The sequence below is a fragment of the Schistocerca americana genome, chromosome X, assembly GCF_021461395.2.
Source record: "Schistocerca americana isolate TAMUIC-IGC-003095 chromosome X, iqSchAmer2.1, whole genome shotgun sequence".
In the NCBI taxonomy this organism is placed as follows: domain Eukaryota; kingdom Metazoa; phylum Arthropoda; class Insecta; order Orthoptera; family Acrididae; genus Schistocerca; species Schistocerca americana.
Window position 1 is genome coordinate 631,646,936 of NC_060130.1, and position 144,179 is coordinate 631,791,114.

General features: G+C 43.3%; 1 protein-coding gene across 1 annotated transcript; it reads right to left on the reverse strand.

The window, feature by feature from the left end:
* Nucleotides 1-46,574: 46,574 nt before the first annotated feature.
* Nucleotides 46,575-101,505, reverse strand: LOC124556214 (sine oculis-binding protein homolog). Its single transcript, XM_047130202.1, has 3 exons — nt 101,502-101,505; nt 63,958-64,192; nt 46,575-46,953 (listed from the first exon to the last, which is right to left on the reverse strand). The coding sequence occupies exons 1-3, from the start codon at nt 101,503-101,505 to the stop codon at nt 46,575-46,577; spliced, it is 618 nt and encodes a 205-aa protein (XP_046986158.1).
* Nucleotides 101,506-144,179: the final 42,674 nt, after the last annotated feature.

Genomic DNA, 144,179 nt, shown 5'->3' on the forward strand with positions numbered 1-144,179 from the left:
GCCGTTCCCATTTCGGTATGCTGCGGTTCTGGCTGTTCCCTCTGCGGTCCTCGCCTGTCGGACCCGCAGGCGGACGTTCCATCTTCGGTCTGGAGAGCCTGGCACTCTGTCTGGGGATCGGTTTCTATTTCCACGCATTTAGTTCTTCTATTCATGGAGTGCTGCAGCTGTCCCAGTTTCTCCTTTAAAAATTCCCCAGACGGAGCGCCAGGCTCTCTGGACCGAAGATGGAACGTCCAGGGGCGGGGCCGACGGGCGCGCACCGCAGAACAGCAGCGGACCGAAAACGGAACGGCGACGCTCCAGAAGTTCGCAGTGAGCGGGAGAGGACCGCAGGGAGAACGCCTGGCAACCCAGACAGAACTCCAAACGCACCAGGCCGAAAATGGAACACCCAGGAGCGGGTCTGGTGGGCACAGACCGCAGAGGAAACGTCCAGAACGGCAGCGGACGGAAAACGGAACGGCAGCGCTCCAGCAGGTCACAGTGAGCGGGCGCGGACTGCAGAGGGAATGCCTGCAACCACTGGTAGAGGGGGAAGGCCACAGACACAAATTTTGGACCAGGTGCACTCGAGGAGCAGTCTCAGGTCGCACTTGATGAAGGTTACGAGCTACATTACCGAAACATCGTGGAAGAACGACGCTGATATCCGGCAGTGCACCTGACAGCCCATGATGTCATTAGATCGCCAGGAAAGCCTGAAGAGTTAGGCGCACATTGTTTTCCAACCTCTGAAAGTTTTTCAAGGTTAGATTCAAATAGTTTTTCTGTACCTTTATTTACAAGTTAGCACACTGTTTCTACTTTACGAAGTAGTAATTGAATTAAACCTACAAATGATAATTTCAGCTTTTTGAAATCGTTTATGGAAAGTCTAGTTTCATTGGTTAGCTCTGAAAATGGCGTTGGGTGCAAATATGAAACATGTTGTTCCATATTACAACCCCACTTTCGTTTTGTAGGTGTCGCCATGCCAAGAAGCAGGTTATTACCTGGAAAAAGGGGAATACGACAGAAATGGCGCCCTGAATATATGTTTCAAGCAATAATGGCTGTCAGGGATAAAACTAAAACTCTAAATGAAGCAGCAAGATGTTTCAATACACTAAAAGCTACACTCCTTAGAAAGGTGGCTAGAAAGGATATAGACTTAAATACTTTAACACATCAAGAATTAGGTAGAAAACCTATACTTCCCGAAAGGATTGAGAAAGACGTTGTTGAGTGTTGCCTATTCATGGAAAAGAAGTTTTATGGACGCAGTCGTAATGAAGTGAGGAGAATGGTTTATCAGCTGGCAGTAAGAAATGAAATCAGCAATCCGTTCAATGACGACATGGCTGGAAGGGCATGGTTCAATCATTTCATGAACAGACACAAGATTCAGATTTCAGTACAAAAGCCTGAAGGAACATCATTTGCTCGAGCCACCGTCTTCAACATGCAGAGTGTCATAAATTTTTTTGAACTTCTGGAAGCCGAATACACTAAACATCCTCATCGTCCTTGTCGGACCTTCAATTTTGACGAGTTGGTCTTAGGCCGGTTTACACTATCATATTTCTTTGTCAAAGTTGACATGTCAAATATTTATGTCAAAGAAATTTGATGGTGTAATAGGGAACTTCGTTGTCAAATAAATAATATCAAATCTTGTGCCTCGCCGTAGATTTGATCATAAAGAGTTCAAATGGCTCTGAGCAGTATGGGACTTAATTTCTGAGGTCATCAGTCCCATAGAACTTAGAACTACTTAAACCTAACGAACCTAAGGACATCACACACAGCCATGCCCGAGGCAGAATTCGAACCTGCGACCGTAGCGGTCGCGCGGGTCCAGACTGTAGCGCCTAGAACCGCTCGGCCACTTCGTCCGGCTTTGATCATAAAGGTCGTTCGTCTTATGTTCACTGCAGTGTTAAATGTAGCTGCTTGGAGCGCTGATGTCGCTACAGCTATTTTATGTCTCTGTAGTGTGTTTGCATACATGGCTTCAAAGATGGTGTGTTTCTTCGACTCTTTTTTTTTTTAATAAACTTGCTTCAGCTAGGGTGGGGGGGTGTGGGGGGGGGGGGGGATGGGAGCAAAGGGCGCAGTGCATGCTATTAATTGTTGTTGATGGGCAGGGGGAAAATGCTGCAAACTACTTCATATTCACAATCACAGCTAAAGCCATCCACTTCTACATCTGGAAACATCCAGGCAGCTTTTCAGCAAGCCGAGTTAGAGGATTTGGTCACACTCTAATATAAAAAATTCTTTCTTAGCTTTTCATTCTACTTTGTTTAGTTTTAAACCCTGGATGCCAGAAGCTACAAAGCGCTACATCTGTTTCGTACTTTTTATTAATTTTGTAGGTTTAGGAAAACTTAATTCCATTAATTAAATTATTCAAAAATAAAAATAGTTATTATTGCCCATATAGTGTACTAAACACTTATTTATCTTCACATATTCCTCTCCAGTGCTCTATAAATCGCTTCACACTTTTCTGTTATTGTTTTGGTTAATGTGCAATGTGATATTCGAGTCTGTACTGCAAACCAGAGTAGCTCTTGCCTGTATTGAGAAAGCGCAGTGTCACAGTTTGCCTGTCTTCTGCACATAGAGCATTTTTCAAAAGAGTATTCTGTTTTGTAATGTGAGAAGCCACTTCACAGAACAAATACTGAAATACACTCTCATCGATTCGTAAATAAGTTATATGTAAGACTTGACGCCCTCCACTTGCATCTCTCGTAAAAAATTTTGCTGAATGTTTTTAGTATCTCCACGTAATACCTATGGCTTCATCCAAGCACGTTTCCTTCTTTTTAGTCACTATTGTTCCAAATACGCATACAATGCAACTGCATCGCATAATGACAAGTTGTTGTCCACCATCTTGAAATTTGACGAAACCTGAGACGACAGTGTAATATCCCTTTTTAGCACCACGTCAAAGAACTTTGTCAAGGAAATTTCCTTAATATTTCATCATATTTCTTTGTCAAAGAAATATGATAGTGTAATACAGGCCTTAGAGAAATACATACAAAAATTCCACAGTTAATTGGCATGAAGGGAAGGAAACAGATAGGAACCCTCACTATTGCAGAGGAGGGAAGTCTAGTAACGATCATCACTTGCATGAGTGTAGGTGGCAACTTCGTGCCTCCAATGACGATTTTTCCATACATCAATTGGACAGACAGATTGATGAAAGGTGCACCTCCTGAAGCTATTAGGAAATGTCATCCTTCAGGCTGGGTACATTTCTGTCTATTCGCTGAATGGTTTACCCACTTCATTAAACATACAAAATCACAGCTGAATCCCAAGTCTTGTTCACACTAGGAATACAGATGTCATAATAAAAGCAAAAGATAATCTTGTGACCATTCTCTGCTTTCCACCTCATACTACACAGACTACAGCCCCTCGATAGGACTTTTATGGGCCCACTAAAGACACACTACAGTGAAGAGATTAGGCAGGCACTAAAAACAGGCGGAATGGACACCTATGATATTAAGGTGAAGTTCGAAAAGACATACCTCAGAGTCCAAAACGGTGCAGTAGCAGTCAGTGGATTCAAATGCACCGGCATTTGTCCACTAAACAGAGATGCTTTCACAGAAGCTGATTTTATTGCAGCTGAACTTGAGGCAGAACAGGTTGCTAATAGCGGCGAAGCAATTTGTGATGATGAAGATGATGACCTAAAAACTTCTGGGACTGACACCGGAGATGATTCGAAGGAGTAGGGGGCGAACGGAAGAGCATACAGTAGTTCCATCAACATCTGTAGGTTATATCAAGCCACAACACATCTCTCCTGTCTCAAGTTCAGAAAAAAAGACATCAGGCCGATGTCGGAAAGCACTTTCGGCTACTGTACTGACCAGTTCGCACTGTAAAAACTCACTGAAGTGTTCCATAGACAAGAAACAAAAAAATGTTGACACTGGGAAACTAAGACTGTTCTCCACAACAAAAAGAAATGAGGACGAAAGTTCTAGCAAGGAAGAGGAAATAGAACTATCTTCTCATAGTTCAAATCTGATGGAATCTGTTAGGAAAGAAGTTCCTGAAAACGATGGTCCAGACTGTCTGTTTTGTGGTGAAGCATTTAAAAAGTGAAAAATCTGGAGAACTTTGGGTTCAGTGTGCCATGTGTCAGGAATGGGCTCATATGCCGTGCAGTGGGTGTGAGACTGACCCCATTTCAAAATTCTCATAATTTACAGTAATCTATAAATTAATTATTTAATATGTTCATTTTTCATCAAAATCATTACTGTTTCTTTATAATAAATATATAAACCAACACAGGTCACATTTTTGACAGAAAAGTCACATTTTAAATTCAGTATTTTGCTTTAAACAAAAAACTGTTCCATATTACCACCATGTCTTACTGTTTCATTTTAGATGTGTAATAGAGCCAAATGTTTAGATGTTTATAGGTTATACTTGGTGCATCCGGTGGGACAGGACCGTGGCATGAAGTTACAGGTGGGCAGTTTGTATGCTGCACGGCGCACGTTCGGAATGTATGATACTTCTCCCCATCATTATAAGCAGCAGCAGCAGTAATCTGACATCAGTTACTGGCTAAAGGCCTCCTCTAGACTTTTGTACTTATTAGTCTTCAGCTGTACATATCCATGTGACTCATGCATATTATCTAATGCCATCTAAACATCTATCATTAATTTTCATCCGTAGTCATGTCGGCTTAAGAAGACCCTTGTCAATTGCAGTGGGCTGGAGTCGGCTGCTTCGTGCGCCTACCTCAGTCAGTCACGTAATGCGATTTTCTAAACGTCTCTATAGCAACACCTTAGTGATGACAGATCCTTACAGACGGCTACTGTTTTCGCCTGCAGCCGTTTGTGCATCGCAATCGAAACCTGCCAACAGCGCTGTCAGCTATCAGGGATCTGCTTAGCCCGACTCGACTAGAGGTCTTTTCTTATCTCTTGGAGTCCAGCAAAGAATTCCCTTGGTGCACCTACTAGCCATTCACAGGCTACTTGTTCTGTCCGCCTCTGTTTCATTTACATTATGGTCGTAACTACGTCTACAGCTCCAGTCAGCTCTTTGATCGATTTCCTGTTTTTCTTGTCCACGCTCAAAATCCATGTCTGATTGTCACAAGCGAAACCTTGCGGTACAGACGCATTGTATTCTTTACGTTTCAGGACATCAGAAAAATAATTTTGGACATTATTTCACCAAAAGAAGTGCAGGCCATTTTTATTCTTCATTTCATTTCCTTTTCTCTCCATTCAGTGCTTGTCTTCAACTGTCCTAAACATAAAAATTCGTCCACTATTTCTATGACTTATTTAATAATTTGCAATATTTTCTTTTTAATGTGTTGACTATACATTAGTTTAATCTAATTACAACTGATTTACCACCCTATTTTCCAAAGTTTTCTACTTTGTTCTTAAGTTCGTTGTTGAAGTTTATGTACACTAGAGGCAAATAGAAAAGTGTCATCAGCAAAAAGAAGGTGATTCAGGCGTTTTTCGTTAACACGCATTCCTTCTTCGTTTTCACAGTTTCAAGACGTGGACAGTTCCTCTAGAAGTACTGAAATTATTAATGATGTTATGGAATCTGTTTACCTGGGTCCCCTCTTTACCTGAATTCGCCATATTAAGTCTAATTGAAGCTGTATCACTGACAGATGTACGCGTCAGTATACTCACATTCGTTGAGTCAATGCTTTGTGACTCAAGGGCTGAAAATATTAACATCCAAACTATAGTCTGTAGGAATTTCCTCATGAAATTGCGATTGGAAGACGCATAATCAAATACTGAATTGAATGATGTGGTTGAAACTCATATTAGTAATAGAAAGAATGCAAATTATGCAAGGGTGGCCAAAGTTACGCGATTTATTTTGAAGCTGCGTAATCTGTGTGATAGAAGTGAATGGTCGTCATTACTTCAGGCTATTTGAGAACGTTATATTCTAATATCTAGCATGGGTAATGTTGCAAATGTTAAGTGGCTACTCGGGCTATGAATAGTCTGAAATATTTAATACAGTTTATCTTTCAAGCTGTACCGCTAGTCCGAACCTCGAGTCTGTTAGAAATAGCGACCGGAGGCGATAATTCTTGACTGCTTGAGGATAGCTAACACCCGAGACTGCTAAAGCTGATTACAACTTAAACTGCGGTGGTCGCTCAAGGATACCAGTAGACACTGTTGCTTCTGGGACGACCCAAAACAGATAAAAGCAGCGTTAATTGCTCATAATGGCAATAATACTAAAAACCACATGGGATGAATGTAACACATCTTCCCTTTTTCTGTCCTAGGTAATCAGTACACACTTAATTTCGGTATGGAGCTGTTTCAACGTCATTGAGCATACTATATGTTGGAAATCTGTTCTTGGATAGCCATGCACTGTTACTCTTGATGCTCAATGCTCAATGCTCAATCACATTGACCTTAGCAATAGCAAAACACATTTTAGTGCTTCTTCTGCAAATCTTTATCGGGTATGTTTAACATTCCATTGTTTAACTAATGCACTGCTACACTTTGTTATAGACAAAGTCCCTACAGTAATACTGCTGTATTACAATTCGTGTCTAAAAGAAGACTAAAGTATATGTGATGCTCAAATTCGGTTGCATTGTTGGACAAGAGTGGCTCAGGGTTGCAGCAGCGTTCCGATTTCCTATCTAAGTATTTTTATTTCGTACCCTTACGGGATGCCTGCTGAAATTTTGCAGCATGAAAATACAGTTGCATTTTGGTATGCAAATTTGCCAACTCGTGTAGAGATTCATAGTAAGGTCTGATCAATATGCTAGCAGTTCTTCAGTGCGAGTATAGACTCTCTGTACAGTGTTTCCGCATTTACTCCTCCATCCTCATATCCGCAACACTGACAGTTCCCTGGTTTGAAAATCTAAGAAGGCGGAAAAACTCCGTTGTCTTTAGTTAGATGTATTCGAGAATTTAAAATACGCCAATGGTACTGGGATAAAATAGCGCTGTACGCACACAAGTCGAGGTGTACTCCCTCCGCCCGTCGTATCCTGTCTTTGCGCACACCTTCACAAATGACTTTCATCGTGAAAGTTGCCTGGTTCGAATCTCTGCGATAGTGCTTCTTATAACTTCCAGCACTGCTTCCGGCATTCTCATATATTTTCACGATTTTTACACTTTCCAGGCATTGCACACGTGTACCACGTCACACCTGCACATTATATTGCCTTACTGCAGGGTTTGAGACCCCTAGATGATAAATTTTTACAGTTCTCACTACTTTAACAGTTTCTGTCTTTTCCCGACTTTGTAACCATTATATAACTGTTTCATTCAAATTATATTGGTTGAGCGAACCAAGTTCGCTAATTAGGTACTTTTCCTGGACTATTTCGCTAATTCCGACTGATTCGCTAAGGATGTCACATGTACATCTCCGAACAAACCCGTCAATTTCAAATGCTCAAATGATAGTTTCCTGTGGTTCAGTTATGTTGTTGGTAATTTCGGCGTACAATTAGTTGATAAAATGATATCCACATGTTGATGCGAGAGATTCCACCAGCCTTGCCCAGAGCTGGATGACCCAAAACACCACGACTCACGAACAGATCATCATCAACAGTGTTACATGCTCTTACCCTTACCCCATGAGTCTCAGCAGGGCAGGGAGGGGAGGGGGGGGGGAGGATGTTGTTTCATCTTAGACATCCAGGTTATGTATGCTGATAATGAGGAACTATACTCTACCACCACTTTTCCTCTGACTGGCAGAAAGTTGGCAATGAATTTTTTTTTCCACCTCCAGGTTTCGAACCGATGGCACCGAACGAGATGGTTCAGTGGTTATGCTCCGATTAAAATTACTTTTTGACTGACATTTCAGCGATCCGAGTGGCGGGGGCCAGCCGCCAAGCAATTGTAACTCTTTCTCTAACGCCACATGCTCGCGGTGTTGTCTATTTTGTAGGTATGTGCAGAGCCTTGTGAATTGCCTCTGGCTGCACGCAGGCAACACTGCCTCCCACCACTGTAATCTGTCAATCACAAACTAATTTCAAATGCGGTATAGCACATTGGGCTCACATTCAGGAGGACGACTGTTCAAAACCTCGTCTGGCCATCCAGACCTAGGATTTCCATTATTTTGCTAAATCGCTTAAAGTGAATCTTGGGAAAAGGGCACGGCCGATTTCCTTCCCAATTCTTCCCAAGTGATGTTACATGAAATGCAGCTGATGTGTCTGGACAGCGCTGCATTTATATGCATGTATTAACTAACTGATTATACAGAGTTGCCCGTCTTATGCTAAAATAAAATTACCACATGATTCGCGGAACATTTTTTCCAATATTTATTCCAAATTTGTGTGAGATTCCTAAAAGGTGTAAAAAAAATTTCAAATGTGTGTGAAATCTTATGGGACTTAACTGCTAAGGTCATCAGTCCCTAAGCTTACACACTACATAATCTAAATTATCCTAAGGACAAACACACACACCCATGCCCGAGGGAGGACTCGAACCTTCGCCGGGACCAGCCGCACAGTCCATGACTGCAGCGCCTAAGACGCTCGGCTAATCCCGCGCGGCTAAAAGGTTTTAAAGATTTATACTTTGTCGGCAACCAAGCTCCTTGTTATCATGAATGTCAACAGTCCCACCAGCGCCCCCGAAATCTATGGATTCAACGCTAATATCGTTCGTTTTCTATTATTTTTACATGTCACGCACTTCAAAGTTGCACTTCACTCCTGGGGGTGCTGGCGCGTTCTTAGCACAGCTTTTTATTTCAGATAATTAGTCATATACTTACCAAGTTTCGCTAAAATTGCCCCAGGGTTTCCAGAGCTATGTTGGAGCGCGCACACATACAATACGAGGGAGACTCGTTTAACCAACCCTCATTATTTCGGAGCTCTGGTTCATACGGATCGACTTTATTTTTTCCATGTATCACCTGTACAGTATCTGATATTCTGGAGATAAGGTCAGCAATAATCGCGGACTGCAATCATTAAATTTAAATTGAGTGAGTTGTAAGGCGCTGGTTAAGAAGTTACCATTTAAGTGTGCAGTAAGGGAGAGAGTTCTACCTAGGACTATTACACCGAATAATACATGACATTTCCTGGTCGGTGTTTCAATCTAGTAACGGATTTCAGAATCACATGAAGGAATTCGCACCAGAGACTGCAATAAACAGTTTCTGGCATTTTCTGTTGATTTGGTTGTTGTTAGACTTGGGGTTGTGTTTTGTGTGACATTTGTGAATATTTTGAGTTCTACACATGTAAGTGCTGTATAATACGATAAAGTTCTTTGGAAGATATTCTTAATTCTTCGGTTACAGAATTTTACATCTTTTTAAAATTAGTGAAATAATTTGTGGACAGTTAGGCCATACTTCGCCGGTCGTGCACCATCTTGCACCTTGAAACGCAAGGTATTTTACCATGCAACATGTGATATCTGGAAATGAACTCAGTTTCTTTAATTTCTCAACAATGTTATCTGTCTTGGAAATGAAAATTTGTTTTGGTTTTCCAATAGCTTCTATTTCAAAATGTGTTTAACTTGTAACCGGTTTTTGATAATATTTCTACTTAATTTGATGTCACTTACTGATTGTTGTTAAGCAGTAGAGTAATTACGTAGCATATATGCTATTAAAGCTATTAAATACAGTGCAGACAAGATTTTCACGACTGAAACTCACTTAAATTTGATCCTAGGTACATGGCCATATCGTACCTTGAAAAACATCTTCACATTTGGAAAAAAACTTACTATTCTGGAATAATTTTTACAACTGCAGAAGAATCCTACAGTACTAAAAAAGTGAATGCCATAATTTAAAAATTGAATCAGAAAATATTTTAAACTTCTATTAGAGGGCTGGGTAGAGGCGAAAATCTGAAATGTGTTCCAAGGTACAAGACCTCCACCTACCGTATTGTCCCCGCTGGTTTTGCGAGTATAAAATGCTATCGCAGAGCAAGGAGGTGGTTGTATCCTCGAAAAAAAGTTGCACCTACTGCAACGATATTGAAGGAAAACGATATCGCTGAAGTATTTGCAAACTTTCCCGACTGCTCAGACATGGGTGTTAATCACGAAAATGACTGACTGCGAAATGACGACGATAAGATTTCTGATTACGAAATTATCGTCATTTGTTCCTCTGCACACTTTGGCGATAGTGATGAGTGATTAAGTTTACTAAGTTGGTGCCTAGTGTAAAGACATTATGACACATACTGAGGCCACAACGCAGCTGGACAAAATAGTGGCTTATTTGGGACGCTAGGCGGAAAGGACTTCGATCGAAAAATTGCTGGCGAAACACCTTCATGACCTTGCTGCCCCTGAACGACGTTGGATCTGGCTTAAGGGAAGCAAACTGATTATTTTCGGATATAAAAAACTATATTTTTTCAATATTTGGACAGAACTTTCGTGTAAATGGCGTTTAATTTGAGTGTTTGTACGAAAATAATTATAACGCGTGGTTTGTGGCATCTAACCCATGCCATTCTAACTTTCTGAATTTCCAATTTATCCAGATTTTTATAGTCCGTATGACTCAAGATTCCTCCTACTCCGGATAAATGAGGTTCCACTGTACATCCATTTATATATAGAGATTTATATTGTTAGCAGTCCTCATCTACAAAATGGTATCGACTTTATTTACAGAGTTTATAAAAACTACAATGATGGAGTACACTTTTGTCTTATTTTAACAGTACAGGGACAGCTACATGAATATGAGATACGACAGACAGGACTAGACAACAAAATGTAAAATGAGAAATTCATAAATTAGTAATTATTAACACTTATTTTCACATATATCTGTTACTGTCAAAACAGTGATAACTAATGTTTTATCTGCAGTATACTCGTACCAAAATTCATTTGTCTTTTGAATCAACTGGACGCTAGAAAATTACAATATAATACTTAAATATTATTTTATTCTCGTAAACATATGGCAGTACTCAACGCGAACTAGAAGTAATATCTGTTTTAAAGGCAGTGTCAAGCAGCCTGAAGCTGAAGAGCGGATTACATTGTTTTATGAGATTGCTGACGCTGGAAACGACTGACACTCCTGCTTTATCACAGATCTTATCTCAGGGTTTCTGCCTTACAACAGTATTAATTACATTTTGAAGTTCTAAATAAAATATGTAACGTCTCTACATATGCCTTTTTATTGTGTACAGGTATAAGATCACTATTGAAAAATATTCATGAACGGAAAACGATGCAGAATAATTCGAAAAAAATGACATGTCGATGATACGACAGCTTGAGTGATTAATTGCGATGCAGAAGTTAGCGGAATTACAGCATTCGTAAGAACGTTCGTGATTTATTTGTTAAGTCGACTTCATCAGCAAACTAAATCTTTCCTGGCTGTAAACACAGAAAAAAGCTGCTACTCGCAAGTGAAACTATCACTTTTGTCTCAGTGAATGCTTCTATTAGCTGATCTGTTCCGCATAAAAGTGAAACTATTTGGCATAGCTGTTAATTTCACTCCAATTACGAACACACAGTAAAATCCTTAAACAGCTTCTGCACCGCCTTCTACATGTCTGCGGAGATGACAGGACAGATCAATGAGTACCAACTGAACTGAATTCAATGTGGTGAAATGTGCGGAAACAGTGTTGATGATTTGAATGACATGCAGTTACATGAGACTGTATCTGTGAAGTACACTCGGAAAATACTGGACTCCGCTGCGATGAATAAATTGTGACTAATGGAAAATTATGTGAACATGTGAATGGAACCTGAATTTTCTGCTTTTTTTTTAGTCAATCAACCCAACCATTACGCTACCTGAACGCGCCTTCAGGCGTGACCAAAATTTTCGTTGTTACTGATGTTTCCACCTATTACTGTAGAAACTACTACCTATGGATTCAGTATTTCTGGCCACATCTGGCCCTTGCCATTACATCTTCACTGATATCATATCCACTGCTTCTATCACTTTCGTCTCAGTGAATTCATTTCCGCTGGTATAAGAGTAAGTCGCGACCCTCCGACACATTAGTCCCCTGATGGCCATATTCCGGTGTAGAGACCCATCTACGTTTTTCCGGAAGTAATAAGAGGAAACATCAGTGCCAATTAAAGTTTCAGTCAAGAGTGGAGGCTCGCTCAGATGATGCAATGGTTAGAGAACCTGCTCACAAAAAGGAGGAAATATGGGTTGCAGTACCGGTCTACCACAAACTGTCAGTAGTCACTATATATTCAGATCACTGAGTCGCAGGTCGAAACTTATGCCTAACAAGAAACGATAACGCTTCATACTACTTTTGGCGTTTAGCTATTTGAGATACTTGAAAGACAGAGATCGGTGTATACTGTCACACAACTGGTGACACAACAGTCGTAAACAAACGAATTCAAAGCTGTATTAACTGTGAAACATTCTACCCATATAATTCGACTGATTCGTTAACAAACATCGGATGTGGTCATGAGTGATGCTAGCAGGAACTAGAATGCAGTGGGCTGCATACTATCTAGCAGATTGCTTCCTAAGGCGTGGAAGTCGCTCTTTGTCAACAGCGACGTTTGTAGCTCGTATTTGTGACAACACAGCAAAAATGAGACATTTTACTCGTTATCCGCGCGGCTAGGGGGTCGCCTCCATGGATTTCCGTCATGATTGCTTTTGTCTCTCTCCATATCTGTTCGTGGCAGATATCCAACGACGCTACAGATCTTCATAGCTGAAAGCGCCGGCGCCTGCCACTAGCCCACCCCTTCGGCAACAGACGTGACTTTGTACGCTGTCGGACCGTAGGCGCAACGTCTCGCAATGTTGTTTGTTATTCAGTGATCGCTACTGATTATCACGATCGCCAGTGGAGAAGATGTAGCTAGCTGCTGCATAGACAGGCCTTGTCTCCTATGAATGCGATGCTCTGTTCGCTTTGTGGATGGCTGTTTCGGACACGTGTTTCCATCTGCAGTTTATTTTTCTCCAGTATAAAAAAAAAAAACCTCGGAGATTTCAGAGGGTTAAAGGGGAAACATCAACTGCAGGTGAAAACCTGTGTTCAAACCCGTCATCCAGCAAGGCAACAGAGCATCACATTCATAGGAGACAAGGCCTTTCTGTGCAGCAGCTATCTCCATCTTCTCCCCTGGCGATCGTTGCCAGTCGCTATCAATGAATAACAAACAACATTGCGAGACTTCCCACCCACGGTACGTTAGTACACAAAGTCACGTTGTCTGTTGAAGGGGTGTCCTAATGGCAGGCGTCAGCACCTATAACTTCGAAACTCCATAGAGCCGTTGGGTGACGTTCCTGGACACGGATTCCTATACTCCGTTTGTTGCTCAAAGCAGCCTCTACAAACCCTCGAAGTTTGTTGCAACATTTCTTGGACACCCTTTATGTTGAGGAAAGAGACAAATAAGTGAACGAAGCACAGCACATTAAACTCTATGGTCTCGGATTTAGATTCCAACAGCACATAATTTCTTAACTTGAAGCATGTGAGGAGAAAGAAGTTTTCCTTTGCTGCTTTTTAGCATAATTATTTTCTTTAAAGAAATGCCCTATCTGAATTTCATTGATAGGTTGAATTAAGCTCCAAATACTCCATTTAATATTTCAGTACAGTTTTTTACGATGAACTGTCGTCTGTTCAGCTTAGAGATACTTCTAGCTTCGGGGAAACCGAACTATTTCTGGAGCTTGTGAGCGCTGTAACTGGCATTGTGTGCGGGTAGATTTTATTATAAGGAAACCGTTTGCTGCCGAATCACTTTAAAGGAAAACGTAGCTGGTTGCCTGCTATGTGCTCGGCAGTGTCAGTCTTCTGCTAGGATGTGATAAGCTGTGTCGTGTGGTGCTCTATGGTTATTACAGGTTTACCTCAGGTCTAATCGTAGTTAATGCAGTACCTGAGTGTGGAAGTGGAAACTTTGCAGGAGGCGCCTCGAACACTGCACTTGCCGGCACTATGCAGGGACTTGGGCGTGATGGTAGCAGAAACTGGGGAGTGTGTTTCATCAGCGCAAGCACTTCCTATAATGTGTGAAATTTAAAGTGTCTGTGTCGAATTAAGTTTTACGACGAAGGATAATCGGAAATCTCAGGTCATACACGAACGGATTTTCTCTCTGCCAAGGGATCGTCTTCGGGAATTGTTTCCGTGAGTCTCTTCCTCTTGCGTAGCGGCCTGTCGGAACCGTGCCGTGGTGGCTGTGGCGGTGCTGGAGGTGGCGGAGGCGAAGTCGACGGCGGCGCGGGTGGTGGAGGCGGCGGTGGGGGCGGCGGCGGCGGAGGAGGGGGCGGCGGAGGCGGTGGCGACGTACGGGGCGGAGAGCAGAGGCCGCTGCGTCGGGGGGCAGATTTACGGTCCGGCGCAAACAGCGGCAACGGGATGGGGATGGGGACCGGGATGGGCAGAGGGATGAGCACGGGGTAGGGCACCATGACGGTCACCGGCGGCAGCAGCGGCGGCGGCGGGGGTCCGGGTCGCGGCAGCCCGAAGGCGCGCGTGGGGGGCGGCGGTGGCGGGGGCGGAGGGTCGCCGAACAGCAGCGACTTCGGCGGCGGCGGTGGCTGCGGCTGAGGGAAGGCAGGCCCCAGCAGAGGAGGCGGGGGCGGCGGCGGCCGCGGCGGCAGCACCAGCGGCGGGGGTGGCGACGAGCTCCGCGGCGGCGCGCCGCAGCCAGCCGTCCTCGCGCCGCGGCGAGACCGCCACTGGCGCCGCGGCGTCTTGACCTCCATCTGAGCAGACGGACACACACAAGTGTCACTCGGCGTCTCTCCGTGCAGTCAAACGACATTGCCGTACCGTGTGCGAGAAGTTTAAACAGAAAGCACAGATTAAGACCTGGACAGATACGTAGCTTTCTGCCCTCGCAGCTCTGGCAGCCACGGCCATCCGAGGAAGGCCACACTGAGATCAGCCGGCCACAGCGACTGCCGCTGGTGCCTCAGCTGATACATTGTGAAAGGGGGCAAAAACCACAACAGTATTCAGTTTGTTGGCGTCGTGCAGACTATTTCAAAACGCCACGTAAGATACGTACTTAGCATAATAACAAGTAATTCTGAAGAAGAATGACTAATCTCCATTCTGAAACTGCCAAACACTCCAGAGAAAACACGATGTTGGGTGTATGATATTAATCTGATGAGACATTCTGCATTGGACTGGTATCTCATGGAGATTTAACATGGATCCACCCCTCCTCTCACTAACAGCCTTTTTCTATTAAGTACACGTTCAGGCCAGCCATCTGTTGACTATAACATATAGTTAATATTCACAGTAAATCACATATGTCGTTAGAACGTCTTATATCTGATGGGTACGCCAGATAGCTACTGAGAACAGTCAGTAATTCTAAGAAGTCTCCTGTATTACAGGTAAGGGGAAAACCGCTGCATGAACTCTGAACTGCAAACGAACCATGAGATGTCTAAAAGCATGTTGATCAGAGTTCTTAAATTCGCACCCACTATGTTCGGAAACAAAACATTGCAAAACACTCAACAAATGTAACGAACTGGGAACAATGTAGCCACAGTGGCAGCGTCTAAATATATCTTGACAGGCAGGAAATTATACTTGTATTTTATGGCTTACAGCCGTTGAGTAGTTATGTTATGCAGGTTATTGGACAAAATCGATTATAACCGGTTTCTTATTTCCAGATAAGGTAAGGACAGTAGTAGCGCAGGGTTCCTACGAGCGTAGATAACGATCTTATCTCAAGGTCACAGATAAGATACGGTGGTATCACAATACTCTTCCAGTGCTAGGCTACATACTAGGGATCCTTATATTGAAGGTCAACCCCCCCCCCCTCCCCACCTCTCCTCCCTGGGGAATCACTGGCAATTGCTCTCGGTCACTCAGGGGAACCCCTGCCCTACGCATGTACCTTAGGCAATTGGACTAGTTGTATTCAAGGTCATGCCGTAAGTCGGTATGGGTCAAGTGCTCTTGTTTAATTTCAGTTGGTGGGAAATGCCTTCTATCTCTCAGTCATTGGAAGTACATTAAAATCATGAGAAAACCCTCTGTTTCCCTCCCCCCTCCACTGTACCAGTAAGATTCACCTTCCCATTCCCCTCCAAATCCTTTGGAGCTATTTCAGTTGTGTAGGCCTCTTCATTCGAGGCCTGTAAATCATGCGAAGTTCGGGTTTCTTATAAAGGAATTATTATTAACAGTAATCTATAGTAAAGGGTTTGTAAATAATAACAATGATATAACAAATTAACTAGTGGCGCGCTACTAAGAATTTTTTGCAATACAGTTAGTTAACACTATTGTCTGATTTTTTATTAACAGTTTTTTCTTTTGTTTTTGGGGGCATGTATACAGCAGCTGGTTTACAATTTTTTGGTGGTTCATTTACAAAGCTCTTTGTTTCGCATATAAAATAATTTGCAGAGCTAATGTGTATGACGTACATACACTGGTTTATTCAGAGAGATAATAATTTCTTCTGATATACATTACTACTACTATCAGGTAACTAAAAGCTGAAATATTGTGTTTACCATAGATGTTTTTTGTTTGTTCATTCTGTATACGATATTTACATTTTAATCATTTTCTTTCTATACACGCCAACGGCCTTGCCGCAGTGGTAACAACGGTACGCATCAGATCACCAAAGTTAAGCGCTGTCAGGCTTGGCTAGCACTTGACTGGGGAACCAACTGGTCTGCTGAGTGCTGTTGGCAAGTGAGGTGTACTCAGCCCTTGTGAGGCAAATTGAGGAGCTACTTGACTGGGAGATAGTGACTCTGGTCTCGTAAACTGACAACGGCCAGGACAGCTATGTGCTGACTACGTGCCCCTCCATATTTGCATTCCGTGACGTCTATGGGCTGAGGATGATACGACGGTCGGCCAGTAGCGTTGGTTCTTCCGAGGCCTATTTCGACGTTTTTCACAGCACTTAAATTTTCGTTCTGATCATTCTATATACAATATTTACATTTTAATCAGTGATCAGTCTCTATACATTTTTCTAAGTGAGGACTAGCAGCATCAATTTAAAAAATACCACCTTCCCCCTCCACACACACACAAACACACGCATGCACACATTTGTATTCAGTATTTACAGCCACATAGCGTGGACATGATTTGCAAGCACACATGGCGTGACGGCACACACATTCACACACACAAATAGTTATGACAAGTGGTTGATTCAACTGTTTAGCACACTCCCACACACACACACAACCACCATTTACAAATAAATGAAAACACAGCCACACTCTCAAGCACTGAATGAAGAGTTTGCATACGGGAGGCCCCCAATCCTCTCCTCATAAAAGACTCATTTGTCGTAATGTCGAGACAGTTCCACTTTCAGCTGCAGTGCAGTGTGTACCTCCTGGCGCACCACAGGTGTTGTGGCGCCAACATCCTCGAACAGGCACCTCGATAATCTTTGAGGTCACATGATGCACATCCTTAGTCCGCCTCTGGGTGGCAGCTGCATCTATGCGGTATGCGTACATTTTCGACCTGAGCCCCATAAACTCGACAATCTGCAAATGATTCTCCTCGCCTATCGTCAGGCCGATAATTTTTTTGTGGTGTTATTCGATACGGATTATCGGCTGCGTATCCAGACGTGTCGAATTTTTCGGAATTGTACCTAATTACTTCATATGAATCGCAGCCGTCCACACAGTAGATGAAATTGTCTGTATCCGTATAAAGTTCAGCTTTGAAAACTGATAGTGGAGTTGGTACATGTCGAGTTTGGAGAGATGCAGAAGACACCTAGCGATATAGACAAGCTTCGTGAACTGCACTGAAACCGAGGCCAATTCCACAGCTAATTGTCCTCTACTGAAGGTGGTGGCCCACTTGAAATTTGGTCAAGTTCTGTAATCTCGTCCACCAAAACAACTCCCTCCTCTACGCCACCGGTAAACTAAATGAATTTCGCTGTGTTCCCTAACATTTTCCATTGTTTTCCCAAAAAATGAGTTGTTGATTAATTTGTAAAAATCTTTTTCAAAGTCACAAATCCCATGAGGTGTTTAAATCTTTGTACTCCATCAACCTGTGACATTGCTTGAAGGATATGCCACAGGTGATGCTAACAAGTTCCAGCCTTAATCTGAGACGTTGCTGGTGTCTTCAACCAGCACATTTGTGTTTATGTGTGTCATGCAAATGGGTGGGATATGTCAGTTCTGCCCCCAGAACATATTCCTCACGAGAATCATCGGCGAAATCATGCATCTTCCCCTTCAATCTGGCTGTTTCCTCTTTGGACATCCATCATAACCCTCCAAATGGCAGCCTTCGTTGCATGGAATAACCAAGAGGTTGTTCAGATCTAAGTAAAGGATATAACTTAAATCGTCAGGTGGCCCGTACTCCTCCATGCTCATTTGCAGGTTATTCTCTTTGGCAACCGGTGCAGGCACTGTCAAACTCCTCCATCAAGCTCGCGTTCGAAGAAGAGCAGCATGTCAACATCAATCAACAGTTCGATACCGACACATGTTCTTCTTAGCATAGCATGTGATGAAGGCTCTGGCGCGGTGTAATAGAAGGCAGGATCCAGAATGAATCTGCCTAGACATCGACTCAGGAATGTCTCAAAAATATCTATGACCAGGTGCACATTTGTGTTTATGTGAAACTTATCATATTCCCCTAAATCAGAAATGCCGAACTACTGCCAAACATTCACCTCATGTTCATACTCCACATCCGTTATGGTAGTGCCAGATAGTTTACTGGAGAATGTGGTTATGTTAGGCAACGTGATTTGGTGGAGTCTTTCCATCAAATCCAAGTACTCATATGGAAAGACCCCCTTATTCATCACAAGCTGAAAATTTGCATCATCAGGATATGACGCTGTGGTGTTGCCTATATCTTCCTGTCCCAAGTTTATGAAGAAACGCTTACTCGAAATGTAGCTTATCCAGGAAGTGGAGAATTAATTTTGGGTGGTTCGCTTGGAAAATGAAATGCACTCTTCACTGGTGTCAGGTATGACACAGACCCTATCATCTTTCAAGCCAAAATCACCCAAATGCTGAACAAGGAATTGAGCATCACACCCACTCATATTATGATAGAAGACGGTGTGTGTTGTGTCAGTTGATATTTCAAGTTGCATGTTTTGTGAGCTGCGAGGTGGAACTTCCCCATCTGATGACAGTGGACTCTACTTGCAGTTTGCTCTTTTCTAACCAACGGTAACCCAAAAATATGACAGTCAATTGCCTTCTTGTATAATGCGTCGTTCTCCTGCGAGCAGATCATGTGAATGTTGTTGCGAAGAATCCCATCAACTTCCCACGCAAGATTTTCGAAAAAAATGGCTCAAATGGCTCTGAGCACTATTGGACTTAACATCTGAGGTCATCAGTCCCCTAGAACTTAGAACTACTTAAACCTAACTAACCTAAGGACATCACACACATCCAAACCCGAGGCAGGATTCGAACCTGCGACCGTAGTGGTCGCGCGGTTCTAGACTGAAGCACCTAGAACCGCTCGGCCACAACGGCCGGCAAGTTTTTCGAGTTTAAAAAACAGCAATCTAGCAGGATTATCACTAACGTATGATTCGATTTTGTTGAAGTTAGAGTCATATGAGCATACATCTTGATATGATGCCACATATTTGCTGTTCCGTAAGGTTGTAAGAGATACATTGGCTTCGGCTTCACAGCGCATTCCAGGGGCTAGGAGGCACTCGAAGTCAGCGTATATGATGAAGGGACATGGATGCTGGTGGTGGATGTTCTTAAATTTTAGAAACTTTTTAACCTCGGTGAGCATTTCCACACATACCATTTCTTTCGTAAAGCAGTCAATAAGATGACTTTCTAGATACTCACTCTAGGTAAAATAATTGAGCCATCTATGTCTAAAATCATTTGCACCTTTATCTTTGGACGGTCCGCAGCTCGTGGTCGTGCGGTAGCGTTCTCGCTTCCCGCGCCCGGGTTCCCGGGTTTGATTTCCGGCGGGGTCAGGGATTTTCTCTGCCTCGTGATGACTGGGTGTTGTGTGCTGTCCTTAGGTTAGTTAGGTTTAAGTAGTTCTAAGTTCTAGGGGACTGATGACCATAGATGTTAAGTCCCATAGTGCTCAGAGCCATTTTTATCTTTGGACAGTTGTGTGGACACGTATTTGATCCACATCTAGTGTTGCTTCTTGCCCTCTGGGTATAGCAGCAAATCTACATGTTTGGGACGCTGACCGGCAAATTTTTAAAAGTAGAGGGGTCCAACTATTATATGCACTAATTCTTTCTGCACAGTGTTCTCCTCATCATCTTTTTCCGTCTTCCTATCATCAACATCCTGGCCATAAACGTGAATTGAATAATCAGCAAACCAGAAGTGACCATGTAAAGCAAAATTTATCCCCCTCATCCGAATTCTGGACATTAATGCATCCTTTTTAAGCAGTAATATCTTTAGGATCGGAGATGAAACTGGAAAATTAATGCGTACTATTTTAGCAGCAATATCTTCGGATGAGAGATCAAACTGGGCGGCCCATTAAGTGGATCAAAGACATGCAAGTATGCATTAAGGTGAAGTACTCGGCTGGGCTCCTTAACAATCCATCTTTCCCGAATTTCAGAAAAATGGCGTAGTATGAAGCTGTTGGTAAAAATTCTGAACCATTCAGCAGTTTACTCACCCCACTATATCATACCAGTAGCTCCCAAAATTTAGACGATGTTCTTTTCCCCAACAGCATCACTGCACTCTTTCGTGAGAGGGGGCGACGGGCATAAGTATACCGTACAAAACTGCCTTACACTTAATAGCGCGATACTATATCGATGAATCTGGGGAGCTCATTTTCCAAAATGGCTTCGCAAGCATTAAAGAGAGTCTCAAGGTGTCGATACCCAGCATTAGTTGTTATCAGTGTGAGCTTCTCAGCTCCTGTCCCCAAAAGCGCCAGCAGTCACGGAGTAATAAAATTCTGCCATGTGATTTACTGAAGATATGTAACAGAGCAGGCTGTAGGGGTGCTGCTGCTAGATCCATGGCGATGCCATAATGATGTCCGATGCCGACGATTGCGAGACGATCTAGGGTTCAAAGGAAGTGGCTGCATTGACAAAAGAGCTTATGTCCGATGGTTACGACTGCGAGGTGATCCAGGGTGCAAAGAAAGTGGCTGCATTGGCAAACGTGCTTGTGACATCATTAACGTGGTATGGGCTGATGACCGCAGCTCATTTGCCAGTGCAGCCATGCTGTCCGCGTCGTGCACAATCTCACAGTTGTCATGAACCTTTGTTTCCGGTGGGAGGAAGAGGGGCACTCGATGATAATATTGAAATGGATGTTGATATGCAGGATAAGATATTGCGAGGCATTATGGCAAACAACTTGAGACGAGAGGCTCGTGGACCTACTCAGACGCTGCTAATTTTGAATGTAAGTAAAAAAAAAAAAAAAAAAAAAAAAAAAAAAAAACTAAAAATTATTGCTATAGATTTTTGCATACATCTTTTTTATACATGATTATTAATTATATTTTTTTGGTTCTTTGCAGATGTGAAGGACGTGTACAGACCCGAGCTTGCATCTACCACAACAACTCGATGGCCGGCCACAATGATGATGTGTTTGTCACCCCAACTCGGTTCGTCAACGATGTACTCACCATGCACGCAAACACCACCACAGCCCGATACATCAGCAACATGGTAAGGGAGCTGACACCATCAATTCTTGTACTAAGAGATAGTATCTGGAAAGACACTTTATTGACTGCTCTACGCAAGAAACGGTTTTTGTGGAAATGCCTATTGAGGATAAGTTTGAGAACACCCAGCGTTGGAATCGATGTACCTTCACATCATATATGCTGACTCTGAGTGCCTCCTAGCTCCTGTAGTGTGTGGTGAAGGTGGTTCCAGTGCCTCCCACGCAACCTTCACAGAACTGCACGTGCTGAACACGGCTTCGTACCAAGTTGTATGCTCATAAGTCTCTAACCTCAACAAAGTCGAATGATACGTCCAAGGGTAGTTCTGTGAGATGGCTGCTCTCTGAGCTCAATAAACGTGGGTGGGAAGTTGATGAGACAGATAGCAAAAACAGTCAGATGAGTGACTCTCAGGAGAATGTTGCATTATACAGGTAGGCATATTTGTAAGTTGCCGTCGGATAGAAAAGCAGGAACTCTACGTAAGGACTGCTGTCATCTAACAGGGAAGTTCCACAGTAGAATTCAAAACGGAAACAACTTGGAATATCAACTGCCATAACATACATCCATATTCTTTGATAATTTGAGCGGATGTGATGCTCGCTTCTTTGCTGAGCACTTGGATGATATCAGCTTGAAAGCTGATAAGATCAGTGTCATACCAGAGAGCGTTGCTGAAAGGAACTCCTCCGAATTTTGTATTCTGTTCTCAGAATCGGTTGAAGTTTTACATATCAAGCATACTATTCAGTCGACTTTCCCAATTCGCTGATACAAGTTGCAGCCCTCTGCTACTAGACAGTTCCGAATTGTAGGGTGTAACATGGTGACGTATAATGTTACTATGTCGATGCATGAGAGACAGCGTGCGGTGATCGAGATTCTAACTGCAGAAAACGTGCCTCCAACTGAAATCCTTAAAAGAATGAAATCTGTCTACGGCGATCATTGTATCCACATCAGTAATGTGCGACGTTGAGTTATTAGTAATCGTAATGAAAGAAACCGTGATGTTAACCTCATTTGTGTGTTACAGAGCTTAGAGTGGACAACCATGTACGGCAACTGCCGAGACACTTTCGAATCGGGTTGATGAAGTCATCTGAGAAAATTGTCAGACAACACAGGAACAGCTCTCAGGTTAGTGTGTTGCATCACAAGAGCGTGGACAGGACACCACTGCAGAACTGCAACACAGAAAACAGTGTGCATCGTAGGTACCTCTAGATCATTACTGACGGGAAAGAGGGGAGACTGGACATCCCTCAACAACTTCTTTTGCGTTTTGTGCATGAAGGTGATGGGTTACTTAACAATATAGTGATAGGTGATGAAAGCTGGGTTCACCATTTTGACCCTGAAAATACGAGAGTATCGGTGGAGTTCCACCACAAAAGATCGCCGAAGCCAAAAAAAGTTCTCGACTGTGCCATTAGCAGGCAATGTTAATCTCACAGCATTCAAGGTGTGGTGCATTTGGAATTATTGACTGAAACTATCATCATAAACTCTACAATGTATTGCGAGACATTATGGAAACTAAAAGCGCAAATTCGAAGAGTTCGTCCACACAAGGCGCATCCTCTCCTTCAGTATAACAATACGAGACAACACACAAGCGCTGCGACATCTGCAACAATCCGACGCCTTTGGATGACTGTCATTGATGATTCTCCACACAGTCCCAATTCGGCCCCATACAATTTTCATCTGTTTACAAAACCTGAAAGAACACCCTCGAGGGCTTCGCTTTGATAGGGACGATACAGTGCAAGTAGAGGTGGGGTTGCGGCTCTATCAACAAAGTCAAACATTCTACAGTGACGTTATCAATAAACTGGTCACTCACTGGGAGAAATATGTTCCTTACTGGGGTGACTATATTGAGAAATAAATATATAGACAAGAAGAATAAAGATGTAGAAAGTTGATAAAGATTATTTTATTTAAAAAGCGTTAAGAGTTTTGACACAAAAAATTTCTTTCCAGTACACCCTCGTACATTTCACTTTCCACAAGAATCAAGCCATAAATAAATCTCCACTTCCGGTAAACTATAAGTCACAGCTGTAACAGATGTGGAGTATGAGCAAACGATAAATGTTTGGCAGGAGTTCAGCATCTGTTATTTAGGGGATATGCTAAATTATATAGTCCGCAGCTTGTGGTCGTGCGGTAGCGTTCTCGCTTCCCATGCCCGGGTTCGATTCCCGGCGGGGTCAGGGATTTTCTCTGCCTCGTGATGACTGGGTGTTGTGTGATGTCTTTAGGTTAGTTAGGTTTAAGTAGTTCTAAGTTCTAGGGGACTGATGACCATAGATGTTAAGTCCCATAGTGCTCAGAGCCATTTGAACCATTTTTTTGCTAAATTATATGTGAACACCTCCTTGCAGAAAATTTTGCGAAATTCTGGAGTGTATGCGTGGGCACATTCTCTTTGGATCCTACCTTCCATGACACCGTGACGGGTTTAATGGGAAGCAATGTTAAGGAGAACACGTGTCAGCATCAAAATGTTGACCAATGTTGACGTGCTGCTTTTCTTCGAACGCGGGATTCGTGGGGACTTTTCCAGTGCATGCACAGGTATGCAAACGCTAATGACCCGCGAATGAGTGAACAAGACAATTTAAGTTACCTCCTCTACTTGGATGTAAACAACTTCTACTGGCGCGCCATGCAACAGTCTGCCGTTTGGGTGGTGTCGATGGACGTCTGAAGAGGAAAGCGCCAGATTTAAAGAGAGGATCCATGATGTAGCTGCTGATTCTGATGAGGGATTGGTTCTGGAGGCAGAACTGATACATCCTGCAGACGTGAATGCTGCGCCCAGCTCCTTGGTTCAAATGGCTCTGAGCACTATGGGACTTAACTTTTGAGGTCATCAGTCCCCTAGAACTTAGAACTACTTAAACCAAACTAACCTAAGGACATCACACACATCCATGCCCGAGGCAGGATTCGAACCTGCGACCGTAGCGGTCACGCGGTTCCAGACTGTAGCGCCTAGAACCGCTCGGCCACTCAACCCGCCAGCCGGTCACCGTGTCCAGACCGCCTAGTTCCGTGATGTAACTTGTTAGAATCACCAGCGTTGCTGGTTGAAAGATTTCGTTGACGTAAACACCAAACAGAGGACTCCCGTGCTATGTGATTTTGAAAGAGATTTTTACAAATTAATGAACAATTAATTCAGATTTCGGAAAAACCATGGAAAATGTTAGAGAATAACGCGAAATTCATTTAGTTTACGGTGGATGGGGGTGGAGGGAGGGGGGTTCGGCACAAGAGATTACATCGCCAAACCAAATTTCAAGCAGGTCACCATCTTAAATATACAACTAGTCGCTATGGAGATGGCCAAAGTTTTAGTGCAGTTCACGAAGCCTGTCCATATCGGTATGTGTGTTCTGGGCCTCTCCAAACTCTACATGTACGGGTTACACTATCAGTTTGCGAAGCCAGACTTCACCGTTCCCAAGTTACTTTATATGGGTACAGATAGTTTCAATCTACTGGGTGAATGGCTACGATCCTTGTAAAGTAATTAAGTGCTGTCCTGAAGAATTCGACACGTCTGGGTATGTGGCCGATAATCCTTATGGAATAAAGCCACAAAACAAGAAAGTCATCGGCTTGATGAAAGATGAGGCGAGTCGTTTGCAGATTGCGGGATTTGTGAGGCTCAGGTCGAAAATTTACGCATACAACACAGATACAGGTGCCACCCTGAGGTAGCTAGGGATGTGCGCCATGCATGGCCATCATGATCAAGGATTACAAGTAATGCCTCCTCGAGGGTGCTGGCGCTGGTACATGAATGGTGAGCCAGGAAGTTATTCAGTTATGATGCCATGAGGTAAATGCTGCACTGCAGTTGAAAGTCGGTCTGACACATCATGACGACAAACAATTCATCTGTGCGAACAGAATTTGGCCCTTGCCATACTCACACTACACACTGAGTGATGCAATGTGTTGCTGTTTATTAACTTGTGAATAGTGGTTGTTTATGTGCATTTCGTATATGGTTGAAAAATATACAGAGATTGATCAGTGATTAAAATATTAATTATGTATATAGCATGATTAGAAAGAAAATGATGTACACGTAAAATTGTATACAGAACGTAAAAAATCTCTAATTACTATGGGAAACGTAGTGTTTAAGTTTTTAGTATATCAGATAGTATCAGAAAAAATATAGCTTTGTAAAGAAAGCAATGTGTGTATGCTATATAAATAGCTTTGCAAATTACTGTACATATGGAACAAACAGCTTCATAAATAACCAACAAAAAAATCGTTAATTGAAAAATCAAACAATTAATTTAACTCATTGTGTTGCAAAAAAGTTTATTAATTCATTGTTAATTAATTTGTTATACATTTGTTATTATTTCTAAAGTCTTTCACTATAGAATTACTGTTTCTAGTAATTTGTTTATACCAAACTTGTATGTCTCCCTATGATGTATAAATCTCGAATGAAGAAGACTATACCACTGAAGTAGTTATAAAGGTTGAGGAAGGGAAGGTGGAGCTTGAATCTAACTGGTTCATGTGACAGAGGGGATGGAGACGTTTCGTGCAGTTTCAATGTGCTCCCGTTGGCTGGAAGATGAGAGTGGTTTCCTGCCAATTTTATACCATACAATACCACGTGACCGGTATTAAGTTACATCATGAGTTTGAATATAAGTAATTGAATTGTCTAAGGTGTGTGGGTAGCACAGGCGTTCCATTGGGTTACGTTGAAAAATTACTGGTGATCCCCTGGGGAAAGGGCAGTGTGGGGTGACCTTGAATATGGCTAACCCAAGTGTGTAACCTGACACTGGGAGTGTAACCTGATGCCCCCTTATTGCATATGTGATCTTGAGATAAGATCATTATGTGGGCTCGTGAGAACCTTGCACTCCTACTGCCCATATCTTGTCTAGAAGTAAGAAACCAGTTATAACCAGTATACGTCCAAGAGCCTGCACTAAACAACAACTATGCTGCACAATGAATGTTGGCACGTGCTGTGTTACCATGCTATAGTGATGAGAAATGGGACAGCATTAAAAAAAGTACATCCATCTGTTGAAAAACCCTATAGCAGCCTGTATATCTCGATAAATGGAAAACGTCCCGTTTATTTATCATTGTAACAAAATATTTGCCTCTTCGCATAATATCGTTTGCCAAAAACCTTGATTCGATATTTAAAACTGTACATGAAATAAGCTCTCCAGACAAAATATTTGTTATCTCCTTAAAAGAACACAGTGGTCGCTATGGACGGCTATAGATGGCGCCAAGGTGGCATCTGACAGTCAGAGAATTCTCCACCACTCACGGCAGTGAAGTAGAGTGAAGGTGCAAGTCAGCACCATTAGATGTCGGCTTCACCAAACTAGAGAAGAGTGCTATCGAGTTGAATGTGCTCCATTTGTTGGTGCATTAAAACCATATGTCCAACACGCCTGTAATGAATATTGCATGACTTGCAGCCAAGTAACATGGTGTAAAAACAGTGGCCGTTAAATTAAAGTGGACAGGGACCCGAGGCGAGGGTTACACCTTATCACTGAGAGTCGGTTTCAAACCCGACAGCAACTGCTACCGTCAGCGAAGGGAGGCCCATTTGAATCAGCTTCCGAGCGAACATTGCGAAGGGAACTGTATGCAAGGGATCTTTGTAGTCAACAGCTCAGTGATAGGTTTAAACTGCGGTGTGTGAAGGATGTAGTTCAGGCCGGAGGTGGTTCTGTGATGTTTTGAGGGGTCTCTTACATCTGTCAAACAGAATTATACTATTGAACAGTCGAGCCACAAAGCAACCGAAAATAAAGAAATTTAAAATTAACACCCTATCACTAACCTCTTTTGATATATCTTACTGTAATGCGGACAATTACAACCACATGCCAAAATTCCTCAAATTTAGCTTGCGCTGGAATGCCTCTTAAAAACAATTTATTGTGGTAATTAGCATGCAGTCTTCATGAGTGAAGTAATTCATTGGACAACATAATAACCACTAAAAGGCATTAATTAATATATTACCACGAGCAAACAGCATCATTCCAACATGTAGTAATGACTTTGAACATGAAAAAGAAATAAACCCAAATGTATATTTATGTTAAAAATTAAACTGTACTAGTTAAATGTTACAGAAAAATGTGACCTACACCCGAACCATAAGATAAAAATGGGCAGCGATACAGACTGAAGCTCAAATACTCACCTGCGGACGCGGAGAATGCTCACAAACCGACAGCGCACAATGCGTCTTTTATCCAAAAGCTTTGTCCAACCATAAAGAAGGCAAATGTTTGACAAACCTAACAAATTAAACTTGGATGCGGATACGAATAGTATATGTTTCAAGCTCTATTTCTTTCTCAAAGTGTGCGTTTATCTATGAGGAAATATTGCCCAACAAAAATTATGAAAGGTTCCGGGCAGATCTAATGAAAATACCATATTTGTGTAAAGACTGGCTACTAGCAGCAGATGTAGAGATTATTAGTTTGTGCGCATCTACGACTGAATAGTGGAATTATCGCTGTCGTACAAATACTCACGACAAACAATACGTGGGTTAAGGAATTGCAACTGCAACATACTCTGTGTTGTAGGAAAGGTTGGCAGCTAGCTTCAGTTAATTGGTAGATTACTGAAAAACTAAATTTTTTTAGGAAAGAGGTTACTGTCAAAGCACTTGCAGTGCGTGAAATCTGTATTATGTCGATATAAAAAGAGACAGTCAACATTCAAAAGACGGGCAAGCCCATGCCCACTTGATAAAGATTACAAACGCTGAAGAATTGGCCCAACTAGCGTCTTCTGTATGATTTCTTTTACAGATGCACTCCACTTTCCCTGATCCCTTGCAATAAACCGGTCTTCCACTCTACTTTCCGTACCATTGTTTTAACACATCCATTCTTCTTCACGTAGCTTCTTAGTATTATCCACTCTGTAAACGATGTCACAGGTTCAAGACGTCCACCACTATTCGACTGATCGGATACTCTATTCCAGGCATTAACCTGCATTTATCAGGAGCTTTCATTTACGCTGAGGTGATAGCAGCCATGAGGTAGCGATATGCACACATGCAGATGGTGGTAATATAACAATAAAAGGGCAGTTCATTGGAAGAGCTGTCATTTGTACTCAGGTGATTCATGTGAAAACGTGATTATGGCCGCACGACAAAAATTAACAAACTTTGAACGCAGAACTGTGGTTGACCCTAGACGCATGGGACATTCCATTTTGGAAATCGTTAGGTAATTCAATATTCAGAGATCCACAGCGTCAAAAGTGCATTACCTCTCACCACGGACAACGTAGTGCCCAACTGCCTTCACTTAAGGACAGAGAGTAGTGGCGTTTTTGTAGAGTTATCAGTACTAATAGACAAGCAACATTACGTGAAATAACCGCAGAAATCAACGTGGGACGCACGATGAACGTATCAGTTAGGACAGTGCGGCGAAACTTTGCATTAATGGACTACGTCAGCAGACGACCGATTCGAGTGCCTTTGCTAACAGCACGACATCGTCTGCAGCACCTATCCTGGACTTTTGACTATATCGGTTGGACCCTAGGCGGCTGGGAAACTGTGGCCTGGTCAGATGAGTCACGATTTCAGTTGGTAACAGCCGACGGTAAGGTTCGAGTGTGGCGCAGAACCCACGAAGTCATGGACCCAAGTTGTCAACAAGGCACTGTGCAAGCTGGTATTGGCTCCATAATAGTGTGGGCTGTGTTTACATGGAATGGACTTGTTGCTCTGGTCCAGTTGAACCGATCATTAACCATATGCAGTCGCCCATGGACTTCATGTTTCTAAACAACAATGGAATTTTTATGGGTGACAGTGCGCCATGTCACAAGATAATAACTGTTTGCTATTTGTTTGAAGATCATTGTGGACATTTAGAGTGGCCACCCAGACTGCCCGACATAAATCTCATCGAACAATTATGGGATTTAATTGAGAGGTCAGTTCGTACACAAAATACTGCACCGGCAACACTTTCGCAATTATGGACGACTATAGAGGTAGCATGGCTCAATATTTCGGCAGGAGATATCCAACGACCTGTTGAGTCCATGTCATGTCGAGTTGCTGCACTACACCGGACAAAAGGAGGTCCGACACGATATTAAGAGGTATCCCATGACTTTTCTCAACTCAATGTACTTCACGAAGTGTAAATTACGTCAAAGTCTTTCTGCGTTTCTTTCCGATCGTCCAAGGACGTTACTTTCCTGCAGATAAGAGCGTAATTAGTTAGCCGTCTGATGACCCTATACATAGTTGATCTATATGCTTATTCTTTGTCTCTAGAAAGCAGGAAGATGCATTGTAAGCGTCCGAAGTTGGCATAAAAACGGTGCAAGGTTGCAGCACTACAACTGAATTAATTATTGCATATTCTTTGACATAAATGCAGTTAAAGTCAGATATGAGAATTATTAATTAGTCTTAGGAGATAAAGCAATTGAATTCCGAGTGGTGTGGCGATGATGATTAAAGCTACCCAGATCTGGCTGAGCGTAGTAGTGTTTTGTAGTCATCGCTCTTGTAAATTTATCCGTCTTACACCACCACAGCCGGCCGGGGTGGCCAGTCGGTTCTAGGCGCTACAGTCTGGAACCGCGCGACCGCTACGGTCACAGTTTCGAATCCTGCCTCAGGCATGGGTGTGTGTGATGTCCTTAGGTTAGTTAGGTTTAAGTAGTTCTAAGTTCTAGGGGACTGATGACCTCAGAAGTTAAGTCCCATAGTGCTCAGAGCCATTTGAAGCATTTGAACACCACCACAACTTCCATTCGTCTTAAGAAAGTTATAATTATTGGAAAACTGGGAGTGTGTTTCTCTTATGCACAATCTAGTAAAAATAGACAGGCCGTTTCAGACATTAATGTACTGTACTAAGAAATGAACAGTCGAGAAGCATAGTACATGATTAGGCTCCGCGAGAGCTTACGTATGTTTACCCCATTGTCACACTGTGTGTGTGTGTGTGTGTGTGTGACGGAATTCCTAAGGGACCAAACTGCTGAGGTCATCGGTACCTAGACTTTCAAACTACTTAAACTAGCTTATGCTAAGAACAACACACACACGCATGCCCGAGGGAGGACTCGAACCTCCGGCGGGAGAGGCCACGCAATCGTGACATGGCGCCTCTAACCGCACGGCCATTCCACGTGGTTCAGGAGACTGTCCTAACGTGGTGCACGTTCTTTCATACCTACAGTTAAGATGGGTAAAGGCTGGTCATGAAGCCACGCTTCCATATCCTCGTACGCCGCTTGTTCAAAGTTGAAGTGCTGACCTTTGCCAGCCGTCTATACGGGGCGAAAGACATGTTAGTCGTAAGGCGATAGGTTACTTCTGCAAGGCTATGATCTATCCACATGTCCCGTCAGAAAGAAGGCAGTGTGTCCTGTGCTGCATTGTCAGTGCGCGGACTTGCTTTATAGTGAAGGAAAATCACACTGCCTTTAATGGTTCTGTATAGTGTCGCATTAGTGTTGAGCGGTGTTTGTTGTCCCGCCGGGCATCCACTACAACATCACAAATTCCTGAATATCGAAGAAGAGGCTCCTCGTGACCGTTGGTCAAAGCAGGGCTTTTTCACTTGGGTGAATGGGGTTATCTACGTTTCCGACGTATTCCTTTCTTTGCCGGTTTGGAATAGTAACATTGTTTCACCCATAGCCACAATGTGCTCTAAGATTTCCCTCCTCTCCTCTCCTTCTGGTACCGGAGTAGATATTGCAGGAGCATACCCACGCGCAAGTCTCTCTGCTCGTTACGAATGTATCGGGGTATTCCTGCAACACGAATTTTCCAATATCCCAGTTATTTGCACTGCAACTTATGTATGGATCCCGTGTGTGAGGAAGTTAAGTGCGGCCTTCCGCATCTTACCTTGCAACATTTAAACGGCATTCTGTCGTCGGTCTGCACCGCCAAATGGTTAATTACTTCCTAATGCCGTCCGCAAACATCGTAACCTCGTGACGTCACGATCATTGTGATGTCATTGTAAACTAATAATAATAGTTTTTATTGTATTTTTTTATTATTAAGTTATAGTAGATGGAAAGAAATAACCCTTGGCAAAACTTCAAGAAGATGAAGTAAGGATTTTCGAAGTTATTGTGTGATGAGTGGAAATGTCAAACGTTGTAAGTGCATTCTTTTTACAAAACGAGTTTGTAGTGCTGTTGTTTTCTCGTTACTCCGCTGAATGATCCTAGACTTGTTTATACTTATTGCAAGTGCCAAATCACGGAGATAATGTTTCAAATATTAATTTCTAGAAGGCGCATGATATGTATCAAACAGTGCTTCCTTCTGAAATTTCAAGTGCCATGCGTGAGGGTCTCCTCCATTTCGTTCATGCAGAGTTCATGTTGCAAGTTGGGTGCATGTAAGCTATTGTTTGTACCAGTAAAACATCTTTTTAATGGAAGGAGATAATATGGGTTCCAAAAACAGTACACGGGTTGGAGAAGTTAACAAGCAAAACAATGTGTGCCTGGAAAATATTATGAAAAGAGAAAGAGTTAATGAAAAGAGAAAGAGTTAACTAAAGGTATGAACTCATTCCTTGTAATTACAATGCGTAGAGCTGACTTCCTTGATTTTAGAACTGCTGCTGAGACACTGCTGTCAATGCAGACGTGTAAGATACCTAAATGCAGTATGAACAAAGTGTCTCATAGTCATCCACAGCTATTAAAAATTCTTACTCTGTAAACGGAAGAAAGGAAATCAGACACTGTTCGGTATTCAAAAAAAGGAAGATGGTACTTCATCTGAAAGACCGGCCATGTCGTTCAGTTTCAAAACAGAAACATTTGTTGGCTATGCTGCCATTTCTTCCTCAACACAACAATAAACGTCACAACATCTGATTGCTAGAATGGAGTTCTGTGACAAACAGAAATCAGTAATGAAAATTTTTAAATTTAATATTATTATGCTCTTTTAAGAAATGTAGAAGATATGAGAAATGGTTTTTGTTGATTACAGTTCTGCTAGCTAAAAAATTACTGCTGTCTTTTGTACTTGTACTATCACAAACGAAACTTAGTGCCTCAGTATTGATGGCAGCTGAAACCAAATCTTTCTTATTGCCACTGGACATCAGTAAGTTCCTGGGATGGCACCTAGAACTTTCTTAATAAATTATTAATTTTCTAATTTGTCTTATTACTTTTTGCGATGATGAGATGAGCAGCATGATTCTGTGGTATCAGAGTACCATCTCAATTTCTGGATAAAAATAAGTGATGCACAAAAAATAACTATATTGGTTTTTTGACTCTCCTGGCAAATGTGACAACTTAGAACTTTTGACATTTCCACTCTTCATAAGTTTCCTGGTGTTTCTATGACCAATGTGCACCTACGTTAGAAAGTTGAAATTTGGTAAAAACATGTAATCTGACATATTAAACACTTTCACTAGGTTTATTGTCCTCATTTTACCATCTTAAATGGGTGAATTAAGGAAAATCTAGTTATTCACAAAGTTTAATGGAATCAGTGTAGATCAAATACCTTTCTGATTTGGACCTACGATTTAGAAATTCTAATTTATTATAGAGTAAATGAATTTACAATGTTGTGTGGCTTTCGAATATTGTAACTTCAACTGACTTCTCAGAGTATTCAGAATTTGCACAATATGTTTAAAAAGTTCTATTCAATTTATCTCGCTAGATAGCGTGATACTTTTTATTGTGCTTCTCTGAATAAAAGATCCCTTTTCCATAAAATCTTATCTGATTTCTGCAAAGTGCCAGATGGGAACGCAGTGATGAAATGTAGTGGTCAAATGGGGAAAGATTACTAGAAGCTGTTGCGGACAAGAGCTGTTCAGAGCAAGGTGTTCTCAACGTGGTCCCCGCCCACGAACGTGATTGTCCCAGTGGACCTCCTTGTGGCAGAGACCCAGTAGGGAAGTCTCTCAGAGAATAGTGGCATTATATCCCCTAATTACCGAAAAATCAAAATTATCGCTCATCTGTGGTCGGGAGATCATCAGAATGGTTCAAATGGCTCTAAGCACTATGGGACTTAACATCTGAGGTCATCAGTCCCCTAGACTTAGAACTACTTAAACCTATCTAACCTAAAGACATCACACACATCAATACCAGAGGCAGGATTCGAACCTGCGACCATAGCAGCAGCACGGTTTCGGACTTAAGCACCTAGAACCGTTCGGCCACAGCGGCCGGCGATCTTCAGAATGTTCATACTCACAGTAATAGTTTATGCAAGCGTTATCTTGGGTAATACCATAAGAAACGTCTCCAAATGCTGCAAATCCTCGAAAATACGGCGTTTAGAAGGTTTAGAAGTACTCGAAAGATTTAAGAAGCTCACACAATTCAACACGCAGATAGGAGGGTCTGGCAACTCATTATTTCGCCAACTAGGCAGACTCTGTGATACCCGAGACCACCACAAGCGCTCAATGGCTTCACTTAACATAATACTCGTATAAGACCCCAAAGACGAAGAGAGAAAGTCAACAGATAAATCGTACTCATGATGACACACCAGCACCGAGAAGGTATAAAGAAAATTTTAAATTTTGCAAGACCGATATCAATAAACGCCAAAAGTGAAAATTGCACACCAACCCAAACCCAAAATAAGAATGCTACGGGTCAGTGGAGGATTCGTGTATTTACAGACACAATGTCAACATCTCTCCGCGTTCTGTCTCGGATAAGTTACAACTTTTCTGAAGTTTGGATGTGACTTGTACGGAATTTAGAGTCTCGGAACTATGTTGTAATAACCAAGCTAGTCATTGCGAGCCTTTTATTTGGTTGTCTTTCGTAATGACGTCTGCGTTAAATAACGCATGGCAAGTGGAGTGATTACTGATTGATGTACTCCAATTGGGGCATGAAACTTAAATGCTGGAACTTTACCGTCAGTGGCTCACTAGGTAACTTTTCTGAGGTACATAAAAAGTAACGTCTGTGTTCACTGAAAGACTACTGTTAGGAACGATCATAAGTGTTATTAAAACTTTAAAACAATCAGAAATTTGGTCGTAGTAAATATGAAACAATCGACTGAATTCTATAATCGCTCTTTATCACAGAAATGTAGCAAAAACCATTTAGTAGACTGTAGTGCTTCCTTTCCTAGTGTGAACTTATATTGCAGAGTTGCTGCGACAAAGAAGTTACAGTTTTCAGACGTGACACTTAAAAGGACCTTACAGTAGGAAGCCAAGCGCGGAAACTGTTCTTTCCGGTATTTTGAGGTGTCACTGACGGCCGTATGTGCTGCCACTGCAAACTGGAAAGCAAGAGTAAATGCCGTAAGAGGACAACCAGACAACTATGAACAACAATAAGCAGAACTGGACAAAGACACATTCAGTCAACTTTCAGTATCATAAAAGACAGTTATATGCCGTCAAGATCGTATCCCCGCGCGGAGCTATGTCGGCCACTCCGAACGAGGACACACCAATTGAACACACTTGAAACATAAAAACAGTGAGGTGGTCATAGGAAATTTATCACACACGGCTTGCATTTAAGTTCTGGTCGTACGCAGCGCAATAGTTCCTGGAAATTCACACAATCTGTGCAGTTCCGTCACATCGCCAGCTCGGATACGCTGCCATTTCGCGGACGAATGAAAAATATTTTTGGCGTTACCGGCTTTGCCTACGTTTCACTTGAGTGATCCTTATAATCACGTGCAATGTATATCTGTCTTCGTTATCGTTTATGAACGTCAATATCGCGATTCCATGCCTTGTTAGACGATCGCAGTAGATATTCCGTCAAGGGCCTCTGCTGGAAGACTTATAAGACTGTTAGTTTATTGTGAGTGTAGTGGAAATTTTGGTTCTTCAACCAGTGGCGGTCGAGAGTGAATGAACTATAATGCTAAGAGGACCCCGACGGATCATTTCCATGGACTTCAACGGCAGACTCTGGTAGCGTTTATCACCTACACAAGGGTTGTTCGACGTAACTTCCACTTAATACTGTGCAATCGTACTCTGATCGAAACGCGAATTGCCTCATTCGATAGAAAACAGCGTTCTGTCCTTCAGTTATGTCATTGGGTGCCATGGACATATTGCTCAAGCGTATTCAGTTCACGAAGTTTCCCTGACGCTTCTCAGGTGGATTCACAAGTAATTGTCAGAGAGAGCTAAGTCCATTGTCCAGATAAGCTTGGTGATTGGGGCCCCATCTTCTGGAACAGACGTTGTCGAGATTTTGCAGTCAACTATACAGGCATATGGCGACGTTCCACTACACATCAGCCACGTCATTTTTCGCAAATACTCCGGAAGAAGAGGTAGATAATTCTGCAGGAATACGGGATACGTACCTCCGTCTAGCCAAGCAATGTACAATGATTTAACGTGCGTTAGCACACCGCGCAAAGAAATTATAACAAAGAAAAGAAGAACGTAGTAGAGCAAATTAGAAAGTGGGCCTCAGAATCAGTTACATTAAGAGAAAATTAATGTATATCTAACAAAATGGTTCAAATGGCTCTGAGCACTATGGGACTTAACATCTATGGTCATCAGTCCCCTAGAACTTAGAACTACTTAAACCTAACTAACCTAAGGACATCACACAACACCCAGTCATCACGAGGCAGAGAATGTATATCCAACAAATAAAAAAAAAGAAAAAGGTAAAAACCGAGAACAAACCACAGAACCAGTTAATGAATTTTGGACAGGTTGGTTCAAATGGCTCTAAGCACTATGGGACTTAGCATCTGAGGTCAACAGTCCCCTAGACTTAGAACTACTTAAACCTAACTAACCTAAGGACATCACACACATCCATGCCCGAGGCAGGATTCGAACCTGCGACCGTAGCAACAGCGCGGTTCCGGACTGAAGCACCTAGAACAGCTCGGCCACAGGGGCCGGCAATTTTGGACAGGATATAAGTGCCTCCAGGGCTTAAAATGCGGCTATGCAAAAACTACAAGACATACAGAAAACAGACACTTATATGTGGGTAGAGCAGCTCTCCAACTTTTTCATTCGAGTTACAAGGGCTCAATATGGCCACCACCTGTGACACGGCAAACATGAGTATGTCAGTTAGATCCATGCTGTACATGTTCCAGCACTGCGTAGTTGATACCAGCCACCGTATTAGTTATCTTTCTTTGCAACTCTTCCAAATTAAATGGCAGCGGAGAAAGGAACGCACAGCCTTAGACATAGTACCATACGAAGAAAGCACGTGGAGTTTGGTGACCGTGGGGGCCACTGAAGGAGAGGAGTGTCGTGATGGGAAACACGTGTAATCCAACGCTGAGGCATGAATGTCTGAAAGAAAGTCTGGTGAAGCACAGTGTTGTCTCCACTAATTTGCTGCACTTATTGCCTAAGCCACAGCTGCTGTGTCTCCAGGTAAATGGAACCAGTCAGAGTTTTCTCCACAAAGCAAAATCGTCCACAAATCTTGAAGAGGAAATGACGTGAAAGACATTAACTTAATTTAAACCACGAATAAACTGCTATGTAAAATCGTCTTGCTTCTGCAGCCACTGCCAGTCCTAAGTAGTCAGCGCACGTAACGACCGGTGTTGTTTTACATGAAGACGATTGCGTAGAATACGACAAACAGTTGACTGCGGTGCCTGCATTTTTCTGCTAACATGTGTCGTCGATTTCATCGGGTTCCTGACGAGTGATTCCCGCACACGCTTTACCTTTTGTACCGACGGTCTCGGCCGGCCTGTCTTCTTCGCACCACATAACAGCCAGTCTCACAGAATGTGCCGTACCACTCTTCCATTGCTTTGTATGTCGGAACTTTTGCCTAACATATGGTATGAAATCGCCACTGCACCGTCACAACTGACTTACTTTCAGCGGATTCAAAGAAAAAAAAAACCACAGATATTGCACTGTTACACGCCATGTTCTGACACACCTGTCCCATAGTGGTGCGCTCTGAAAACTACGCCAATGAGCGATTACGAATCGAAACTTGGATAGATGTTCTATCTACTGATATACACTCCTGGAAATGGAAAAAAGAACACATTGACACCGGTGTGTCAGACCCACCATACTTGCTCCGGACACTGCGAGAGGGCTGTACAAGCAATGATCACACGCACGGCACAGCGGACACACCAGGAACCGCGGTGTTGGCCGTCGAATGGCGCTAGCTGCGCAGCATTTGTGCACCGCCGCCGTCAGTGTCAGCCAGTTTGCCGTGGCATACGGAGCTCCATCGCAGTCTTTAACACTGGTAGCATGCCGCGACAGCTTGGACGTGAACCGTATGTGCAGTTGACGGACTTTGAGCGAGGGCGTATAGTGGGCATGCGGGAGGCCGGGTGGACGTACCGCCGAATTGCTCAACACGTGGGGCGTGAGGTCTCCACAGTACATCGATGTTGTCGGCAGTGGTCGGCGGAAGGTGCACGTGTCCGTCGACCTTGGACCGGACCGCAGCGACGCACGGATGCACGCCAAGACCGTAGGATCCTACGCAGTGCCGTAGGGGACCGCACCGCCACTTCCTAGCAAATTAGGGACACTGTTGCTCCTGGGGTATCGGCGAGGACCATTCGCAACCGTCTCCATGAAGCTGGGCTACGGTCCCGCACACCGTTAGGCCGTCTTCCGCTCACGCCCCAACATCGTGCAGCCCGCCTCCAGTGGTGTCGCGACAGGCGTGAATGGAGGGACTAATGGAGACGTGTCGTCTTCAGCGATGAGAGTCGCTTCTGCCTTGGTGCCAATGATGGTCGTATGCGTGTTTGGCGCCGTGCAGGTGAGCGCCACAATCAGGACTGCATACGACCGAGGCACACAGGGCCAACACCCGGCATCATGGTGTGGGGAGCGATCTCCTACACTGGCCGTACACCACTGGTGATCGTCGAGGGGACACTGAATAGTGCACGGTACATCCAAACCGTCATCGAACCCATCGTTCTACCATTCCTAGACCGGCAAGGGAACTTGCTGTTCCAACAGGACAATGCACGTCTGCATGTATCCCGTGCCACCCAACGTGCTCTAGAAGGTGTAAGTCAACTACCCTGGCCAGCAAGATCTCCGGATCTGTCCCCCATTGAGCATGTTTGGGACTGGATGAAGCGTCGTCTCACGCGGTCTGCACGTCCAGCACGAACGCTGGTCCAACTGAGGCGCCAGGTGGAAATGGCATGGCAAGCCGTTCCACAGGACTACATCCAGCATCTCTATGATCGTCTCCATGGGAGAATAGCAGCCTGCATTGCTGCGAAAGGTGGATATACACTGTACTAGTGCCGACATTGTGCATGCTCTGTTGCCTGTGTCTATGTGCCTGTGGTTCTGTCAGTGTGATCATGTGATGTATCTGACCCCAGGAATGTGTCAATAAAGTTTCCCCTTCCTGGGACAATGAATTCACGGTGTTCTTATTTCAATTTCCAGGAGTGTATGTCATTTTTCTGTGTATCTTCCAATTTTCGCACAGTCGTCTCCAGAAGCTCGAGCGTTTGGGGTCCCTATCAGGTCGGATTGAGGGAAGACATAGAAGCAATTCAGAGGCGGGCTGCTAGATTTGTTACTGGTAGGTTTGATCATCACGCGAGTGTTACGGAAATGCTTCAGGAACTCGGGTGGGAGTCTCTAGAGGAAAGAAGGCATTCTTTTCGTGAATCGCTACTGAGGAAATTTAGAGAACCAGCATTTGAGACTGACTGCAGTACAATTTTACTGCCGCCAACTTACATTTCGCGGAAAGACCACAAAGATAAGATAAGAGAGATTAGAGCTCGTACAGAGGCATATAGGCAGTCATTTTTCCCTCGTTCTGTTTGGGAGTGGAACAGGGAGAGAAGATGCTAGTTGTGGTACGAGGTACCTTCCGCCACGCACCGTATGGTGGATTGCGGAGTATGTATGTAGATGTAGATGTAGAAGTCTCAGAGGCACTTATCAGTAACCCTGCATTTAGGGCAGTTACAGGCGAAAACTAGTCTGACAGCAAAATAAATAGTGTAGTGATAATGGCCTAAGCTGCTTCTGGTAAACTGAAAAAGGTTTTCGGCACAAAGCATCCACAGTTTCTGAAAAGGAAACCTCCCGCCGGAGGTTCGAGTCCTCCCTCGGCCATGGGTGTGTGTTGTTCTTAGCATAAGTTAGTTTAAGCAGTGTGTAAGTCTAGGGACCGATGACCTAAGCAGTTTGGTCCCTTAGGAATTCACACACATTTTTGAAAAAGAAAGTTTACAGTCAGTAAGCATTCACAGTTTTCACTTGAAACATGGAGTCTTAGTACGACAGACTCTAAAAACTTAAGATTACCCAGCAAGCAACAGAGAGACACGGTAAGAACTACCAGGGGAAAAAGTAAAAAGAACAAACAGATCAGGAAACATACTGAAGCTGAGGCCATAGTTATGACAGTAATAAAAATGAAATTATGGTGGGTGGCATATGTACACAGGGATGGAAGGTAGATGGAAAAACTAAGGTCTTTGCTGGATTGAAATACGGTTAGATGATATTTAGAAAACACGCAGCAAGAACATAGATGCATATAGCTCAAGACCATAATGCGTCGGAAGTCTTGCGGAGACGATTACCCAGCAGTGGCTATCAAATGACTGATGATGATGATGATGATGATGAATACTCGAAACGAATATATTGTCCGCGATGGTGACTAGTACGTTTCCCGTGCTGTTCCAGATAATCGCAAATATTTTGTATGCAATTAAGGTTGGGTGATTTAGGGGGATAGTCGAGGAGCGATACGTTGCTTGAGTATTCGTCAAACCAGGTACGTATGCATGCAGCCCTGTGAACACAGTTGTCGTCATCTTGCAAGACGGGGGTGTCCGCAGCAAACTCATCATAAATTTATAGAAGTAAGGGGAATCATTGGTCACTGAAAATGTTAAAAATAAACATCCTGGTTCATGCTCACGATAGCCGTAACAAGCCATTGTACGAAAAACACCAACCCACCCAAAAAAAAGCAGCTAATCACTTCCAGCCTGAACTACGCCATCCACTCACTGCAGGTGAAACGCCACATCGGGCTATCACTGTGCTCGACTCTTACATTATTTGAAAAGAGGCAGATCGTAAGTTGTCGAATCACACTACACGCCCCCACTCAGATATTGTCCAGTTTGTGTGTTGTTTGGCCCACTGAAGAAGTATAGCTTTATATGCCTGTGAAAAATGGCCGTCTGCAAGGTACTGGTCGCCAAATATCTATTGCATTTAGTTTTGTTCGCAATGTTCATTCAGAAACTGGTTGAGCTGGACCTATGTTCATTGACAGCAGCAATACTTGTCAAGTTCAAAACAGACTGACATTAACAAGGAGTGAAACTGGTCTCCAATCCCTGTCGGTTGCTGTATTTTTACGACCACTGTTGTTATGCTGTGTTACGTGACTGTGAGTTGTAATAAAAACCTGTCTATACTAACAGACATACATAGAAAGAAGGATCCTTTATTGTATGATTATATTATAGCGGAACAAACACTGGTAGCAGTTACTTCTGTAAAATATCTGGGAGTATGCTACGGAACGATTTGAAGTGGAATGATCATATAAAATTAATTTTTGGTAAGGTGGGTGCCAGGTTGAGATTCATTGGGAGAGTTCTTAGAAAATGTAGTCCGTCAACAAAGGAGGTGGCTTACAAAACACTCGTTCGACCTCTACTTGAGTATTGCTCATCAGTGTGGGATCCGCACCAGGTCGGGTTAACAGAGAAGATAGAGAAGATCCAAAGCAGAGCGGCGCGTTTCGTCACAGGGTTATTTGGTAAGCGTGATAGCGTTACGGAGATGTTTAGCGAACTCAAGTGGAAGACTCTGCAAGAGCGGCGCTCTGCATCGCGGTGTAGCTTGCTGTCCAGGTTTCGAGAGGGTGCGTTTCTGGATGAGGTATCGAATATATTGCTTCCCCTACTTATACCTCCCGAGGATATCACGAATGTAAAATTAGAGAGATTAGAGCGCGCACGGAGGCTTTCCGGCAGTTCAAATGGCTCTGAGCACTATGGGACTAAACATCTGAGGTCATTAGTCCCCTAGAACTTAGAACCACTTAAACCTAACTAACCTAAGGACATCACACACATCCATGCCCGAGGCAGGATTCGAACCTGCGACCGTAGCGGTCACGCGGTTCCAGACTGACGCGCCTAGAACCGCTCGGCCACAACGGCCGGCTTTCCGGCAGTCGTTCTACCCGCGAACCATACGCGACTGGAACAGGAAATGGAGGTAATGACAGTGGCACGCAAAGTGCCCTCCGCCACACACCGTTGGGTGGCTTGCGGAATATGAATGTAGATGTAGATGAAATTTCTTACAACTATGACATAGACAATCGTAGCTGCAATGGTCGTCTAAAACTTTCGATTACAGCATGTGCTAAGCCTAGTTGCCCTCAGCATCCAGTGTGTCTTTCGACCCAACAATTCCATCCACGAACAACTTCTTTACATCACACAAAGTATTGCATATTAATTAAATAAACTAAAGTCTACCAATTTTTCTCACTTGATATCGAAATACCTTTTCACTGGGTATGGAATTAAGGACCGCTCTTCAAGCTACAAATCCGTACACTCCCAGTTAACTACACTATATGATAGAACGTATTTGGACGCCCACAGTGGACAACAGGCCAACGGCCTTGCCGCAGTGGTAACACTAGTTCCCGTCAGATCACCAGAGATAAGCGTTGTTGGGCTTGGGTAGTACTTGGACGGCCCAATGTCCGAGGTCTGCCGAGTGGTATTGGCAAGTCGGTTGCACTCAGCCTTTGTGAGGGCAGTTGAGGAGCTACTTGACTGAGAAGTAGCGACACTGGTCAAGAAAACTGACACCGGCCGGGAGAGCAGTGTGCTGATCACATACCCCACCATATCCGCATCCGGTGACGCCTAAGGGCTGAGAGCGACAGGGCGGCCGACCGGTACCGTTGGGCCTTCAAGGCCTGTTTGGACGGTGTTTGTTTGTTTACAGTTGACATTAATATGGTGTGTGTCCACCCTTCGTCTTTATGATGGCTTGAACTGTGCTGGGGACACCGTAAGTGAGGTTTCTGAATGTCTGCTGAGGAATGACTGCCCATTCTTTCTTAAGAGCCTGCAGTAGAGAAGGTAGTGATGTTGGACGCTGAGGTCTAGAGCGAAGTCGATGTTCTTAATCCTCCCAGAGGTGTTCCATTCGGTTGATGTCGGAACTCTGGGCAGGCCACTCCATTTTTGGTGTGTTATTGTCCATAAACCATTGCCTCACAAATTTTGCTTTATGACAAGATACATTGTCATGCTGATACAGGGAATCATCGCCTCTGAAATGTTCCTCTACTGTACACACTGCTGTAAAATGTCTTCATACTCTTCTTGATTTAGCATTTTCTTCAGCACGCCCTAAATACGATAAACACCATCATACCATAACACCATCTCCTCTGTACTTCACTGTTAGCATTACACATTATGGCAGGCAAAGTTCTCCAAGCATTCGCCGAATCCAAACACTTCGATAGGACTGCCACATGGTGCAGTGTGATTCATCATTCCAGGTCACTCGTTTCCAGTGGCGTCGCTCTTTACACCATCTCAAGCATCGCTTAGCATAGACTACAGATACCTGTGCCTAATGAGGAGCTGATCGATCATTTTGCCCCGTTCTTTTTAACTCTCTACGCACATTCGTTGTGCTAGCAGTACTGTTGGTAGCACTGCTCCTAAATACCTGTCAATCAGAACACGAGGTCTATGTGGTCCTGGTTTGGCTGTGGGTGTTCCTTCGCGTTTAAACTTGACAAACATTTCACCAACAGTCGACTTAAGAGTTTTAAAAGGGTAGATATGTCTATAATTGTATCTCTTATGCAGGAGACATGAGGTAAGGGTCTCCAGTTACTTTTGGTCATACTGTACATGTCTGACATTATAGCATATTTCCTTCTTCACCATCCTACATCTGTTACAATCAACCATACCTGCTCCTGCATTTCATGCCACTGCAAGTACGCCTCAACAGTCTATCTTGTCCCCCTTCACTTACATCCTGTACACTGCAGACAAATGGCTCTGAGCACTATGGGACTCAACTGCTGAGGTCATTAGTCCCCTAGAACGTAGAACTAGTTAAACCTAACTAACCTAAGGACATCACAAACATCCATGCCCGAGGCAGGATTCGAACCTGCGACCGTAGCGGTCTACACTGCAGACATTCCGACCCCCCCCCCCCCCCCCCCCACCTATCTCCTGTGATATGCTGATGACACCACTTACCTACATAGCTACTCACTGCACCCTCCAACTCTCCCATGCCTTCCCCCTACATTCTTTGCATCTCCTGTTTGAGTGATGTAATATGTGAAAGCTACAAGGAAATTCCTTGGTAGCGTTACTGTCGTCCTGACTGCCATCTCTCCATTTACAGTCAGGCCTTCCCTCTAACAGAGAAAAGTACTTTGGAGTAAACCTCGACAGAAAAATAACATGGAACTCATACTTTCATACCATCCAATACAAACCCGAAACTGACCAAAACAATGGATAGCTGGTTAGTTGATTTGGGGAGGGGACCAAACAGCGAGGTCATCTGTCCCATCGGATTAGGGAAGGACGGTGAAGCAAGTCGGCTGTGTCCTTTCAAAGAAACCATCCTGGCATTTGCTTGAAGCTAGACCAGAAAGAATACGAGGCCACACCAGGGGTGAACAACTTTCTACCATCATCCTCAACTACAAAATTCATCTGCCCCATCCTAAATTACGATAATGTTGTCTGGGTCTCTACCTCCCCTAAAAGCTTGAAATTCTGTAAAGAAGTGCATGCCACCTCACTTTCCCCATCTGCATACCTTCGACTCACGTCCTACACCAACTCATCCACTTCCCACACCTTCTTCTCTTTCCACAGCACCCTTGGATCCAATAAATCAACTATAAAACCCAGTCCCAGCACGCAGTATCCGACCCACTAAGCAGCAATATAAATGCTTGCCGTGTCACTACATCCAGATTACTCTTTTCATGGACTTTCACGCCTTATCCATCCTTTTGCACTCTCCAACGATGAAATCCGTTCAGATTTATGCTCTTCTACCCAACTGTGATCACTATGCTCCAGCCGTGCGGAGTGGGCGTAGTGGCCGCGTGGTTTGAGGCGCCATGTCACGCATTGCGCGGCCTCTCCCGCCGGAGTTTTGATTCCTCCCTCGGGCATGGGTGTGTGTATGTTGTTCTTAGGATAATTTAGTTTAAGTTAGTTTAAGTAGTGTGTAAGTTTAGGGACCGATGAATTAAGCAGTTTGGTCCCTTAGGAACTCACACACATTTGAACATTTGAACAATGCTCCACCTCACGTCATCCTTCCATTTCCTTCTCCTTCTCTTTCTCCACTGACTTTTAGTCACTACTTCCAATTCCACAGGGCCCATAGTCATACTCATCGTTCCACTTCCATCGAGACCGTGATGACTCTCCTGCACACCAACATTACAGTATAGCGCCTTTATCACCGGTGAACATATTTCTACTGCGATATAAAATAATCTAAAAAGGGTTAAAAGCTATGCTAGTAATAAAAATTCTGCCAAGTGTAGTGCAGCAACTCGACGTGGCATGGATTCAAGAAATCGTTGGAAGTCCCCTGCAGAAATATTGAGCCATGCTGCCTGTATTGCCGTCGACAACTGCGCTAGTGTTGCCGGCACAGGATTTTGTACAAGAACTCTCGATTATGTCCCATAAACGTTCGATGGGATTCATGTCACACGATCTGGGTGGCCAAATCATTCGCTCGAATTTTCCAGAATGTGCTTTGAGCCAATCGCGAACAGTTGTGGCACTGTGGCATGGCGTACTGTCATCCATAAAAATTCTGTCATTAATTGGGAACAAATGGTCTCCGAGTAGCCAAACATAACGAACTTTCGTCAGTGATGGGGTCAGTTGAGTCAGAGGACCAATTCCATTCCAAGTAAACACAGCCCACATCATTATGGAGCCACCACAAGCTTGCACAGTGCCTTGTTGACCACTTGGGCCCATGGCTTCGCGGGGTTTGCGCTACACTACAACCTTACCATCACCTCTAACGAACTGATATTGGGACTCGTGTGACAAGGCCACTGTTTTTCAGTCGCCCAGAGTCCAATCGATACAGTCACGAGCCCAGGAGGGGCGCCTTAGGAGATATCGTGCTGTTAGCAAAGGCATTTGCGTCGGTCGTCTGCTGCCATAGATCAATAATGCAAAACTTCGCCCCACTGTCCTAACGGATACGTTCGTCTACGTCACACATTGATTTCTGAGGTTATTTCAAGCAGTGTTGCTTGTCTGTTAGCACTGACAACTCTACGGTAAAACGCCGCTGTTCTCGGTGGTTAAGTAAAGACCATCAGCCACTGCTTTGTTCGCGGTGAGAGCTGATGCCTATAATTTGATATTCTCGACATACTCCTGGCACTGTGGATCTCAGAATATTGAAAATGGAAGACCCGCCAAATGCGCTGACCCTTTATACCTTGCGTACGTGTTAGTACTACCATTCGCTATGTGCTTATCGCTGTCCTATGACTTTTGTCACCAGAGTGTGTCATTGCTTCACTGCAATGACTTAACGACCGCAGTGAGGGATCGTATCACCCGCTGGTACTTCATCTTAAGCGCTCCGATGCGACTAGTGTGCTATTTTAAGGGGGCGAAGAATAGTTTTAGGGTGAATTCGTGTCATCGTCGCCCAACATACTGTCCAATCTACTCATGCTGCAAACTCCCTAATAGATACGGATGTTTATGACAGGAGCGCAGTTTTGATACCAGAGGCAGTACGGGTTCCGCCGGCGGCAGCGACGGCGGCGGCGGCGGTGGCGGCGGGGGCGGCGTCACGGTGGCCTCGGCGTCTGCGGGGCTGGCGGTGGAGGCGTCTGCGTCGGAGCAGGATGGGGGTGGCGTGGGCGAGGCGGAGGCGGAGGCGCCATGGGGGCGGCAGTCGCGCAGCCACAGGTCGGGTGTGATGAGCGCGCCCGACGAGCCAGCCCCCGCGACCGCACCCGCCGCCGCCGGGTGCAGCTGCAGGTGCGCCTGCGCCTCCTTGCAGAAGATGTTCATCTTGTACTGGTTCAGGCACTTATCGCTGCAACACACCACATAAAGACGCAGTTACTCGCCGAGCTCGAGTAAATCGTTCAAATGGCTCTAAGCACTATGGGACTTAATATCTGAGGTCATCAGTCCCCTAGACTTAGAACTACTTAAACCTAACCAACCTAAGGACATCACACACATCCACGACCGAGGCAGGATTCGAACCTGCGACCGTAGCAGCAGCGCGGTTCCGGAGTGAAGCGCCTAGAACCGCTCGGTCATAGCGGCCGCCTAACTCGAGTAAAGATATCAAAGTAAGATACCACAAGCCCTGGATATGCAGGGTTTACTTTTAACAAACTATGATTCTTAATAACAATGTTACTAATTTGGCAAAATTGTTGTTAACCTGCTTTGGATTGTACTGTCAATGCACGGTCTGGCACGACGTGCAAAACTGTACTCGATCCATATGTGCTGCACACAGGCGGGCAGAGGCTTGACCTGTCTCGGCTTTGTTCGGTCCTACTCTGAAGTACTCGTTACAACGCGATACTTCATTTAGCATTGCGGTGTGGCATTTTTCGGTCGGCACGACATTTTTCAGTCCAACAGAAACGTGGTGTCATAGCTGTTTCACTATTTGTTTGTTGTATAAGGGAAGTTGACGGGTCCAGTATCTGTTTGCACAAAAGTGGTAGTTTCATGATTCGTCGTCACAAGCCTTTAAAAGATGACAGAAAAGAGGGATGAGAACTCTCAGTATCCATGATGCAGTCGCGTAATCGGCAGGTACCGCAAATTTGCTATGGAACGACTTTACAACGCCACGCAGAAAAAAATTTAAAGATTTAGTTGATGATGCAGAACACTACAAAACTCGACAGACGGGGTTAATTGTTTTGTAAATCGAGAAGAACCTTGTGCTACATCTGCAAGCATGGTTTCTGAAGTGGCGCGCATTATTTAACTGTCAGCTGCAACAGGTTTTGATAGGACTGAACGAAGAACACGAAGACTTTATACATTACTGCAAAGTACGATGTTTAAGTCAAGGGTCATTCCTGAAACGTTTTTTGATTTGAAACATGCTATTGCTGAGTGTATGAAGGGAAAAGAAAATCAGGAACGAAAATTAGAAGATCCAAAATAGATTGCAGACCTTGCATTTCAAATGGACCTGATTACACACTGCTCACAGTGAGGAACTGCAAGGTGAGAAACAACTTACTTCTGATTTAATGGGAATTAATTTAAAAACATAAAAGGATTATGGAAGGCACGAATTTTGACAAGAAATGCCGACCATTTCCCTAACCTAACTGGCGTTAAAGAAAACGAGAGCTTACGAGAATTCTTTGTGGTCTTGAAAAAATTAGAAAGATAGTTTTCTAAACGTTTTGAGGACTTCGTCAATATTCATCCGTTTTCGAGACCGTCTGTCATTTCAGTTCAAAACACCTGTGCGCTTATGCAAATGGAACAGACAGATCTGCCATGTAATTTACGTTTAAAAGGCAAATTGTTTTACGTTAAAACTGTCCAGAAGATCTACGTTATGTTCTTCGGGATGAGTTTCCATACCTACATAAGAGATTGCAAACATAATAAAATATTTCAACATATATACGTTAAATACTTTTAACGATTATGAAACGAAATAAGTCACGATTACGTTGCAACCTGAGTGCGAAAATATGTGGAATAGGCTGCATCTATCTGTCCGTATTCCCACATTTTGACGAGACAGAAATTATACTACGTCTCTGTGCACCAAAAATAATGAAATAATACTGAAAATTTGTTTTAACCAAGTTTTCATCGGAACAATATTTCATCAGAACTGTTGTGCACAGCGACTGTCGGATATTTCAAAAAGGGAAAAGGAATTCAGGAATCAGTCGCAAATTCAATCTCTATTTTTATTGCACATCTAGATTACAGCTATTGAATAGCTGTCTTCAGTGAGTTTAAATCGAATCATATAGGGTCAGATAAAATCAGAATCAGGTCATGTACGTCTTAATGTCGTATGGTCCCCATTTGTTATCACAAACTTGACGATTCTAAATTACTCGATTTAAAGCGAAATCTGTGTGGGTCCTAGAAAATGCGGTCCTCATGGATTACAGCCAACACGAGGGGGTGAAAGGTGGCTAAAGGAGAAATCACCGAAAAAAATCAGGTGGGTCACTCGACTGCTCTATCAAGAAACCATTACCTTCTCATAGCAAATTAAAAAAAACGCTCTCAAAAATTTCACATAAAAGAACCGAATCGTCCTCAGGGGACTAGGAAGCATATTGTTTGAGTGAAGCCGGAATAGACTATCAAACAACTTCATGACACGAATGAGATTAATTAATGACGGTTTTTTGTTTCTCAGAGGAATTTAAACAGGGTGGTCAGAAACTGCCTGAAAAACTTGTAGGGTGCTGAGGGGTAGGTTGTGCTGAGAACTAACTGTTACGAAAAAAATATCGATACGTTGCGCCGTTTCCGATTCGATTAGTTGGTTAGTTGCGCCTGTAAATTCAAGAACCTGCCAGAGATGGTGCTGCCCAAAGTGTTTTACGTTTGGTTTCCTAAAACCGAACGAGAGAGCGGTACGCAAATTGGACATGGGGCGATAGTAAGGATCGAACCAGAGCCAGTAGCTGAGTAACCTTGTGTATTATCATATACGCTATGAGAACAACTGATAATAATTGTATCTGACAGGCTGCTTGAATTTGCGTGCAACGACATGTTTGGTTAACTTCAATGATAACTAAATTTGAAACGGTGGAACGTATCAAATTTTTTTCTTAACAATTATATCTCTGGAAAATCTACCCTGCAACAAACTTGTAAGCTTTTCAGACTGTATCAGACCATCCCATATAGTGCGACGAATCTGTATGTTTCTTGATTGATGAGTACATATGCCGTTGCGGCTTCCCACATTTAGTTAAGAACATCTGCTGTTCACCAATTTTCGCCTCAGAAAATATGATACGCAAACAGTTAAAATACGATAGCACACAGAAATAAGTTTACACATTTCACAGACAGATGATGAGCACGAATTCCATCATTTAACTTACCTGACGACTGTGGTGATAGGAAGGGAAACCTGGTGCAACTTTAAAGTTAAAGAAATTTGCCAAATCATGAAAACAGGAGACTTTCCACGACGGCATAACCACTGAGAGAGAGGTGCATATATCTGAATACCTTAATGCTCAAAGAAGGCTGAGGTAGACCGTTATCCATAAAGAAGATGTTATGGAACGTAAACCTAATTAACATTAGCTACAGAGAGAGGATGTATGATGCAGTGTGGCTTCATCGTGGCAGGAATGCTCACTTTGCATGATAGTGTTTACTTAAATACTTATTCACTGGTGTTAGTACGTCATCACACACATATTTCTACCAAATGGTTCAAATGGCTCTGAGCACAATGGAACTTAACTTCTGAGGCCATCAGTCCCCTAGAACTTAGAACTACTTAAACCTAACTAACCTAAGGACATCACACACATCCATACCCGAGGCAGGATTCGAACCTGCGACCGTAGCGGTCGCGCGGTTCCAGACTGTAGCGCCTAGAACCGCTCGGCCACCGTAGCCGGCTATTTCTACCAATTTCCATATTTAAGTAATGGTTTTCAATATTAACAACCTACGATGCAGTTTTATTATTATTGTTGTTACTATTCTTGGAGAGCTGACCATTTAAGATCACGCTACGACTTCATTTTGTTCTCATTGTCCAGAGTTTCTTCTGTCTCCAACAATCCGTCATAAGTCACTTTACTGTTGCTTTTGTTCTTCTGTCCGTGTTCTTCAGGTATTTGTAATTCTTCTTTCCACTCTGTATTCTGTTTCTACACACGTTCCCTTCTAAAGTGAATTCTTACGGAGTGCTGGGTCTCTGAAAGTCTTTCCCACCTTCTTTAAATTCACGTCGTGGTGGTCTTCTTGTTCCAGAAGTAATCAAATATTTGTTTGGATGGTCAATTTTTGTCGATTTTGTACAACTGTCTAAGAAATATCAGCATCCTTTTCCTCGTGATCTTCGAGATCCTGTACACATTCCGGTAGCCTTCTTTGCTACTTCGAAGTCCCCAGTCGGCCTGAGTGTGGATCACATTCATAATTTTTGGTAGGTTTTTCCAACTTCTCCAGCTTGTACCTCATCGACAGGCATTCACTGGCGTGCAGGCATTCTGTATTCACCACAGTATTATAGTGTCTTAGTTTGACGCTTCAGGAGATGCACGTCTTGCTGTAAAAGATTTTAGTGAGCCGATACGATCCGTCCATTTTTGAGATGCGATCACCTATCACAGCTTTTTCTAGTCCATTTTCCTGTGAGATCTCGCCGAGGTATTTGAATTTCTTTACTCTCGTAATATATTCTATCTCCATTTCAAGGAATGTCGGCCTATATTTGTTACTCATCTTGAATTTGATCGTTTCTATCGAGGTCCTCAGCCCTGTCCGACAGACGATGCTTTCTAAAAAGTTGGATGTTTGTTATTCAGAAATGTCCGTCTTGATAGCATATAACACTAGTATTCACAATGTCCGGTTCAGCTCACTGCCACCGTCAGACCTGTTACAAAATAGGAAAAAAAACATTATTGTGACACTAATACGGTCAGTTGGCTGAAGACCAAATATACAGAAAATCTAAGAATACATAAAAAGATTCTTAGATTTTCTGTATGTTTGGTATTCAGCCAATTGAGCCTATTATTGTCACATTAGTATTTTTTCTTTTTTGTAACAAGTCTGATAATGGCAGTAAGCCGAAACCAGTCACTATAAAGCTATACGCGATCAAAACGGACACTTACTGATAAAGTGCCAAACTCGTTTACAGAATATGTCTTCAATTAATTGGTCTGGATGATCACCTCCTCTGGGGTATCTCAAAGTCATCTGCAAAGGCCATGCAATTGACTTGAATTCCTTCAGATTTTGTGCCTAAGCAGATCGGTCCTATTCCTTTATTTTCGAGTTTTGATTTCCAAATTTCTACAATCTTTTATAGAACACAGCTGATTAGTAGCGGTGATAGACAGCAATCTTGTCTCACGCGTGCCTTTTTTTTAGAGGGCCCGGGCAGTTCCCCCATGAAATTCACCCTGTTCGGGTCTCTATGATTTTACTCGCCAATCTGGGTTTCACTCGGAATTCCCTGATGAACGCATCCAGTGTTCATTGTCCACTGAGTCAAAAGCCTTTTTGAAATCTATGAAAGTCACCACAATTTTCCCGGAACTCAGTATTCTTTGACAGATTATTGAATTCAAATTAAGAATTTTCTCAACGCAGTAGCTGCCGTTCCGGAGCCGTCCATGATACTCTCTGAGTTGTGTATCTGGGGTCATCTCTGTTGTATTGAGAAGCGGGAAATAACTGCAGAAATCTATGTGGGACTTACGACTAAAGTATCCGTTAGGACAGTGCAGCGAAATTTGTTGTTAACAGACTATGGCAGCAACCGACCGATGCGAGTGTCTTGGCTAACAGCACGACGTCGCCTGCAACGACAAATAACGATGTCGTGTCACTGGGCCACAACTGTTCGCGATTGGTTTGAAGAACATTCTGGAAAATTTATAGTGAATAATTTGGCCACCCAGATCGACCGACTTGAATCTCATAGAACATTTATGGGACACAGTCGAGTGGTCAGTGAGTGCACAACATCCTTCACCGGCAACACTTTCGCAATTATGGACAGCCAGACAGGCAGCATAGCTCAATATTTCTGCATGGGACGTCCAGCGACCTGTTGAATCCGTGCCACGTCGAGTTTCTGCACTAGGCTGGGCAAAAGGAGGTCCGACACGATATTGAGAGGTATCCCATGACTTTTGTTAGCTCAGTGTAAATTCACACTTGTAGTTACAGAAATACCTCGGATCAACCTTTGATGCAATCCAGAATACGGAATGCCGGAGTTAGGAGGTCAGAGGAAGGGAAACAGAGATAATAACAGAGGAAAGATGGAACAGCCAACGGGAACAACAGTTTCAGGAGGAATTTCCCTGTAAGATGGATTGGCTATCCGTGTTGTAATATTAATTTAACAAAGCAGTCTTTTAGAATGCGAGTCTTAAACAGGGATATTTTAAAACAAGACACCAGTCATTAGTTATAGCCCCATTCGGTGACTGTAATGGCAATTACAAGATATATTTAAACTTCTATTTGTGGTCAGAAAAAATTGAATATTTGTGAAGAAAGGAAATGAAGTTGAACTGAGTACTTCACTAATCCAAATGTAAAGAGGAGAAGTGCTGGTTAGATGTAGGAGAGATTTAGTATGTAGCTGCTTATAATGATGATACATTCCTTACGGCGATAGAAAGGGAAAACATGGGTGGGGTGTATACATAGTGCAAATTTAAGAAATAACCATTGTCATAACAAAAATGAGAAAAATGGGTTTAGAAGGGAGGGGTCCGTAGAATATTAACGAGATGAAAGTGGTGAGTTAGGAGAACACATTAAAAAAGTTTGACGCTGTACCGAACTCTTTAAGAGCAAAACTGACTCATAGAAGAAGAACAAGATGGCAAAGTCCACGTTGGGCAACTGATTATTGGATGCAAAAAGAGAGAAATCTTGGTTGCATATAAGGGACGAGTTTAGTGCCAAACTGCTATGTTTATATGAATCTGACAGAACTCTGTGACAAGTAGCAGAAACTCGTGTGTCAGACAGTTAGCTGTTAATATCCATAAGTATACTGAGAAAAGCGATAAGAAAATAAGTATATGTTATATGATTATTCGTCGTACTGATGTGACTATTTGCTCGGACATATTTCGCTGAGGCGGAGTCAGGCAGCAGCAGCCGGCCGAGACACAAGCAGCAACAGGTAAGTATCCTATTTTGTGGTATTTTACGAGTTCCTAAGCAGGAGCGAATTGTATAGATTTCCAAGATATCAAGGACCAGTTACAACAGTCACGGAACAATCGGTGCGATATTCCTTGATGGTACAGTGAGTACCGAACGGTACGTGTAGGTTTCGGAAGATGATTCATCATCCCCATTATCCAAAGTGACCCTGATTTCTACAAGACGTGGTTCATGCAAGACTGATCTCGACCCCATCGAAGCAGAGAGTGTTTGATGTCCTGGAGGAGCATCTTGGGGACGGCTTTCTGGCTTTGGGGTATCCAGAGGCCACTGGCATGGACCTCGATTAGCCGCTATATTCTCCTGATTTAAACACATGCAACTCCTTTTTTTGGGCTATATTAAAGATAAGGTCTACAGCAATAACCCCAAAACCATTGCTGAGCTGAAAACAACCATTCAGGCTGTCATCGGCAGCATCGATGTTCCGACTCTTCAGCGGGTCATACAGAATTTCACTATTCGTCTGCGCCACATCATCGCCAGTGATGGCAGGCATATAGAATGTGTCATAACTTAAATCCGAATATCTGTAGTGACGTTTACATGTTGAATAAAGTGTGTGCACGCCGTTTTTTATACTAATCTATGTTTTTTTTCATATAGTTCAATAATTGTCACCCGGTACATATCCGAAGCGTTAGAGACGAACAATGATAAGCGATCTCCATTGTGAATTTAGGAATGCCTCACATAACCATTCAGTAAAAACGAATGTAGAAGTTAGTACTACGCTCAAGAATTATGAAGTTTTTGGAGAACGAAAATCTCCTCTGTAAAAATCAACATGGATTCCTCAAACAGAGATCTTGTGAAACTCAGTTCGCTTTGTTTGTCCAGGAGATTCATAGCACTGTAGACAACGCATCTCAGGTTGACTCCATGTTACTTGAATTCAGGAAGACATTTGACACCATCCCGCTGTACCTTTTAGTGAAAAAAACACGAGCTCATCGACTATCGGTCCATATTTGTGACTGGATTCAAGACTTCCTTGCAGTAGAGGGCAAGATGTCGTTCTTAACGGAACAAACTCTACATACGTAAAGTTAATTTCTGGAATACCCCAATGAAGTACGATGGAACCGTTACTGGATGTAAATGATCTAGTAGAAAGCGTCGAATGCTCTTCAAGACTGTCGCAGATGATGCGGTTGTCTATAACAGAATGGCAACGCCAGAAGATAGTATCGATTTGCAGAATGATCTGCAGAGGACTGATGAATGGAGCAGACTGACAGTTGACCCTAAACTTAAATAAATGTAACATATTGTGCATTCAGAGGAAAAAACATCCACTACTGTACAACTACCCTATCGATGAGAAAGTGCTGGAAACAGTATTTACCGTAAAATATGTAGGAGTAATTATACAGAGCGATTTTGAATGGAATAACCATATAAATCAAACAGTAGGGAAAGCACATGCCAGACTTAGATTCATAAGAGGAATCTTAAAGAAATGTAACTCATCCTCGAGGGAAGAGGCTTATAATGTGTTTGTTCGACCTGTTCTTGAGAATCGTTCATCAGCCTTGATCCTTACCATGTAGGGACGATAGAAGAGATAAAGAAGATGCAACGAAGAGCGGAGCGTTTCGTCACGGGATCGTTTAGTAGACACGAGAGCCTAACCGAGATGCTCAACAAACTCCTCTGCCTCAGGAGCTTCGAGGCTGATTGCCATTCGAAGGGGCCCGGGTTCGATTCCTGGTCGGGTCGGAGACTTTTCTCCGCTCGCAGACTGGGTCTTGTGTTGCTCTTACGCTCGTATTCTCACAACTAACATCCCGGTATTGAGATGGCTGAATGTGCAGGTCCCGAAGGCCAATAATACAACAGACTAAACACGAAAAATTAAAAAAAAAGAAGAGGCTCCATTGGCAGACGTTACAAGAGAGGCGTTGTACACCACGGAGAAGTTTCCTGTTGAAATTTCAACAAAGCACTTTCCCAGAGCCCATCGCGTTGGCCGAGCGGTTGTAGGCGCTTCAGTCGGGAACCGCGCGACTGCTACGGTCGCAGATTTGAATCCTGCCTGAGGCATGGATGTGTGTGATGTCCTTAGGTTAGATAGCTTTAAGTAGCTCTAAGTTCTAGGGGACTGATGACCTCAGATGTTTAAGTCCCATAGCGCTCAGAGCCATTTGAACTTTCCCGGTAGAGTCCGACAACGTATTTCTTCTTTCACATACATCTCGCGTAATGACCACGACGAGAAAATCCGAGAAATTAGAGCCAATGCAGAGGCTTACCGACCATCATTCTTCCTATGCGCCATTCACGAGTGGAAAAGGATAGGGGGCCGGGGCGGGGGAGATCAGATAGTGGCACAAGAAGTACCCACCGCCACACACCATTACATGGCTTTCGGAGTATGGTGTAGATGTAGTTTTTAGCGGTCTAAAAGTGATTATGAGGCTAATTAACTTTAATAAAATCCATTGGACATTTCTTAAACTAGCGATTTGACTTAATTTTACGAGAAGGAAGAAAAAATGGTTCAAATGGCTCTGAGCACTATGGGACTTAACATCTGTGGTCATCAGTCCCCTAGAACTTAGAACTACTTAAACCTAACTAACCTAAGGACATCACACAACACCCAGCCATCACGAGGCAGAGAAAATCCCTGACCTCGCCGGGAATCGAACCCGGGAACCCGAGCGTGGGAAGCGAGAACGCTACCGCACGACCACGAGATGCGGGCAGAGAAGGAAGAGGCACGTAGTTAAGACATCTCGTACCTACATCCATTCTCTGGGAATCACTGTGAAATATGTGGCAGAAGGTAGTTCTCATTGTTTAGTGTGTTAAGACTTCTTCCCATTCCATTCACGGCTCATGAGTGAGAACAACGACTGCTCATATGCTTCTCTGCGAGCTGTTATTTCCCTAATCCGGGAAAAGTTCGTAGGAAACAGATGAATATTCCTAGTTTCTACGACTAATACTATCCGTTAAGTCATCAATGTACAGCATGAATAGCAATCAAAGTTTGTAATTAATAAGCATCCCGGGTGCTTATCTGTGAATAAAGAATCTTATTCTCATAGTGCTTGTTTTAAATGCATTCTTGACCTCTCATTCAAATATTCAGTTTGGAATCGCTAAATATGCATCTAGGCTATTATGAGGCTTGTGTCGTTTGTAGACGAAGCTAAACTGAAATGAGTAACAGTTAAAAATAACATGGAGTGGTGGAGACCTCGACGAAGTGCAGAGGAGTAGGGAGTAGGGCACCGCTAGTGAATGAGCGGAACGGAGCCGATCGATTTGCCACGACAGCGGTAATTCCTAGAATCGTCGGACCTTCATTAAAGTTAAGCAGCAGCTTGTGACAAAAGCAGAGGGTTCTCGTCGAGCTCTCCTGGCTGACGTTGCCAGACTTATGTATTTCTCCTTTGTACAAAAACTGTGAGATTCAAGCAAGCCGAACGAGTTGGCAGTTGTTCAGCAATGGATGTTTTAGCATGTTACAGGATGAAACACGTGGACCTTCACCAACTCAGTCAAGTATATTTCTGTCAATTCTTACCTCCAGCATTATTTCTATAGTATTTTTCAAGTTCTTCTCAGCATTTCTCAACTAGGTGCTGTTAACTTGATATTTTTTATTAAACGCTTTTTGGCATCATCCATACAGCCAGTCTCAGCGCCATAAAAAACAACTATCCGTTACATGCACTGAAAGCGAACTTACGTCAGTGATCTAAGAAAATCTATCTTATCGTATAATGTCGCTTTCACAAAGGTGAATTATGAAGTTTACTAGGGAATCCCGGGAAGATATTATAACGTGGCGTTATTTCCATGTTTACCGTAAGGTATTTGTGGTAGCTAACCGTATAGTCGTATAGTAAGTTACACTCTTATTGGTTCAGGGTGTTACGTAATTAATCTTCGATGTCCACGCCTCACTTAACACAGTTGGCGTTTAAACGCTGCAGGTGAAGAACTTTGTGAGCAACTCAACGGGCTCTAGAGATAGTCATAATTATCTAGCCGTTTTATATGGCAGTATGATGCTGTTTCATAAACTTCTGAGTTGACGTTAATAACAGTACAATACCTTTAGTATAGTCCCTATTGCTGGGGTGATGGATCATCGCCCGACAGTCAAGTCCACGGTCAAACGTAAGGACGAAATTCTTGTCCTGAAATTTACACACACTGAAATTAAATTACATTTCCAGATTCTAAAAGTCATCATTAACTTTGTAATATATTTCCAACAGCCTCTCGTTACTGATCCAAGTCCTTAGGGCTTTTATGAAACAAGAAACACGTTTTACTTTAAACATTATCCTCGCCTGAAAACTTTTGAACTTAAAGAATGATTATGACTATCCTCTTCAACAAGTTTGTCGAAAGCTGCTACGTGAGATACTATTTTTTAAATGTAAGTATATGTGTTTGAGGTATTTGTTTTTCTGGCTTAATACGTGTGCGTGTCTTTGTCATGGAATCATCAAATACAGGAGAAATACCGCTGTAATCTCTAATATATCCCAGTTAACCGTGTCTGTGTTCAGTCAGAAGCTTTTCCCTTGAAGAATTTTTGAGTAAACTGACGTAAGTGAGCCAAAATATGCCCATACACGACTTCGACTGTGCCTTTTTGGAGCTGTGACGTGACTATATCTGCCCACAACTTAATAAATTAGCATTCACTTTCGCAATTGATAAGACTGTCTGATGAGACAATGATTAATATCCAAATACCTGCTGTCTGTAAAGCTACTGTTGTGTTACTATAACAATCATCATTAAAGCCTAAAAATAAAAAGCTCAACAGTGAACTTTGTGGAATCGTAGAAGACGTTCATCTCACTGATTTTGGCAATGAGGTCCTCATACATCAAACTGCTTACTGGGCATGAGAGCCAAGGAAAACTCCCCAGTAGGTTCTAATGACATGCTCAAGCAATAAGAAGAAAGGATACGCAAAATAAATAAATATTTTTTCGGACAGCACAACCAGCTTTAGGTATACTGCCCGAACAGGTGAACGTATTCAATTGCTTTCCTCGTAATCATAACGGAATGATTAGACGTTCGCTTGTTCCGGCAATGAGTTTGAAAACAGACATGGTCGACACATGTGATGCATAATGAAGCAACAGGGGCAATAGAAGACTGGAAGGGACATTAGGGGTTGAGGTCCCGTCGATGACGATGTCATTAGAGACGGAGCACGGACTCAGATTGGGGAATAATGGCGAGGGAAACTTGCCGTGTCCTTTTCAAAGAGGCTTTAAGCAATTTGTAAAACTTAAGACACACCTAAATCTGGGTATCAGTATGGAGGCTTTAACTGTGGTCCACTTAAATATGAGTCCACTGTTTTAACCATTGCTCTTTCTTTCTGGGTGAAAAGGGAGAATAAGACTGCCAAAGTAGAATTAGATGGTATCATCGATACGGCTGTGGCACTAAACACTGGGTTCCAGGAACGAAATCAAGAAAGCTCGCGTATATTCCAAGTGGACGAGACTTACTGTAAAGAATAATTAACATGCAAAATGTCAAATATTTTTGGGCCTCTTACGTATGACTTAGCACAGAGAGAAATCACTACACTGTATAGCGAAAACAATTAGACCTACTACAAACAGGTTTTTGGAATACAGTTGCTGCAGAGAGGTTGCAAGACGTCCTGGTGTAAAAGTAACCATGAATTTTATGACTTGTAGGTTATCTGGCGACTGCTGGAAGATCCTACTTTTATTTTTATTCATGATTTATTTGCCAGTCTCTCTGAATCAATTATATCAGTAATAACGGAAGCTCAAGTTAAACTGCGCAACAAGGTGGCGCAGTGGTGAGACATGGGACTCGCATTCGGTAGGATGATGGTTCAAATCCCCGTCCGGCGACCAGATTGAAGTTTTCTGTGATTCCTATAAAGCGCTCAAGAAAAATGATGGGATGCTTCCTGCGAAAGGAGTCAACCGATTTCGTTCCAAATATTTCCCCATGCCGAGCTTGTACTCGACTTCTAATGTCCTCTTTGCTTGCAGGACGTTGAACCCTAATCTTCCTTCCCAAAGAAAAATGATCAGTGTCCACAGTGTTTAACAGCGAGAGTTGAATTATTAGATTAATGTATACTGAAGCTGTGGCCGTGGTGATCTAGTGGGTGGAGCTCTAGGCTCTGACCTGGAGATCCCAGGTTGAATCCCGGACTCGAGTGGGGACTTTTCCTCCAGGACAGCCCCAGGTCGACTCAGTCTCCTATCAAATGAGAGCCACGGATCTTTCTCGGGGGTGAAATGCGGCGTGGGCAATGGACCCATCACACTCCCCTCCTAGTGCTGCGCCGAAGAAAGACTGTACCCTACGTACAGTCAGGTCAATAGTCAGGTCACGGGCTGTGCGCCACAACTGGAGCCTTATTTGCTGAAGTTTGACATTTGTGTTGCAAAATCTAACTGTGTGTTGTTACCCTTTACGCTGTTATGCATGATGTTGGTGCTCTGCCTTTTGATGCCAAGAGCAGCGCAATTCGTTCCTGATTACAAATGCAAACCTCTTCCTAATAATAAGTGACTAGATTCTTAATTATCCTTAACTACCATAAGTCATTCAAAGAAATCAACACTGCAAACTAAATGAGTAGGAAACTGGCAACTGAACTGGCAACGTCAACGGTATTCTGTTTCATCACTAAGATGCAGAACAGGAAAAGATGCACCGTAACATATTAAACGAGGAAATGTGAATTATGATATTGCTGAAAAGGGGAGTACATCTCCTGGCACTGGTTTTGCAGTCAACTTATCGTTATAGATCTTCATGTGGATACGATGGCACAATACTATCCAAAGTAACGCATCACATGTGAGGTGTCACAAAGGACACCTCATTGTCGTTAAAGGGTGGTGTACAAATTACAAAAATACAATGGATCAGAAATGGTTGAGTTGAAGGGAGACCTGAGACCACCGAAGGTGAGAAGCGACGATCATTTGTATAGCTACAGTACAGATGAGCTGCGTTGGAACGGACATCTTGCTCGGTCGCAAGGAGTCACAGATAAAACAACTTCAATACGTTGAAACTTCACTTTTTTCAGCAATAGATGTACTACGTCTAGATTTTGAGTACTGCCCGTAACTTAGGCACTTATTTCACTTCCATAAATATGGATGCAATTGAAGCCAAGTTCTCTGTTCCAGGGTCAGACAATTTCGACTGGAGAAGAGGCAGCTTCCTACTGCACGAAGCAGACGTGAGAAGTACTAGCTCACTCTTTTGAACAAGCTGAACGTTACTAACTGGACTTCCTGGTACCATTATACCGCGGCCCTCGAGCGACTGCCGAGGCCCGTGGAGAAAAGACTGTCTTAGGTTTCTATTCCTGGGACAGTTTGATTTCCGAAAGGATCTGTTGTTTGCAAAACCTCACACTGAACGAAACTGAACTTGACAGACAATAGATTCCTTTGGATAATGGCCAGTGCCATACTGAAACATCACAAACCGTGTACAATATCCATGTGGAAGATTACTTACAAATTATACGAATTATTAGTTCGCACCGCTATGTGTGATTTCATTCCTTATCTCCCTCCAATGGGAGGGTACATTAAATGACATTTTAATATGAAGAAGTTGTGAATAAATCTACATTTCATATCTGAAATCATCTCACCACCATCTATGAGTGACGTGTATCAATAAAACGAAACTTAAAAAAAAAATCATTGTTTTTTGCAGATCCGGTGATCACTCCTTGCTAGAACAGAGTATTAACTGTCCTTCAGAATTACATTCCTACTTTTTGGTAGTTGTCAGTTTCGAGTTTTAGCAAAGTATCTTTGGATCACAATAGTCTTTTCACTACAACAGTAATCGTTTATTCGTTGAGCTTGTTGTATGGCATGCTAGGAGTTTGAAATAGAATGAATGAACTCACTACTATCATAGAAGAAAGAATTGTTTTACGTGAGATGAATTGGTGAAAACCCGAAAGTGGTAGTGACTTAAAAATTGTATTGTTATCTTGAGAATAAATAAAAAAACCCTTAAATGAAATAAGATTCATGAAATAGTACAAGAAAAAGGTATATTGCGAAACTAAATCAAGGAAATTCATACTCCTATTTTCCATGTTCGTAAACGAACGGTTGGATAGCGAGGCCAGTAATTTGAGAATGTTTCCTGATGAAAGGAAAGTATCATTCTTGAGTGACAGTAGACGAATTCACGTTCGTACAGAAATTCAGCCTGTCGTTATGAACGTCGGCTTGCTTTAAATGTGGATAAATTTAAGTTAATGCCGTTTGGTAGGAGAAACACTTCATAAAGTTCGAATACATTATTAGTGGTATGCTGCTCAACTCAGTCACGTAGACTAAATATTTAGACATAACTTACGAAAAGTCATAAAATGGAGTGAGTATATTAAGTTAGCCTTAGGGAAGGCGAATGGTCGACTACAGCTTACTGGGAGAGTTCTGGGAAAATTCAGAGCACCTGTAAAAGAGACGGCAGTACGAGCTGCTCCTGAATATTTCATTAGGGATTGGGATCCCCAAAAAATCGGATTAAAGGAAAATTTCGGAACAATTCAGAGGCGTGGAGGCGTTTTTCTATACACTATCTGATTAAAAGGATCCGGACACATATTGGCAGACATTAATATGGAGTGTGTCCACCGTTCGTCTTTATAGGGCTTGAACTCTGCTGGAAACACTTTCAATGAGTGCCTGAATATCTGTGAAGGAATGACAGCCCATTCTTCCTCAAGAGCGAAAATCGGAGAAGATAGTAGGATGCTGGGGTCTGGAGTGAAACTGACGTTCTACTCATTCCAAAGGTGTTGCATTGGATTCAGGTCGGAAATCTGGGCAGATGAGTCCATTTCAGGAACGTTATTGTCGTTAAACTATTTCCTTAGATACGCTGATGCAAACAATGATCGTCTCCAAACTTTTACCCTTCTGTACGCAGCACACATTTCTCTAAAATGTGTTCATATCTTTCCGCATTTAGCATTTTCTTAAGAGCAGCAAGAGGACCATACTATAACCACGAAAAAAAGCTTCTTCTTACTACACTCTTGATATTACACATTATGGCAGGTTACGTTTATAAGGCTTTCACCAAACTCCAATCGTTAAATCGGGTTACCATAAGGTTTAGCGTAATTCATCACTCCAAATCACCCGTTTCCAGTCATCCAGTGTCGACTGGAGTCGCTCTTTACATCATCGCAAGCGTCACGTAGCGCTGACTATAGAAATGTGTGGCTTATGGGGAGGTCCTCTATCATTGTAACGCATTCTTTTCAACTCCGTAAGCACGGTCATTGACCTAACTGGACTGTTGCTAGCACTTGGGACTCACAGGTTGCTCATTCCGCTAGTTTCATGTGATCTTCTATCACAACCTTCAGCAATGCTCGACGGTCTTTGTCGGTCAGAACGCAATATCTGTCTGGTCTTGTTTTAACCGTGGTTGTTCCACTGCGTTTCAATTTCACAAACTCATCACCAAGAGTCAACTTTGGCAGCTTTAGAAAGGTTGAAAATTCCATGGTATATTTGTTACTCAGGTGACATCCAACGACTAGTCCAAGTTTGAAGTCGCTTAGCTCTCCTGCCCGACCTAACCTTTTGTCTCTGCTTCTCTACTGACAACACAGTGCTCCCCGTCTCCTTTTATATTGGTGGACCACATCTAGTGGTCAAATATGCATTACATAGGGCGTCCGGATTTTTTAAATCAGATTATGTATTTGTTGTTGGTCGGTTCGATCAGTGCGAGAGTGTTACGGGAATGCTCCGTGAGCTTAGATAGGAATCCTTGGAAGGAAGAGGACTATTTCTTTTGTGAATCGCTGTTGAGGAAGTGTTCAAGAACCGGCTTTTGCAACTAACTGCAGAAAAATTCCACTGGCACCAACGTTCATTTTCGTAAGCACCTTGAGGACAAAATAAGTGAGATTAGACTGTGTGCAGGAGTTCACAGGTAGTCGTATTTCCTTCGCTCGATCTGTGTACGGAACACGAACAGGGATGACTAACAGTGGTAGAAAGTCTCCTCCGTCATCCACATTCTTGCACCTACAAACGGATACCAATTTCCCAAATTTGTGCAGAACAGCGCGGACTGTTACCTGCAGAACTGCAGCTGATGCTCGCCGTCCTGGAAGTCGACGTAGCTGACGGTGTGTCGCACGTGCCGGCACCAGTCGCAGGTGCGGTTGCGCTTGAAGCTGGCGCGCCGGCACTGCGTGAAGCACACCTCGGAGCAGAACGCCTTGTGGCTGGGCGTGCCGCCGTCCGCCGCGGGCTGCAGCGCCAGCACCGGCTGCCGGGACACCTTCTGGCACCAGGCGCACAGGGCGCCGTCTGAAACAGCGACACTTGCGTCACCTCAGCAGGGGACGTCTCTAGCTGGTAGTGGCGTGGCATCATCTCCCAGTGGAGTGCTTACAATATATTCAGGGTGTTTATTGCCCGGGGAAAATGTTACACTAATACTAAACCGTAGAAAGCCCGCCCGGTTGGCCGTACGGTCTAACGCACGGCTTTCCGGGCTGGAAAGAGCGCCTGGTCCCCGGCGCGAATCCGCCCGGCGGATTTGTGTCGAGGTCCGGTGACCCGGCCAGTCTGTGGATGGTTTTTAGGCGGTTTTCCATCTTCATCGGAGAATGCGGGCTGGTTCCCTTTATTTCACCTCAGCTATACTACGTCGACGATTGCTGCGCAAACAAGGTCTCCACGTACGCGTACACCACCATTACTCTACCATGCAAACATGGGGGTTACACTCGTCTGGTGTGAGACGTTCCCTGGGGGGGGGGGGGGGGGTCCACCAGGGGCCGAACCGCACAATAACCCTGGGTTCAGTGTGGGGCGGCGGAGGGGTGAAGTGGACTGCTGTAGTCGTCGTGGGGTTGTGGAGCACTGCGGCTGCGGCGGGGACGGAGCCTCTCCGTCGTTTCTAGGTCTCCGGTTAACATACAATACAAACCGTAGAAAGTTTACTACTCCGCATTTTATTCAAAGGAAACGATAATTTATAGGTTATGTATTAGTTAATTACAATTACTCGATCTCCAATGGTATGTTACATACCAAGCTAAGTACAAAATATCCTGTTTTGTATCCTACTGCAGTCACAAATTTTATAACGATTTAGTAATCCAGGGCACTGATGACCTCGCCGTTTACCGCTCCACACCACTAATCGTCATCTTCATTTTTATTAATAAAGGAAATAAATTTCCTATATGAGCACGCGATCACCGTGAATAATTTTGTGAAGAAAAACAACCAGATCGCTTAATGAATTTGTTTATTACTACACCGTTTCACCTACTGCCTTAATCAGATATCAAAAACTTAGATCTTACAAAACAAGGATCAGTATCAGTACTAAAAACATATGCCTATTCGGGGCATAGATTTTTTTTAATGCTGGCACTGAACCTTGTTTTGGAGCTTCTGAGTTTATGATATCTGATGACTGCAGTAGGCGAAACAGCGTAACAAAGGAATTTATTAAACGATACCGACGGTTTTATTCACAAAATCATGTTGAGGGTGTTTCATGGTTAACAGCGAAAATTTCGAGGCAGAACTTTCCGGTAAGAGTCAGACAACTTACTACATCCTCCCACATACATCTCGCGACATGATCACGACGAGGAAATTCGAGGAACTAGAGCTAATAGAGACAATCATTCTTCTCACGCGCCGTTCGCGAGTGGAACAGGGAGGGGAGGATCAGTTAGTGCTACCAGAAGTACCCTCCACCACACGGCATTAGGTGCCTTGAGGAGTGTGATGAAGATGTAGTTGTAGACTTGGGTGGAAGTATACAATAACAGAAGAAAAAAACGTTGCAGTAAACATAGATCCGCGAAGGAGCAGTTTGGGAGATAATTGGGTATGTGTGGCACGAGCGGCTCATGACCTCAGTATGAAATATTATCCGAGTTTGGACAAACGTATTTTAAATGTAGACTTCAGCATTAAGTCCCCGCCTAATTAGATTCAAATTTCGCCCACGGCCTGCCTTAACAAGAACAATACGGCTACAGCACGTAACATGCCACAATTTACTGTTGGTTGGTTGGTTGGTTTGGGGGATGAAAGGGACCAGACTGCCATGGTCATCGGTCCCTCAATTTACTGTTCATTCGTACCTAGTGAACGAGGTGTTCCGCATGTCCTCTCGCATCTGGATGCAATACTGTACTCATCTCTGCAATGAGTTACTAATTCTTTCGAACACTGGCGGATTATCTCGCGCACAGTGTTGATTTAATATTAAACGACCAAACAAGGCTCAATACTCCTCCTCTTCTAAACTTTACTTAAACCTCACAGTTTTCGAATACCTCCCATACTTCCCATACCACCCCTTCCATTCGATCCAATTATTCTGTGTTTATTTATTTCATTATCATTGTCTACGTAGTCCATATATTCTGTTGTTGCAAATGTCAAGGCTATCCTTTACTCTGTTTTCAATTTCTCCTTACATAAATAATATATCTTCAAACTATTCTTCAGTACTCTCGTCGCATATTAATTTTATCTTATTGGGGGATTGTTACTTTAATTTAAAATTGTATTATAGGCATTGTTTCTTTGAGTTTAGTGTTAATCTATTTCTGGTTTGCTCCATTATAATTATTTACTGTTTCACTTTAACATTTTTGATTGCGTTACCATTTAACTGTGAAAGATGACATTTACTGTGTGTTCGTACATCACTCTCTATGTGTAACATGTTTTCCATGTTTTTCTTGAACACTGTACCCTCTTTGACAACGGCAGTCAGTTAAAGTCTGATGATGACCTCGTAAGCCGAAAACTGGCGAACAAAATAAATTAATGCTATAGAACAACGTAATAATGTTTTTCATTTATAATTATGTTGTCCTGTTAAGAAACGACGGAAGAATCAGTCAACATCTCTTAAAGCTTCACAACATTGCATAATTCATTGCCAGTTCTTCCACTGTATCACCGGGGGTGCTGTACAGCTCACTTTGTTTTATGCAGATGAGGAGGAAAAACTTACCCTTAATGTTCGAATAGAGTATTAGTAGCGTGTTGCTTGACGCAGTAACGCCGATGAAATATCCAAGCGTAACGTTACAGAGCAATATCAAATGGAACGAGCATGCAAGGATTGTGGTAAGGAGGGCGAATGGTCATCCATGGTTTTTTGGGAGAATTTTAGGAAAGTGTGATTCATCTCTGAAAGAGATCGCACATACAACACTAGTGCGATCCTTTCTTGAGTACTGCTGGAGTGTTCAGGATCCGCACCATGTCGTATTAAAGGAAGACATCGAAGCAATACAGAGGTGGGCTGCTAGATTCGTTACCCGTACGTTACAGCAACATGCAAGTATCGTGGAAGTGCTTCGAGAACTCAAATGGAATCCTTGAAAGGAAGACGAAAATCTTTTCAAGGAGCACTATTGAGAAAACTTAGAGAACCGGAAATGAAGCTGAATGCAGAACGATTTTACTGCCGCCATCGTACATGGCGGCAGTAACAGGGCTCGTACGGAGGGGCACAGACTGCCGTTTTTGCATCGCTCTTTTTGCGAGTGAAACAGGAAAAGAAACGACTAGTAGTGTGACAGTGTACCCTTCACCACTGTACGGTGGCTTGCGGAGTATGTATGTTGATGTTGATGTAGATGATCCTAGACAGAAAAATATAGAAGATTGAGGTCAGGTGTTCTCGGAGAGCAAGGTACAGGTTCCGCTCGACGTATCCACCTTGGACCACATTGGCGAGCTAGATATCTTACATCAGCAACGAAATAGGCCAGTCCCCCATCATACATGTACCATGAATGAAATTTGAACCCAATCAGATGGGGAATTAATGGAAAAGTTTACATTTGAAATAGAGTTTTACTAACTATGAAAATATTTTATACCGAAGTGAGTTTGCAGACCTGTGTTTTTATTCGAACAGTTTTGATTCTGTTGTCATATACAGTCAGTTTCCGCTTTTAATTACATGTGTCCTTTATAAATAATTTAATGGATAACGTCGAGCTGCGTGGTTTGAGGCCCCATGTCACGGGTTGGGTGGACCGTCCCGCCGGAGGCTCGAGTCCTCCCTCGGGCATGGGTGTGTGCGTTGTTCTTGGCATAAGCTAGTTTAAGTTAGTTTAAGTAGTGTGTAAGTGTAGCAGTTTGGTCCCTTAGGTAAAAAAAAAATAACGTCGGACTCTCCATGAGGTTGGTCACGGACTATGTTGTCACAGGAAAACTGCAACGCCAGAAGTCTGTAGCGAAACGTAGGAAGACCTGTAGAGGCTCGACAATTAGTGTAGGGTCTGGAAACTCACTCAAAAAGTAAATAAATGTAACATTTTGCGTATAACCCCACTGCTGATTGAATACACCTCTGTTAACAATAATGACTGGGTGTTGTGTGATGTCCTTAGGTTAGTTAGGTTTAAGTAGTTCTAAGTTCTAGGGGACTGATGACCATAGATGTTAAGTCCCATAGTGCTCAGAGCCATTTGAACCATTTTGTTAACAATAACGACCATAAAGTACCTTGAGCAACAGTTTCGTGCAATCTAATGTGGAATGGCCACATAAAATTATTTTAGGAAAAGAAGATGTCAGATTGAGATTCAATGGAACAATCATAAGAGAATGTAACTCATCCTCGATAGGAGTGGCACAAAAATACTCTGTCGGCCGATTGTTGAGTACTGCTCGTCAGTCTAGGACACTTACAAGCGAGGATTAATGGAAGAGATAAATGGAATCCAAAGAATATCGCCGCGTTCGTCACAGGTCCGTTCAGTCACCACAAAAGCGTCACAGAAATGCCCATTAGACTCCAGTGGAAGACGCTAGAAGGAGACGAAGAAGTTTACTGTTAAAATTCGAGGGCATACGTTCCAAGCAGAGTTACCAACCTGTTACTTGCTCCCAGAGGCCTGTCAACAGTGGTTTCTTCCACGCATAACTCGTTAATACGACAGAAAAGGAGATAAATGATAATGGTATCAAACGTACACTCCACCATACGGTAAGATGGCTTGCGTAATAGCCGTAGATTTAGATGAAAATTCTTTGCAAACGGCTGACGGGCAGAAATTAACAGCTCGCGTCACATAGACATTAACGCAGTAGTTAGGACACTGGACTTGCAGTCGGGGGACGACGGTTCAAATCCAGATTTAAGTTTTCCGTAATTTCCATAAATCAGTCTCTGCAAATGCCGAATGGTTCTTTTGAAAGGACACGCCCGATTTTCTTCTCCATGCCTGAAACATTCCGAGCATGTGCTCCGTCTCTGATGACCTCGATGTCAACGGGACGTTAAATCCTTATTTTCCCTCCCTTCTCTTTTGCACATCATTGTCTCAGTGAGGTACTAAGGCAGCCTGTCTAATGTGATTTCCTTTGTTGACAGCCTGTATTTAAATCCGCCGTCGGGCTCTTAGTTTTCTTGCCATGTTTGTTTTGACCCGATCTGATGACCTGTGTTGCTTCGTGTTTCAGCAAAGTGACCCGACGCGACCACTTGAGTTACTCACCAATTCAGTGAAGTGACCCGACGCTGGCGTATTCTTTTACATACCAATAACAACGATTGTTTTAATGTATGAAGGGAAGCATGTATGGGGCTCATTTCCGAAACTAACTCCTCCTGTTTATTTTCCTGGAAAGTACAACACATGCAGAAAGCGAGGTAACACAGTTAAATAGAGCAGGATTTCAGCTAAATGTAGTCATTTTTCCACAGTCAGCACCATTTGTTATGCACTTTTACCAACGAAGAACCAAAACCTTTATCCCGTGCTCGTAAATCCTGGCTGAGGCACGCCACTGCCTTACAGCTTTCACGACAGCATCTGAGTCGAGTAAACGTGGGCCACATAGTCAATATTGACAGCTAAACTAACAACTGTTTTAGGCTCCAAGACATCCAAAATAAATACACACTCTGTGTCCCAGAAGCCTTTGTTCATCACTTTGCATGTAGATGGCCTGTGTTTAGAATTTTATCTTTGTTGAAGAAATCTCATCTCACCCCTCCATAAACTGTCTTTGGGACTACAGATGGTAGTGATGACATCACGTTTCATCTCCAGCTATATCACTGTTCAGATAACTAGCACCTTCATCCTCTTATTGGTCCAACAGGCTCCTAACAAATTTTAGCCTGATGATTCCTTTTTTTCTTTTGTCAGAATCTACGGGGCCTATATCGCACACCTTTTGCAATAACCTGGGCTGTGTAACATCTGGGCTAAGGAATTACAGTCAACATTCAGCTGTGTACACATTTCCTTTGCCGATATCCGCCGATCATCACGCATGAGTTGATCGAGGCCTTGTCTATTGTAAGAGAAATTAGGGCTCGTACGGAGGGATATAGATAGTCATTTTTCCCTCGCTCTGTTTACAAATGGAACAGGAAAGTACGTGGTACCCTCCACCATGCACTGTATTGTGCCCTGTGTATGTATATGGAGACAGGTGCAGATGTAGATTATGTGGGATGGTAGCTGAGCAGCGTCGACTGGGGCGTAACTTCTCATGCAAGTCCTACTTAAATCTAGTACCCACCGCCTCACATCACTCATGTCTATGGTATTGCCTGAGTACACTTTTAGCAAGTGTCGATAGATATCAGTTGGACCAATTTCTTCAGTAGTGAGTAGTTCAGTGACACATCTACGTCTTAATACATGCTCGATACAGATGCCATTTTAGAATGCAGCCCTGGCTACTACTGACTGTCGTAAGACCACGAGACCAACGCAACATTAGCGAAATATTCAAAAATCAGCATTACATCCACAGAATCTGGCTTGCACACTCAGAGTCAAAGAAGAAAATCGAAGGCGTTAGTTCCCGTTTGGCCCTTGTTGATAGCCGCAGTACAATCAGTGATGGTAGTGTGGCCCATGCAGCAAGCATAGCATGAGAGCCACAGGGTAAACTGCTGGAAAAGCCACGTTCAGGAAGTGGTGTATATGGGCGAACCTATGACTGGTATTTAGGGACCGACACGGCCGCTCTCTGGCTCTCGTCTGCTTACACTTTGTGTCGGCTGCTGGATCGTATCTGCATTTGACATCGGTTTTTGTGGTCGTGGTTGTTATTTTGCTGTATGGTTCAAACGACTCTGACCACTATGGGACTTAACTGCTGAGGTCATCAGTCCCCTAGAACTTAAAACTACTTAGGCCTAACTTAAGTACGTGTGTTTCATACTGTGCAGTAAAGAAGTTAAATACCTACACAGGAAGTAGGGTCTAGGTGTGTTTACATACGGTGTTTAATCTGTTTTAACACATATGTAAATTCCCGCCAGTTACGTGTTTTAGTAACTGTTCATTGCATGGCTAGAATATCCCAATTAGGTTTATCACATTCTTTAAGAAAAATCGCAGTTTCCCTCAGACGAGAAAGTCATGAGAAATCTTTCACGAAGTTATAAATACATCTACATCTACATCTACATCCATACTCCGCAAGCCCCCTGACGGCGTGTGGCGGAGGGTACCTTGAGTACCTCTATCCTTTCTCCCTTCTATTCCAGTCTCGTATTGTTCGTGGAGAGATGGATTGTCGGTATGTCTCTGTGTGGGCTCTAATCTCTCTGATTTTATCCTCATGGTCTCTTCGCGAGATATAAGTAGGAGGGAGCAATATACTGCTTGATTCCTCGGTGAAGGTATGTTCTCGAAACTTCAACAAAAGCCCGTACCGAGCTACTGAGCGTCTCTCCTGCAGAGTCTTCCACTGGAGTTTATCTATCATCTCCGTAACGCTTTCGCGATTACTAAATGATCCTGTAACGAAGCGCGCTGCTCTCCGTTGGACCTTCTCTATCTCTTCTATCAACCCTATCTGGTACGGAACCCACACTGCTGAGCAGTATTCAATCAGTGGGCGAACAAGCGTACTGTAACCTACTTCCTTTGTTTTCGGATTGCATTTCCTTAGGATTCTTCCAATGGATCTCAGTCTGGCATCTGCTTTACCGACGATCAACTTTATATGATCATTCCATTTTAAATCACTCCTAATGCCTACTCCCAGATAATTTATGGAATTAACTGCTTCCAGTTGCTGACCTGCTATATTGTAGCTAAATGATAAGTGATCTTCCTTTCTATGTGTTCGCAGCACATTACACTTGCCTACATTGAGATTCAATTGCCATTCCCTGCACCATGCGTCAATTCGCTGCAGATCCTCCTGCATTTCAGTACAATTTTCCATTGTTACAACCTCTCGATATACCACAGCATCATCCGCAAAAAGCCTCAGTGAACTTCCGATGTCATCCACAAGGTCATTTATGTATATTGTGAATAGCAACGGTCCTACGAAACTCCCCTGCGGCACACCTGAAATCACTCTTACTTCGGAAGACTTCTCTCCATTGAGAATGACATGCTGCGTTCTGTTATCTAGGAACTCTTCAATCCAAACATTATACCAATAATAAACATTATATCAATTTACTTGTGATTTACTTGTGACTGTCACTTCAAGTGACGAATCATTAACTACGTTTGTTACTAAAGATAGCTGCGGAACTAAGGAAGAGTAGACAAAACGTCCCATGAAAGCAGTTAATCATGAAGGAAGACCGGAAAGGCATTACATAATTTCTCATAAACCAGGTGCTTTAGGGCTGGCTGAAGCAGCAAGCAATTCTTTTCCCTTTACTGAGATGACGAATTAATGGAGTGAATTTTTATGTATACTAATAAGCACACTATCAAAATTCGTACAGTTCGAAAATTTGAGACTGCTTGGAAGGGAATTCATTTCTCGTCTTCTGATATACCCACGAACTTACAACTCAGGCGTATTTTCTGAGTTGAGAAAAACAGTTCAGAGGAGAGGAAACAAAAAGCATGATAATTTAACTGTAATGCGTTGACTCTTCGCAACAATGAATGGTCAGTATAAGAAGGCGTTTATCTCTGCAGGGTATGTGACAGCTGACGAACAGTTTATTCTGTTTTGAAGCCGAGGTCCCTTCCGACAATACCTATCCAAAAAGCAAAACAAATATGGCGTGTTTTTGCTTTTGTATACTGCTACGAACCTGATACTCCAGTAGTTCCGTGCCTGTGGGATATGTAAATTAAATTTTCATCTTTACTTGAGCTTATTTTCAGCATAGGAAAATGCTATCCTACAGAAGAAGAATGGTGTGATACATGATGACTGTCGGGAGTGTCTAACGTTAGTGAAAATTTCCAGGTGGAGATCGTAACACATCACGCCTACACCACGTGCACGAGCAGCTTATCGCCATCTTTCGGATTATGGGAAAAATCGAACCATTAGAATAAAGGACACAAGGACATCACTGCACAGACAACTGGATGTGGTTCAATGACTGCAGGACGAGTGGAGACGGGGTGGATTCAGGACAAAAAAGTGGCAAGAAGAGTAGGTAAAGGTTCTCCTTCAAGCACTACACCATGAGAAGATGGTTGGATATTTCAACTGCCTGTGACGAGTAGACAGCTGACAACAGCTGAAATCCGGCCAGAGGCTATAGGCAGAGGATCACCACGAACCGTTGGGAACGGATTACTGGAAGCTGGGTTGTTTTCTCGAGTTGTCATAAACCGTTTACCGCTGACATCATACCACAGACAACAGAGACTTGCATGGTGTAGAGCCAGAGTCAAATGGTACATTGACTGGTGTACTGGGGTGTTCAGTGGTGAGTTTCTCTTCTGTTTATGGCTTTCAGATTAATTTCAGTATATCCGTAGACGGTCTGGTGAACTGTCAACGGAAACTGGGATTTTCGAGTCCCATACTTCTCCATCTCCCGAAACCGCGATGCGGAAAGCGCTTGGACATGAGAACGGAACTGATTTGGAAATTGTTGAATGTTGACTGAATGCTCGCCAGCGTAAGAGAAGAATGGCCCTGTTGTCATACTCTTCATGACCACGTTACCAAGTCATCGATATAATGGAAGACCCCATACTTCAGTTCACGCCACAGACGCTTTGAGGAGATCGTTGAATGGTCTGTCCAGTCCATTGATTTGTCACCCATACGCCATGTCTTGGATGGGATGGGAAGAGTTATACATTGATGCCAGCTTACAGCCAGCAATCTTCCTGAACTGACACAGTTTGTGTTTCAACATTCAGAAACTTCTTGTTTCAATGTTAAAACATACACAACAGTGTAGTCGTGGGTGAGAGGTCACACCGCATACTAATGTTGATGATGGACGTGAATTTCGGATGGTACAACAGTTTGATTTAATTCCACTTGTGTGATAAACATATCCCAAATATTGATAAATATTGCACTGGTCGTCCGTGGACTAGTACAGGGAGAGGCGCCAGTACGCAGGCATGTGAAAAAAAGCATCAAACAACAATGTCGAGCCGAAAGACAAGGTGTTACATATACTCAAGTGCCAATGACCCCAAGAATTGCACGATAAGTACGATTAGTTACCTCCAACAAACGTAGCGTTAACCTGACGCAACATCACCTTGACACCGGATTCAGGCCGGCCTAGGTGGCCGAGCGGTTCTGGGCGCTACAGTCTGAAACCGCCCGACCGCTACGGTCGCAGGTTCGAATCCTGCCTCGGGCATGGATGTGTGTGATGTCCTTAGGTTAGTTAGGTTTAAGTAATTCTAAGTTCTACGGGACTGATGACCTCAGAAGTTAAGTCACATAGTGCTCAGAGCCATTTCAACCATTTTTGCCATACCGGATTCAGTCCGGCGCGGAAGAGCGTTCAGAGGTTTATTCAGGTATGCCATATTCCTCTTAAGCCACTGATTGATGATTAGATCACCTAGAGCTGTCAAATCACAAGGATGTTGAGTGCAACGTTTCATCAATTAGTATTTCCAAACATTCTCTCGTGGATTAATATTAGATGATTTAATGAAACATTCTAGGTGGAATAGAGTTCCTCAGTGTAGGTCAACCGAGAAACGCGTGTGAAAAAGGTTATTGTCGTCTTGGGGGACAGGACTGTCCACAACATACTAATTATGAAGATGTAAGGGCAACACTTCATGGCTTATAATGTTGAATCACACATCCTGGTTCATGCTCAAGGTGGCCTGAAAAATACCATCGGCCTGAATTGCACTCTGCAAAAACTACGGCTGAACTGCTTCAATGGGCCGTAGAGGAACTCGAAGTCTTGCATCATTTGAAAAGGGGCAAAATCAAGACTCGTCAGGTCGCACTAGACACCTCCAGTTAGTTGCTACATAGTTTCTGTGTTGTTTGGCACATTGAAGAAATGCACTTTTATGTGGCACCGTGAGAAATGGCCTTTCGTCAGGTACCCAAATACAAATGATCACTGAATACAATTTACTGTGGAATGTTTCTTCCTCTGAAACTCTCTCCGATAGACATCCTTTCGCTGACAACAGCAGTTCGTCTCGGGTTTGAAAGCGAGTGTCGCTGACACGCATTTCCGATTCCTCTTTTTACGACCATTGTTCGGCAGTGGTGCACCATTCCTTATAGACAAGTTGGACAATCAGCGTTGATAACTCGACAAATTGACCGATTTCATATACTGTGTGGTCGTGGGTACGTCCAACCGTAGCTCCTTTCTTTACAAAATAGATTCGCATTGTGCGACTATGAATTGACGTCACCTGTTTGTGACAAATGAAAACTTGTGCCGGACAGCGACTCGAACGCGGACTTGTCACTTATTGCGAACGGTCGACTTAAACATTTCGGTTATCCGAGCAGGTCACCAAGACCGATTAAAATTTCCATATGTCAGGTAGTCACAACACTTACGCTCGCACAATTCGTGGTTCCAGTACAGAGAGACAAATATTATATCGTCATTTTAGCCTCTCAAAGCATAGATACACTATGTGACCAAAAGTATCCGGTCACCTGGCTGAAAATGACTTACAAGTTCGTGGCGCCCTCCATCGGTAATGCCGAAATTCAATATGGTGTTGGCCCACCGTTAGCCCTGATGACAGTTTCCACTTTCGCAGGCATACTTCAATCAGGTGCTGGAAGGTTTCTTGGGAATGGCAGACCATTCTTCACGGAGTGCAGCACTGAGGAGAGGTATCAATGTCGGTCGGTGAGGCCTGGCACGAAGTCAGCGTTCCAAAACATCCCAAAAGTGTTTATAGGATCCAGGTCAGGACTCTGTGCATGTCAGTACATTACAGGGATGTTATTGTCGTGCAACCACTCCGCCACAGCCGGCGCATTATGAACAGGTGATCGATCGTGTTGAAAGATGCAATCGCCATCCCCGAAACGCTCTTCAACAGTGGGAAGCAGGAAGGTGCTTAAAACATCAATGTAGACCTGTGCTGTGATAGTGCCACGCAAAACAACAAGGGTTGCAAGCCCCCTCCTGAAAAACACGACCACATCATAACACCACAGCCTCTGAGTTTTACTGTTGGCACTACACACGCTGGCAGATGACGTTCACCGGGCATTCGCCATACCCACACCCTGCTATCGGATGGCTACATTGTGTACCGTGATTCGTCACTCCACACAACGTTTTTCCACTGTTCAATCGTCCAGTGTTTACTCTGCTTATACCAAGCGAGGCGTCGTTTGTAGTTTGGTATTTACCGGCTCGACCATGAAATCCAAGTTCCGCCTAACTGTCTTAGTACTTGCAGTGGATCCTGATGCAGTTTGGAATTCCTGCGTGATGGTCTCAATAGATGTCTACCTATTACACATTACGCCGCTCTTCAACATTCGGCGGTCTCTGTCAGTCACCAGACGAGGTTGGCCTGTACACTTTTGTGCTGTACTTGTCCGTTCACGTTTCCACTTCTCTATCACATAGGGAACATTGGACGTGGGATGTTTAGAAGTGTGTTAATCTTGCGTACAGGCGTATGACACAAGTGACACCCAATCACCTGACCACGTTCGACGTCCGTGAGTCTCGCGTAGCTATCCATTCTGCTCTCTCTCAATGTCTAATGACTACTGGGGTCGCTGATATGGGGTACCTGGCAGTAGGTTGCAACACAATGCACCTAATATGAAAAACTTATGCTTTTGGGGGTGTCCGGATAATTTTGATCACATAGTGTACATCATTGTTAGTTACAATTGCTTTGTCTATACAATGTCAGTATCTTCACAGTACAGTGTCCATCAGACTTGCATACATATCTGAGGGAACAGATACTGCCACTGACGAGCACAGCTGTGATAAACATTACGAAATAGATTCGTATTCTGCGAATTTTCATTGACATCAGCTGTTTATGACACATGAAAATTTTTGCCGGACCGGGTCTGGAGCCGGGATTTTCTGCCTATCGTGAGCGGTCGCATTAACCGCTTCGGCCATCCGAGCACGCCTCCAGGCCCGATACAAAATTTCATATGCGACTTAGTCAAGTTATTAAGGCGACCGCTCACGATAAGCGGAAAATCTGGGTTCGATCCAGCATGATGAATGTCAGAAGGATATTGTATTGTGAAGTTACCGATGCTGTACAAACATAGACATTGTAACCATCAGTAAGCTTCTTTCTGCCATTTTATCATGCCTCCATGACGATCCATCTTACTGCGGTGATTCCATGCTACCGAGTAGCCCATATACGCCTCTTCACCGCCATTACAGACTGGTAACATTCATACATCAGGTAACATTCATAAATCATCTATAGCTGTCTAAAGCGACCACTGAGATGGAAGGAAGGAAGAGTAAGTTTAACGTTCCGTCGACATCGCCGGCCGAAGTGGCCGAGCGGTTCTAGGCGCTTCAGTCTGGAACCGCGCGACCGCTGCGGTCGCAGGTTCGAATCCTGCCTTGGGCATGGATGTGTGTGATGTCCTTAGGTTAGTTAGGTTTAAGTAGTTCTAAGTTCTAGGGGACTGATGACCTCAGCTGTTAAGTCCCATAGTGCTCAAAGACATTTGAACCATTTTGAACCGTCGACATCGAGGTCATTACAGATGGGCGACCACTCTGCTCATTTAAGGAGTTTACTAATGTTTTGTCCGTGGCCTTATGTAAGAAATGGTTCAAATGGCTCTGAGCACTATGGGACTTAACTTCTAAGATCATCAGTCCCCTAGAACTTAGAACTACTTAAACCTAACTAACCTAAGGACATCACACTCATCCATGCCCGAGGCAGGATTCGAACCTGCGACCGTAGCGGTCGCGCGGTTCCAGACTGTAGCGCCTAGAACCGCTCGGCCACCCCGGCCGGCTATGTAAGAAATCTATTAAGGCGATCTGCGCGTCGTGAGAAGAAGACAACAGGAGTGACCATTTTACTCCATGGCATGTGATAAATAATCCTTTTTTTGTCTTAAATGGTACTGAACATCATGTTTAAAAAGCAGATAATTGGAAAGAAAATATTGTCGAAATACAATTGAACGTTTGTTTTTCGTGTCGTAAGGAATGAAACGTATTTTAAGTACTTATCTTAGGCAGTCATCGAACACTATATTTTTTATGTTTTAGTTTCAATTCAAATAAACCCGACAAGAGTACTTGATATGCAATATTTATATCGCAATACATTTCTTACAAGCATACGCGGTTGATAGGTTTACCTCCGACAAATCCATCCGCCAGAACTATCAGATGTTGACAGGCATTATCGCCAGTATACACGCGCAAGTGGTTGTTGTAACCGGAAAACAGAGAGACGGTGAGGTTCCGTGTCCGGCCCACAGTTCCAATCTGCTCGGAGCTTTCAGAACAGCGCATACTAGACTGAAAATTGAAAAATGCATTCTGCAAACAATTCCCTAGCCTGGGGCTAAGCCATTTCTCCACAATATCCTTTCTCCCGGGCCCTGCTAGGTATATTGGCGAACGTCCGCTAAGTACGGAAAGTACTAGCAGAAGTTGGGCTGTGAGGAAAGTTCAGTATCATAGTCTGTGAGAGTCTCATTAGCGACTCCCGGCCCGGCATACGATTTTAATCTGCTACGAAATTTCAAAGCAGCGCACACGTCGCTGCAAAGTGAATGATTCATTTCGGAAATATTGTAATGCTTTTAGGTTCACGAAAACAGAAGAAGTTAAATGAAATAGCCTGTTTCGAAAGAGAGAGATGCGGGAAGGAGGGAGGGAGAGAAATAGAGAAAGGGGGGGGGGGGGAGGGGCGGCTGCTACGTTGGAAGCAATTTACTGTTTCTAATGGCTGTATAGTTTCACCCATTCGTTTACTTGTGAACGTAGATTTAATTTGGTGCGTGTTATATCCGTTTTTTCTGAATAAATACTTCAGGTGTTTTAATTCAGACTGCAAATAATAGCTATCTGAAATTGTCTAGGATCTGTGTATTAAAGTGCTCAGGACAGAATTATTCTTGTAATGACGGTGGTAACTTCGTTCATTTGAGTAGTGGTCTGTACGTGTCGGATTTCTGCACATGTAAGAGCCCAGCTGCAGACAGTGCTGTTGAAGTCAGCGAGAGACTAGCTGGCAGCTCCGTATCAGGTACGTGGGGACTGTAACAGGAGCGACGGGCGAGGGGGACACACTTCCGCTACGCGCAAAGAGTAATCGGGCGTGCGTGCGACGCGCCGCTGCGCCTGTCCGATGTGCAGTGTATCGCGCTGCCTCAGGTAGCTAATGGAGTGGAGTATCGTTTTTTCCATTACCCATTCAAAGAAACAAAATGAAACTGATCATTCTGCTGGCAGGTAAAAATATCCCCTTCCTGGAAAAAAGTTGTAAATAGAAAATGAAATGTAGTTGAGGAGGCACGAATTTCGCCTTTGCATCCTAAAAAACACAGCTATGTTAGTACAATAATACACACGGAATATATAAATAATGACAGGTATTTTCGATAAAACGTCTATGTAGCCCACAAGACGATAATTTAGCGGTGGTAGGGATAGGAAATAACACCAGTAGCTGTTTAAGGCGAGATTCACATGTAGAGCGAGGCTGCTTCTGTCTAATTGGAATTTAGTAACGAATGCTGTTTACCGTAGAATTTAAGATTACATATAATCTTCAGTTTGAGGGATTACTGGAAATTGATACAGTTTTTCTAACAGCTAACAAGAACACCTTTAACATAATTTCTTGATATATCCTTCAAACAAAGGAGAAAGACTGAAAACGCTTTATTTTCGTATTAGTCCTTATTTTCTACTACTCTTCATAGCACATGAATCACGGAGTGCCGGTATTCCACACAAAACTCTTTCTGTATGACATATTCAAAATGGTATCCCTGTTACGTATGACTGTTTTTAATTGCTCATATGGCCTTTACCATTTAGTGCAAATGCTCATTGGCTTCAAAGTAACAGATTGTGGACATATGGAGAATAGGGGGTGGGCCAGTTCTCTTGGTTCTACGTTTGCAGCAGGGGTCCCAGGAGGAATGGTGAATATTCAGGGCTATGACAGGAACGATCATTCGAACCAAATAAGTCTAGTAAACATGGGCTCTAAAATGCCTACCTTAAGAGCTATGAGCACTTGTTCATCTTCGCCACTGTTAAACCCAACTCTTCTGCTGAACAAGTGCTCATAGCTCTCAAGGTATGCATTTTACAGCCCATTTTTTCTAGACAATTTTTTCTTGTATTGATCTATACTACTTCCTCCCAAAACATGGGAGCGATGCGCACTTGTTCTGTAGAAGAGTTTTTTTTCACAGTAGCGATGATGAACAAGTGTTCACAGTTCTTAAGGTATACATTTTAGAGCCCATTATACCGGAATCTTTTTCTTGATTTGCTCCATACCTTAAACTGCGTGCCCTGTAATCATAGCAACTACGGTACCGGTACATGTACGAAAGAATACCAAAGCTATGTACACACATCAAAAAAAGTTTTGCATCACCTCGGATCCGAGAGTTCCGGAACCTGTACAGAAAATTGGAATAGAGATCAACATAAACATCATTTCTGCCGATTTTATTGCTCATGAAAACCACACATGGCAAGTTGTACCACCATACAGCGAGACCTTCAGAGGTGGTTGTCCAGATTGCTGTACACACCGGTACTTCTAATACCCAGTAGTACGTCCTCTTGCATTGACGCATGCCTGTATTCGTCGTGGCATACTATCCACAAGTTCATCAAGGCACTGTTGGTCCAGATTGTCCCACTCCTCAACGGCGATTCGGTGTAGATGCCTCAGGGTTGCTGAAGGTTCAAAATGGTTCAAATGGCTCTGAGCACTATGGGACTTAACAGCTGTGGTCATCAGTCCCCTAGAACTTAGAACTACTTAAACCTAACTAACCTAAGGACATCACACACACCCATGCCCGAGGCAGGATTCGAACCTGCGACCGTAGCAGTCGCACTGTTCCGGACTGCGCGCCTAGAACCGCACGGCCACACTGGCTGTTGGGTTGCTGAAGGGTCACATTGACCATAAACAGCCCTTTTCAGTCTACTCCAGGCATGTTCGATAGGGTTCATGTCTGGAGAACATACTGGCCACTCTAGTCGAGCGATGTCGATATCCTGAAGAAAGCCATTCACAAGATGTGCACGATGGGGGCGCGAATTGTTGTCCATGAAGAATGCCTCGCCAATATGCTGCTGATATGGTTGCACTATCGGTCAGGGGATGGCATTCACGTATTGTACAGCCGTTATGGCGCCTTCCATGACCACCAGCGGCGCACGTCGGCCCCACATAATGCCACCAAAAAACAGCAGGGAGCCTCCACCTTGCTGCACTCGTTGGACCGGGTTGTCTCCAAACACGTCTCCTACGATTGTCTGGTTGAAGGCATATGCGACACTCATCGGTAAAGAGAACGTGATGCCAATCTTGAGCGGTCCATTCGGCATGTTGTTGGGACCATATGTACCGCGCTGCATGGTGTCGTGGTTGCAAAGATGGACCTCGCCATGGAAGCCGGGAGTGAAGTTGCGCATCAGGCAGCCTATTGCGCACAGTTTGAGTCGCAACACGACGTCCTGTGGCTGCGCGAAAAACATTATTCAACATGGTGGCGTTGCTGTCAGGGTTTCTCCGAGCCAAAATCCGTAGGTAGCGGTCATCCACTGCAGTAGTTGCCCTTGGGCGGCCTGAGCGAGGCATGTCATCGACAGTTCCTGTCTCTCTGTGTCTCCTCCATGTCCAAACAACATCGCTTTGGTTCACTCTGAGACGCCTGGACACTTCCCTTGTTGAGAGCTCTTCCTAGCACAAAGTAACAATGCGGGCGTGATCGAACCGCGGTACTGACCGTCTAGGCATGGTTGAACTACAGATAACACGAGCCGTGTACCTCCTTCCTGGTGGAACGACTGGAACTGATCGACAGTCGGACCCCCTCCGTCTAATAGGCTCTGCTCATGCATGGTTGTTTACACCTATGGGTGGGTTTAGTGAAATCTCTTAACAGTCAAAGGGATTGTGTCTGTGATACAGTACCCACATTCAACGTCTGTCTTCAGGAGTTCTGGGAACCGGCGTGATGCAAAACCTTTTTTGATGTGTGTATTTTCGAACTGTTTGCAAAACAACCGTATGCCCTTCAAAATACTCTCCACTACAGCTAATACATTTATCCCACCGCCGCACCGCTTCCACTGTTCCAAACATTTGTTGTGGTCATGCTTAGAAATGACTGACAGCGCCTCCATCGTTTTTTCTTGACTTTTTCAGTGTTGTCAAACCGGTATCCTTTCATGCCCCTTTTCTTGCATGAAAATAAGGAAAAGTCACACGCAGCCAGGTGAGGCGAGTAAGGAGCATGAGGTTGCGGAATCATGCCATTTTTAGCCAGAAACTGTCTAACCAAAATGGCTGTGTGTGCAGGTCCGTTGTCATGGTGGAACAACTGACCTGCTGTCTGCCATAAATCTTCCGTTAAAATTCGCGGAACCGAGCTCCAAGATAATCCCCTAATCTCTGACAGTTGATCAGTTGTCTGTCCACGGTCTGTGACTACAAGCCCTCGAATTTTTGCAATAGTTTCGTCGTGTGTGTGTGTGTGTGTGTGTGTGTGTGTGTGTGTGTGTGTGTATGTGTATGTATGTGTGCGCGTGAATTCCTAAGGGACCAAACAGTCCGTGACATAGCGCTTCAAACCGGGCGACCACTTCGCGCGGCAATATTTTCGTTGATTTGTATTCCACTTTCAGGGGTATCATAAAGATTTTCGATTATAAATTTCGATTCAGTCTTTCCAGATTAGAGTCCCATATCTCAGATTTATACATTTACCCTTCTCCAGCATCCCTGAAAATTTGTAATATCATCACAGAGTCAACCCTCATATAAACGATATGTTGGATAACGTTGGAAGGTCAATGAGGCTGTTTGTGAACGATGGTGTTGTTTAAAAGATACAATGCAACCCCTGGAAACTGTAGGGAGATTCTTACTGTTGGTGCAAGGACTGGTAGTCGATGTTAAACTTAAATGAATGTAACATATTGAGCACAAACAGTTGGAAGATACACTGTTGTTCGGTTGCACAACTAGAGATAATAAATGGAAACAGTGACAACGTAAATATCAAGAGGCAACCATCCGCAACAACCTAAAGTGGCCGCATAAACTAGTTACAGGAAGTGCAGATACCAGGTTGAGATTCATTAGCAGAATTCTAACCAAGCACAGTTCATCTACAAACAAAGCTTGCAAAACACACGTTCGCTAAATCTTGAATATTGCTCACCAGTATGGGATCATTACCAGGTTGGATTAATGCAGGAGACTGATAAGTTCGAAAGAAGAGGTTGCGTTTCATTGCGGGTTCATTTAGTATGTGCGAGAGCAGAGCATCAATGGGAGTTTTCATCAAACTCTATAATAACGTACGCTACATGACAGCTGTTCTGCATCACGTTGAATTTTACTGTTAAATGCTCAGAGAGTACAATCGAAGAAGACTCGGGCACTGTGTAACTCTAACATACAAAATTGCAAATGACCATGACAGGAAAATCGGTGAAATTAAGCTCATAGAGAGGCTTACTAAGTTTGTTCTTCCCAGATGCCACTCACAACTGGAATAGAAAAAGGGAAAATTATTGTGTAATTGGAGTGCCATGCACTCCACCTCACCTTCTGTATCCGCCTCCCATCCCCCACGCGGATCCTCTATGACCTGATCCCTTTCCCCCATCTGCTGCTATTCCTTGAACATATCCGCATACTCTTCACCTTTCGCCACCTTGATCCCCCTCATCCCCTGGTGCTCCTCTCCTCTCCAACCCTCGCCCTCTGCCGCACCTTCACTGTTGTGTCCCCCCTACCCTCCATCTCTACACCCTTCATCTCCTTTTCCAAGATGGCTTCCGTCAACTCCCCCTCTCTGGATGATGCCCTCTCTCCCCCCATTTATCCCTCCTATCAACTATGATCCTCACCTCCCCCTCCTTTCCTTTGTCCTTCTCCCAGGCTCCCTCTCCCCCCCCTTCCATCCTGTTTTTTCCCCACCTACCCTCTCTATGCCTCTATGCCTCTCTTCTCTCTCCCGAGTCCTTTTGCATTTCCTTCCTCTGCCTTTCCCCATTCCCTCTCGCGTCTGCCCTGCTCCCCCCTTCTGAGTCCTCTCTCTTCTTCAGTCCCCCTCCCCCCCCCCCTCCTGCCTTTCGATTTTCCTCTCCTCCCCCCTTTTTCCCCTCTCATCTGTCCAGATACCCCCCCTCCCCCCCAATCTGCCCTTGCCTGTGGTGTGTCATCTTCGTGTCGACGTTTTTGTGCAGTGTTTCCAGTGATTGTTAAGTGTTGTGCGTCTTTTTCGAAGTGTTGCGAACAGACATCATACTGTCGCAGGGTGTGATTTTTATATCTCTTGCGAACAGAAATCAAACTGTAGCCGTGTTTTTTAATTGTCTGTCTACTACTTTCCCTGTCTGCTTCCTGCGTATTTTATTATCATCGCCCACCATTTGTTTTATGTTTTAACTTTCCACAATTTTCCGCCGTTTTACAATTTACGTCACCGTTTTATCGCCTGCTTTTATTGTTTCTTCTCTTCTTATGTTTTAAAAATTCTTTAGGCTGAAGAGCAGCGTACTAAGCTGCTGCCAGCCCGCCCCCTCTGGGAGGAATCGAAATCCAATAAAGGAAAAAAAAGTGTTATTGGAGGTACCCTCTGCTCCACACTGTAATGTGTAGATGTAGGTGGTATTTTAGTTTTCAGCGGAATAGACATCTGAACGAGAGACATCTCATCCATAACTCCTTGACAAAATGGTTTCAGATATAGGTTAGAGAGGTAAACAAAGCAAGTAGGATGTTGCACACCACAAAATGGTTCAAATGGCTCTGAGCACTATGGGACTTAACATCTGTGGTCATCAGTCCCCTAGAACTTAGAACTACTTAAACCTAACCAACCTAAGGACATCACACAACACCTAGTCATCACGAGGCAGAGAAAATCCCTGACCCCACCAGGAATCCAACCCAGGAACCCGAGCGTGGGAAGCGAGAACGCTACCGCACGACCACGAGCTGCGGACTGCACACCACAAGGGCGTTCGGTGATTACCTACGATCTTTCTTCTTTTCTTTGTTTTGTTGTTGGTATCAGTTAAAACAAGCCACAAAGAATCACGCGTAGTCAACCAACGGCAACAAACTTAAAAAAAAATTCAAGTGAAAGAGTTCAGTTGCTATTTATAATGAACTGTGAAATAGGTAAAGGAAAGATTCTTTATTTCCTGAAATGAAATGTGTTGAAGTTATATTTGCTACTTGTGGTTGGACTTGAACACATGTCTCCTTCTTTACTAGGCAGGTGTGCTAGACATTACGCCACCATAGCAGTGTAGGTAGCAAGTCTACCGTACTGTGTTAAGGAGGGCAGTTGACTAGGGTGGTCCTTGCAGGTGCGTTACGTATATTGCTCTGGTGGCGTACTGGCCAACACACATGCGTACTAAGCAAGAGGACGTGGGTTCAAGTCGCGCAGTCTGCTTTAGGCGGCGGCGCGGCACGGACCTGTTGTCCCGGCTGCGGGCGCTAGTGGACGAGGAAGTGTTTACACCGCTGGTACTCGCGCAGGTTGTTGTCTGACTAGATCGCCATGGCCCACAATTTTAGAAAGAGTACGCTCCAGTTTACGTTCGACACCGAATATGCCAGACCCAAAGCTTTCAAAATAGAGTGTTTTTTGAGGGAAGAAGTTCGTTTACCTGCTACAGACCTAATTGGAATACACCTGTCCATTGTAAGCAGTACAATGTACGTCAAGATGACCGATGAAGCTGCGTGTGAAAGAACTCTCGTCGCTGCTCAAAGAGGATTTAAATTTCGACACTCGGATGGCCATATCAGCTGTGTAGTAGTAGCTCCTTCAGGCTTGGGTGTGAGAGTCATTCGGATCTTTGACTTGCCGTTTGAGGTGCCAGAATCGATGGTTACTGAATCGCTGCGACCATATGGAACTGTACTTAGTCATCCGCCTGAACGCTGGGCAAGTCTTAGCACCTATCCCGTGCTGAACGGCGTCCGACAGGTGCGGATCGTCCTTAACAAACATATCCCTTCTAATTTTTACATTGGAGGATGTCGAGCTATTGTGATTTACGATGGCCAGCGACGCACATATTCTGACTGTGGTGGAGAAGGACATATCTGCTCGGAGTGCATACGACGCCGCGTCGTGCAACTGCCACATTGAGGAGCGTCATAGCGAGAAGTTCCCACGCAACTGTCGATGACGTACTGTACGTGTCAGTGGTGGCCCGCCGGGAGGTGTTGCCAAGTTCGGAGAGTGACAAGGACGTGTTTATGCAAGAACAGACCGAGTTAGGGGAGCATGGAGGTGACACGGAGAATGCCCTTAGACCCACGTCACGTCAGATTAGGGAGGAACCTTCCGCACACTGACATGTAGCGCGCGGCGTGGAAGTAGAGGTCGAGACAGGGCGCCGGCAACGAACCAACGAACGATCGACGAACACAGTGAGGCGTCGCCTATGGCAGCAGAGGGCATGGCACGCAAACAGCGATCGCCGAAGCGTCGCAAAAAGCGTCGCCATAGTTCAGGTGACACGTCCCCCCCCCCCCCCCCCCCCCCAGCCTAGGGGACACGGAAGTTACTCTAGCCGAAGAACTGTCTGACACTGAACACGTGCCTTTAATTTAGAGGACGCTGACAGGATTCCTTTAGATGGTTACCTGCCTTTCAGACGGTCCCTCTTCATTGACACCGACTGACCCAGAACTGCCGAAGGAGGAGTCAGGGACACCAATGTCCCGGCAGCCACATCGAAATACATCAGAGGACGTTTCTGGGATTGATGTCCACTGCTTTTCCCGACGTGCAGGGTTACAACACTTATCTAGCGCCGACTCCAGATGGAGGACGTGGCACAGCGATATTAGTCCGGGAAGGGATTCCAATGTGTGACCTCGATTACCTCCCTTCGGCTCGGGGTTTGGCTATGACCGTGAACGGCATTCGTATCGTCAACATCTAGGCATCCTCCGGATATGACAATCGACGGGCGCGAGCACGATTCTACAGGGAGGAGATTGCCCCCCTATTCCATGGGAGGTGTGACCACATCTTGGTACGAGGGGATTTTAAGTGTGTTCTCACACCGAAGGATCAAACTCCTAATTTCAGCTCCTGCCACGCATTGAACACGATCTGCCGGGACGTGGCACTAATGGACACGTGGGGAAAGATCCATGGGCAGCGAGAGGGCTACATGTAATTTACTAGCCACTTGGCGAGCAGGCTGGGTCGGATTTATGTTTCTGACAGATTAAGGCAAAAAATGGCTCTAAGCGCTATGGGACCTAACATCTGAGGTCATCAGTCCCCTAGACTTAGAACTACTTAAACCTAACTAACCTAAGGACATCACACACATCCATGCCCGAGGCAGGATTCGAACCTGCGACCGTAGCAGCAGCGCGGTTCCGGACTGACAGATTAAAGGATCGCGTGTTGGCTGCTGAACGTGGGCCCACAGCTTTTACGGATCACCACGGCAGCGGGTCTGGTGGAGTCGTAGTTCGTGGAAACTTAATTCATCCTTATTGATGGATCTCGAATGTCGCCAGCGGATCGAAGAAACATGGCAGACATGCACTCGCCGTCTGCCGCTGCACCGTACGGTCCTTTCAAGGTGAATGCAAAGTGCAAAACCGAGGGTACGAAGAGCTCTCATAACGTACGGCAAGGAAAAAGCGAAATGGCTCCGAGATACACTTGATTATTACTACATGGTGCTCCGCGACCTGTCCTCCAGGGCCCAGTCGCCCGAGCGTCAAGCGGAAGTCCATCGTATTCAGGCGTGCATTTTATCGATCACGAGACGTCGACTGGAAGGACTTTCGATCCGTGCTCGGTGCTTGGGCAACGTCGATGGAGAACGTATTAGCATGCATCATGTGTCCAAGGGAAATAAGCGTAATCGCCTATCCTTGATCGCAGAGCTCCATGATGACGATGGTCGACCCTTGACGTCCCAACAGAACATTGCTCCTGGATTTCTGGAGCATTAACGCCTCCTTCTCACTGGGACGTCGACGGACAATCGGATAGGAGAAGAAATTTTGCGACAGATGCAAACACAGGTGGATGGTCCGGATGCAGAGGCACTATTGGAACCCCTAACGGAAAATGACATACGGAGGGCACTCACGAAGGGTGCAGTGCATAAATCCCCTGGGCCAGATGGGTTGACACTCGAATTTTATCGGGAATTTGCGGATTTAATGATGTCCCAATTAGTGTTGATGCGTAATGAGTTATTGAGCCCTGACACGGACGTTCCGTCGCAGTTCATGGCGGGACTGCTTATACCAATACCGAAGTCGACAGCGAGTGTCAGCGCCCATCAATTTAGACTGCTTGCAATGCTCAGTACTGACTATGAGATCTTTGCACGAATGTCGGCGGCAAGGCTCAAGACTGTAATATCCAAGACAATACCACCAGACCAGGCTTGTCTAGGGGTTCGGAGCAACATCCATTCTACCCTAGGCGAATACCGTGACATAATTTCCCTGCCGGAAGCTTGTCGCATGCGAGCGGCTTTCGTATCGGTAGATTTTAATCGTGCCTTTGGCAGGATCAACCATGATTTCCTTGACTCAACCATGCGACGCATGGCGATACCTCAGAATTTTATTACCGTCCTCACACGCCTCCTTCGCGGTGCTTCTTCGACCGTGAGAGTCAATGGTAGGGAGGTAGGAATGATCCCTGTTTGCAGCTCAGTTAGGCAAGGATGTCCCTTGTCGATGATGCTGTTTGCAATAGCGTTCGAACCACTGATGCAGACTCTTAGACGGACTCTTACAGGCGTCCGACTCCATGCGAGCTCCTTCAAGTGTCGTGCATATGCCAATGACTTGATGATACTCGCCCGGTCGGAGAACGAAGTAAGTAAGGTGGTTACCCTTCTTACTACGTACGCAGTAGCTGCGGGAAGCGTGATCAACATGAATAAAACCAAGATCATGCACATCGGACGAGGGCTGGACGCTCTGCACAGCCGGCCAGTGTGGCCGTGCGGTTCTAGGCGCTTCAGTCGGGAACCGCGTGACCGCTACGGTCGCAGGTTCGAATCCTGCCTCGGGCATGGATGTGTGTGATGTCCTTAGGTTAGTTAGGTTTAAGTAGTTCTAAGTTCTAGGGGACTGATGACCACAGATGTTAAGTCCCATAGTTCTCAGAGCCATTTGAACCATTTTTGCTCTGCACAGTCCGTTTACGACGGTGGACATCTTACGATGCTTAGGTGTATTGTTCACTCGATCGCTACGGCAATCATCGGTGGCGAGCTACCGACGTCTCCTCCAGCACGTCAATATAAAGATGCAGTAAATGAAGCAGGCAGAAAGGAACGCAAACGTCTCAAAAATGAGATCGACAGGAAGTGCAAAATGGCTAAGCAGGGATGGCTAGAGGACAAATGTAAGGATGTAGAGGCTTATCTCACGAGGGGTAAGATAGATACTGCCTACAGGAAAATTAAAGAGACCTTTGGAGAAAAGAGAACCACTTGCATAAACATCAAGAGCTCAGATGGAAACCCAGTTCTAACCAAAGAAGGGAAAGCAGAAAGGTGGAAGGAGTATATAGAGGGGCTATATAAGGGCGATGTACTTGAGGACAACATTAATGGAATTGGAAGAGGATGTAGATGAAGATGAAATGGGAGATATCGTACTGCGTGACGAGTTTGACAAAGCACTGAAAGACCTGAGTCGAAACAAGGCCCCGGGAGTAGACAACACTCCATTGGAACAACTGACAGCCTTGGGAGAGCCAGTCCTGACAAAACTCTACCATTTTGTGAGCAAGATGTATGAGACAGGCGAAATACCCTCACACTTCAAGAAGAATATAATAATTCCAATCCCAAATAAAGCAGGTGTTGACAGATGTGAAAATTACCGAACTATCAGTTTAATAAGCCACGGCTGCAAAATACTAAGGCGAATTCTTTACAGACGAATGGAAAAACTAGTAGAAGCCGACCTCGGGGAAGATCAGTTTGGATTCCGAAGAAATATTGGAACACGTGAGGCAATACTGACCCTACGACTTATCTTAGAATCTAGATTAAGGAAAGGCAAATCTACATTTCTAGCATTTGTAGACTTAGATAAAGCTTTTGAGAATGTTGACTGGAGTACTCTCTTTCAAATTCTAAAGGTGGCAGGGGAAAAATACAGGGAGAGAAAAGCTATTTACAATTTGTACAGAAACCAGATGGCAGTTATAAGAGTCGGACATGAAAGGGAAGCAGTGGTGAGGAAGGGAGTGAGACAGGGTTGTAGCCTCTCCCCGATGTTATTCAATCTATATATTGAGCAAGCAATGAAGGAAACAAAAGAAAAATTCGGATAGGTATTAAAATCCATGGAGAAGAAATAAAAACTTTGAGGTTCGCCGATGACATTGTAATTCTGTCAGAGACAGCAAAGGACTTGGAAGAGCAGTTGAACGGAAAAGAAAGTGTCTTGAAAGGAGGATATAAGATGAACATCAACAAAAGCAAAACGAGGATAATGGAATGTAGTCGAATGAAGTCGGGTCATGCTGAGGGAATTAGATTAGGAAATGAGACACTTAAAGTAGTAAAGGAGTTTTACTATTTGGGGAGCAAAGTAACTGATGACGGTCGAAGTAGAGAAGATATAAAATGTAGACTGGCAATGACAAGGAAAGCGTTTCTGAAGAAGAGAAATTTGTTAACACCGAGTATAGACTTAAGTGTCAGGAAGTCGTTTCTGAAAGAATTTGTATGGAGTGTAGCCATGTATGGAAGTGAAACATGGACGATAAATAGTTTAGACAAGAAGAGAATAGAAGCTTTCGAAATGTGGTGCTACAGAAGGGTCTGAAGATTAGATGGGTAGATCACATACCTAATGAGGAGGTATTGAATAGGATTGGGGAGAAGAGAAGTTTGTGACACAACGTGACTAGAAGAAGGGATCGGTTGGTAGGACATGTTCTGAGGCATCAAGGGATCACCAATTTAGTATTGGAGGGCAGCGTGGAGGGTAAAAATCGTAGAGGAAGACCAAGAGGTGAATACACTAAACAGATTCAGAAGGATGTAGGTTGCAGTAGGTACTGGGAGATGAAGAATCTTGCACAGGATAGAGTAGCATGGAGAGCTGCATCAAACCAGTCTCAGGACTGAAGAGCGCAACAACAACAACGTTACACAGTCGGTCGTAGACAATTGGTTTCAGTGGTTAGTGGTTCATCAACATCGGATGAAAAACTGATTGACTCGTAAATTATGTGGAAGAAAAAAAAAAAAATTTCTTTTGCGATTAATGTTTTATGTCTCAGAGTTCCTGAGACAGTCGATGGGTAGACTGAGTGGGAAGTGAGCATTGCAGAGAAGCTTATAACAGACATTTAAGGATGTTGTTTTTGTCTATAGTCTCTTGCGAATTCTCTAGTTTAGTTTTATTATTTGTATAATTCTACTAATCATGTTGGTGACAACTTGCTAGAATATGGATGTATAGTATCCTGCCGAAGGCAGTGTAACGGAGGGAAAATAATAAAATCGCCGGAATGAAGTTGCTTTGCGTGGACATTACCCATAGTCTATAGACATACCTTAAGTATACACTCTTGTTTCTATATGGAAATGTTTCTTTAGTGTTTATTTGCTTGTGTGTACCTTTATAATCTGTCATACGAAACTTTATTGTTCAAAATGACCCACCGACAAATCATCAATAAGAGCCTATATTTCCTAACGGAAGATTCAAGTAGCAACACGCAGGTACTATGTTTGGTGATTCAGGAGTCAAATTCGAGAGCCCACTTCGCACCCACAGGTGGCGCAAGTGTATACCACATTAAAAGAGGGGTTCGTTGGAGGCACTTGTCTACTCGTTTGTTTTGCAGCTAAGCTGTTGAGTCAGGCGCTGTGTGGAACTTGTTGCCATTTTTGATGCGTTTTTTTCATCTGCTGTGGCCTTCGGCGAGCTCCTCCCATTTGTAGCAGTCAACATTAAATACGTTCATGAAGCGCTTGACGCAATCTTTAACACACAAACCAGATCTTCGAGGGGGTCTCTTGACATGCGCGCGTGACGGAAGACGGGAGTGGTCCATACGATGTAAGTGTCTTAGCCTCCCCAGGCGACACTCCTTGAGAGTGGCGGTGATACGCAGTACCTTTGTAGCATTCAGAACCATCTCATTTCTCATATGGTCCCTCCATGTTATGCCTACATTGTTTCGTAAGCACAACAAGTGTCTGGTGTATGATAACCAGGTTTCAGCACGATACAAGAGGGTGGTCAGGACGCACGAGTGATACATGAGCATTTTTATGGTCACCGTAAGGTGTTTGGTATCCCATCCTCTTGTGCGTAGCTTCACGAGAGTGTCCACCGCTTTGCCGGCTCTTGCGTTTGTTTCATCATCTATAGAAAAATCTCTGACACTAGCGAATCGAGGTAGCAGAATTTGTCGACTAAATTTAACAAGGAGCCATCAAACCTTATGGCAGACATATCTGTGTATCTTAATCACAATCCTCTTTACATTCACAAACATGGATAATAGCTTGTCTGCAGCAGCAAATTTCTCAATCAGCGTTTGACGATCCGCTTGAATATGTGCTAAGAATGCTGCATCGTCAGAGAATAAAAGATTGCCCTTCAAATAAATACCAATAGCACTTGGATCTGAGTAACGAGATGTTGTAAAGTTTCCCTGTTATGTAGATGGATGCTCACGTTTGTTTCTTCGAAAGTGACTTTGAAAAGTAACGAGAAGAATATACTAAACAGGATTGGGGCCAGTAAGCATCCTTAATGAACTTCCCATTGCACAAGAAAGTGATCTGATGTACTTCCAACAAATATCGCAGCACCCTCCATATCGTTGTGAAAAACACTGATCATCTCATAACAGTAGATCGATGAGCTTGAGACCCACATTGAGACTCAAGGTAGACACGCTCGGCAAGCTTCGCCACTCTGCCCCAGCACGATACGAGAAAACGCTTTTCCGACAACACTAAGCAGTGAAATTCTGCGGTAGCAATTTCAATCACCGCTATCGTCTTTACATTTGTATAGAGTGAAAATATTGGTAGACACTGTTTCCAGCTCGTGCCAAATTGACAGTTGAGATACCTCTCCTACTTCTTTTGGGCTGATACTGATCGGCTGTGAGCAGAGGTTGGAACAGTGTTCAGCCAGGCACTGAAATTGTCAATTGCAGTTTGTGATGACTGTTCCATCGATCTCCTTAAGTGGGTCAGTCTTCTTAGGGGTGGGCCCAATGGCCCGTTTGATAGCCGAATACACTCCGCCGATGTTTCCAGTGTCGGCACGCTCCTATATACTTGCGCAAAGTTTCTCCCAGTACGTGTTAACGCAGTTACGGACTGTGCGCTGAACGATTGCTTTTGTTTTGCTTACATCCCTGCGGATAGCGTTGCAAGGGCTTTAGTGGCAGTTAATAGTTATCTGACGCATAGAATCAACGAGTGGCTTCAAGATATCAATAAATTCGAGGAACCAATCCTGGGATATCGGTTTCAAAGTACCAGATGTAGTGCCGGCCGCAACGGTCAGAAGTGCCTTGATTTTCAGCTAGTCTTCAGCTATGAGTGCGTTTGGTTCCCAGGCGTCAACTTCGACAAATAATACTGGCGTTAATAGTAATACTTCTACGGAGAGTGGCATGACTTGTCGTTGGCAGAATTACCGCAACATCTGTTACTAGTACGATCCCTTCATAATGCACGGTTAACAGTTTATACTGCAACGTCACGCACGAGACTCTTACCATAGTTACCAAAGCTCATACTCAAATAAAACGTGTTTTGAGTTCCAGTATCTCTCGAAGTAATGTTACAGTTAATAGAAAGAAAAAAATTCGAGGCTAAAGCGGCTGTAGGGAAACGTGACACTCTACATGTTTCAAACTATTCTATATGTATTCCTCTGTCTACATGGATAACAAAAAAAACTATGGACAAACTATGAATACATGATTCTCAACATACAAGAAGAATACATATCAGATGGAACTAGTCCACCGTAAATTCACAATAGAGACAAAAATATGGGCTGACGTGAAACTTCATCAACCGTTCAAGCAGAACACTAACAAACAGTTTCTGTCAGTGTTAAAGCTGGGAAATATACACCCTGACCACGATGAATCGATACCTCATGCGCAAACAGTGCAGTTTCTATAAAATAAAGATTAACATATCAATGAATAAACGATTCGTAGGAGCATAACTGTGCACAGCTGGCCGTCCTTTTAGGCCTCTCACAATCGCAAGTAGAGGGCTTAAACGCCCTGGGCTCCATAACCATCCGCTTTCTGAAAGCAGACACTACCGTCAGCTAAACAGTTCATCAAATGGACATCTACCAACTCCCATTTGCGTGCACTTTCATTCGACTGTACCAGGAACCAAGCACATGACGAACACTTGTAAATCGTTCTGCGCTCGCGTTGTCTGTAATGACCACTAAAACAGTTGATATTACGAGTAATTAGAGCAGTGAGGTAAGTCGGATGTCAACAAAAGCAATTGCCTTAGGTGAAAATTAATGCGAAACGCTGACTGTGAACATAAAAATTACCACTTAACCAGAGTTACCAAAAGGAAAATTTCTACAAGAATTTAATGTGGCATACTGGGACAGTCTGTTACTGTGTGTTTCCTATGATTTACGCACTACAAGCAGCTTTAGAAATTCTCACATGAACATGTTGCGTTTCCGGGATTATGTCCATGTAATATGTATTCTTCTTCCACGTGTTCTCAAAGTTCGTACGTAACTTACCGTTATTCTCTGTCTTCGATATTAGATTGTGCACCAATTGTGTTACCGTATTGAGAGTAGTTTAGATACTGCAAAAATAAATGACACGGTTTTCCTGTATGTTCGGTCTGAGACCCAATCTGTTTACTAACAATGTAGTTGCGGTAAGATGTATTTACCGTGAGGAGACGGCACAAAAAGTTTGAAATGCATATATGAAAATACCCATCACCGTAATAATACGGGAAGCAGTTGGAGCAAGCCGTACTGGGCAATAGAATGGACTGGAGCGTAACAAGTTGAAACCGATAGAAGAAGGCACGTGGGTGGGAGTTACAAGACGGCTGGCTGCGAGGCGCGGATCATCTCAGGTTGCAGCGTGCGTTTGATTAAAGCAAATCCTTTTAAATGCGCGCCGGTGGATCGACTTCCACGCACCGTCTCCACTACCGCATATTTTTAATTGGTTTCAAAAGTTCGGCTGCTGCTCACGTTGCTAAACTCCACGGGAGGCAAATGAAACTTGATCGCAGCGGGTACAGCGTTACCGACAAACACACACACACACACACACACACACACACACACACACAGAGAGAGAGAGAGAGAGAGAGAGAGAGAGGGAGAGGAAGAGAGGCGGTAATGCTCTATCTCCGAGTTTTCCGTGGTAATGAATGACTTCATTGCACATTAATTATGTGCATGAAGAACAATTATGTATTTTGTTTGCCAGTTTGTAGCTGCAGTTGATTAAACCTGTAGCTCAGAGGGTCGCTTTTAATTTAGCTTGTTATTCGAATGAGGGAATGGTTTTTCTTCTGTAACCCTTCCACAGTGAAACCGGTTGAAGTTCATTAAGCGAGTTAATCGTAGCACAGACGAGACTGCAGTCCAGAAACAAAGCTCAGATCAGTTTCATTATCCTTAGAAAAAAATAATGCTTTAATTGCTTCCGATGCTTGTCCAGAGCAGCCGCGAAAGTACGAAATCGCTGTACGCAGCTGTGTGTGTTACTACGGACAACTAATTACAGTGCGAACAATCTTTTTAGGAAGTATGCTATATGACATCAACAGCCGTGTAATATTAGGAAAAGGGAGACACTATATAGAAATAAAGACTGATGCGACATACTTTCTAGCGACGACAGACAGAATTCACAACTCTATAAGCAGAAATGTTTCCGAAGAATTCTTGAATGCTTCAAGTACTGTGGCATTCATTAACTTGCTGTAAACCTGAAAAGTGATCTATCGCTGTAACTAAACAAATTTGATACAAATGGAGTCTGAAAACGAAGTACACAATTAAATCAAAAGTGCTTCGTATTAAAATTCTTCTCCAAACGAAGTTTTCTACATCGACAGCAATTAAAAAAGCAAGGATTATTACGAATTTGTACTTATCGTGTTACAAAATCATTTATTAAGATTTTGGCAATTATTTACTGGAAGTGTGTAGTTTCAACTCTTTCTTTCGGATTTATGGAGGACTGTGTTACTTTTGGGCTTTGCTGACTAGTTCTTACCGCAGCAGACTTCCGTCTTGTATTCAAAGCTATAACGAGTACAAAGGAATTAACTAAGCACATTAAGACTAGATTTTATGTTTTAATGGTGATACCCCGACGGTACAAAGAAAATAATTATGCTTTAGTGGCTTCAGTACGTGATGCTCAACTGTAATTAAGAATATTCTGAAGGTAGCACTGGAGTTTTTCTAGATTCGATAAAAATATCCTGGACAGCTGATGTGGCTTTAGGTTTGATACTGCAAATTAGTTATTAATTTTATAGGTTAAGTTTAGTGTCATGATGAATTCTCATGTGTTATTTTATTTTATTATGTAATTATTGTGGTATATATGCAGCAGTTGTTAATATGAAGCCCAGTCACTCATGTCCATCTTTTTGTAAGTTATAATCACTCACATCACTCACATTAGACGGTGTCGATTACTCGTAATTATGTGCGTTTCAGTTTTGAATATTCCATTGTGACATGAAAACATGATGATTCTCGATCGATTGTTAGTAAAAGTTATTTGGCAGACAGCAGAATGATAAAACCAGGACCCTGTAATAAATATTTGTGTTTCTTTTTAACTACTAACTAGTGTCAAAGTTTAGTCCATCTTAACTACGTTTAGAGTTTGTCTCTTTAATTCCAGTCTATGATCACAAAATTGTCGAGAGGGCATCCATCTCTGTCTGTAGTGATCATCTACAGATATGCAGAAAAAGGGAAAACCAAATACAGCTACTGGAAACTTTACATCTTGTGAAACAATAAATTATGACATAATAAAAATGTACTAATTTCATACATATAGAATACATGAACCTTAAAATTCTATAATATTAGGGAAATTTTTGTAATGAGAATCAAAGAAACAAATTCTATACTTTCTGGATCACTGTTTTTATATGCGACAGTTTCGCAGCTTGTATAACGAAGTTCATGACAACCCGCCGCTGAAAATGTTAGGAAGACCATGAACATTGCTTCCACCACCACTGTTAACAGTGTTTCTTTTTATTTACTCACAGGGCTTGTTTAGAGATTTTCAGTCTCATTATTAAACTTACATGGGTCATTATGTCGGGTAGCTGAAATTAGATAAAGCGATACAGAGCAGCTGAATGTACTCATTTGCATGTTATGGTTATTAATAAAAACCCATATAGTGAAAGGAACTGTATCTCTGTCATTCATGAAGTGTGTGCTTGAAATATTAAACCGATAATTTTTACTGCTCACTTCAATTCCCTCCACTAAGGGGGCGATTGTGCTGGCAGCAGGTAGTTTTTGGAGAAAACGACATTCTGGCTATTGAGACAGAATCACAGAATATGTTTGTTTACAACTGTGGTCGGATTCGATCATACATCGCCCAGCTTCACACTCTGCAGAGTGGTCCATACGCGTGGAACCACCATTCCAAACCAAAAATACGTATTTAAAAAGAAATTTAAAATTATTGTAAATACACTACTGGCCATTAAAATTGCTATACCGCGAAGATGACGTGCTAAAGATGCAAAATTTAACCTACAGGAAGAAGATGCTGTGATATGCAAATGATTAGCTTTTCAGAGCATTCACACAAGTTTGGCGCCGGTGGCGACACCTACAACGTGCTGACATGAGGAAAGTTTCCAACCGATTTCTCATACACAAACAGCAGTTGACCGGCGTTGTCTGGTGAAACAGTGTTGTGATGCCTCGTGTAAGGAGGAGAAATGCGTACCATCACGTTTTCGACTTTGATAAAGGTTGGATTGTAGCCTATCGCGATTGCGGTTTATCGTATCGCGACATTGCTGCTCGCGTTGGTCGAGATCCAATTACTGTTAGCAGAAGATGGAATCGGTAGGTTCAGGAGGGTAATACGGAACGCCGTACTGGATCCCAACGGCCTCGTATCACTAGCAGTCGAGATGACAGGCATCTTATCCGCATGGCTGTAACGGATCGTGCAGCCACGTCTCGATCCCTGAGTCAACAGATGGGGACGTTTGCAAGACAACAACCATCTGCACAAACAGTTCGATGACGTTTGCAGCAGCATGGACTATCAGCTCGAAGACCATGGCTGCGGATACCCTTGACGCTGCATCACAGACAGGAGCGCCTGCGATGGTGTACTCAACGACGAACCTGGGTGCACGAATGGCAAAACGTCATTTTTCGGATGAATCCAGTTTCTGCTTACAGCATCATGATTGCCGCATCCGTGTTTGGCGACATCGCGGTGAACGCACATTGGAAGCGTGTATTCGTCATGGCGATACTGGCGTTATCACCCGGCGTGATGGTATGGGGTGCCATTGCTTACACGTCTCGCTCACCTCTTTTTGCATTGGCGGCACTTTGAACAATGGACGTTACATTTCAGATGTGTTACGACCCGTGGCTCTACCCTTCATTCGATCCCTGTGAAACTCTACATTTCAGCAGGATAATGCACGACCGCATGATGCTGGTCCTGTACGGGCCTTTCTGGATACAGAAAATGTTGCCGGCCGGGTTGGCCGAGCGGCTCTAGGCGCTACAGTCTGGAACCGCGCGACCGCTACGGTCGCAGTTTCAAATCCTGTCTCAGGCATGAGTGTGTGTGATGTCCTTAGGTTAGTTAGTTTTAAGTAGTTCTATGTTCTATGGGACTGAGTCCTCAGAAGTTAAGTCCCATAGTGCTCAGAGCCATTTGAACCATTTTTGAACAGAAAATGTTCGACTCCTGGCCTGGCCAGCACATTCTCCAGATCTCTCACCAACTGAAAACGTCTGGTCAATGGTGGCCGAGCCACTGGCTCGTCACAATACGCCAGTCTCGTGTTGAAGCTGCATGGGCAGCTGGACCAGTACACGCCATCCAAGCTCTGTTTGACTCAATGCCCAGGCGTATCAAGGCCGTTATTACGGCCAGAGGTGGTTGTTCTGGGTCCTAATTTCTCACTGTACTGTGCGAGGTGTGGGTACCCTTTAACAGTACTTGTCATTTCCTTTCTTGTTCCACTCGTAAATAAAGCGAGGAAAAAATGACTGTCTGTATGCCTCCGTATGAGCCCTAATTTATCGTATCTTATCTTCGTGGTCCTTACGCGCAATGTATGTTGGCGGCAGTAAAAGCGTTCCGCAGTCAGCTTAAAATGCCGTTTCTCTAAATTTTCACAACAGTGTTTCTCGGAAAGAACGTCGTCTTCCCTCCAGGAATTCCGATTTGAGTTCCCGAAGCGTGTTGTTCCAACCTACCGGTAATAAATCTAGCAGCCTGCCTCTGAATTGCTTCGACGTCTTCCTTCAGTCCGATCTGGTAAGGATCACAAACACTCGATCAGTACTCAAGAATAGGTCACACCAGCGTCCTTTATGGGGTCTCCTTTACAGGTGAACCACTCTCTCCTAAATTTCTCCTAATAGACCGAAGTCAACCATTCGCCTTCTCTACCACAGATCTCACATGCCCGTTCTACCTCATATCGCCTTGCAACGTTATGCCCAGATATTTAAATGACTTGACTGGGTCAAGCAAGACACTAGTAATACTACATCCGACTATTACAGGTATTATCTTCCCACTCATCCGCATTAACTTACATTTTTCGACGTTTAGAGCTAGCTGTCATTCATCGCACCAACTGGAAATTGTGTCTAAGTTGTCTTGCATCTTCCTAAAGTTTCTCAACTTCGACACGTTACCGTACGCTACGGTATCATCAGCAAACAACCGCAGATTGCTGCCCATCTTGTCTGCCAAATCGTTTATGTGTATAGAGAACAACAGTGGTCCTATGGCACTTGCCTGTGGCACTCCCGACAATACCCTTGTCTCTGATAAACACACACCGACGAGGACAACATATTGAGTTCTATGATGGAAGAAGTCTTCGAGCCGCTCACGTGCCTGTGAACTTATTCCATATGCTCGAACCTTCGTTAACAGACTCCAATGTGGCACCGTATCAAATGCTTTCCGGGAATCTGGAAATATGGAATCTACCTGTTGCCCTTCATCTATAGTTCTCAGTATATCATGTGAGAAAAGGGCAAGCTTTTTCGCTCGAGCGATGGTTTCTAAAACCATGCTGATTCGTGAACATAAGCTTCTCAGTCTCAAGAAAGTTTATGATATTCGAACTGAGAATATGTTCAAGGGTTCTGCAGCAAACAGAAGTTAGCGATGACTACGAAGTCTTTCGCGGCGGAGTCCTTGCATAAAAAGTTCTCGGTTTACTTGCCGCGTCAAATTTGGATAAAATCCCAAGCTTTCGATGACTACCTCCGTCATCTTCGTCAGGGGGACGAAGATGACGGAGGTAGTCATCGAAAGCTTGGGATTTTATCCAAATTTGACGCGGCAAGTAAACCGAGAACTTTTTATGCCAGAAGTTAGCGATATTTGTCAGTAATTTTGCGGGTCCATTCTTTTACCTTTCTTATATACTAGAGTCACCTGCTCTTTTTTCCAGTCGCTTGTTACCAAAATGGCGGACATCTTGGAAGCTGCGATATTTTATGCAACTCGTAATTTTCAAGTGGAAAGGGACGGTGTGACGTGCCAAACAGATAGAAAATTACATGGGAAAAACGATGGTGTCTTTCATTTGAGAATTACTTAATTCAATCTCGAGTTATGTAGCATATTGTGTAGAACAAGGAAAATGCTGGTGACGGTACAAAAAGGCTACATCATGTGCTGGACGTGTTGTGCAGCGCGTTGGGAGTTTGTTATTATCTGATTCCCCAATTCTTCATATACTTTATGCAACATATATACTGAAATGCGAGCACAACCAAATTTAATACACCCCCTGAGGTGTGCAAAGTTTCTGATCTTCACCGCATATACGTTTGCCTTCACAATTCCCTACAGATAGAAACCTAATGGACTTAAATCCAGGTAAAATTGGTGACCACTTCACCGGTCCTCTAGGACCTACCCATCTCCGGGAAAACTGGACATCCAGGTATGCTCAGACACCATGCCCGTAATGAGATGGGGCAAAATCTTACTAAAAGAAAGTTGGAAATGCCTTGTCTTCAGACGGCAGCGATGCGAAAGGAGAAGGAAGGAAAATTAAGAGTTTAACGTCCAGTCGACAGCGTGGTTATTAGAGACGGAGAGCATGCTCGGATTACGGAAGCATTGGGATGGTAATCCGCCATGCCCTTTTCAAAGGAACAATCCCGGCATTTGCCTGGAGCGATTTAGGGGAATCACGGAAAACCTAAATCTGGTGGTCGGACGGGGATTTGAACTGTTGTCCTACAGAGTGCGAGTGCAGAGTGGTAACCACTGCGCCACCTAGCTTGGCAGCTGCGATGCAGCACATCTAAACTGCAGATAACGGGTTTGATGTTAATGTAGCCTGAATGACGAAGGTCTGAAAAATACGAGAACCCCATATTCCACACAAAACCATCACTTTCGATGAGCCAACTAGCTTTGGTGGATCCACCCAGTGAAGGTTGACATCTGTCCTCCCCATTTACATGGAAATAAGCTTTATCCGTGGCTAAAATGCTCATTATTGATGTACAGCTGACAATGTCCTGCGAGATACGACGAGTACTGCACGCTGTACTCTAACTGAACGATGCCAGAACAGCAGTTGATGTTGCTTCAAAAATGGCTCTGAGCACTATGGAACTTAACATCTGTGGTCATCAGTCCCCTAGAACTTAGAAATACTTAAACCTAAATAACCTAAGGACATCACACACAGCCATGCCCGAGGCAGGATTCGAACCTGCGACCGTAGCAGTCGTGCGGTTCCGGACTGAGCGCCTAGAACCGCTAGACCACCGCGGCCGGCGATGTTGCTTCAGCTGTAACCGTTTACGCTTTATTTGCAACAGAGCCAGCTTCACGGAATTTCGTGAGAAGCTAGCATCACCGCACTGCGTGGCCTGTCTGCGTGGCGTTGGTTGAAATTCTGTGCTGTGCCACGGGTACTCCTCTCTCCTGATACCTGGACGATCTAGATACATCTGGTTTCTGTTCGTGCCGTCAGCTCCCACGAAGCAACATTTGTCATAACCCTAGATTGAATAAAGATGCGTTCAAATGAAAGCCACACTGTTTTTCTCATGAACCGTCTATCTGATACGTCACATGAGCCTTTTCCATATGAGAATTACGAGTTGCATCCAATATGGCGGCTTCCAAAATGGCCACCATGTGGATAACTCTCCCCCTTCTCATACTACTTCACATTAAATTTCTGTTTATCCACCTGTTTTGTGATGCAAAAATGGTACGACACTTATTGACCAATATGTATAATTAGAAAAGGAGAACTGTGCATACAGCGGGGTGCTGCAGGCCATAATGCCTCTTTCGGCCTTCCTGCTTCTCTCTTCTTATAAGCAAAGGAATTATCCGCTATTTCAGTTTGTTTTTATTGCTTTTATGGCTTGAATTTTATTTTTATATGGAGCGTATCCTAGAATACTGCACATGTGAGCGAGACAGGTACCAAGTAGAACTAGTACGAGATACTGAACGCATACAAATAAGAGCAACACAATGATAACCGGTTTTTTGACGCGTAAGGGAAAAATGAAAAATCGTATGGCTTCATTGGCAGGGAGTTGTTGGGGATGTTCGGCAGGTGCAAGGCTTTCGCGACTTGCGCGTTTGCTGAATATCAGATAAATAAGGAAGGTAATACGTGTCCCGAGCGGAGAACCCCCCCCCCCCCCCCCCCCCCCCCACAATGGGGAAACGAACCCAGGGCCTCTAGAGGCGGCAACTCAAAACCACGTTTTTCTTCTATCTGTTACTTTGCCATTTTTCGTCTTCAGTTCTGTGTGGATATCGCATGACACTATTCAAATTGCGTCGATGACTACTTGATTCAGCTTTTTTTATCATAGAGGGCGGCCAGACCCCAGACCGAACACACTGAGCTTCTGTGCCGGCAACATCTAGACCACGAGCTGCTGATTGTTTGACCCATAGAAGAGCGTCACTGAGAAGCTGAAAAAATTGATTTGACACTTAAAGGTAAACAAACTATTTGGTGCAAGTCTAGCTACAAAGTTTCCAAAACCAGCTTTAAAAATGAGGAATCTAGAAATATTTCAATTACTTCCAGAGCGCACAGATAAGTGTAAACTATCGTTGTTTACGCATTACATAAGCGAATGTGACGCGAAAAGCGCCAATAACCAGTACAGTGGGAAGTATCCTACGCCATGCACTTCACACTGGTTTGCAGAGTATAGATGTTGATGTAGACAGATGAGTTATTGTTAAAACTTAAGGGTAGCATTAAACAAAAATTGTAAATTTTTTGAAGATTACCAAACATTAAGGTATAATTGCAAGCCAAGTCTAATATAAGCTAAGGTAATTAAAATAAGTATGTTTAGTTACTTAGTGTGTCAGTGTTAATCAGATTCTGCTTTGAAGTATAGAGGACGTTCGCAATTAGTGTAAGGAGGAGGGAAAGTCACCTGATTTTTGTTTTCTGGTTTAGTGTGAAGAAGTATGTTGTGGACTAATTGTCCACCGTGTGCCGGATGTGACGTTTTGCTATATACGGTATGGATTTGATTTTTTACTTTATGTCACTTATAGCTGGACCTGGCAACAGTTTTCACGATTTTAGGATTTTAATGCAGACGTTCTCTCCTTTACTCATTGTGCATTATTAAGATGTACAATGCATGGCCGAAGTAGGTCACTGTTGTAGGCGTGTTCTGGGTTCGTTCCTGAAACAAATAAGAAGAAGTAGCTAGTTTGCAGCATGTCAGACGTATGTGCGTTATAGACTTGAAAGAGAAGTAGCATATAACAATTAATTTCTTGAAATGTGCTTTAGTGTACAGGTTGTATCATAATCAATAGTGAAAACTGGCTCGGATTAAAGTGTATCACAAAAGAAGCAAAAACGTTAACGTTCCAGTGATCATGGGTCTACAAACGACCGTTTCCGAACTATTTTCGAATGTGTGGTTAAGAGCCGTCCCTGACTTCAGTATGAAATACTGCCCTAGTTAGTACTAATTTATTTGAAATGCAAAATTATAGATCGAATGCCCAAGCAATTTGGTGAAATTACACGCATGGCCTACCTTAACAAAAAATACAGTATTACTCCAGCACCATATGTGTTGCAGTTTACTGTATACTCGTAACTGTTAAAGGTTCTCTTTTCTGCAGTGAGTTACGAATTCTTTCCAACACCCCCGGACCAGCTCGTGAAGCTTGACAAGTCTGTAGAATTCGCTGCTCTAATTCTTCAGTCATATCAACAGGAGTGCTCTTCAATTCAATTTAGAGATAACCCGAAACAGGAAAATCCATAGGACTTAAGTCAGATGGTCTTCGAGACCAAGGTACAGATCTTGCTCGGCCTCTCCACTCTGGACTATACTGGCCCGTTCCATCAGCAACAGAATGTTGAAATGCTACTTTATCTCCTTTATCTGCTCTATTTATATTGATTTTATTTTGTAATGAGATGTTCTGAGATCTGGCATCGGCCGTGCAATATACCTGGCACTCTCACGAACTCTGAATGAAAAGAAAGACTATTCCAGCGATTTCATGTCTCCAGAAAAAATTAATGAGATGTCTGCTCGTTGAATAACCCTTCATAGCGAATATACCAATCAAATATTTCCACTGAAAAGTCCTCGAACTCGTGTCAGTGATGGTACCTGTATTACAAGGGATCGCCGGCACAATGAAAGGATAGATTAAATTAAGCAAATGTGACTGAACATATTTAGAAAATTTGAAATAATGAATGGTCGCCTGTTAAAACTAATGAAGTTGAGCGGAAAAAAGTCAAACGTATAACTTTTAGTTGATCTAGTTTATTTCATTGATGTGGAACATACAACATAATGTGAAGCCAGTGATACCCATAAAAAAAGAGTACGTTGTATGAATTGTATAATACGAAAAAACTGAAAATCGTGGAATCTTAGCCATCCACGAAATGTTTAAAGTCCAGTGAACTTCGATGTGCAACACCGTTAAAATAATTTTTAAAAAAGAGTCTTCACAAAGAAGATCGATTTACCAAACCATTATTTGAACAACACACAAATTATTATGGATAATATCCTAATTATTACTGAAAATAGTACAAGGAAGACTGCTAGCGAAAGTGCAGGTGATTTTCCAATAGGTCTGGGCAGCTCAGAAATGCAATTAATGGAAACTGCTGAACACTAAATCCAATTCTGAATTAATATAAATGCAACACAAGTTGCGATTTAAAGGACACGCAAGCGGTGAGTTGCTCAGAGGTTAAAGGAGCGCGCTGCTGCTGCGAAACTGGGACACTTACTCAAGCAGTAAACCCATCCAAGGCTGCAGACCAGCGTTCCTGCGATCGGAAATCGGACCTCACGGATCCACGCGCCCGTCTTCGCCCCCTCTACAACCACCTCTCCCGCTTCAGAACACCTCGTCTTCGAGGGAAGAGTCTACCCCGATTACCAGCTTCACAACTCAAGAGTTCTCTTTCCAGCACAAATCGCAGAGGAGAATTTGCTAAAATTCTTGAATAGCGTCCTCTGTGTATTCCTTAGTTGTCTGAAGGTTGGCACGGGGATTGCTACCTCGCCGCTCATTGGGCAATCCAATAACAGAGGTCGGCGGCTGCTGGAGCTCCCAGAATACGAAAATTTCTCACGCTGTGGAAGCACAAAATGGCAGAGCCGCTTACTTCAGCGCCCTGCGGGCGAGCAGACTCGTCACGCTTGCGAACACTACCGGGACTCAACGGAACATCCTGACTTCAAAGGGCGCGCTCTGTGCTGCCGACAGACGCGGACGATCACAGGCGTCCTGTCAGTTCTTAGAACTTCGCAGCCCTTGAGAAGCGTAAGAAAAGAGCGCTGTGTTCCGAAGCGACCAGCCCTCCCAGGCACGATGCTAACTCGCCTGAACTATTTCACACAAGAGAAAATATTGTACTTGGCTCCGACAGTTACTAAATATGCCCGTTCCCGCAGGGCAGTTAAGAAAACACAGATATCTTCATGTAGAGCAAAGATGGCGTAGCGACATGCAACAAACCAGTTATGTTACAATGTGTCGCATCATGCACGTACCCTATATGATCAAAAGTATCCGGACACCTGGCTGAAAATGACTTACAACTTCGTGGCGCCCTCCATCGGTAATGCTGGAATTCAATATCGTGTTGGCCCATCCTTAGCCTTGATGACAGCTTCCACTCTCGCAGGCATACGTTCAATCAGATGCTGGAAGGTTTCTTGGGGAATGGCAGCCCATTCTTCACGGAGTGCTGCACTGAGGAGAAGTATCGATGTCGGTCGATGAGGCCTTGTACGAAGTCGGCGTTCCAAAGCATCCCAAAGGTGTTCTATAGGATTCAGGTCACGACTCTGTACAGGAGAGTCCATTACAGGGATGTTATTGTAGCGTAACCACTCGGCCATAGGCCGTGTGTTATGAAAAGGTGCTCGATCGTGTTGAAAGATGCAATCGTCATCCCCGAATTGCTCTTCAACAGTGGGAAGCAAGAAGGTGCTTAAAAAATCAGTGTAGGCCTGTGCTGTGATAGTGAAATGCAAAACAACAAGGGGTGCAAGCCCCCTCCGTGAAAAACACGACCACACCGTAACAGGCCGCGCAGGCCGAAGTGGCCGCGCGGTTCTGGCGCTGCAGTCTGGAACCGCGAGACCGATACGGTCGCAGGTTCGAATCCTGCCTCGGGCATGGATGTGTGTGATGTCCTTAGGTTAGTTAGGTTTAACTAGTTCTAAGTGGCTCAAATGGCTCTGAGCACTATGGGACTCAACATCTTAGGTCATAAGTCCCCTAGAACTTAGAACTACTTAAACCTAACTAACCTAAGGACATCACACACACCCATGCCCGAGGCAGGATTCGAACCTGCGACCGTAGCAGTCCCGCGGTCCCGGACTGCAGCGCCAGAACCGCTAGACCACCGCGGCCGGCTAGTTCTAAGTTCTAGGGGACTAATGACCTCAGCAGTTGGGTCCCATAGTGCTCAGAGCCATTCGTAACAGGCCGCGTGGGGTAGCCGTGCGGCCTCAGGCGCCTTGTCACGGTCCGTGAGGCTCCCCCCGTCGGAGGTTCGAGTTCTCCCTCGAGCATGGGTGTGTGTGTTGTCCATAGCGTAAGTAGGTTCAAGTTAGAGTAAGTAGTGTGTAGACTTAGGGACCGATGACCTCAGCAGTATGGTTCCATAAGACCTTATCACAAATTTCCAATCTCCACACCATAACAACACGGCCTCCGAATTTTACTGTTGGCACTACACACGCTGGCAGATGACTTTCACCGGCATTCGCCACACCCACACCCTGCCACACCACATTGTGTACCGCTATTCGTCACTCCACACAACGTTTTTCCACTGTTCAATCGTCCAGTGTTTACGATCCTTACACCAAGCGAGTCGTCGTTTGGCATTTACTGGCGTGATGTGTGGCTTATGAGTAGGCGCTCGACCATGAAATCCCGCCTAACTGTCATACTACTTGCAGTGTATCCTGATGCAGTTTGAAATTCCTGTGTGATGGTCTGGACAGATGTCTGCCTATTACACATTACGACCTTCTTCAACGGTCGGCGGTCTCTGTCAGTCAACAGACGAGGTCAGCCTGTACGCTTTTGTGCTGTACGTGCCCCTTCATGCTTCTACTTCACTATCAAATCAGACCTAGGGATGTTTAGGAGTGTAAATCTCGCGTACAGACTTATCACGCAAGTGACACCCAATCACCTGACCACGTTCGAATGAAATTACAATGAAATTCAGACCATTAGCGGCTTACAGGCATTGATAAATATCAACGAGGCCAGTTGAAGATTTGTGCCCCGACCGGGACTCGAACACGGAATCTCCTGCTTACATGGCATACGCTCTATCCGACTGATCCATCGAGGACACAGAGGATAGTGCGACTGCACGACTTATTTCTGGTACGTTCCCCTTGAGACCCACATTTCCAACTTACTGTCCACACACTACATTTGTAGTGCCCCTGTCCACCATATTCATTACTCGCGGTAGTCAATCTACCGATTCCCGTAAGAATTTGGGCAATGTGAGTACATTCGCTGCGAAGAAGATCATTGGCCAATAAACCTCGTCGATGTTAAGATGATAACTGTTCTTTCGGTCACGTCCGAAAGAACAGATACCATTTGTGATCTTGCGTATCCGAAAGAACAGATACGATCTTCATATGGCCACGTTAGAAGTCCGTGAGTTCCGCGGAGCGCTCCATTCTGCTCTCTGACGTTGTCTAATGAATATTGAGGTCGCTGATATGGATTACCTGGCAGTAGGTGGCAGCACAATGCATCTAATATGAAAAACGTAAGTTTTTGGGGGTGTCCAGATACTTTTGATCACAACGTTGCGCAAAGGGAGCATTCCCAAGCAATCTTAGAGGATACCGCTGCACAAACTGAAGGTACCCTCGTCCACCAAAATTTCTTGGAAGCTTTTGTGGGCCAATGAGACGATCACCTAGAACAACTAACTACACATAAAATGACAAACGCCAATTACTCATGAACAATAGGTGGTTTTATGTATCTGCTAAAATGCCTGTTATGAAAATAAAAACACTATCGTTTGTAAATTCAGCTTGCTCCATAAATAAAATGTTGTTTGCCACCAGCTGGATTCTTATACATACGTGACTTTCAGGTTGTCTTCGATCAGGGTATTTTTGTCGCAACAAACGTGGAGCTTCCTGTATTCTGCCCTCAATTCTACTATACATGTAATGTGTGGCCTAATTCACCTACATATTCATTTACATGGATACTCTGTAAATCACATTCAAGTGCCTGGTAGAGGGTTTATCGAACCAACTTCACAATAATTCTTTAGTATTCCAATCTCTTACAGCGGGCGGGAAAAACGAACACCTATACCTTTGGGTGAACTCTGATTTCCCTTATTTTATTATGATGATCGTTTTTTCCTACGAAGGTCGGCGTCAACAAAATACTTTCGAATTCGGAGGAGAAAATTGGGGACTGAAATTTCGTGAGAAGATTCCGCCGCAAAGAAAAATGCCTTTATTCTAATGATGCCCACCCCAAATCCTATATCATTCCTGTGACACTTTCTCCCCTATTTCGTGATAATAGAAAAGGTGCTGCCCTTCCTTAAACTTTCTCGATGTTCTCGTTCAATCGTATCTGGTAAGGATTCCATACTGCGCAACAGTATTCTACAAGAGGACGGACAAGCGTGGTATAGGCAGTCTCTTTAGTAGAGCTGTTGCATTTTCTAAGCGTCCTGCCAATAAAACTCAGCCTTTGTTTAACCTTCCCCACAACATTTTCTATGTGTTCCTTCCAATTTAAGTTGTTCGTAATTGTAGCACCTAGGTATTTAGTTGAATTTGCAGCTTTTAGATTTGACTGATTTATCGTGTAACCGAAGTTTAACGAATTCCTATTAGCACTCATGTGGATAACCTCACACTTTTCGTTATTTAGGATCAACTGCCAATTTTCGCACCATTCAGATAGCTTTTATAAATCGTTTTGCAATTTGTTTTGAACTTCTGATGCCTTTACTAGTCGATAAACGACAGCACCATCTGCAAACAATCTAAGACAGCTACTCAGATTGTCTCCTAAATCGTTTCTATAGATAAGGAACAGCAAAGGGCCTATAACACTACTTTGGGGAACGCCAGAAATCACTTCTGTTTTACTAGATGTCTTTCCGTCAGTTACTACCAACTGTGACCTCTCTGACAGTGAATCACGAATCCAGTCACATAACTGAGACAATAGTCCATAAGCAGGCAATTTCACTGCAAGCAGATTGTGCGGTACAGTGTCAAAGGTCTTCTGGAATTCTAGAAACACGAAATCAATTTGAGATGACTTGTCAATAGTACTCAACACTTCGTGTGAGTAAGGAGCTAGTTGTGTTTCGTTAGAAGGATGTTTTCTAAATCCTTGTTGACTGTGTGTCAATAGACCGGTCTCATCGAGGTAATTCATAATGTTCGAACACAATATATGTTCCAAATTCCTGCTGCTTATCGACGTTAATGATATTGGCCAGTAATTCAATGCCGGCAGCTGTGGCCGAGCGGATCTAGGCGCTACAGTCTGGAACCGCGCGACCGCTGCGGTCGCAGGTTCGAATCCTGCCTCGGGCATGGATGTCTGTGATGCCCTTAGGTTGGTTAGGTTTAAGTAGTTCTACGTTCTAGGGGACTGATGACCTCAGATGTTAAGTATCATAGTGCTCAGAGACATTTGAACCATTTTGTTATTTAGTGGATTATTCTTACTACATTTCTTGAATATTGATGTGACCTGTGCAACTTTCTAGTCTTTGGGCACGGATCTTTCGTCCAGCGAACGGTTGTATGTGATCGTTAAGTATGGAGCTATTGTATTAGCATACTCTGAATGGAACCTAACTGGTGTACGATCTGGACCGGAGCACTTGCTTTTTTAAAGTGATTTAAGTTGCTTCACTACACTGAGGATATCTACTCCTACGTTACTCATGTTGGCAGCTGTTCTTGATTCGAATTCAGGAATATTTCCTTCGTCTTCTTTGGTGAAGGAATTTCGGAAGGCTGTGTTTAGTAACTCTGCTTTGGCAGCACTGTCTTCGATACTATTTCCATAGCTAGCGCGCAGAGAAGGCATAGATGTGTCTTGCCGGTAGAATATTTTGCATACGGCCAGAATCTCTTTGGATTTTCTGCCAGGTTTCGAGACAAAGTTTCGTTGTGGAAACTATTATAAGCATCTTCCATTGAAGTCCGCCCTAAATTTCGAGCTTTTGTAGAAGATCGCCAATACTGGAGATTTGCGACCGTTTTAATTTGGCATGTGTTTTTCGTTTTTTCTGCAAGTGTTCTGACTCGTTTTGTGTTCCAAGCAAGATCAACTCCATCGTTTCTTAATTTATTTGGTATAAATCTCTCAATTACTGCCGATATTATTTCATTGAATTAAAGCCACATCTGGTCTACACTTCTATTATTAATTTGGAAAGAGTGGAGATTGTCTCTCAGGGAGGCGTGAAGTGAATTTTTATCTACATTTTTGAACAGTTATATTTTTCGTTTATTTCTGGAGGATTTGGGGGTTACAATATCCAGTCTCGTTACGACAACCCCGTGTTTACTAATTCCTGTAACCGTTATGATGCTTGTTATTAGCTCAGGATTATTTGTTGATAAGAAGTCAAGTGTGTTTTCACAACCGTTTACTGTTAGCGTGGGCTCATGAAGTAACTGCTCGAAATAATTTTTCGAAAACTCATTTAGCATAATTTCTTATGATTTTTTATGCGTACCTCCGGATTTAAACATGTATTTTCGACAACATATCGAGGGTAAATTAAAGTCACCACCGAATATAACTGTATGAGTCGGTTATGTGTTTGAAATTGGACTCACGTTTTCTTTAACCTTTCAGCAATTGTATCATCCGGATTGGGAAGTCGATAAAAGGATCCAATTATTATTTTATTCCGGTTTCCAAGAATGACCTCTACTCATGCCGACTCACAGAAACTATCTACTTCAATTTCGCTGCCAGATAAACAACTTCTAACAGTAACAAACGCGCCACAGCCAACTGTGTTTAGCCTCTCCTTTGTGAACATCTTTAGGTCTTTCGCAAAAATTTCGGCTGAAATTGTCTCCGGCTTTAACCAGCTTTCAGTGCCTGTAACGATTTGAACATCAGTGCTTTCTATTAGCGCTTGGAGCTCTGGTAGATTTCACACAACTACGACAATATGCATCTATTATACTGATGGTTCGTGAATCTACGTTCTTCCTGTATTCGACCTGCGCCCTTTGAGACTGAAGCCATTTTTGTGTTTCCACGAGACCCTCTAAACTAAAAAACCGCCGAGACCACACCATACAGCCTCTGCTACCCGTGTAGCAGCTTCCTGCGTGTAGTGGCCTCTTGAGCTATTTAACGGAAACCGAAACCCAACCACCCTATGGCTCAAGTCGAGGAATCTGCAGCCTACACGGTCGCAGAACCGTCTGAGCCTCTGATTCAGACCCTCCATTTGGCTTTCACTAAGGTCCACAATCGGTCCTGTCGACTATGCTGCAAATGGTCAGCAATCCATTCATCTCTCATGCAAGACCGTCAGCCTTTACCACGTCTGATAGCCACTCGAAACCAGAGAGAATCTCTTCCGATCCAAAGCGACACACATCACTGGTACCGACGTGAGCCACCACCTGCAGCTGGCTGCACCCTGCGCTCTTCATGGCATCCGGAAAGATCCGTTCCACATCTGGAATGACTCCATCCGGTATGCACACTGAGTACACATTGGCTTTCTTCTCATTCTTGGCAGCCACGCCCCTAAAGGGCCTCACAGCGCGCCTGACATTGGAGCTCCCAACTACCAATAATCCCACCCCATGTGATTGCCCGGATCTTTCAGGGTGAGAGGTTTCCTCTGAATCAGGCCAGGTGACTGCATCTGGCTGAGCGACAGTGTCAGTCACAGACAGCACCTGTAACCTCTTTGTCAGACTAACCGGGAAGTCTTTCGCCGCCCGCCACGCACCGATGCCACCTCCCACTCGATCACAGGTGTGGGGTCAACCTCATTGCGTGCAGTAACTGGGCTGGTAACCTGTGAGAACCGATCAGACGTGCTGGACGTCCGTTGGATCCCCACGGCCGGTCGACAACAGTGATGCCCATCCACCGCAGCTTCAAGCTGTGTAATCGAAGCCGACGCAGCCTGGAGCTGAGAACTTAGTGTCACCAACTCGGCTCGCATCCGCACTGAACAATCACAGTCCCTATCCATAGTGAAGACCGTGGAAAACTTCACTGCTCAGAAAAGTGGACTATCGACACGTGCTGCAGAACTCTCCAGTAGACCCTGACGAAAACGCAAGAACTTTGCCTAATAAATTAGATTAATACGTGGAGATTCAAAAACTGAACTACCGAAGCAATGAGACTAAATCATTCGCTCCTGATTTGGAACTTGTAATATTCGTAAAAGTCATAAAATCTGTTACTTCTGTCTCGGCCGATTGCTGCTGCCTTTACTTTAAGGTTTCGTTGTGACTACATCTCACACCACTCAGGTAAGTGAGTGACTGCTACGACTGTGCATTGCATCCATCCTGTCTGTCCTGTACGTATGGCTTGATTACAACGCCAGCTCTCGTCTATGTTCCTTTCTGTATACAACATCACTCTGTGGACAACTTCTTGCGTGCAATGAGTAAATCATAATTATATATACAGTGAATAACGTCAATGCCGACGTGTAACTACACACAAGATCCATGTTTAGCGGAACATTTTTGCTTCTATATGGATAATACAGGCATCGCCAGCAGGGGACACAACGAGTGTTTTAATTATTTTGCAGAGCGCAGCCACATTTATTTTGAATTTTTTTTCTAGTAGTATGCGAGAAATGTGAGATATTCATTACCGTAGTGGTAACACGTTATGAGTTAAAAGCACCGCTCGCCAGAATCGCCAACACTACGAGCCATGGAAGCCATCGATTCGCTGATCAATGTTAAGTATATCGCAAGTATGATTAAAGGGTTCAACAAGAAGGTAAAATATGACAACATATGTAATAACTTTCGGACCAAAATTTTTCCCAGCAATTGTTTCATTTCACGCAATGCGGCGCACATTCCATTTGTTCGGCTACGCTTCATCTTCCTAAGATTTAAAGCCCAAAGAAGGCAGTGTCGATAGCAGTCTCATTGTTCTACCTGTGGCGCAATTTACGACATGCGGCGCGTTTAAAGCAAACAGCATCGGCCACGATTTACCAGTATCAGCAACAGTTGAAGCATATCTTTTAGGGAGAGTGGAATTTTTATGGTAAATTTCGAAGATAAATTATGTGTTAATCAGAGGATTGTTGAATTCACAGGTTGTGTATAGCGAAAACCACCAAACACTGTATCTAAATGATAGAAAATGTTCAAATATGTGTGAAATCTTATGGGACTTAACTGCTAAGGTCATCAGTCCCTAAACTTACACACTACTTAACCTAAATTATCCTAAGGACAAACACACACACCCATGCCCGAGGGAGGATTCTAACCTCCGCCAGGACCAGCCGCACAGTCCATGACTGCAGCGTCTAAATGATATTCATTTTTGAAAACAAAAGTAAGGAAGCACGGAATTCTTTGTCTGATCTTCACTTCTTCTTGTATAGCATTAGCGAAGAGAGACATATGTAATTTCTCTGTGTAATTTTTAATTGTCCGCCGCTTGTGGTCTCGCGGTGGCGGACTCGCTTCCCGAACACGGGACCCCGGGTTCGATTCCCGGCGGGGTCAGGGATTTTCACCTGCTCCGAGATAACTGGGTGTTGTTGTGTCGTCTTCATCATCATGATTCATCCGCATTACGGTCGGAGGAAGGCAACGGCAAACCACCTCCATTAGGACCTTGGCTAGTACGGCGGTGCGGTTCTCCCGCATAGTTCCCCTACGCTCTGTCAAGAAGCATGGGACTTCATTTCCATTCCAATTTGTAATTGTTAATAATAATGTAGTTTCTTACAAATGTGTCTGCAGTCATTCGTAGAATCCTTTGGAATCATGCATTTTAATCTTGTTTATGAGTTTTAACATTTCATATCTTTGTGTCAGGATTGTGCGAGCATTGTGGAATCAAAACGACCGCCAGTTAATCGTGGCGGGTTGTTTTACCTTTACTAGCTTTGCATTATTTTTCTATGAAGCCCGATTTCATACTTCTTGCCACTTTCTTCATGGAAATCTATATAATATATTTTCACGGCCAATGCTTTCAAACAATGACGACACACAATAGCCACCAGAGCGTGATACTCTGAGAGAGCGTCAAAATAACGACGGCAGTTGTAAGATACTGAAGTTGTTGAAAGTTAACCAAATGGTAACAAGTTTTGTGATGTGTATTAAACTAGTAACCGCATCGTGTCATCGCACCTGTGACATCTTTTCCCGAAGCAAACCTTTCTTAACTGCATCGCATACATTTTGGTGAGAGTCTGTCAGTAAGGAAGGATACGTTACACGGTTATCGACCAACTTTCACGAAAAATGTAACGCAGCTGGCACGCTATTGCAACACCAGTACACTCTCAGCGAGTGCCTAGCCACACAAACAGTAGAATCCGGAGCCCCTTGTCATTGTCTTGCAGGAAATGCTCATCTTCGGAGAGAGGAGTGTACCGCCAATGTGACAAAGCAATACAAAATTTGAAAAATAATGCCCATCTTAAAGAAAAACAAGTTAGCAGTTGAACGGTATCGGTGAGGGTGGAATTTATTACATTCGCTGGTATAATATGATATTAGTGAAACCCGTTCAGGAATGCTGAATCTGAAATGAATGGACACGTCGTGGATATTGAAAATCTGTTCAAATGGTTCAAATAGCTCTAAGCACTATAGGACTTAACATCTGAGGTCATCAGTCCCCTAGACTTAGAACTACTTAAACCTAACTAACCTAAGGACATCACACACATCCATGCCCGAGGCAGGATTCGAACCTGCTACCACATAGCAGCAGCGCGGTTCCGGACTGAAGCGCCTAGAACCGCTCGGCCACAGCGGCCGGCTGGAAAATCTGTGCCGGTGTGGTATTCGAACCCAGAACCACGAATCTTCAAGATCACTTGCCTTAACTTTGATTTTGTTTCCTTCACCCCTCTATTCTCTACTTGTAACCATTCTTTTGCAGCCCAAAATAATTTTCAGTGACGTCGGCCCTTGAGCCCCGAAAATAAACGTTTTCTTTTTCTATAGTTTGGACAGATACTATTTTTCTTCTAAGAAAACAACTTAATTCTTCTTCCGTGTATAAAGATTTTCTTCGAGTGGCGTATAAAACAACTAATGCACCTTCCGCTAAATTTCAAAACTTAATATAAAAATAATACTAACTTTTCTTACCTTCCCTCACTATTGTTTGCCGCGCAGGATTAGCCGAGCGGTCTAGGGCGCTGCAGTCATGGGCTGTGCGGCTCGTCCCGGCGGAGGTTCGAGTCCTCCCTCGGGCATGGCTGTGTGTGTTTGTCCTTGGGATAATTTAGGTTAAGTAGTGTGTAAGCTTAGGGAATGATGACCATAGCACTTAAGTCCCATAAGATTTCACACACCTCACTATTGTTTATAACAAGAGTTCTCATTAAATTCTTTTGGTATACTATTGGGCTCCTGAACAATCCTTATGACAAGATTCAAATTTTAAATGCCACTCATGATTTCACCGATACCATTTCATGTGATCGATTCCATTCACTTCATTTTAGTGACTTTAATTCAGTTGGTGTACAGGTATATTATCCTAAAATTGGATCCCTTTTAATTCGTGAATTGTTCAAAATACGGGAATCAGTTTTTCTGAAAATAATAGTTGGCATGGAGGTACGCGACTATGTTGCCTCCTGTACCAACCGAGATAGCGAAGCAAGTATGGTTTTTTTGAATGGAACGAAATACTTTTTCATAGCATTCGAAAGCTTTTGAAAACATGAGTAGAGTGGTGTAACGCTTGTTAATGTTCGCAATTTTCGCGTAGACGAAATTGGCTGTTGAGCTGTTCACACTGCCTAGGAGAGGGGTGGGGGTGGGGGTGCGGTTCCGCCTTTTTATAAAACCATTCGGTTGTTTACTTGTTTCCACAGAAGCTGTTCACTTAAACATGAGTATGCACCTTCTAAAAGTTAGCATACAGAGTGAAAATTAATAAAACCGACAAACTGCAGGGGTGGATACCTCACTGGAAATGGAGGAAAAAAGGTTTTATGATCATGTATCCGGAAACGCATCGTTGCCACGGTAGATGGCGCTGACAAATGACAGTTCGTCTCACTAAGTGCCATGTCTTCCTTGTGTGTTGCAGACTGTATGAGTGACGCACTATACTGTAAGCAGCAGAGTGGTCACATGTTCATGTCAGGAACAAGCCAAGATTATGTTTACGTGCGGCCAAGCAGATGGTAACGGCCGAGCAGCAGAACCCGGTCCTCCAAATCTAGTGTACACACAGTCCGTCACCTAACCGCAAATTCGACTGTCTGAAAGGGCCCATGATGACACAAAGGCTTAAAAAGAGCTTGAAATGTTTTGTAATGTGCTTGGTGTCTGTGAGAGAACTTGTTTTGGTATAGCTCACGCAAGATATGGTGGCCGAAGCGCAGTGACCAATTCTCGTCCAAGACCCTGGGCGAGTTCATTCGTTTGTCTGGGAGGGAAGGCCGATAAGTGTTTCCCACCTTTCGGCCAGTCAGCGATGATAGGATCGAGGCGCTCACCCTGCAGTCTTTCTCAAACGATTTTACAGAAACTATTGGGTAAAAAAAATTGCATTTTTGCCTTACTTATAGCTTTATATGTCAGATTCATGATCATTTGCCCATAATTTCGTTAATGGTAATTGTTATTGCGACATTTACGGGAAAGTAAGGCACAGCACGAAATTCGGAGTAGTGCGCAATGAGAAATAGAGGTCGCTATGATTTTGCGTTTAGTGCATATTACATAATATGTTGTTGTGTATGAAATTTAGCTAACATACTGAATTTTTCTTTAGACTAGGGTAGTGGTATCTATTTCTCACTAATCTCAAGAAAACTGGTCTGATTTGCGATCGCGCCGCGCCAGTGATAAATCCAGAATGAAATATTCACAAGAACAAGATTCCTCATATTTCATAAACGGTTTGAGATATGGAAATGAGACTTTGGCAAACGACAACACAGAAAGAGGACAGTACTTTCCTATATCGTTACTATGTAAAACTTCATTAGCCGGCCGAAATGGCCGAGCGGTTCTAGGCGCTACAGTCTGGAACCGCGCGACCGCTACGGTCACAGGTTCGAATCCTGCCTCGGGCATGGATGTGTGTGATGTCCTTAGGTTAGTTAGGTTTAAGTAGTTCTAAGTTCTAGGGGACTGATGACCTCAGAAGTTAAGTCCCATAGTGCTCAGAGCCATTTTTTTTTTTTTTTTGAAAATTCATCATCTACCTGTTATTCCAATATCTACAGACTTTTTCAGTGAAAGAATGTAATTTTTAAGGGCCATCGATAGCTGGTGAAACGAGAAGTGCTATGGGTTTGTGGAACAACATATGTGAAAACATTACACGCTTTTTTGTACCGAGAATGTGCATTTTCATAAGCTACTGACTTCGCTTTTCCTCAGTTTCTCACTTAATAGCAAATGTTTACATGGCAATCATTGCAATGTGTAGATTTCACTCGAAATTCGCCTCTCGTGACACTTCTCTGAAAGTTACAAATGGTTAGCAATCCAGGAGAAAATAAATCGCTGCATTTTAGGCGAAATTCTCTTTAGATACTAACGAAAGCAGAGGTGACGGCAGATGTTTTTGAATGGTCACCACGCAAGCCTGGGCATACATCTACATCTATATCTACATCTACATGATTACTCTGCAATTCACATTTAATTGCTTGGCAGAGGGTTCATCGAACCACAATCATACTCTCTCTCTACCATTCCACTCCCGAACAGCGTGCGGGAAAAACGAACACCTAAACCTTTCTGCTCGAGCTCTTATTTCTCTTATTTTATTTTGATGATCATTCCTACCTATGTAGGATGGGCTCAACAAAATATTTTTGCATTCGGAAGTGAAAGTTGGTGACTGAAATTTCGTAAATAGATCTCGCCGCGACGAAAAACGTCTTTGCTTTAATGACTTCCATCCCAACTCGTGTATCATATCTCCCACACTCTCTCCCCTATTACGTGATAATACAAAACGAGCTGCCCTTTTTTGCACCCTTTCGATGTCCTCCGTCAATCCCACGTGGTAAGGATACCACACCGCGCAGCAATATTCTAACAGAGGACGAACGAGTGTAGTGTAAGCTGTCTCTTTAGTGGACTTGTTGCATCTTCTAAGTGTCCTGCCAATGAAACGCAACCTTTGGCTCGCCTTCCCCACAATATTATCTATGTGGTCTTTCCAACTGAAGTTGTTCGTAATCTTAACGCCCAGGTACTTAGTTGAATTGACAGCCTTGAGAATTGTACTATTTATCGAGTAATCGAATTCCAACGGATATCTTTTGGAACTCATGTGGATCACCTCACACTTTTCGTTATTTAGCGTCAACTGCCACCTGCCACACCATACAGCTATCTTTTCTAAATCGCTTTGCAACTGATACTAGACGGTAAATTACAGCATCATCTGCGAACAACCTAAGAGTCCCAGGACGCTTCCCAGGGGAACACCTGATATCACTTCAGTTTTACTCGATGATTTGCCAAATATTACTACGAACTGCGACCTTCCTGACAGGAAATCACGAATCCAGTCGCACAACTGAGACGATACCCCATAGTCCCGCAGCTTGATTAGACGTCCCTTGTGGGGAACGGTGTCAAAAGCTTTCCAGAAATCTAGAAATACGGAATGAACTTGAGATCCCCTGTCGATAGCGGCCATTACTTCGTTCGAATAAAGAGCTAGCATAAGAATGATGTTTTCTGAAACCATGCTGATTACGTATCAATAGATCGTTCCCTTCGAGGTGATCCATAATATTTGAATACAGTATATGCTCCAAAACCCTACTGCAAACCGACGTCAATGATATAGGTCTGTAGTTCGATGGATTACTCCTACTACCCTTCTTAAACACTGGTGCGACCTGCGCAATTTTCCAATCTGTAGGTACAGATCTATCGGTGAGCGAGCGGTTGTATATGATTGCTAAGTAGGGAGCTATTGTATCAGCGTAATCTGGAAGGAACCTAATCGGTATACAATCTGGACCTAAAGACTTGTCCGTATCAAGCGATTTGAGTTGCTTCGCAACCCCTAAGGTATCTACTTCTAAGAAACTCATGCTAGCAGCTGTTCGTGTTTCAAATTCTTGAATATTCCATTCGTATTCCCCGGTGAAGGTCTCCACTTAAAATTTACAAAAAAAAGTGAGCGTAGGCTTCAGTTTAGAATTGCACTTCCACTCTAGCACTTGGCGTTTCCCAAACATCGCTCTGAGCGACCCACCACCACTACCGCTCTCCCCTCGCTAACCCAGTTGAAAGTGCATCTAGCAGCCACGACATTTTGCGAGCACTATATAGCCGTACCCCCCAATAACCATGGACCTTGCCGTTGGTGGGGAGGCTTGCGTGCCTCAGCGATACAGGTAGCCGTACCGTAGGTGCAACCACATCGGAGGGGTATCTGTTGAGAGGCCAGACAAACGTGTGGTTCCTGAAGAGGGGCAGCAACCTTGTCAGTAATTGGAGGGGCAACATTCTGCATGATTGACTGATCTGGCCTTGTAACACTAACCAAAACGGCCTTGCTGTGCTGGTACTGCGAACGGCTGAAAGCAAGGGGAAACTACAGCCGTAATTTTTCCCGAGGGCACGCAACATTACTGTATGGTTAATAGATGATGGCATCCTCTTGGGTAAAATATTCCGGAGGTAAAATAGTCCCCCATTCGGATCTCCGGGCGGGGACTACTCAGGAGGACGTCGTTATCAGGAGAAAGAAAACTAGAAAACTGGCGTTCTACGGATCGGAGCGTGGAATGTCAGATCCCTTAATCGAGCAGGTAGGTTAGAAAGTTTAAAAAGGGAAATGGACAGGTTAAAGTTAGATACAGTAGGAATTAGTGAAGTTCGGTGGCAGGAGGAACAAGACTTTAGGTCAGGCGAATACAGGGTTATAAATACAAAATCAAATAAGGACAATGCAGGAGTCGGTTTAATAATGAATAACAAAATAGGAGTGCGGGTAAGCTACTACAAACAGCATAGTGAACGCCTTATTGTGGCCAAGATAGACACGAAGCCCACGACTACTACAGTAGTATAAGTTAATATGTCAACTAACTCTGCAGATGACGAAGAAATTGAAGAAATGTATGATGAAATAAAAGAAAATATTCAGATAGTGAAGGGAGACGAAAATGTAATAGTCATGGGTGACTGGAATTCGGTAGTAGAAAAAGGGAGAGAAGGAAACGTAGTTGGTGAATATGGATTGGGGCTAAGAAATGAAAGAGGAAGCCGCCTGGTAAAATTTTGTACAGAGCACAACTTAATCATAGCTAACACTTGGTTCAAGAATAATAAAAGAAGGTTGTATACATGGAAGAAGCCTGGAGATACTAAAAGGTATCAGATAGATTATGTAATGGTAAGACGGAGATTTAGGAACCAGTCATTAAATTGTAAGGCATTCCAGGGGCAGATGTGGACTCTGACCACAATCTATTGGTTAGGAACTGTAGATTAAAACCGAAGAAACTGCAAAAAGGTGGGAATTTAAGGAGATGGGACCTGGATAAACTGACTAAACCAGAGGTTGTACAGAGTTTCAGGGAGAGCATAAGGGAGCAATCGACAGGAATAGGGGAACGAAATACAGCAGAAGAAGAATGGGTAGCTTTGAGAGATGAAGTAGTGAAGGCAGCAGAGAATCAAGTAGGTAAAAAGACGAGGGGTAGTAGAAATCCTTGGGTGACAGAAGAAATATTGCATTTAATTGATGAAAGGTGAAAATATAAAAACGCAGTAAATGAAGCAGGCAAAAAGAAACACAAACGTCTCAAAAATGAGATCGATAGGAAGTGCAAAATGGCTAAGCAGGGATGGCTAGATGACAAATGTAAGGATGTAGAGGCTTATCTCACTAGGGGTAAGATAGATAATGCCTACAGAAAAATTAAAGAGAACTTTGGAGATAAGAGAACCACTTGTATGAATATCAAGAGCTCAGATGGAAACCCAGTTCTAAGCAAAGAAGGGAAAGCAGAAAGGTGGAAGGAGTATATAGAGGGGCTATATAAGGGCGATGTACTTGAGGACAATATTTTAGAAATGGAAGCGAATGTAGATGAAGATGAAATGGGAGATATGGTGCTGCGTGAAGAGTTTGACAGAGCACTGAAAGACCTGAGTCGAAACATGGGCCCGGGAGTAGACAACATTCCATTAGAACTACTGACAGCCCTGGGAGATCCAGTCCTGACAAAACTCTACCATCTGGTGAGCAAGATGTATGAGACTGGCGAAATGCCCTCAGACTTCAAGAAGAATATAATAATTCCAATCCCAAAGAAAGCAGGTGTTGACAGATGTGAAAATTATTGAACAATCAGTTCAATAAGTCACGGATGCAAAATACTAAGGCGAATTCTTTACAGACGATTGGAAAAACTAGTAGAAGCCGACCTCGGGGAAGATTAGTTTGGATTCCGTAGAAATATTGGAACACGTGTGGCAATACTGGGCCTACGACTTATCTTAGAAGCTAGATTAACGAAAGGCGAACCTACGTTTCTAGCATTTGTAGACTTAGATAAAGCTTTTTACAATGTTGACTGGAATACTCTCTTTCAAATTCTGAAGGTGGCAGGGGTAAAATACAGGGAGTGAAAGGCTATTTACAATTTGTACAGAAACCAGATGGCAGTTATAAGAGTCGAGGGGCATGTAAGGGAAGCAGTGGTTGGGAAGGGAGTGAGACAGGGTTGTAGCCTCTCCCCGATGTTATTCAATCTGTATATTGAGCAAGCAATGAAGGAAACAAAATAAAAATTCGGAGTAGGTATTAAACCCCATGGAGAAGCAATAAAAACTTTGAGGTTCGCCGATGACATTGTAATTCTGTCAGAGACATCAAAGGACCTGGAAGAGCAGCTGAATGGAATGGACAGTGTCTTGAAAGGAGGATATAAGATGAACATCAACAAATCAAAACGAGGATCATGGAATGTAGTCGAATTAAGTCGGGTGATGCTGAGGGAATTAGATTAGGAAATGAGACACTTAAAGTAGTAAAGGAGTTTTGCTATTTGGGGAGCAAAGTAACTGATGATGGTCGAAGTAGAGAGGATATAAAATGTAGACTGGCAATGGCAAGGGAAGCATTTCTGAAGAAGAGAAATTTGTTAACATCGAGTATTGATTTAAGTGTCAGGAAGTCGTTTCTGAAAGTATTTGTATGGAGTGTAGCCATGTATGGAAGTGAAACATGGACGGTAACTAGTTTGAACAAGAAGAGAATAGAAGCTTTCGAAATGTGGTGCTACAGAAGAATCTGAAGATTAGATGGGTAGATCACATACCTAATGAGGAGGTATTGAATAGGATTGGGGAGAAGAGAAGTTTGTGGCACAACGTGACTAGAAGAAGGGATCTGTTGGTAGGAAATGTTCTGAGACATCAAGGGATCACCAATTTAGTATTGGAGGGCAGCGTAGAGGGTAAAAATCGTAGAGGAAGACCAAGAGATGAATACACTAAACAGATACAGAAGGATGTCGGTTGCAGTAGGTACTGGGAGATGAAGAAGCTTGCACAGGATAGCGTATCATGGAGAGCTGCATCAAACTAGTCTCAGGACTGAAGAGCCCAACAACAACAACATATAGCCGTGCTACTTCTCGAATGTTTCCATCTGCTTGGCCGTACACAAGTGCAGAGCAACATTCAATGAATGTTACTTGGTCTGCCATAATTGTGTGTAACTTTTAAGTCCCCTTGTATTACACAGGTGTGATAGAGATCCAAGCAGTTCTGTGGTGTGTAGCTCGACTGAGATTCACACAGCAAATTGCCCTTGTGGAAAGCCTTTACCTCTCAATAGCCGGCCGAAGTGGCCGTGCGGTTAAAGGCGCTGCCGTCTGGAACCGCAAGACCGCTACGGTCGCAGGTTCGAATCCTGCCTCGGGCATGGATGTTTGTGATGTCCTTAGGTTAGTTAGGTTTAACTAGTTCTAAGTTCTAGGGAACTAATGACCTCAGCAGTTGAGTCCCATAGTGCTCAGAGCCATTTGAACCATTTGAACCTCTCAATAGTCCGTTTTACATACTCAAACGCAGAGCGATAAAATATAGAAAAAATAATTTTTTTCGACTGTTGCATTATTTGATATATGGTAGTTTGTCAGAAAGTGACATGATGAGAAGGTATCTGCGTTGAAACGGGGGATGATTCCTTCTGTCGACAAATACTAATGTTACAGAATATCTAGGTCTTCAAAAACTGGTATGTACTGGATTCCACGAGAATGCGGCATGTTTACGTGGGGCACATTACGAGAACAGTCGACGATAGGTGCAAGGAACGTTTACGACACTCACTATTGTTACATCTAAGCAAATCAGCAGTCTCGCAGCACTGCTTCCAATATAATAATGAACTGATACAAATATCATGATACGAACAGTTAGTCTGTGGGAAAGCCTAATTAATGAGTCTCTCTAAATACAGATATGGAAAATTTAACAAACTGGGATGGAGATTTTAATTTAAAATAATCTTCGAGTCCATCACTCAATTCATTAAAATCTCGCCGGCTATCTCTTCAACTACAGCTGGGAAAACTTGTGAGAATGTGCATTTTTTGGAATAACACTGCGTACTAGGAAAAACGAATGAGCATCAAAGGGCATAGCGACTGCAGGGAGTTGAATTCGGCTACATTAATAGCGATATTTCAGTCTGGTTGGAGTCCAGGTAGCGAGCAAGCGTAACAACAGAGCTCGCAACACCTGAAGAAGATGACTAAATCGGTCTTTGAAATATTGTGCACGAAAATGGATGCAACAAATTGGCTGAACATCGAAAACACACCCTAAACCCATCGCCACATAAAACACCTTCCCCATGTGCGCTTGACACAATTAGCTGTCTAATAACCCTCCCACCGTGGGCTAACAAAACTAGCATCGCAACACAAACAATTATTTGTCTCTAATTTGAAATGTTTGAATCGACGATTGGAAAACTGTTCATCCTTACAGGAGTGAAAGTTAGTGTGACAGAAATGATAAAGGCAAAATGACGTAAAATTCAATTATGCATGTTCTCATTGCGTTCAGCGAGGATATGAGCGTAGATATGAGATGACACTGTGCAACTGGAGTCAGCTCAGAAAATTATTACCCGTCACGTCATTCATTCGGCGCCCAGTGACAGTGTTGTCGCTGCTGGAGTACTGATCATTATTAGAGTTTTACTGTCCCCATGAGTAGATATAGCTAAAACTAATAACATCCTAGACTAATCTTGGACCGCTCTATCGAGTGGGTACGTAACATTCCGCTTAAAAACCCACTTTGTTTGTAACAGGAAGCATAACGATGCTTTCCGTCGTCAATGTGCCTCGCATGAAAGACTTGACGAGTGGTATTAGTTACGGGTGACTCCAACTACTCAGTACAAAGACGAAACTGCCAATATTTCCTGAAACACCATACAAAATGTGCCTGACGACTTTTAGGAGAGACTCTATTTATATCTTGGGCTTACATTTCAGCAAGATAATGCCCGCCCACATAGGGCGAAAGTTTCTACTGCTTCTCTTCGAGCTTGTCAAACCCTGCCTTGTGCTGCAAGGTCATCGGATCTCTCCCAATTAAGAATGTTTGGAGCATTATGGGCAGGGCCCGATATCCCTCAGGAGGATATGCAGTAAATCTATCAATCAATGCCAAGCCAAAGAACAGCTTGCATATCGGCCAGAGGTGGACCAACTCATTATCGACTTGGCCCGTTCTTAAATTCCTAAAACGTTATTTTAACCCTTTTCTGAGCATTTTAAATGTGTGAATACAACATTTATTTTACTTCGCTTCAGCCGCAGCAAAAGTGCTACCGCACCATACCTCAAAATCTACGGTTCTGATTTTTTCTCGTCAGGTACCGCTACGGTGTACCGGTGCCTACCGTCACAAGTCAAGCAGTATATATATAGTGTGTCCCAAAAACACACCTTCGAACTTTAGGGTCAGGTTCCTTATACAGAAATAAGTAAATAATGTCTTGAAAACATGGGCTCTAAAACGTATATCTTAAGAGGATGAGCACTTGTTCATCTTCGATACTATGAAACAGATCTCTTCTACTGCAAAATCTCTGCACGGAACGTGAAATCACGAACAGTGTTCACTAATGCAGAATATAACCACAATGGCGCAATAACAACTCCCAAGTCAAACTCAGGTACAGACTATAAAACAGAATCTTTAGTTAGGCATAAGTATAAGTCACCATCAACCAGGAACAGTGCTTGGAGTCGTGTGGTCGTCTGGAAGCAACGTATGGGACTTACACAAAACGTGGAAGTAGAATCAGGCAGATTGCCGTCGCTTCATTCGTATGATACAATTCAGCAAAGATACTTCCATATCACAGACTACATCGACGATGGATGTATGGACCGTGCCATAGACTACTACGGAGCCAGGCAAATAAAAAAAAAAAAAATAAAAAACATGTATCAATGGGTCAGGTTTCAAACTGGTATCTTACTCAGAATGGTAGCTTGGAGCGGAAATCTTCCAGCTAGATGCTGATAATGCATACGCACACGTAGACATTCCGAATCATCAATGGATAATTGTGGTACTCAGCACCAGAATACCGAAAGTAATGAAACAGCCATATAGCTGGAAACATGTACGCTTAGCATTCACACTAACACGCCTCAAAACAGTAATAAGACACAAAGCCCTAACGCAAAATGTAGACCTTCCATTAAGCCAGCTGGTTTTACTTATGGAGGATCTAGACACAGTCAACACATTCAAGTACCTGTAATAGACAACTCAGCGACATGTGAAGAGAATACAAATAAATCAAGGGTTAAAAAGGCACCAGTAACAGTTTGTCGAAAGGAAGGCAACATTAGTGTAGATGCCACAAATACATACACGGACACGAGATCCATACAAACATAGAACTTTTGAAAATACAAATACTGCAAACAAAGACAATCCGCAGCCATCTATGTTACGTTTATATTCAGGAGACGCAGAGTAACCCAAGTAAATACCAGAAACAGATATAGATTCTACAAACCCACTCCTAACCAATAAGACAATCATCAGGGCTTATCAAGACGTAGACCAGGAACTTGGACGTGACATAATAAATATAATCGATTATGATGACATTGCGACAAAGCTCAGTACCAGTTGGCTCGAAAATAGGGATATATTTCAAACGGCACTGCGCTTAGTTACACGTCTCAATCATCCAAACGGACACACAATATGCTACCCGACCACTGAACAGACAGACCGTATGATCCACCGAACTGTAAACCTCCCAACCTAAAAACATCAGCCCTGCAACCTCTTGATGGCCTGTGTTGTTGGCTAGGTTGAGGGAGATGCAACTACCAACTGCCCTGTATAACAGCTTACTAGGTTGTTGCAAAAATAGGAGAGCAGAGTGGGTAGAAGGACACCAGAACGTAGTCAAGAAAATAAGAAAAATATGGCTGCAAGGCTCAATCTGTGTACCAATGTTTTGAGACATCGAGCCACTCGTAAACAACTTGGGTGCGGATGAGAGGGTAAACGGGACAGTCACTTATGCGAATAACTTATTATTTGTTGTATCAGAAGAGTCACGAGTACACCTAGAAATCAAATCTATGCAACTTCTCATAGGCATAAGTAACTGGTTTAGAAAAAAAAATTGCTACAAACAAAACAGTATATCTATTACTCAAAGGAACACTGAAACGGAACCCAATGATTAAACTAGCTAACGTTAATATAAGGAGGAAACAAGTTACACGATGTTTAGGAATACATATTGACGAACAACCTAATTTCAATGTGGACAAAAGAATGGCAATTGATAATGTGACGAAACTGATGAGAAAACTTGCAAGGCTAAATACCACATAATATATACCACCTTTTAAGACGCTACGAACGTATCACACAGCTATCTCGGAAGCCACAGTATGCTTTGCACCAAATGCATGAGCGCACCGTCTGTGTCTAGTGCCCTATAGAAAAACAGAGGCGAGGACAGAGGAGCATACTATTAAGAATGTCCGCTGTTCCGACACCACATCAATAGATGGCTTGTGTGTGCTTCTGTGGACTTGTCCCATTGACTTCACTATCCGCAGCAGAGCAACGGCGTACTGGCTAAAGATATGTGATATCAAAGAAATGCTACGCGACCCAGACAAATGGTATGCCCTAGGCAACATCACCGATGAGGTTTCAAGAACACTGCATGACGCCTACACACAAGAAAATCCATACGGATAATCTATGAAAAGGAAATCAAATTATGTCCAATTAGTACGTTAGATCGTCAAAATTCCGAGCTGGTTGGAGGGCCCTGCCCATAATTTTCCAAACATTCTCTGTTGGGGAGAAAATTGGCGTCCTTTCTGGCCAAGGTAGGGTTTGGCAAGCACGAAGGTAAACAGTAGAAACTCTCACTGTGTGCGGGCGTGCATTATCTCTTTGAAATGTGAGGTCAGGGTGACTTGCCATGAAGGGAAAAAATCGGGACGTATATTATCGTCGACATTCCACAGTGCTGTAAGGGTGGTGCGGATGACAACCAAAAGGGTCCTGATATGAAAAGAAATCCTCCTGGTTGTCGGGCCGTATGGTGGACGACAGTCAGGTTGATATTTCACCGCTGTCCAGGGCATCTTGAGACACGTCTTCGTCCTGGACTGTCATTGACTGAAGCTGAATTGTCTTCAGTGATGAGTGGCGCTTCAAACTGAGCACCGATTACAAGCGACGACATGTCTGGATACGCCCTGGACAGCGGTGGGACGCCAACCTGTCACCCGCCACACGGCCCTACAACCAGGAGTGATGGTTTGGGGTGCCATTTGCTTTCATAGCAGAATCTCTTTGATTGTCATCCGTGGTACCGTTACAGCTTACAGAAGAGCGGTACGTCGACGATATTCTACGCCACGTTTTTTTGCCCTTCGTGGCAAGCCATCCTGGGCTTACATTTCAGCCTCCACGTACACAGCAAGAGTTTCTGCTGCCTCCTGCTGCTTGTTTTCGTGCATGTAAAACCCTACCTTGGCCAGCAAGAACGCCAGATCTCTCTCCAGTTGAGAATGTTTGGAACATTATGGAGCAAGGCCCTCCAGCCAGCTCGGGATTACGCCTATCTTAGGATCCAGTTGGACATAAATTGACATTATATCCCTCAAAACGACATCCAACAACTTTATCAATCAATGGCAAACCGAATAGCTGCTTGCATAAGGGTAGAAGTGTGCCAGCGCGTTACTGACTTGCTCAATCTGTGAAGCTCTTTCCCTTGAATAAATCGTGCAATTTTTCTGAAATTGTAATCGCTTGTTTGTCTGCACATGCACATTTCATCTACCTGTTTCCGTCAGATTCGGATAAGTTTTTCCTGAAGCGTGGTTTTCTTTTTGTTTTAGAGTGTACAATTCCTATTTCACAGTCCGTATTGTCTTTTCTTCGAAACTACAGCTAGCTGGAGTGCTGCACAAGGTATTGTGTGCCTGCGAGGACGTTTCCTGGTAATGACTCTTGAAATGTATAAGCGACGAGGCTATGGGTGTTCTCGTTGTACACGAAGTACCACTGGGCTGTGCCCGTCTGACTTCGGAATGCGCTAGGGGTTTTCTTGAAACTGAGGGACTGGGGTTGCGTGCGCGTTTCCTGTGTGTTTGGTGTTTTATGTGTGTGCTATTGGTCTGTAAAGAGGGGTGTAACGGTTAATTTTGGGCATTTGTGAGAAGCTTCTGGTGGTTCGTTTCCTAAATTTTGTATGAAATGTATAAGCAAGGCGCTGTGATAGTATCGACTCCATTTGGCCGTTTGTGACGTCACACCAACCTGGCGTGAAAGTCATTCACAATGTTTTAATTCAGAGCATACATAGTGTTATGCCCTCCGAAATAAAAGCTCAGATGAAAGATGCAACAGTCGTTACTGTTTTAATAGGTGAAACATCGGATGTCACAAATCTTTCGCAATTATCAACTGTATTCGGATATATATCCAAGGGAAAGATCTATGAAACATTTGTAAGGCGTAGTGACGTTAGAGGTGATAGAGCGTCCTCGCAGGCACACAATATCCTGTGCAGCACTCCACCTAGCTGACGTTTCGAAGAAAAGACAATACGGACTATGAAATAGGTATTGTACACTCCAAAACAAAGAGAAAAGAACGCATCAGGAAAGACTTATCCGAATTGGACGGAAATCGGTAGATGAAATGTGCATGTGCACACAAACAAGGTTGCAACAGATCGTTTTTAAGAAGTTAAATACAAAAATAAGTTGGTCGTGCAGACCTATGATGGGACAGCCGTCATGGCGGCACAATCAAACAGTGTGCAAACGGAAGTTATAGAAGTAATTCCACATCTCACATTGTGCACATTCACACCAACAAGTTGAATTTGGTTTTATCACAGGTAGTATCGTGTAAGAGTGCCTGTAGGGCGTTTTCTGCTAATCTTAGTGGATTTGTAACCTCTTTTGTCTATTCCTCGAAAACAACAAATTCATTAGATACAATAGCGAAGAGATTTACAAAACTTGCAACAGCAAGATGAAGTTATTCAAATCGCTCGGTACAAACTGTGGCAGATCCTAAGGTTGAACTTGAAGATTTGTACGAGTACATTTTGGAAAATCCACGAAACTGGGACGCAACTGCTATTAATGAAACACGTGGATTTCCTATGATGTTATGAGATTTTGAATTTTACTAACGTTTGCACTTGTTAGAAGAATTGTTTTCTGTGACAGACGTTACATTAAGCACTGTGAAATCAAAATCCTTGTTGTTGTTGTTGTTGTTGTGGTCTTCAGTCCTGAGACTGGTTTGATGCAGCTCTCCACGCTACTCTATCCTGTGCAAGCTTCTTTATCTCCCAGTACCTACTGCAACCTACATCCTTCTGAATCTGCTTAGTGTATTCATTTCTTGGTCTCCCTCTACGATTTTTACCCTCTACGCTGCCCTCCAATACTAAATTGGTGATCCCTTGATGCCTCAGAACATGTCCTACCAACCGATCCCTTCTTCTGGTCAAGTTGTGCCACAAACTTCTCTTCTCCCCAATCCTATTCAATACTTCCTCATTAGTTATGTGATCTACCCATCTAATCTTCAGCATTCTTCTGTAGCACCACATTTCAAAAGCTTCTATTCTCCTCTTGTCCAAACTAGTTACCGTCCATGTTTCACTTCCATACATGGCTACACTCCATACAACTACTTTCAGAAATGACTTCCTGACACTTAAATCTATACTCGATGTAAACAAATTTCTCTTCTTCAGAAACGCTTTCCTTGCCATTGCCAGTCAACATTTTATATCCTCTCTACTTCGACCATCATCAGTTATTTTGCTCCCCAAATAGAAAAACTCCTTTACTACTTTAAGTGTCTCATTTCCTAATCTAATTCCCTCAGCATCACCCGACTTAATTCGACTACATTCCATTATCCTCGTTTTGCTTTTGTTGATGTTCATCTTATATCCTCCTTTCAAGACACTGTCCATTCCATTCAACTGCTCTTCCAAGTCCTTTGCTGTTTCTGACAGAATTACAATGTCATCGGCGAACCTCAAAGTTTTTATTTCTTCTCCATGGGGTTTAATACCTACTCCGAATTTTTATTTTGTTTCCTTCATTGCTTGCTCAATATACAGATTGAATAACATCGGGGAGAGGCTACAACCCTGTCTTACTCCCTTCCCAACCACTGCTTCCAGTTCATGTCCCTCGACTCTCATAACTGCCATCTGGTTTTTGTACAAATTGTAAATAGCCTTTCGCTCCCTGTATTTTACCCCTGCCACCTTTAGAATTTGAAAGAGAGTATTCCAGTCAACATTGTCAAAAGCTTTATCTAAGTCTACAAATGCTAGAAACGTAGGTTTGTCTTTCCTTAATCTTTCTTCTAAGATAAGTCGTAAGGTCAGTATTGCCTCACGTGTTCCAGTATTTCTACGGAATCCAAACTGATCTTCCCCGAGGTCGGCTTCTACTAGATTTTCCATTCGTCTGTAAAGAATTCGTGTTAATATTTTGCAGCTGTGGCTTATTAAACTGATTGTTCGATAATTTTCACATCTGTCAACACCTGCTTTCTTTGGGATTGGAATGATTATATTCTTCTTGAAGTCTGAGGGTATTTCGCCTGTTTCATACATCTTGCTCACCAGATGGTAGAGTTTTGTCAGGACTGGCTCTCCCAAGGCCGTCAGTAGTTCCAATGGAATGTTGTCTACTCCGGGGGCCTTGTTTCGACTCAGGTCTTTCAGTGCTCTGTTAAACTCTTCACGCAGTAACGTATCTCCCATTTCATCTTCATCTACATCCTCTTCCATTTCCATAGTATTGTCCTCAAGTACATCGCCCTTGGATAGACCCTCTATATACTCCTTCCACCTGTCTGCTTTCCCTTCTTTGCTTAGAACTGGGTTTCCATCTGAGCTCTTGATGTTTATGCAAGTGGTTCTCTTATCTCCAAAGGTCTCTTTAATTTTCCTGTAGGCATTATCTATCTTACCCCTAGTGAGATAAGCCTCTACATCCTTACATTTGTCCTCTAGCCATCCCTGCTTAGCCATTTTGCATTTCCTGTCGATCTCATTTTTGAGACGTTTGTATTCCTTTTTGCCTGCTTCATTTACTGCATTTTTATATTTTCTCCTTTCACCAATTTAATTCAATATTTCTTCTGTTACCCAAGGATTTCTACGAGCCCTCGTCTTTTTACCTACTTGATCCTCTGCTGCCTTCACTACTTCATCCCTCAAAGCTACCCATTCTTCTGCTACTGTATTTCTTTCCCCCATTCCTGTCAATTGTTCCCTTATGCTCTCCCTGAAACTCTGTACAACCTCTGGTTCTTTCAGTTTATCCAGGTCCCATCTCCTTAAATTCCCACCTTTTTGCAGTTTTTTCAGTTTTAATCTACAGGTCATTACCAATAGATTGTGGTCAGAGACCACATCTGCCCCTGGAAATGTCTTACAATTTAAAACCTGGTTCGTAAATCTCTGTCTTACCATTATATAATCTATCTGATACCTTTTAGTATCTCCAGGGTTCTTCCATGTGTACAACCTTCTTTCATGATTCTTAAACCAAGTGTTAGCTATGATTAAGTTGTGCTCTGTGCAAAATTCTACCAGGCGGCTTCCTCTTTCATTTCTTAGCCCCAATCCATATTGACCTACTACGTTTCCTTCTCTCCCTTTTCCTACTACCGAATTCCAGTCACCCATGACTATTAAATTTTCATCACCCTTCATTATCTGAATAATTTCTTTTACTTCATCATACATTTCTTCAAATTCTTCGTCATGTGCAGAGCTAGTTGGCATATAAACTTGTACTACTGTAGTAGGTGTGGGCTTCGTATCTATCTTGGCCACAATAATGCGTTCACTACGCTGTTTGTAGTAGCTTACCAGCATTCCTATTTTCCTATTCATTATTAAACCGACTCCTGCATGACCCCTATTTGATTTTGTGTTTATAACCCTGTAGTCACCTGACCAGAAGTCTTGTTCCTCCTGCCACCGAACTTCACTAATTCCCACTATATCTAACTTTAACCTATCCATTTCCCTTTTTAAATCCTTAAGCATTACATTTCACAGCGAGGAACTGGAAGACTTGAAGAAAAGCTGCGCACTTAGAGATACAATGGGTCTGAGCAAATATAGTAAGAGGCTGAAAGCACGTACGATTCTCCAAGGAAGAGAAGAGAGGAAAACTGCACAGAAATATCTGTAAACGATGACTGCAGGAGGATATACCTTGAGATATTACATACTATAATCATGAAGTTATACATAAAATTCGTTTAGTTGTCTGACCTACAGTTTATTGAAACTTTTAACAAGTTCTCAAGCATTGCAAATGTGCTTCCCGAGGTGGCGTTTGAAAATTTAGGGACAGTATGTAAGAAGTTCTTTGATACTCTTAGGTTCATGTCTAAAGTAAGTGTTATTTGTATGTCACACCATCTTGATGCCATGTCTGTGAAGGATTTATGAAGTTTCTGGTATCAAAATGAACGCCACAAAGGACTCCCAAAACTATATAAACTAATTTTAATCATACTGGCTACATTGTCATCAGCAGAACTAGCTTTTTTCCGCACTGGAAAGCATAAAGACCTTCATCAGGAACGCACAAGGACAAAGTCGTCCGTTCGCAGTCTCCATCAAGTTCATAGAAAAGGATCTGTTGGTGCAGATGAAAGTTAGATGCCGTTACTGAGAAGTTCTGCTAGAAAAACCACAGAGTGGAGTTCCAATACAGATAGTTCCATAGTTGGTGAGCAATATCACATACACACAAAACTGATACTTTCCTTGTTGCATGCCTTACCAACATTTTCAGAATACGCCACTGATCATATATATTCTATAGGGATACGTTTGTAATCGATTTGAAGGAGGATGGGCCAATGTAACAAGCGCTAAGACGAATACATTGCGTAGTAATAATATTTATGCTTTGTCATCGGCAATATGTACGGCACAGAACAATGGAAAACTTTTAAAATTATATGTGGCCACTCTTATGTGGATGCTGCTTTAATCGTTTCTCAAGCTAGTCAATGTAAATACTAGAACGTATTTTTTCGCCACGATAAACTTGGGTAAACGTTTCTCGATAGTCTTCCCGCGCCAGATTCCTTTTGTGTTGCAGGCTGTGTGATTGACGCAGCGTGCTGTAAGCAGCAGAGTGGTACAGTATTCATTCAGGGAACAAGCCGAGATGGTGTTTGTGTACGGCGAAGCAGATGGAAATGGTTGGTGGGCAGCACACCTGTACCAAACCAAGTACCCTCACAGACACCGACCACATCACGCAACATTTAAAGCTCCTTTCGTGTGATTGTGTGATCATGGGTCTTTTCAGACAGACGAATGTGCAGGGAGGCGGAGGACTATGCTTACACCAGATTTGGAGGACTAAAGTCTACGCGGTACTAAGATGAACTCTAGTACAAGCTCCAGGCAAATGGCCCGCCAACATAGTGTAAGCCAAAGTACGATTATGTGTGTCCTGGGTGACAACCGCTACTATCCCAGTCACCTGCAATCCCGTGAAGGCCACTTTGAACATCTGTTGTGAGGTGGATGTGATGCAGCTCTGTACTGTGTTCCGGGACGATCTGTTGTCTTTGCACGCACACCGCTCATTTCTGGATACATGTTCATAGGCCCTCTTTTCCTTCATTTCCAGTCAGTAATTCGCCCCTGCAGTTTGTCAGTTTTATTAATGTTCACCCTTGATTCTGCAGTTGGCCAAGTTACGTCATGGAGATGTCATGAAACTACTGAAGTTCCATATGCTACTAAAGATTAAGTCCATGTCTGTAGTTGAGTAACATTAGTTCCGATGCTGATTCCGTTAGATAACAGATAAGTCAGCTTATTTCTACGTAGACTTACAGCATATGGAAAGCTGACGTCACAAGCTTAAACACTGCCTGTATTCCAAGTTAAAAGTGAAGATTGTTTCATTACTACTTGTAATCAAATTGCATACCGAGGGAGTATCGTCTGTTGTGCAACTGGTTTAATGATTTCCTGTCAGAAAGGTCACAGTTCGTAGTAGCTGGCGGAAAGTCATTGAGTAAAACAGAAGTAATATATGGCACCCCCAAGGAAGTGTTACAGTCCCTCTGCTCTTCCTGATCTACATAACTCATTTACGAGACAATCTGAATAGCACTCTTAGATTGTTCGCAGATGCTGGACAAGATACGTGTATGGTACGAAAAGTTGCAATTGACTCTAAATTACGAAAAGTGTGAAGTCATCCACATGAGCCCCAAAAGGTATCCGCCAAATTTCGATTACACGATAAATCACACAAATATAAAAGCTGTACATTCATCAAAATACTTAGGGATTAAAATTACGAATAACTTAAGCTTAAACCATGACACAGATAATGTTGCGGTTAAAGCTGACCAAAGACTACGATTTATTGGCGGAACACTGTGATAATGGAACCGGTCTACTAAAGAAACTGGAAACACTACGCTTGTACGTCCCCCTTCTGGAGTAATACCATGCGGTGTGCGATCCGCATCAGATAGGATCGACGGAGGACTTCCTGGCAGTTTAAAACTGTGTGCCGGACCGAGACTCGAACTCGGGACCTTTGCCTTTCGCGGGTAAGTGCTCTACCAACTGGGTTACCCAAGCACGACTCACGACCCGTCCTGACAGGTCCCGAGTTCGAGTCTCGGTCCGGCCACAATTTTGATCTGCCAGGAAGTTTCAATAATAACAATAATAATAAAACTGAAAGAAGTATTGAATGATGAACTTGAAGGGATGTCATATAACGTCCACCTAGACAAAATACCGAGAACAATGACAATGACAATGAATAAGAAGAAGAAGAAGAAGAAAAAAAACTAAGCCAACGCAAAAAGCGAGACAGGGCTAGCATAGCACCAGTTGTCGACCGAATCCTATCAGAGGTTTACTCCAAAAACGCTAAATTTGTCCTTATGCGTGCATGACTGCATCGAGCACAATGTTTCAAAGGACTGGGCCAAGAATTAATAAATCTAGGTACACATTTTGGAGAAGTCAGCGTTTCAGATATCATGCCATATCCCTCTACTGTAAGTAGACATTTCAAAGAACAGGCTGATGCACTAGAAACATCATAATGTATTCTGTGATCATGGAAGTTATTAATAAAACATGTGCCCTAGGAGTTGATCCGTGGACTTCTTGCATCAATTGACGCTTGCACCACATTACATAAACACGGATTGGCTTCTTGTGAATAATGTTTCATCTACATTTCATTACCTGGATATTAAGAAGACAAGAGTAAATGTTATGGAGGAAAGAGAAGAAAGGATGGTTGATTGGAACATTTCGCCGGACGTGCTTCAAAATTTTGATCTTGTCTGCGACCAAGGTGTCAATATAATAAAAGCTTTGGAAAATCACGAAAGCATATCTTGTTGCACACATTGTATAAACACAGCCCTTAGCCACACTTTCGGTGACGATAGCTTCTTGTTAAATCATGACCTGAACACCACTGCAACAACAGATACTGCAGAATCCAGTACACGGTACATGAAAAAAAGTGGACTTTGTACATCTTTGAAATCATCTTTGAAATGAGAGATCAGGACCACCTGCAATAGATTTACACTATGCTAGAGTCCTCACATACACTGTACAACGAAGCTGCTACTTTATTCGCGGAAAAGAATTCTGCATACAGATTTCAGGGATACGATAATTAACTTGCAGAAAGGACTGTGGATTGCTTGGAATCATTTAAAAAGGCCACATATGAATTAGAATGCAAAAAATAACCTACAATCCACTTAGTTCTTTGGTATCACAAACTTCAGCAAATATATAGTGTCAATGGCAATGGGTGTGACGTGAATTTCAAAATGTTCAAATGTGTGTGAAATCTAATGGGACTTAACTGCTAAGGTAATCAGTCCCTAAGCTTACACACTACTTAACCTAAATTATCCTAAGGACAAACACACACACCCATGCCCGAGGGAGGACTCGAACCTCCGCCGGGACCAGCCGCACAGTCCATGAGACGTGAACTTAATTACTGCTGTTACAAGTATTGTTTCATTATCACACCAGGAAAGGCTAGATTTGTAATAAACCAGCATAATCGATCTATACTTAGAGATACGAATTTTTAACAGGAGATAGGCTACAAGGGATTAAAAATCTAGCTCCAACTTTTCTGTGTGTAAAGACTGAAATTGCTTCGAAATATAAAATACCATGCTCCTTTGGCCGCGTTTCTGTAATCTCAATATGCTTGACATAAATGAAAAGCAGAAAATTCTTAGCTGTGTGAGACAAATCTGCGTAAGTTATTCAGGTACAACATGTAATCTTCAACGTAAGCATTTTTGGGTGGTTAGTGCATAGTGTCTTATAGTCAAGCGGAAGAATATAATTCGTTTAATATTTCTTCAAGTAAAAAAATATTTTTTGCGGGTGCACCTTCATGTTTTCCACATTTCTCTCTCTCTCTCTTGTTTGTTAATGTAGAGCCTTCAGGCCGGCCGCGGTGTCTCGCGGTTAAGGCGCTCAGTCCGGAACCGCGCGACTGCTACGGTCGCAGGTTCGAGTCCTGCCTCGGGCATGGATGTGTGTGATGTCCTTAGGTTAGTTAGGTTTAAGTAGTTCTAAGTTCTGGGGGACTGATGACCACAGATGTTAAGTCCCATAGTGCTCAGAGCCATTTGAACCATTTTTGAGAGCATTCAGGTGCAGTGTTATTACCACCCAAAAGGAAAGATCGTTTCAAGAACTGGAAGAATAATAAACACTTTGTAGCAGATTAAGTAGATCTCTTCATTTAATGCAACCGTGTGATAATGGTGACATCTTAAAGTACTGGAATAGACTTGGAAAGGACCTACCAGGGCTGGTTGCAGTTGCAAGACGTATCTTATACATCCTAGGAACAAGCGCGCCTACTGAATTGTGCTTTAGTAAAGTAGGCATGTTATTAACAAAATGTTACAGCCAATTTAAACCAGAACGCATGAATGCTCTACTGCTGATCAGCAGTAACTATAAATTTTCTTCTCCTTCAAACAAGTGAAAAGCTGAAAAGTAGTAGCTGCTAGTATGCCATGTTCTTGAAAAAGGACAGTCATCTCCTGAATTTCAGGGATAGTATTCATTTAATATGTGCGTAGTTTCGCTTTGCTGACAGGCAGAATAAAGTTTATGCCGGAAAGTGAGTTTCATCTTTTTTCTGTGATTGCACTGAAATATAAAATTATTTTTCAAGTGCTGTATGAACATAACTGCGGTGTGTATGTGTTCTTGGAAATGTAGCATTTGTGTTAGAGAGAGAAAGAGAGAGAGAGAGAGAGAGCGAGAGAGAGAGAGAGAGAGAGAGAGGTGGGGGGGGGGGGGGGGGAGGGGAGAAGGAAGAAAGAGAGGAGTTGGATTTTGCAGTATGGTCAGGCGAGGTGGGGTGGGGTGAGGCGATGTGAGACGTCAGCGGAGACGGGCCATGCTCGGTTAGTCACTTCCGGAGAACAGACGTGCAGCGAGTACGCGACCGAGGAAACATGTGGGGGCGAGACACCACCGTCTCTGTTACCCTTTCAGCGGACGCACCGCCTCCGGTCAGACATAGAACGATGCAGCACTTTATTGTGCATGCTGCCTTACCACGCTAGATCATCACACCCGTGGTGGCGTTCTGTCTGCCAGCGGCGTAGGGGCATAACAGACGGTAAGAGTCACCAATGGTCCATGGCCAGATATCCGTTCGATCCATTTCCTATACTCTATATCTATATTTACAGCTCCGCCAGCCAAATTATAGTTGGTGGCCGAGGGTACTTCACTATATTTACCTCCTTCCCTCTTCTATTCATGATTACTGCTTTGCAAGAATAAATGGTTCAGATGGCTCTGAGCACTATGGGACTTAACTTCTGAGGTCATCAGTCCCCCAGAACTTAGAACTACTGAAACCTAACTAACCTAAGGACATCACACACAGCCATGCCCGAGGCAGGATTCGAACATGCGCCCGTAGCGGCCGCGCGGTTCCAGACTGTAGCGCCTAAAACCGCTCGGCCACTGCGGCCGGCTTGCAAGAATAAACAAACGGTAAAGTTTCGTGTGACCTCTGATCTCTGCTTTCTTCTCATTGTGAACATTAGATAGATGTATGCAGGTGGAAGTAACATGTTGCCTAACTCTTTTGTCCAGTATCCTGTTGGTGGTCTGGAGCTTCATATTTGCTATACATGTTACAGAGCGATCGGTTCTCTTCATGCAATATTGTAAGAGCCTATCAAAAAGTTTCCTTTCAAAGGCCGTCCAGTCCACAATCGGTATGCCAATAAGACAAAATCGCCATGAGCACTGAGGCAATCACATAATCGACGGACCAGAGTGAAGATACGCGTTTCGTAAAACATCGTGTTTCTGCTGCGTGAAGAAGTCCTTAACTGTCAGCTACATACCACCGTCCGACAGCAATCGTTGACCTTTCGAGGCCCTTTTTAATGGACCGAAGGCGTTGTAATCGCATGGGAAGGTTGCTCAATGCTCCCGCTTGACTTGGCTTATCTTCTACGTTACAACATTTTCGATACGGGAATGTACGTTCATGAAGCAGCACCGACCCCCCTTGTCCACAAGCGTGGTTTTCGGCAGACATGCTGCACCATACACATCCTTCATTCTCCTATGGATGTCTACTAGTGTTTATCCTTAGGCAGCCATGAAAATAATGACAGCACGTTGGTCCTGCTTGGACGCATTTCATTGTAACGTTGCCATAGTTCATCTTTCCGCATTTACCGCACGCACGTCGGAAAGACACGAATACCACACTAACTCCTAGCTTACCTGTCTGTGCTTATATACAAGCATCGGCGTCGCGCTGTGTTGCATATACGCTACTGCAACGCCCTGAAACAGAAACTTTTTGTTCGCCCCTTATGCTCCCAGGTCGTCTTCTGACATCACTGGCTTCCATTCGGTGGAATATTCAACTCATCAATTACTTTCTTTCCTTTGCAGTTAATTAAGATCGGAAAGACTGCTACATTTGTTTGTTTACAGACATTCGTCGACTCACTAAAGAACCAATTTTTTAAATTTTCTTCCTTAATCCGGCCGGTCTGTACGTTTCCTCTTCCCTTCGCAGTTTCACATCTACATTTACACTCCATGAATCACTACTGAGGGACATGGCAAAGATGACTTTTTACTGCGTCATACACTAAGGTTTATTCGCGTTTCGTTGACGGATGGAGCTTACGAGGAATGACTGACTGCACGTTTCTGTGAGAATTATTATTTGCTTAGTTTTATAGGTACAATCTCAGCAGGACAGACATGCAGAGAGCTGAAGAATATTTGTAATTTTGCGCTAAAAGACGGCTCTTGAAGCTGCTTTCCAAGCAGGTTTTTAGCGAGGCGTACGCTGCCTTTCTTCGAGAGTCTACCAGACCGTCTACATTTGTCAGTCTTTGTATTTTACCGAGTTCGTCAGACCATACATGAGTTCCATACACTTGAGAGGAGCATTATCTGTTGCACTGTACAAGTTTTTTGTACGTAATCTCTTTTGTAGACAAATTACAGGATCTCAGTACTCCAATGACTGGTACTTGTCGTTTACGTTACCTACAACTGAGTTTATGTGGTCGTCCTACTTCATATCTCTACAAACTGTTAGCTCCTAACATTTTTTTTGGTTTCTTTTTGGTTTTCTTTTTTGTTATCAACCGGCGTATAAAGAGAACAAACAATATTCTGTGAACAAGAAACAAAATCACTAAGGAGCCGCGGGCCGTAATAGGTTGGATAAAAGATAACTCGCCAGCTGCCTACCGTTCGCGCAGTCATCGTTCCTGGAATTGGGAGGAAGAGGGGACCACGTAATTTCATCGCCGCAGACTTGCTTCGTAACGTTCCGGATGAGATACGCTCGATTAGAAAAAAATATACCTAGTTTGGGGGAGAAGTGCGGCTGTTAGCACTCCCACCTGTGAAGTTTTTGGCCAATTCCGACACGTTTTACGTCGGAATATATGTGGGAAATACCCCAAGTGCAGGAATTTCCATTTATGTATTAGTGAAAACACTTGTCTTTTTCGCGATAGAAGTATTCAGGGTTTTAAGCCTTCAGAATCACTGTAAAATTATTCGATTATTGCATGCTATATAACTGATGAAAAGAAACACTATCATTTTCATAAACATGTCTTTCGTGAATAAAAACATGAATATTTCTCTACAAGTGAACGTGCTACCAAGCTAAAGATATTAAGAAAATACTTTTACAGGAGGTGAAAGCTGTTATACATCTATTGCTGCGGGAGTCCAGCGACAACTGTCACTTCTATCTCAATTGGTTCAAGTGAAAGACACTATTCATTACATAGTCAACTATGGGTTTTGAGTCATATTTTGGCTTAAGATCGAACATAAATCAATAGAGTCTTAAAAGTGTCCCTCGCAAAACGACAGTTACAATGGTTTGAAATCATAGTTTCGAATTACCTGCTTGAACTAGGTTTACAAGAAGAGGACAGTACGTGTGAAATTTAAAAATAGCAATATCTACTTTTCTCCTAAAATAGAAAATTGTAAAAACTAATTCGTTGACCCATGGCAAATATTTTTTGCGTTTTATGCGCAGTTTTTTCCTAGCGCTAAAGTCTCCTGTGTTATATTTGTATGAAGAAATTGATAATTTAATCTGGTAATATTATGTAAATCAACGTTTTACTGGAATTTGATTACCTGTACCTAGTTAGTTTGCCACCCGGCATCGTTTGAATTGAAATAGTCATTGTGATACGTTATGTAACCAAAATAATGCAGTGCATCTACGAAGTCTTCCAGTACATGTTAGTATTATCTTCCGTCCACACAAAACTAAGAAGTAAACGACTACATTTGACTATCTCACAGACAGCAACACTAGTAATGTGTTTAGCGTTTTTGATAGGAATTAAATCAGAAAATAGGACAAAATTAAAGTGTTTTTAGAACTATAGTGTGTGCAATCTAACTGAAATGTTACGTAAATTTAAGTTATGTCGCAAAGAAACTCCAGTTCACAGGAACTATTTATCGATATTCTGCATGTAATCGATCTAATAAGCATGAAAGAAAGAAAATAAGTGAAACTGTACAGCACATCCAACTAAGAAATAAATTAAGTAAGTTACGAAATGAGATGTAACGTACAAGAAACTAGTAGGGGACACTAATTTATCAGTACGAAGAGCTGAGCAGGAGTTGGCTTGTATAGCTGAGGAGACTAATGCGAACATGCAACCGAATGAATACTGCAATCCGAGAAGAGTGGCTTCACGAAGCCCGCAATGGCCGCGCCGACTGCCAACGGAGTATCTGTCCGCTTTGTAACTGGTGTTTCTCGTTGGCAGTTCCACAGAACGCGTTGCTGTCGCTGTAGTCTCCGCTGTCCTACTGTGCACAAACACTAGCACACTCAACCACATCGATTCAGAAGCAAGTTTCTCGTTAGTACATTTATTATGAGGGAAAATTAGTATATTTTGAAAAGCTGTCACATAACACGTGTTGCAGTCAGTGATTTATCGAGGGATATAATTTTTTTTAACCTAGGAAATGTCTTAAGAACTATTCAAAGAATGTTAAGATTTGACTGATCAGTTACATATTACGCAAATTATTCTATTTGTCAAATGATCAAAACGTAAGTTAAAACTTTTTGTCAATACCCATATTGCATTATATCGGGAAGCAATGATGTACAATTTTATAGCACCCTAAGTATTGCAGGATTACTTCGTTATCAAAAGACACTTCGTCGTGGGCTGTCCGTGACCCTAACTTTGGGGTTCATATTATATTTTATCAGTAATACATGGTCTTCCGTCAAAAGATTTTATTTGTCTCGGAAAAGTTAACCCGTTTCGCAGTTACAAGGATTACAATGACGTTTTTCAGAGTTACATGTGTGAAACAAATTCTCCGTAAGTAGAAAAATAAAACATTGCATCGAAAAACGGCGTATTATTAGTAAAAATATTCCTAACACTCATACGCGTATTAACAAAAGTACGGTCGTGCAGTGTATCCAACGAAATTTGTCAGCGAATTAAGGCTTTCTTGGTAGTGAGGACGCAGCATGTTACCTTGGATGGAGAATCATTAACTTACACAATCTTCTCAAAAGTATCCGGACACCTATCAGTGGACATTAATATATGGTGTGTCCACCCTTCTTCTTCCGACGACTTGAACTCTACTGGGAGCACTT

What these genes read in the sequence shown, in the direction of transcription:
- LOC124556214 (XM_047130202.1), bottom strand. An exon ending in CATCAGCTGCAGTTCTGCAG is followed by an intron (nt 46,954 to 63,957) that starts GTAACAGTCCGC and finishes GGTGTGTTGCAG; the next exon opens with CGATAAGTGCCTGAACCAGT.